The sequence below is a fragment of the Oncorhynchus nerka genome, linkage group LG9a (assembly GCF_034236695.1).
Source record: "Oncorhynchus nerka isolate Pitt River linkage group LG9a, Oner_Uvic_2.0, whole genome shotgun sequence".
Lineage (NCBI taxonomy): Eukaryota > Metazoa > Chordata > Actinopteri > Salmoniformes > Salmonidae > Oncorhynchus > Oncorhynchus nerka.
The window spans coordinates 48499805-48643983 of NC_088404.1; the positions used below are offsets into that span (position 1 = coordinate 48499805).

Genomic DNA, 144179 nt, shown 5'->3' on the forward strand with positions numbered 1-144179 from the left:
GAATATGTGGACAATTACAACCTCTCGTTCCAGACTCACATAAAACATCTCCAATCCAAAGTTAAATCTAGAAGTGGCTTCCTATTTCACAACAAAGCATCCTTCACTCATGCTGCCAAACATACTCTTGTAAAACTGACCATCTTACCGATCCTCGACTTTGACGTTGTCATTTACAAAATAGCCTCCAACACCCTATTCAACAAATTGGATGCAGTCTATCACAGTGCCATCCGTTTTGTCACCAAAGCCCCATATACTACACACCACTGTGACCTGTACGCTCTCGTTGGCTGGCCCTCGCTTCATACTCGTCGCCAAACCCACTGGCTCCAGGTCATCTACAAGACCCTGCCAGGTAAAGTCCCACCTTATCTCTGCTCGCTGGTCACCATAGCTGCACCCACCCGTAGCACATGTTCCAGCAGGTATATCTCACTTAGCACCCCCAAAGCCAATTCCTCCTTTGGCCGCCTTTCCTTCCAGTTCTCTGCTGCCAATGACTGGAACGAACTACAAAAATCTCTGAAACTGGAAACACTAGCTTTAAGCACCAGCTATCAGAGCAGCTCACAGATCACTGCACCTATTGTATTTACTTCGCCACCATGGCCTATTTATTGCCTTTACCTCCCTTATCTCACCTCATTTGCTCACATTGTATATAGACTTATTTTTCTACTGTATTATTGACCGTATGTTTGTTTTACTCCATGTGTAACTCTGTGTTGTTATATTTGTCAAACTGCTTTGCTTTATCTTGGCCAGGTCGCAGTTGTAAATGAGAACTTGTTCTCAACTTGCCTACCTGGTTAAATAAAGGTGAAATAAATTAATTTAAAAAACCCTAGCATGGAACATTGTCACAAACCATACCACCCTCTAAGGCCCTAGAGCATGAGAAGGGAGATATGGAGAATTGAACGATGGAAGAAGTGGGAGTTTTGTTTTGGTCAATGTACGGACTCTTTTAATTTGGGTTGATTAAATTTGTTTCCCTATCACATATGGACTTCACTTTAATTTAACTTGTTTTGCTTTTTCAATCCGTCCAGTTGGTGGCGGCAATACACTTTTTGGGTTGTAAATCCGCCATATAACCCACAGAAGAAGAAAAAAATAGACAATGGGGATAGCAAAGAAACTATGACTGCGATCAGATTATTACACCAAATGTCTTACCGTTGAAGTTAAAAGCAATGTAGTTGAACTATTTTCATGGTAACCCACGAAGTTTTACACTGGCAAGGACAGTTTGGGTCACACGCAATTTTTCAAGGTAAGAAGTAGATGTGAGATGCTACACTGCCCATGCAACTAATTCAAACAGGGATATTGATGTTGTAGTTTCAATGAGCAAGGCAAAAGCCTGAAATGGACAGTGATGGTGGAGAGATGGCAGGAGCAGTGGAATAGAGATACTAAGGGTAGACATGTATTTATTGTAGGTACAGAGAAGTCGGGGAGGACGAGAGGATGTGACAGAAGAGGAGGCTATTTTTTAATATATATATTTTTTACAAGATTACGGGTGGGACACAGCCGGTCAAATAAGACTTTACATGTGATAGGAAAGGATCCAACAGAAAAGTGTGATTATTGCCAGAAAGCAGAGACCGTGGTCCATGTATAGCTACAGTGTGGGCAGTTTCAAAGGGAAAGAGAGGCTGAGGTCTAATGAGAGAGAGAAGGGGACGCAAGCAAATTAAATAGTATATTGTAGAACGTAATTAGATATAGTCTCATATGTAATATTTTTTTTTAAGAGCAACTAGGCTGGTAGGTAGGATTTAGTTTCTCCCTGTCTCTGGCCCACACTCCGGTACAGTATGTGTCGGTAATGTATGGCACTATGGCTTACAACCGCCGATAACCCCTACCTAAGAAGAAGCAATGGATGCAGCAGAGACTGATCTGCGGTGAACTAGCTAGTTAACGTTACCATTCTAGCTCATTTAGGCTATTTCCAAAAAAAGTATATAGTTATGAAAACCACGTGGTGGCGTTATTCCATTGATCACATTCGAGACTGTCACCAAATAATCAAGTTGTTCGTGTACTTTAGCTTTTGCTGCTTCGAGTAGCCAACGTTACTGTAGCTAGCTAGCCGAGCGGCCTTTGCTTTGGCTTCCGCCAATGTAAATTTCGTTCACCATGGAATTGACTTCAGCTAGTCTCTCAATGTAACGTTGGCTACTTGCCAGTTCCAAAACCTGCACATCCGTAATCCTGCTCGGAGTCTTGTTTCGCTCAGCCTGTGCAGCGGGCAGCCGGCTATGGCAAGGTAACTAGCTACGTAGTTAGCAGTGGCACGTAGCTAACTAACGTTATAATTGTTAGCTACCAGTTAGCTATGTCTATTGTTACCTAACTTTTACCTTAAAACGGCCAACCTGCAGTTTCTAACAATAACAAAGCGAATCCCCGCCACTGTTTTGGTCAACTGTAATCACGCTCAAATTCATAGACCGAGTTAGGGATGTTTTAACCTTGTTATGAGGCTATGAAGTTTGTTTACAACCATTGGAGTAAAACATCCTTATATTTTGGGTTCTGATGGGGGTACGACAGTTAAATTAAGCCATGAGGCATTTATAGCAAAAGTTAGCATTGCATGCAAGTTACATAACCTGATTTTTGTTGTCACCCTTTGTGGCTTCAGTCAGAATTGGTTCACTGTACTCACGTTTGCTTGCAATTAAGACCGTTGGCTACACTAGTGTCTGAGAACATTGAAGTCAAGAGGGAAATCATTTGTAAACATCTCAGGCAGTTGGATTATCCTGCCTATTGAAGGCAATTCATTTTTAGTCCCCCACCCATAGGTTGTGAGATGGAGGTGATGGAGGCGATGGAGGTGGACTTGCAGCTGGGGGGCCCCAGTAGGGAACCAGAGCCAGATGTTGTGGCAGACCAGGTAGATCTCCCTATCGCCATCCCTGACTCTGGCAGTGAAACAGAGGACGAGGCAGATGCAGCTCCCTGTGACCCACCACGGCTCCCGAACACCTGGGCGTTCAGTCAGAACAGAGCCAGAGTGGAGGGTCAAGTTGGTTCCAGGATCAGAATGGAGGGTCATATTGAGCCCAGGGTCACCACAGCAGCCACCCTGAGGCATCGGAGAGCCAGGTAGTTATGGTTGGACTGGATTCCCTCTAAACTGAGTATTCATACTGGAGACATAATTGTATGCTTCATTGAGTACCTATTTCACCCCATGTTATACCCATTGATTGTACCTATATTGTTTCTGTGTGGTTCAAGGCCAGGCCTCAGGGAGCACTCCTCCACCCAGACCGCTGCTCGTGCTAGCAGCTTCCTGAATTTCCTGCTGCGAGTCCCTGCAGCCAACCAGGCCGAGGGCGACTCTGGGAGTACGACGGAGCTGAGCGAGTCGGAGGATGAGGCAGATCCCCTGGGGCCAGCAGCAGAGCCTCCCAACTCGGCCGTTCCCTCCAACCCTCGTCCAAACCCTCCAGTTGCAGTCACGCCACCTGAAGGCCTTTATTCTTCAGGTAAACCAAACTCAAGTCTGATCAATACATAGCCATTTTCTACTGTAACCTATAAAGAGTGAATCTCACCATGCCATCCTGTGTATAGATTCTAATGCAACCACAGAGGCTGCGAGGACCGTGACTGGAAATCAAGTGAATCCTGAGGTAAGACCACATTCATTGCCAGTGATTGGCCAACACTCTTGGATGGGCATACTAAAATCAGCAAAAAAAGAAACATCTTTTTTTCAGGACCCTGTCTTTCAAAGATAATTCGTAAAAATCCAAATAACTTCACAGATCTTCACTGTAAAGGGTTTAAACACTGTGTCCATGCTTGTTCAATGAACCATAAACAATTAATGACCATGCACCTGTGGAGTTAACACTAACAGCTTACAGACGGTAGGCAATTAAGGTCACAGTTATGAAAACGTAGGACACTAAAGAGACCTTTCTAGTGACTCTGAAAAACACCAAAAGAAAGATGCCCAGGGTCCCTGCTCATCTGCGTGAACGTGCCTTAGGCATGCTGCAAGGAGGTATGAGGACTGCAGATGTGGCCAGGGCAATAAATTGAAATGTCTGTACTGTGAGACGCATAAGAGCGCTACAGGGAGACAGGGTGGACAGCTGATCGTCCTCGCAGTGGCAGACTACATGTAACAACACCTGCACAGGATCGGTACATCCGAACATCCCACCTGTGGGACAGGTACAGGATGGCAACAACAACTGTCCGCTTTACACCAGGATGCACAATCCCTCCATCAGTGCTCAGACTGCAATAGGCAGAGAGAGGCTGGACTGAGGGCTTGTAGGCCTGCTGTAAGGCAGGTCCTCACCAGATATCACCGGCAACAGCGTCGCCTATGGGCACAAACCCACCGTCGCTGGACCACTGCTCTTCACTGACTAGTTGCGGTTTTGTCTCACCAGGGGTGATGCTCGGATTCGCGATTTATCATCGAAGGAATGAGCATTACACTGTGGCCTGTACTCTAGAGCGGAGTACATGATCCACCAGCCATACTGCTGCTGTGTGATTTCCTGCAAGACAAGAATGTCAGTGTTCTGCCATGACCAGCGAAGAGCCCTGATCTCAATCCCATTGAGCACGTCTGGGACCTGTTGGATCGGAGGTTGAGGGCTAGGGCTGTCCCCCCCTAGAAATGTCCGGGAACTTGCAGGTGCCTTGGTGGAAGAGTGGGGTAACATCTCACAGCAAGAACTGGCAAATCTGGTGCAGTCCATGAGGAGGAGATGCACTGCAGTGCTGGTGATGATTAGCTCATTAGTGCAGTTTCTCTAGTAGCATTGTGCCATTTTTATTTATTCCCATGCACTGTCAGAAATGTCATGCATCATCTCTCTGTCCCCTCTAGGTTGTATCAGACCCACTAGCCTCCAGTGCACCGGCCCTTCGGTTGTCCCAGGGGATGAGGGGGAAGGGGAGACCTGCTCCATCTGCTTTGAGCCCTGGACCACGTCAGGGGAGCATCGCCTGGCCACCCTGCGCTGCGGACATCTCTTTGGCTACAACTGCATCGCCCGCTGGGTGAAGGGCAAGGGCCAGGGAGCCAGGTGTCCCCAGGTCGGTGTCTTCATGTCTGTCTGTCAGCCTTGGTATGTGTGGGGGGAGAGGACTGGAATTGCACCTGGTTCCACTATGAACAGGAAAATTGAAAAGGTCTGCACTCAGCATTTGAAGGAAAGGAGAATCTATTCCATCCTAAGTGGAAAGAAACACGCTCCTACTTCCACTGTAGTGACTGGCACCAGGTGGAATCTGTGCGGGAGGCGCAGCTTCCTCAAGCATTCAAAAATGAGTCGAAACTTAAGAAATCCCCTCTGAATGACTTACATCTGATTAAACACCACCATAAAATATGACCCCCAAAAAACAATTGACTTAATACGCAGACAGTGACGTGAAGGCGTCCCATCAGACTCCGTCTGGCTCTTGTAATGATCTTCTGCTGTATGTCTGCAGTGCAACAAGAAAACCAAGCGCACCGATATCGTCCTCCTGTACGCGCGCAAGCTGAGGGCTCTGGACAACACCGAGCAGGAGAGTATGAAGAGGTGAAGTAGCTGCTCACCTCTTTAGTTTATTTTCTGAACTGCTGATATTGGCATGAATCTGACCTGATTCACTACTGTAGCAAGGGAGCTGTTGAGAGTGAGTGTGTCTGAATGTGTTGTGTGCAGGTCACTGGAGCAAGAGCATTCACTGCGTAGAAAGGCTGAACTGGAGTCAGCGCAGTGCCGACTACAACTGCAGGTGATGACAGACGAATGTGGGGAACTGCACAAGCAGCTACAGGTACTTTATTCCCATTGCTTTACCGGTCATCCCCCAGTCTCCCATCCATTTATCAGGTGGACTAGAATACCGAGCCCTAATCATTGAGATAAATCTACCCCTAAATCCACTATGATGATTGTATGTTGACTTTCAATGATTTTCTGATCACATACTGTATCTGCTATTCTTGACTTGACTTCCATTGGTATTGAACAGTGCAGGTGGGTCACTTTTCTTTCTTCCTTCTACCTCTGTCAGGAGCTGAAGACTCTGATGGCCCAGCCTGGCTGTGGGCCCTCACAGAGCTCAGCGGCATCTCTCTCTGGGCTTTTTCAGAGACAGGACAGCACCCAGGGGGGCCACTATGTCTTCTCCAAGGCCGTGCTGGTGTCCCAGGTGGGGGGATGCAGGGTGCTGTCCTACTGTGAACCCCTCAGCTGCCTGCTGGCCTCTCAGCCCTCCCCACACACTAGCCTGGTGCCCGGTAAGACCTTTGATAAGCTTTGATATGCTTTCAGTACAAAAGTTTTTTTGCACAGATTGTATAGATGTGAAAATATCAAAGGGAAGTATTTGTTACCTCTTGTAATAATTTCTCCACCTTTGCTCTCTCTTCCCCCTCCTCCCTCTGTGTCTACCTGCCAGGCTGCGGGGTGAAGAAGGTGAGCACGTTGAATCTGAAGGCCTGCCAGTACATTCCCATCCATGTCAAACAGATCAGAGGCCTGGCCTTCAACAGACAGGCCGACAGCCTCCTGCTCTCCGCTGCCCTGGACAACACCATAAAACTCACCAGGTAACCAGATGGTCTGCTTCTAAGCAGAGAGTCTGTGTCTAAGCAGAGAGATTTATCAGGACCGTGTGTTCCAGAATGGCATTGACTTCATAGCCCCAGGCTCTGATGGAGAAGAACATTGAACTTTTCTGAATTGCAAGAACCATTCAGACTTAATATTGATAACAAAACCCTTGATGGTTAATAAGGACAGTATTTTCCCTTCTAAATCTAATATCCTAACTTTACCATTATTCTCCTGCAGTCTAATGACCAACACAGTGGTGCAGACCTACAACACAGGCAAACCAGTGTGGAGCTGCTGCTGGTGCCTGGACAACAACAACTATGTGTACGCTGGTCTCAGTAACGGCTCCGTGCTGGTGTATGACACCAGGAACACCAGCACACATGTCCAGGAGCTACAGCCACTACGTTCCAGGTCAGTCTGACAGCCAGGCCAGCGGGCAAAGGTAATCTAGTCTGTATTCGACACCACAGTTTAAACTACACCTGTCAATATAACCTAGGTAGGGCCCAGAGTTTTACCTTCTTCACAACAGGATCTGACCAGGTACATTTCTGGGCTTAGATTTTATATTTTATTTGTTTTGTTACTCATTTTCAAAGATGGTGGAATGAATATTAATTTATATGGTGTGTGTGAAATGTAATTCACATAGTGTAATATATTATACAATTTTAGTATGCAGTGTGATTTTTAAAACCACAGGCACCAACCATGACCTCTGGCTTCTCCCAGGTGTCCCGTGGCATCCCTGTCCTATGTGCCTCGCGCCGCCTCCAGCTCGTTCCCATGTGGTGGCCTCATCGCAGGTTCTCTGGATGGGGGTTGCTTCTGGGAGCAAGTAGACGGGACCACCTACAGACCCCACATGTTGCCCCTGGAGACAGGAGGCTGCACAGACATCCAGGTGCAGCCAGAGAGCAGACACTGTTTGGTCACCTACAGACCAGGTGAGACTATACCATCCTGGGGAGGACTATGAGGGGCAATGAAGGGCCTAAATAAATGTGTGTCTATACACTACCGTTCAAAAGTTTGGGGTCATTTAGAAATGTCCTTGTTTTTGGGGAAAAAAAGCAAATTATATATTTTTTTGTCCATTTTAAAATAACATCAAATTGATCAGAAATACAGTGTAGACATTAATGTTGTAAATGACTATTGCAGCTGTTTAAAAAAAAAAATGGAATATCTACATAGGCGTACAGAGGCGCATTATGAGCAACCATCACTCCTGTTTTCCAATGGCATGTTATGTTAGCTAATCCAAGTTTATAATTTTCAAAGGCTAATTGATCATTAGAAAACCCTTTGGCAATTATGTTAGCACAGCTGAAAACTGTTGTCCGGATTAAAGAAGCAATAAAACTGTCCTTCTTTAGACTAGTTGAGTATCTGGATACTCAGCATTTGTGGGTTAAATTACAGGCTCAAAATTGCCAAGAAACTGAAGATCTCATACAACTTTGTGTACTACTCCGTTCACAGAACAGCGCAAACTGGCTCTAGCCAGAATAGAAAGAGGAGTGGGAGGCCCTTGTGCATAACTGAGCAAGAGGACAAGTACATTGTTTCTCAAACTAGACACTAGACAAGTCCTCAACTGGCAGGTTCATTAAATTGTACCCGCAAAACACCAGTCTCAATGTCAACAGTGAAGAGGTGACTCTGGGATGCTGGCCTTCTAGGCAGAGTTGCAAAGAAAAAGCCATATCTCAGACTGGCCAATAAAATGAAAAGTTTAAGATGGGAAAAAACACACACTAGACAGAGGAACTCAGCATCCTGGAGTCGCCTCTTCACTGTTGATGTTGAAACGGGTGTTTTGCGGGTACTATTTAATGAAGCTGTCGGTTGAGGACTTGTGAGGCATTTGTTTCTCAAACTAAACACTCTAATGTGCTTGTCATCTTGCTCAGTTGTGCACCGGGGCCTCTCACTCTTTCTATTCTGGTTAGGGCCAGTTTGCGCAGTTCTGTGAAGGGAGTAGTACACAGCGTTGTACGAGATCTTCAGTTTCTTGGCAATTTCTCTCATGGAATAGCCTTCGTTTCTCAGAACAAGAATAGACTGACGAGTTTCAGAAGAAAGATCTTTGTTTCTGGCCATTTTTTGCCTTGTAATCAAGCCCACAAAGGCTGATGCTCCAGATACTCAAGTAGTCGAAATGTTTTGTGCTAACAAAATTGCTAAAGGGTTTTCTAATGATCTAATGGCCCTTTAAAATGATAACCTTGGATTAGCTAACACAATGTGCTATTGGAAAACCGGAGTGATGATTGCTGATAATGAGCCTATGTAGATATTCCATTTAAAAAAATCTGGCTTTTCCAGCTACAATAGTCATTTTCAAAATTAACAATGTCCACACTGTATGTCTGATCAATTTTATATATATATTTTTTCAAAAACAAGGACATTTCTATGACATTTCTAGTGTGATATATACATATTTTACCAGGAGAAGCCCATTGAGACCCATAGTCTCTTTTTTCAAGGGATACCTGGCCAAGAAGGCAGCAACAATTAATACATTACATAATTAAAACATACATGATCCAGCCTAAAAAAAGCATTTTACACTCCTCCGTAACAGTCTTCCATCAATGTTTTAAATTCATTCAGGGTCACTAGTTGAAGCATGGATTGTAGACTATTCCATGCCTCTGGTGCACAAGAAGAGAAGGCAGTCTTGCCTAATATTGTTAATGTCCTGGGGATTTAAGTAGCAACCACCTAGCAGACTGGGTATGGTGACTGCTGGTGGTGTAGGAGACCAGACTAAAGAGGGAGTTTACCCAAAAGGGCTTTGTAGATGAACACATACAAATGTGTCTTTCTGTGCATATAAATTCTGTGCAAACCTACCAATTGGTGCAATGGTGAGTGAGTGACTTGGCATTTTGTAATAAAGTGCAAAGATGCATGATAAAAAGTGTCCAGTCTCTGTAAGACAGTGGAGGCTGCATGTCAATACAAGTCACCATAATCAATTACAGAGAGAAAAGTGGCCTGAACAAGATTATTTCTAGCCATAAGTGGGAAGCAAGCCTTATTACGAAAATAAAAACTACATTTAAGCTTTGTCACAAGATTATCCACATGAAAGGACAACTTGTCATCAACCAAATACCTAAATGTTTGTAGGATGACACTTTTTCAGTGGTTAAGCCACCAGATGTGACAATGCTAACCTTCTCTGGCAGAGTTCTAGCTCTGGTAAAGGTCATGAATTTAGTTTTTTGTACATTCAAGACCAGTTTGAGACTATTAAGAGGCCTGCAGTGACAAAAGCAGTCTGGAGTTCTTCAACAGCCTGAACCAGAGAAGGAGCACATGAATATATGACTGTTTCATCTGCATATTTGCTGCCCCTTCACTGAGACCAATGTTTTTGAGTCTAGCTAGCAACAATTAATGGTCAACTGAATCAAAGGCCTTTGATAAATCCACAAACAGAGTTATAGACAGATTGTTTCACTTATAATTCACTGTATCACAATTCCAGTGGGTCAGAAGTTTACATACACTAAGTTGACTGTGCCTTTTAAACAGCTTGGAAAATTCCAGAAAATTATGTCATGGCTTTAGAAGATTCTGACAGGCTAATTTGATGTAATTTGAGTCAATTGGTGGTGTACCTGTGGATGTATTTCAAGGCCTACCTTCAAACTCAGCGCTCCTTTGCTTGACATCATAGGAAAATCAAAATAAATCAGCCAAGACTTCAGAAAACAAATTGTAGACCTCCACAAGTCTGGTTGATCCTTGGGAGCAATTTCCAAATGCCTGAAGGTACCACGTTCATCTGTACAAACAGTAGTACCCAAGTATAAGTATCTTTCAGGAATACCTAGGATAGGATAAAGTAATCCTTCTCACCCCCTTAAAAGATTTAGATGCACTATTGTAAAGTGGCTGTTCCACTGGATGTCTTAAGGTGAACGCACCAATTTGTAAGTCGCTCTGGATAAGAGCGTCTGCTAAATGACTTAAATGTAAATGTAAATGTAAGTATAAACACCATGGGACCACGCAGCCATCATACCGCTCAGGAAGGAGACGCGTTCTGTCTCCTAGAGATTAATGTACTTTGGTGTGAAAAGTGCAAATCAATCCCAGAACAGCAAAGTGTGAAGATGCTGGAGGAAACGGGTACAAAAGTATCTACATCCGCAGTAAAACGAGTCCAATATCGACATAACCTGAAAGGCCACTCCGCAAGGAAGAAGCCACTGCTCCAAACCCACCATAAAAAAAGCCAGACTACGGTTTGCAACTGCACATACGGACAAAGATTGTACTTTTTGGAGAAATGTCCTCAGTTCTGATTGAAACAAAAATAGAACTGTTTGGCCATAATTACCAATATGTTTGGAGGAAAAGGGAGGAGGCTTCCAAGATGAAGAACACCATCCCAACCGTGAAGCACGGGAGTGGCAGCATCATGTTGTGGGGGTGCTTTGCTGCAGGAGGGACTGGTGCACTTCACAAAATGGATGGCATCAAAAGGGTGGGAAATTATGTGGATATATCAGTCAAAAAGTTCAAACTTGGTTGCAAATGGGTCTTCCAAATGGACAATGACCACAAGCATACTTCCAAAGTTGTGGCAAAATGGCTTAAGGACAACAAAGTTAAGGTATTGGAGTTGCCATCACAAAGCCCTGACCTCAATCCTATAGAAAAGTTGTGTTCAGAACTGAAAGTGTGTGTGAGCAAGGTGGCCTACTAACCTGACTAAGTTACCCTAGCTCTGTCAGGAGGAATGGGCCAAAATTCACCCAACTTATTGTGGAAGCTTGTGGAAGGCTACCTGAAATGTTTGACCCAAGTTAAACAATTTAAAGGCAATGCTACCAAATACTAATTGAGTGTATGAAACATTCTGACCCACTGGGAATGTGATGATTGAAATAGAAGCTGAAATAAATCATTCTCTCTACTATTATTTTGACATTTCACATTCTTAAAATAAAGTGGTGATCCTAACTGACCTAAAACAGGGAATTTTTGGTTGGATTAAATGTCAGGAATTGTGAAAAACTGAGTTTAAATGTATTTGGCTAAGGTGTATAAACTTCCGACTTCAACTGTATATATTTCTCTTTCTAATTAATTAATAAGTTATCTGAAAGCCAGGTATGGTCCCTTCCACTGATTCTAAATTTCTTCACATGGGCATGCTTATCACAAATGGACACACATTTCATATAAAAATAGTCCCAGGCAGTGTCAACATCAGGAGTCACACGTACTCTGTCAATATTATGGTACAGATCATGTAAGAATGCTTGCTCATCAAACTGTCTAAAATGTATTTGAAAAATATAACAGGGTTTGGCTTCGGTAATTTATTTTGTATTTCTAACACAAGCAATATGCACAGTGATCACTGACATCATTACAGAATATCAGAATATGGAGTGCTGCATCAGATGACCTGGCCTCCACAATCATCCAATTGAGATGGTTTGGGATGAGTTGGACCGCATAGTGAAGGAAAATCAGCCAACAAGTGCTCAGCATATGTCAAATCAAATCAAATTTTATTTGTCACATACACATGGTTAGCAGATGTTAATGCGAGTGTAGCGAAATGCTTGTGCTTCTAGTTCCGACAATGCAGTGATAACCAACAAGTAATCTAACTAACAATTCCAAAACTACTGTCTTATACACAGTGTAAGGGGATAAAGAATATGTACATAAGGATATATGAATGAGTGATGGTACAGAGCAGCATACAGTAGATGGTATCGAGTACAGTATATACATATGAGATGAGTATGTAGACAAAGTAAACAAAGTGGCATAGTTAAAGTGGCTAGTGATACATGTATTACATAAGGATGCAGTCGATGATGTAGAGTACAGGATATACGTATGCCTATGAGATGAATAATGTAGGGTAAGTAACATTATATAAGGTAGCATTGTTTAAAGTGGTTAGTGATATATTTACATCATTTCCCATCAATTCCCATTATTAAAGTGGCTGGAGTTGGGTCAGTGTCAATGACAGTGTGTTTGCAACAGCCACTCAATGTTAGTGGTGGCTGTTTAACAGTCTGATGGCCTTGAGATAGAAGCTGTTTTTCAGTCTCTCGGTCCCAGCTTTGATGCACCTGTACTGACCTCGCCTTCTGGATGATAGCGGGGTGAACAGGCAGTGGTTCGGGTGGTTGATGTCCTTGATGATCTTTATGGCCTTCCTGTAACATCGGGTGGTGTAGGTGTCCTGGAGGGCAGGTAGTTTGCCCCCGGTGATGCGTTGTGCAGACCTCACTACCCTCTGGAGAGCCTTACGTTTGAGGGCGGAGCAGTTGCCGTATCAGGCGGTGATACAGCCCGCCAGGATGCTCTTGATTGTGCATCTGTAGAAGTTTGTGAGTGCTTTTGGTGACAAGCCGAATTTCTTCAGCCTCCTGAGGTTGAAGAGGCGCTGCTGCGCCTTCTTCACGACGCTGTCAGTGTGAGTGGACCAATTCAGTTTGTCTGTGATGTGTATGCCGAGGAACTTAAAACTTGCTACCCTCTCCACTACTGTTCCATCGATGTGGATAGGGGGGTGTTCCCTCTGCTGTTTCCTGAAGTCCACAATCATCTCCTTAGTTTTGTTGACGTTGAGTGTGAGGTTATTTTCCTGACACCACACTCCGAGGGCCCTCACCTCCTCCCTGTAGGCCGTCTCGTCGTTGTTGGTAATCAAGCCTACCACTTGATGATTGAGTTTGAGGCGTGCGTGGCCACGCAGTCGTGGGTGAACAGGGAGTACAGGAGAGGGCTCAGAACGCACCCTTGTGGGGCCCCCGTGTTGAGGATCAGCGGGGAGGAGATGTTGTTGCCTACCCTCACCACCTGGGGGCGGCCCGTCAGGAAGTCCAGTACCCAGTTGCACAGGGCGGGGTCGAGACCCAGGGTCTCGAGCTTGATGACGAGCTTGGAGGGTACTATGGTGTTGAATGCCGAGCTGTAGTCGATGAACAGCATTCTCACATAGGTATTCCTCTTGTCCAGGTGGGTTAGGGCAGTGTGGTTGAGATTGCATCGTCTGTGGACCTATTTGGGCGGTAAGCAAATTGGAATGGGTCTAGGGTGTCAGGTAGGGTGGAGGTGATATGGTCCTTTACTAGTCTCTCAAAGCACTTCATGATGACGGAAGTGAGTGCTACGGGGCGGTAGTCGTTTAGCTCAGTTACCTTAGCTTTCTTGGGAACAGGAACAATGGTGGCCCTCTTGAAGCATATGGGAACAGCAGACTGGTATAGGGATTGATTGAATATGTCCGTAAACACGCCGGCCAGCTGGTCTGCGCATGCTCTGAGGGCGCGGCTGGGGATGCCGTCTGGGCCTGCAGCCTTGCGAGGGTTAACACGTTTAAATGTCTTACTCACCTCGGCTGCAGTGAAGGAGAGACCGCATGTTTTCGTTGCAGGCAGTGTGTGGCACTGTATTGTCCTCAAAGCGGGCAAAAAAGTTATTTAGTCTGCCTGGGAGCAAGACATCCTGGTCCGTGACTGGGCTGGGTTTCTTCTTGTAGTCCGTGATTGACTGTAGACCCTGCCACATGCCTCTTGTGTCTGAGCCGTTGAATTGAGATTCTACTTTGTCTCTGTACTGACGCTTAGCTTGTTTAATAGCCTTGCGGAGGGAATAGCTGCACTGTTTGTATTCGGTCATGTTGCCAGACACCTTGCCCTGATTAAAAGCAGTGGTTCGCGCTTTCAGTTTCACGCGAATGCTGCCATCAATCCACGGTTTCTGGTTAGGGAATGTTTTTATCGTTGCTATGGGAACGACATCTTCAACGCACGTTCTAATGAACTCGCACACCGAATCAGCGTATTCGTCAATATTTTTATCTGACGCAATACGAAACATGTCCCAGTCCACGTGATGGAAGCAGTCTTGGAGTGTGGAGTCAGCTTGGTCTGACCAGCGTTGGACAGACCTCAGCGTGGGAGCCTCTTGTTTCAGTTTCTGCCTATAGGCAGGGATCAACAAAATGGAGTCGTGGTCAGCTTTTCCGAAAGGGGGGCGGGGCAGGGCCTTATATGCGTCGCGGAAGTTAGAGTAACAGTGATCCAGGGTTTTACCACCCCCGGTTGCGCAATCGATATGCTGATAAAATTTAGGGAGTCTTGTTTTCAGATTAGCTTTGTTAAAATCCCCAGCTACAATGAATGCAGCCTCCGGATAAATGGTTTCCAGTTTGCAAAGAGTTAAATAAAGTTCGTTCAGAGCCATCGACGTGTCTGCTTGGGGGGGATATATACGGCTGTGATTATAATCGAAGAGAATTCTCTTGGAAGATAATGCGGTCTACATTTGATTGTGAGGAATTCTAAATCAGGTGAACAGAAGGATTTGAGTTCCTGTATGTTTCCTTCATCACACCATGTCTCGTTAGTCATGAGGCATACGCCCCGCCACTCTTCTTACCAGAAAGATGTTTGTTTCTGTCGGCGCGATGCGTGGAGAAACCCGTTGGCTGCACCGCATCGGATAGCGTCTTCCCAGTAAGCCATGTTTCCGTGAAGCAGAGAACGTTGCAGTCTCTGATGTCCCTCTGGAATGCTACCCTTGCTCGGATTTCATCAACCTTGTTGTCAAGAGACTGGACATTGGCAAGAAGAATGCTGGGGAGTGGTGCGTGATGTGCCCTTGTCCTGAGTCTGACCAGAAGACCGCTACGTTTCCCTCTTTTTCGGAGTCGTTTCCTTGGGTCGCTGCATGCGATCCATTCCGTTGTCCTGTTTGTAAGGCAGAACACAGGATCCGCGTCGCGGAAAACATATTCTTGGTCGTACTGATGGTGAGTTGACGCTGATCTTATATTCAGTAGTTCTTCTCGACTGTATGTAATGAAACCTAAGATGACCTGGGGTACTAATGTAAGAAATAACACGTAAAAAAACAAAAAACTGCATAGTTTCCTAGGAACGCGAAGCGAGGCGGCCATCTCTGTCGGCGCCGGAAGTATAGAAAAGCTGTGGGAACTCCTTCAAGACTGTTGGAAAAGCATTCCAGGTGAAGCTGGTTGAGTGAATGCCAAGAGTGTGCAAAGCTGTCATCAAGGGGTGGCTACTTTGAAGAATCTCAAATATAAAATAGCTTTTTTTGTTTGTTTGGTTGGTTACTACATGATTCTGTATGTTATTTCATAGTTTTAATGTCTTTCACTATTATTCTACAATGAAGAAAATAGTAAAAATAAAGAAAAACCCTTGAATGACCAAACTTTAGACTGGTACTGTAAATGTAATAAGATGTATAGGCATTTTTTTCTGCTTTTTACTTAGTACTGGGTCTTTGTTGTCCTGGCATCTCTCTGTTTGCTGGATTAATTCTTATATTTCAAAGCAGGTGTTTTGTTTTGGCTTGTGCTGGGCTGTAACAAAAGCCTATACTCCCCATTTAGCTCTCCAGGACCAGGGTAGGTGACCACTAGCTCTCGTATTTAGACTGACAGTCTCTGTGTTTGATCCCGTCCAGGGCGCTCCAAGCCATCGCTGCGCTGTGTTCTGATGGAGCTGAACAGGACCCCCCAGCAGGACGTGGCTCAGGAACCCTCGTGTTCCTGCTACCCAGTCCAGACATTCAGTGCTGGCCCCTCCTGCAAGCTGCTCACCAAGAATGCCGTGTTCAGAAGCCCGGCCGGGGAGGGCTCCACTCTGGTGTGTGCCGGGGACGAGGCCACCAACTCCATCATGGTGAGCCACTGGCATGGATGCAATTTTGTGTGTGTGTATTTTTACTTTATTCAGTTAATATGGTTGAGATTCATCATTACCCCAAAAAATGTCAACATTGACTGCATTTACACATGACCCCTCAGTCCAAATATCTCTGCCCCAGAATGTCTGATCCTCACAAGATGTGCTTATTGTTCAGAAGTGTCTCTCTGAGTAGTTAGTGGGAATCTATACTGTCGGATAATTATTTTGGTTTTACCAATATGATGGAACATGCTGTATGCTTTATCTGTTTATATGCATGGCTTTGAAGATAATAATTACACCAAAAGCAACTATAAATATGTTTATACCATAGTCTATGTTTTTAAGATTTAAAGTATGATTTAAGTTTGTATTGACTTGCTCAGTAAATTTGGATAGGATCTGCGACCATCCATCCTTTTTGTCTGCTTGTACTTTTTTCCACTTAAAAATAACATTACAGTTTCAATTTCTCTGGCCCAGAAAGTCTGAATCTTACGAGGTAATATTCTCCTGGGTCAATGGGGTCTCCTGCAGTTTTCTGAGAGGATCTACATCATTTGAGATTGGTTCTAAGTGGCGCTACAGACCAACTGTAACTGAACACATCAATGTTCAATTACAGGAAACTAATATAAACGCAACATGCAACAATTTCTACAATTTATTTATTTTTTAAATATTTTTTTTAGGTCATATAAGGAACTCAGTCAATTTAAATAAATGCATTAGGCCTTCATCTATGGATTTCACATGACTGGGAGTACAAATATGCATCTGTTGGTCACATATACTTAAAACAACTAAAAGGTAAGGTCGTGGATCAGAACCAGTTAGTATCTGGTTTGACCAGCATTTGCTTCATGCAGTGTGACACATGTCCTTTGCATAGAGTTGATCAGGCTTTTGATTGTGGCCTTTAATGTTATCCCACTCCTCTTCAATGGCTGTGCGAAGTTGCTGAATTTGGCTTGAACTGGAACACGCTATTGATCCAGAGCATCTCCAAACATGCTCAATGGCTGTCATGTCTGGTGAGTATGCAGGCCATAGAAGAACTGGGACATTTTCAGCTTCTAGGAATTATGTATAGATCCTTGTGACATGGGGCCATGCTGAAACATGAAGTGATAGCTGCGGATGAATGGCACAACAATGGGCCTCAGGATCTCGTCACAGTATCTCTGTCTGTTGTCCGTAGCTTGTGCCTGCCCATACCATAACCCCACCGCCACCATGGTGCACTCTGTTCACAACGTTGACATCAAACTGCTCGCCTGCATGACGCCATACACCTGGTCTGCGGTTGTGAGGCCGGTTGGACGTACTTCCAAATTCTCAAACGACGTTGGAAGTGGCTTATGATAGAGAAATTAACGTAAAATGATTTGGCCACAGCTCTGATGGACATTCCTGCAGTCACAATGACAATTGCACTCTACCTCAACTTGAAACATCTGTGGTATTGTGTTTAGTTCCAAAACTGTACATTTTAGTGGCATGTTATTGTCCCCAGTACAAGGTGCGTGCACCTGTGTAATGAACATGCTGTTTAATTAGCTTCGTGATATGCCACACCTGTCAGGTGGATTGATTATATTGGTAAAGGAGAAATGCTCACTAACAGAGACGTGCACAAATTTGTTTACAACATTGGAGAGATGTTTTTTGTGTGTTTGTAAAATTTTGGCTATTTGTTGTTTGGTCAAAAGTATGTGGAACATCTCAATCTGAAATCATTGGTATTAATATGGAGTTGGTCCCCCCCTTTGCTGCTATAACTGCCTCCACTCTTCTGGGAAGGCTTTCCACTAGATGTTGGAACATTGAACCTCTATGGGGGTGCCACAGGGTTCAATTCTTGGGCTGACTCTCTTCTCTGTATACATCAATGATGTCGCTCTTGCTGTTGGTGAGTCTCTGATCCACCTCTACGCAAACGACACCATTCTGTATACTTCCGGCCCTTCTTTGGACACTGTGTTAACAACCCTCCAGGCAAGCTTCAATGCCATACAACTCTCCTTCCGTGGCCTCCAACTGCTCTTAAATACAAGTAAAACTAAATGCATGCTCTTCAACTGATCGCTGCCTGCACCAACCCGCCAGTCCAGCATCACTACTCTGGATGGTTGACTTAGAATATGTAGACAACTACAAATAGCTAGGTGTCTGGTTAGACTGGAAACTCTCCTTCCAGACTCACATCAAACATCTCCAATCCAAAGTTGAATCTAGAATTGGCTTCCTATTTCGCAACAAAGCATCCTTCACTCATGCTGCCAAACATACCCTTGTAAAACTGACCATCCTACCGATCCTCGACTCTGGCGACGTCATCTTCAAAATAGCTTCCAAAACTCTACTCGGACTGCATCCAGTTTACTGTCACAGTGCAGTCTGTTTTGTCACCAAAGCCCCATATACTACCCACCACTGCGACCCGTACGCTCTCGTTGGCTGGCCCTCGCTTCATACTCGTCGCCAAACCCACTGGCTCCAGGTCATCTACAAGACCCTGCTAGGTAAAGTCCCCCCTTATCTCAAATCGCTGGTCACCCATAGCAGCACCCACCTGTAGCACGCGCTCCAGCAGGTATATCTCTGGTCACCCCCAAAGCCAATTCCTCCTTTGGCTGCCTCTCCTTCCAGTTCTCTGCTGCCAATGACTGGAACAAACTACAAAAATCTCTGAAACTGGAAACACTTATCTCCCTCACTAGCTTTAAGCACCAGCTGTCAGAACAGATCACTGCACCTGTACATAGCCCATCTATAATTTAGCCCAAACAACTACCTCTTCCCCTACTGTATTTAGTTATTTTGCTCCTTTGCACCCAATTATTTATATCTTTACTTTGCACATTCTTCCACTGCAAATCTACCATTCCAGTGTTTTACTTGCTATATTGTATTTACTTCGCCACCATGGCCTTTTTTTGTTGTTGCCTTTACCTCCCTTGTCTCACCTCCATTGTATATAGACTTATTTTTATACTGTATTATTGACTGTATGTGCAACTCTGTGTTGTTGTATGTGTCGAACTGCTTTGCTTTATCTTGGCCAGGTCGCAATTGTAAATGAGAACTTGATCTCAACTTGCCTATCTGGTTAAATAAAGGTGAAATAAAAAAATGGCTGCAGGACTTAATTCCATTCAGCCACGAGTATTAGTGAGGTCAGGGCGATTAGGCCTGGCTTGCAGTTGGCATTCCAATTCATCCCAAAGGTGTTTGATGGAGACACCTGAAACCCCACCTCTTTAAGGAATACCTAGGATAGGATAAAGTAATCCTTCTCACCCCCCTTAAAAGATTTAGATGCACTATTGTAAAGTGGCTGTTCCACTGGATGTCATAAGGTGAACGCACCAATTTGTAAGTCGCTCTGGATAAGAGCGTCTGCTAAATGACTTAAATGTAAATGTAAATGATGGGGTTGAGGTCAGACCTCTGAAGGCCAGTCAAGTTCTTCCACACTGAGCTCGACAAACCATTTCTGTATGGACCTCGCATTGTGCACGTGGGCATTATCATATTGAAACAGGAAAGGATCACATAAGAGCACAGAATCATCTAGATAGTCTTCACTCTACATCATACAATGACAAAGGGGCCTAGCCCGAACCATGAAAATCAGCCCCAGACCATTATTCCTCCTTCACCAAACTCCACAGTTGGCACTATGCATTCAAACCCGGATTTGTCCTTTTGGACTGCCAGATGATGAAGCGTGATTCATCACTCCAGAGAATGTGTTTCTACTGCCCCAGATTCCAATGGCGGTGAGCTTTACACCACTCCAGCCGACGCTTGGAATTGCGTATGGTGATCTTAGGCTTGAGTGCGGCTGCACGGCCATGGAAACCCAGTACATGAACCGCCCGTCGAACAGTTATTTTGCTGACGTTACTTCCAGAGGCAGTTTGGAATACAGTAGTGAGTGTTGCATCTCAGGGCAGACTATTTTTATGCTTCAGCACTTGGCGGTCCCATTCTGTGAGCTTGTGTGGCCTACCACTTAGTGTTTGAGCAGTTGTTGCTTCTAGACTCTTCCACTTCACAGTAACAGCACTTACAGTTGTCCGGGGCAGCTCTAGCAGGGCAGAAGTTTGATGAACTGAGTTGTTGGAAAGGTGACATCCTATGATGGTATCACATTGAAAGTCACTGAGCTCATCAGTAAGGCTATTCAACTGCAAATGTTTGTCTATGGAGATTGCATGGCTATGTGCTCGATTTAATTTTTTTTTTTAATACACCTGTCTGCAATGGATGTGGCTGAAATATCCGAATCCACTTCTCCACATGCTTTTCTGTTTTAATGCATTGAGTCTGTTTGATCATCTACTCAGTTTTAGTTAAGAATTCCAGGACATTTGCCCTAAATCTATTACTTTTTCCATTATGACCATTTTAACCATATTTGACCTTTGACCACTTAATTTTATGTGACATCCGGCCTTACTTTGTATTACCCCATTGTTTGATCTAGGATTGATGACAGCCTGCAACAACAAAAACGAGCACTTTTTCCAGGTTGGCTGATGTATTATTAGAAGTTAGGCTCAGTTCAAATTTACTCCACTGTTGAGATTGATTCTTCCCAAATTGTTCAACTGTTTTGTGGTTGAAAGAAATCCATAAAAGTGAGAGGCTTGACTCTGTTTTGAGGCATTTGGGAAATAGTTTGAATTATATAAAACTGGCTCGAGCTTCACATTGAGCCATTGTTTCTAATCATGTCATCTTTTTTCCCCAGGTGTGGGATGCAGGGAGTGGATCCCTGATTCAGAAGTTGTCTGCTGACCTCCCAGTGTTGGACATCTGTCCATTTGAGGTGAACCAGGGCAGTTACCTGGCCTCTCTCACTGAGAAGATGCTCAAAATTTACAAGTGGGAATGAGGAGGAATTATGGAGGACACCACCAGCATAGAACATGTATGAGTAGCACGGCTGCTGCACTGTATAAATGGCATCCATTTAGTACAGTCTTTACTTACCCAAAGTCACTACAGAAACTTTTATTGGGTTTTCATAGCAGTAGCGGGACTGGAGAGCCTTCACACTGCTGCAGTGTTATGAAGGAACTGATAACTGGAGTGCCTGTACAGATACACTACTGCCCTAAATGTTTACATTAAGAATCACAGAGAACATCCTATCAAAAAATTATTTTGCTTTCTTGTTTTTTGATGCATGTGACGATCAGTTAGTGTTGTCAGTTAACCATGCTGTCGACACATTTTTAAATGTGTTCCATCTCTGGTTTTAGAGACTGATCCATGGATGAAAATCAGGACATCAATGGCTTGTTACATTTCCTGGATCCTGATTGGCACAACTGATCAGCAAGCTGCATTAAAAAATGTATTTAAAAAATCCTTCTGGATGTGTTTCATTTTTTGTGTATTTTATAACAAATGTTTGTATAATTTGTAATGTAATAAAATAGAAATCATTGGTTATTTTTCATCCTGACTTGTGATTGTGCATCTTCAGTTTCAATGTCTAACGTTATTTTCATAAACTATCTTTTTTCACAGATGTTTTCAACCATGTCTGTATTCTGTCTAGAACTATATTTTAGAGGTCAGTAATCAATCAGTTTATATTTTCATAGGCAAAATATCCGTAACAGTACAGGGGTTTGTCAAAAACAAAATAACTGACAGGAGTCGGATAATGGAAACAAAAGTACTAGATTATCTCATAGTTGGCTAATGAAAATGTATTAGTGGTTTAGATTCCGAACTATATTCAACTGTGTTCGTTAATTGCAAGTAAAATGCTGATTGATAGTGATCCATTGTCTTTGAAGTTATTACAGAGAAACAGTAACGAAGCGGACTGTATCTGTTTCCGCAATTCGAATTTCACTCTAGAAAATGTAGATCTATGACTGAGATTGCCAACAACGCACACGCAGACGTATGCAAGAAAACGTCCCATCACTGTAGTCGTAATTTGCAGCTAGCAATCCTAGCTAGCTAGTATCCGAAGATGGCGGCTTGTAGACGTGTTCCTTGTCTCCTAATTTTGATGTCTATCCTTTTGTATGTGCATCCCATTCGAGAGGATAAATATCAGATCAATGGAGTCGCCAAGCCTCCAGTTAGTGTTGTTATCCCGGCTCAAAATCCAGGCGGAGTACCGGCTGCTGTAAACGGAGCTCCAGTACTCGCGGCCCTGCCACTTCGTAGACGCACTAGCGGCTGGAAGCTGGCCGAAGAGGGGGCTTGTCGGGAGGACTTGACAAGGCTTTGTCCGAAACATTCCTGGAACAATAACCTGGCTGTGCTTGAGTGCCTCCAGGATAGGAAAGAGGTATGTTGGATTGTGGGCGATATTGTGGCCCGACCAAAACTTGGGTGTGCCTTGGCTTGGCTTTACTCAAGCTAGCATATAACGTTATCCAGTTAACGTTAGCTAGCTAACTACTAGCCGATGCTAGCTATTAGTTGGCTACTTAGCGAGCATTTACTATCTCGCTGGTTGTATTGGAAAAATAGGATATAGAAGTGATTGCAATTGATTATTCAATATGCTTTAAGAGCTTCATCATTCGACAAGTATAGCCACTGAAATAGTGCCACTTTTTCCCCCAGCCATTTAGGGCCGTGGTAACGTTTATTAAAGTCACAAGTTTAGCTAACTCGCTAGGCAGCTACTGTAACGTTAATACCTACAGATGTGCCAAGCTAACTATGTTGACCTTTGTTAAACTAGCAATGGCTAGCTTGATCTTCTAATGATATGTTGTGAGTCATGTCCATTCCTGGTCTAACACATCTGTCGTCCTATATGTACAGTTCGCCAACATTTCCAGCAATGTCCTGTTCAGAGTAAGGATAGGATGAGATTGTTAGATCTTAAGTGTAGATTCAGTGACCTTTTTAAAAAAAGCTTCCAGCCTATGGTTATGGTTAGGCTTGGGAAAGCGAAAGTCAATCACTACAGTAATATGTGGTGAGTGGCCAGTCTATCCTAATCAGGTGTTTGCAGCCTGAGTCTCAAGGCAATGGTCCTGTTAGCTCAAGGGGCTAGTACCAGCAGTGGTCTGAGAGTAATCCGCTTTTTGGTTTGTTTTCCTTGATTGTTAGACTCTAGACTAGAGTATATCTACAGCATTAGTGTCTATTGTAGTTTAGAACAGGGGTTGGTGCTGATTTGGTTAGGTAAGGATCTTGTTCTCTGTTAATGACCAGTGGTTGCTCTCTTCATTGTAAAATGCTGATAATTATTAATTCATTTATTTTCACCAGATTTCAGTGGCCTGTTTTCATTGAGGAGGCTCTGTCAGTGGTCTTGGCTCAGCTCTTTTGGTGTGGGTAGTTTTAGAGGCACACAGCAATTTCCCTGTCTCCAGGCTGCTGCTCACTGCCAGCCTCCATGGTAGTTGTGATTTTGTTTACTTGGTCAATTCACAGAGTAGGGAGGAGGCCATGGCAGTATGACTTTACTTTCAGGACTCAAGGCTTGGATCGTTTAGTCCTGAGTTTTGAAGGTCCTCTTGAGTTCTGTGTTGTTGAAAAAGCTTTTCTGGGGGAATTTGAGGCATTTTGGCAATGTCTCTCAGGTTGAAGAGTTTCATGGCTATTTATAGTCTCAATAGGGCTAAACATGCATTGTAAGCTTATAGTTTTGTTTTAAAGAAAAATCCCCAAATGATATTATTGGTCCTTTTAATGAAATGGCTTTTCATTCATTCTGACAACTGCCGTTTTGTTTACAGCAAATAGGCCTAAACGTTGACGTCTAGCCTTAATCACTGTAGGAAATGTGTTGTTTTCATTTCACACTACAGTTTTGTGCAGAGTGAGGTTAATTCTGGTTCTGCTACCTTGGCTCTCAGCCCATGGCTCTTCTTTGAGTGTGAATTAAGTGGACAGATATTTTCCTCTCAGCTTGATGAAACCTTAATAAACTGGTCCATTCTCAAATTCACAGAAGCTCTAAATGGGCACCTGTGCAGGCGTGCACTGCTTTCATGGTTTCTGGGGTCAAGGATGGGTCTAGTCAAATTGTTTAAAGATGACGACAAGAAGCATCTTTCTCTTCCAGACACCGGGCTCTGCAGTGCAAACATTTTACTCACATACTGGTATGCACCTAAAAAACCTTGCTTTGTGCACAGGGGCATTGCCATGCTGAAACAGGAAAGGGCCTTCCCCAAACTGGTGCCACAAAGTTGGAAGCACAGAATCAATCATCTAGAATGTCATTGTATGCTGTAGCATTAAGATTTCCCTTCACTGGAATGAAGGGTCCTAGCCCGGACAATGGAAAAACAGGTCCAGACCATTTTTCCTCCTCCACCAAACTTTACAGTTGGCACTAAGCATTCAAGCAGGTAGCATTCTCCTGGCATCTGCCAAACCCAGATTTGTCCGTTGGACTGCAAGATGAAGTGGGATTCATCACTCCAGAGAATGCCATTCCACTGTTCCAGTGTCCAATGACCGCAAGCTTTACACCACTCCACCCAACGTTTGGCATGGTGATCTTAGGCTTGTGTGCAGCTGCTTGGCCATGGAAACCCATTTCATTAAGCTCCCGACGAACAGTTCTTATGCTGATGTTTTTTCCAGATGCAGTTTAGAACTCAGTAGTGCGTGTTGTAACCGAGGACAGACCATTTTTACATGCTTCAGCACTTGGCGGATCCGTTCTGTGAGCTTGTGTGGCCTACCACTTCGCAGCTGAGCCGTTGTTGCTCCTAGACGTTTCCACTTCACAATAACAGCACTTAGTTTGACCGGGGCAGCGCTAGCAGGGCAGATATTTGACTTGTTGGAAAGGTGGCATCCTATGACGGTGCCACGGTGAGTCACTGAGCTCTTCAGTAAGGTAATTCTACTGCAAATGTTCGTCTATGGAGATTGCATGGCGGTGTGCTCGATTTTATACACCTGTCAGCAACGGGTGTGGCTGAAATAGCCGAATCCACAAATTTGAAGGGTTGTCCACATACTTTTGTGTGTGCTGGGCGCACAATTGGCCCAGCATCGTCCGGGCTGTCATTGTAAATAAGAATTAGTTCTTAACTGACTTGCCTAGTTAAATATATGTTACACACACCACACTGACCAAAAAGTTATTTGTTGGAATTTACGTATGTCCCCATTACCAGTAAAACAATCAAAACCTATTTCTTTCACTTACTTGCTGTGCTGTTTCGTTGTTCTTTTTTCAGTCGTTTCTTTCTCAACCAGGATTTATATGGAACGCCCTTTGGGTCTTTGCGTGTCAAATAACACTGTTTGACGTGTCAAATAACACTGTTTGACCAATCAGGACCTGAATATGACGGCACGTCACATAATTTAACACATTCATATTTTTTTTACGTAGCTATTGCACATTGATTACACTATCACTCATATTTCATATGTCGCAACGATTCATCGATACGTGTGCTATGATGCTGGTAAAGTTGTCTCTCGCACCTACAGTGCTGGTCATTAAAAAAAAAGCTAGCTAGCTCATGGATGCAAACAATGTTCTTCCCCATAAACATAGCAAAACAACATCTGTTTCTGTAGCTATAGTTAGTTATCAGCTAACTATATAGCCAGGTGTCATCATCTAAAATAACCCTGATTTATAAGACCGTTCTTATTTTATTAATGGTGGTCAGATCCATCTATGTGAAGCTAGCCACAATAAGGATTAGCCACAATAGTAGACTTTGCGGTTAGCCTTCAAAATCAAAGTATGGCATAATTCTACTATTTGTATTAATTTGCATCACTGTCAATTACATTTTTATTTATTTTGAAGGCAAATTCCACGATTGTGCCTAATCCTTATTGTAGCTAGCTTCACAGCACATAACCTGGTCCCGTCGAGCCTCACTAGCCAGATAGCTTTGGGCAACAGGGTTAAGTAGCTGGCTAGCTATTGTTTTCATAAACTGAAATTTAATTTCAATAGGTGGACAACAAGTGGCAAATATAGCTAATTCTTACTCACAAGGATTCCTAAATTATTTGCTAAGAATAATGAAAATGACTGCAGTTTCTACTGATCATTGTTTTCAGACTGGTTGCGTTAGTGCTAGCTAGGTACCAAGCTAAAGCTAGCTACCGTAGAAGTTGCGGTCAAACAAATATTGCTTTATTATCAACGCGGTAATGTAAGCACATCGTTCTTGGCCTGTGTTTGCTTATTTGCAGACTTATTTATACAGCTTTGACCGTGTATCTTTTTTTGACACATAAAGACCCAAATGGCATTCATAGAGTGTATGCCGTGACTCTAATATCAGTGATGCTACTATTGTGTAACTCCGGTAGGGAAACATCTGAAAAATAGTGCACTTGGTAGTGCATACCGGTGCTCGACCAGTCGGCGAAAGCCAACATGACCCATGACAGAGAATGGTTGATTGTCAAGGGGAATGAATTCGATTATCCTGGCTTTAATGGATTTCACCTTTGAGTTGTCTCGCTGAAATTGTCTTACTCTTTCAAATGACTGCTCGATCCACACAGCAGACATTGTGGGCTAGGTTAGGAATGCTGTGTTGCACGTGTAGCGCAACATTTTACGTGGCGTCATTACGTCACGTACCTACGCTATGCACGGTAGCTTTGACATCAGAATTTAATATGGGCGTTAAACTAGACATCGGGCCGATACCAATGTTGGCATTTTTATCTAATATTGGCCAATCCGATATGTTCGCCGATTTATATCCTGCATCCCTAGTCGAAAGCGTTCCACAGGGTTGCTGGTCCACGTTGACTCATGCTTCCCACAGTTGTCAAGTTGGCTGGATGTCCTTTGGGTGGACCATTCTTGATACACACGGGAAACTTGAGCGTGAGAAATCCAGCAGCGTTGCAGTTCATGACACAAACCGGTGCACCTGGCACCTACTACCATACCCCCTTCAAAGGCACCTAAATCTTTTGTCTTGACCATTCTCAACCCGAATGGCACACACACAATCCATGTCTCAAGGCTTAAGTCTTTGTGTAACCTTTCTCCTCCCCTTCATCTACACCGATTGGAGTGGATTTAACAAGTGACATCAATAAGGGATCATAGCTTTCACCACGATTCACCTGGTCAGTCTGTCATGGAAAGAGCAGTTTCTTAATGTTTTTAATGTTATGTATACTCTGTGTACGTGCTCCTTGTAACAAAGGTCAGCTTAGCCCTGCCCATGTAATAGAGAACTAAGATCACAACATTTGAAGTTCATATTCAGTTTAGAATGAGTCACATAATGTTTAGCGTACTTATGTACTTTCCATTTCTGTAATACACATGATTTCCAGTGTTCTATTTGTGACATTCAAGGTCGTGTGGGTTGATGGTCACTAGTTATATTATTCTCATATTTGTGCATCTCTCTTTTCATGAAAGATTCGATACGCATCTAGATACTTGTGCTCAGATACGATACATTAACGATACGTTTTTATTTTGAAACTATTGGGTGTGATTCAGCTTGATTAGGGGAACGAATTGATGCATTTCAGTAAGATTTGATGGACTGCCATACCCTGTTCACTTGTCTTTTGTCTTGCCCATTCACCCTCTGAAGGGCACTCACACAATCCATGTCTCAATTGTCTCAAGGCTTAACAATCCTTTATCCTGTCTCCTCCCCTTCATCTACATTGATTGAAGTGGATTTAACAAGGGAGAGGATTAAGGGATCATGGCATTCACTTGGAGTCACCTGGCCAGTCTGTCATGGAAAGTGCAAGCGTTCTTAATGTTTTTGTACACTCAGTGTGTAAGCTATATACTGTATTTAGCTGCTATTTATAAACTTGTTCATATAACCTAACAATGAGGGGGAGTAAGTCTGCTTGAGGATAACTTCAAACTTGAGACTTGCATGGTCTTCTGAAGTCCTCATTGCTGCTTCTCTCTTTTCTCTTTCTTTCTGTGTCTGTGCTTCTCTTTTTTTCTGAGTAGAGGCCTATAGTAGCTACAGTATGCGACTTTGTCGCCGTGTATTTTTGTGTGAAAATGTTTTCACCACACACTGTCAGTCCAGGTTATAGACCCGATTTTGTTTTCTATACTGATTTGCCAAGCCGGAGAGCCTTTCCTGAGACATTGTGCATTATATGTCCATTGCGCTGCACACAATTTAAACGTAGTCTTGAATGATGCATGCCAGTATACCAGAGCGAAGGGACTGCGAACACACAACTCAAACTGCGTTGCAACAGTATGAACTAAATAACTACTTTTTTTTGTTCAAGGTCTGTTTTCTGCTAAAGATGATAGACAGTCTGTTTGCATCTGCAAATTTACTATCTACTATCAAGACGATCTGTACCAAGAGCTTCCTATACAGCTAATCTCCTTCTGTAACATGTTGAGGCTGGCAATTAAGGAGAATGAGAGGCTCAATTAAAGAACTGCTGTATTCCCTTCTGCCCAGTTTCCCTGATGTTGTTACGGCAATCAAGCTGTTTTTTACCATCCCTGTAACTGCGGTGAGAGATTGTTTTCTAAACTAAAACTTATAATGAACTACTTAAGAAGCGGTAGGCTCTCGGTCTGATATGCGCTTTTGAACATCTGTGGTATCGCCACTCATTGCACTGGCACCGCTGTTGTGGACTTGCCCTTGGCATTTGTTCACCGATATCCCCTTTCAATTAGTGGTTTTAAAAATATATATTTTTCAATGCCTGAGGCACTTTTTCCATCACACTTAGCTTCCTAGTACGTATGGAAATGTCAATGATCTATATAATTTTTTTGAGAATTATTGATATAGATAATTATTGATATATTATTAGAATTTTGATATGTAAAAATGGGTTTCCATGAAGTCACAATCTTATTGTTTTGACAAGCCTCTCTGGCTGGTGTTTTAGAACATTTGATGCTGTCCGATTATAATATAAATTCTTGTCCCCAGATTAGGGCTAACTCCAATTAGTCGACTGGGTGATTGTTTGGTCGTTAAAGCTGTTGGTTGACTGAGATCGTTTAAGTCGAGCAGTAACAGATAAATGTTTATAGTACCAGTCAAAAGTTTGGTGACACCTACTTATTCAATGGTTTTTCCTTATTTAAAAAAAATATATCTACATTGTAGAATAATAGGGAAGACAAACTATGAACTAACACATGGAATCATGTAGTAACCAAAAAAGTGTTAAACAAATCTAAATATTTTTGAGATTCTTCAAAGTAGCCACCCTTTGCCTTGATAACAGCTTTGCACACTCTTGGCATTCGCTCAAACAGCTTCACCCTAGAATTATTTTCCAACAGTCTTGAAGGAGTTCCCACATTCTGAGCTCTTGTTGGCTGCTTTTCCTTCACTCTGCGGTCCAACTCATCCCAAACCAGCTCAATTTGGTTGAGGTCAGGTGATTGTGGAAGCCAGGTCATCTGATGCAGCACTCCATCACTCTCTTTCTTGGTCAAATAAACCTTACACAGCCTAGAGGTGTGTTGGGTCATTATCCTGTTGAAAAACAAAGTATAGTTCCACTAAGCGCAAACCAGATGGGATGAATGCTGTGGTAGTCATGCTGGTTAAGTGTGCCTTGAATTCTAAATACATCTCTGACAGTGTCACCATCACAACTCCTCCATGCTTTTTTTGGTGGGTAATACACATGGGGAGATCATCTGTTCACCTACTCTGCGTCTCACAAAGACATGGCAGTTGGAACCAAAAATCTAATTTGGATTCATCAGACCAAAGAAAACATTTCCGCCGGTCTAATGTCCATTGCACATGTTTCTTGGCCCAAGCAAGTTCCTTTTTATTATTGGTGTCCTTTAGTGGTTTCTTTGCAGCAATTCAACCATGAAGGCCTGATTCACAGTCTCCTCTGAACAGTTGATGTGTCTGTTACTTGAACTCTGAAGCATTTATTTGGGCTGGTAACTCTAATGAACTTATCCTCTGCAGCAGAGCTAACTCTGGGTCTTCCATTCCTGTGGCAGTCCTCATGAGAGACAATTTCATCATAGCGCTTGATGGTTTTCGACTGCATTTGAAGAAACTTTCAAAGGTCTTGATATCTTCTGGATTGACTGACCTTCATGTCTTAAAGTAATGATGGGCTGTCGTTTCTCTTTGCTTATTTGAGCTGTTCTTGCCTTATGGACTTGGTCTTTTACCAAATAGTGCTATCTTATGTATATATCCCCCCAACCTTGTCACAACACAACTGATTGACTCAAACGCATTAAGAAGGAAAGAAATTCCACAAAGTAACAAGGCACACCTGTTCATTGAAATGCATTCCAGGTGACTACCTCATGAAGCTGGTTGAGAGAATGCCAATTGTGCCTTCATGACAGCTTTTTACAAAGGGTGGCTGTTTGAGGAATCTCAAATATAATATATATTTTGGTTTGTTTGACACTTTTTTTGGTTACTACATGATTCCATATGTGTAATTTCACAGTTTTGATGACTTCTTTATTATTCTACAACGCTCTGACATCTTGGCTACTTGCCGATACCGGTATCTGATATTTTCCTTGCCAAAAAAACCCGATACCGATTTTATAAAAAATGATGCCCTTTTTAAGCATTCTAGTACAGTTAAATTGTTGAAACACACACAGAGTAAAAAGTTATTTTGTTGGCTCTTGCTTACTTGCTATGCTCTTTCGTTGTTCATTTGTTCAGTCTCAACCAGGATTTCATCATACATGTCAAGCAGTGAAGTTTCAACTCTGTCCGACACTGAGTCCGTTTCCGTCTTGTCCAGCTGTGTCTGTAACATTTCACGTAAACCTTGTTTCCATTCTGCATCAAAGTAGCGGTCCTTGTACCTAGCATCGAGCATGGCTGCGACACAGTAAAGAGGCTCAGAGAGAATGCCACCGAATCGCTTTTTCACAGCCTCTTGTAGAGCACGTTTGCAAGTTTTAACCCCATGGTCTGTGTCAGCAGTGTTGTTGAGCAGGCATTTCAATGCCATGACCGAGGGTATCACATCTGCTGCAGACACAGTTGATGAGCTTTTTTCTCGAGTCAGTTGTTCGAATGGAGCTAGGTGTGTGTTCATGTTCTCAAATGCCATTGAAATGGCAGCAGCGATATGAGAACCAGCACATTCTTGAGCATGCAATATGGCTTTCATCAGTACGAAATCTTTGTCGACCCATGGTGCTGTCAGATTCAGCATGCTCATGGGGCTGACATCGCTGTTCCAAATGTCAGTTGTGTAGCTAATAGCAAGTAGCTCATGGATGTGCGTTTCAACTATACTGTGTAACTTCGGTAGGGCACCATCTGAAAAATAGCATCTACTTGGTGGTGTGTACCGGGGCTCGAGGTGCTCGACCATTCGGTGAAAGCCAACATTATCCACGACAGAAAACGGTTGATTGTCAAGGGCAATGAATTCCACTATCTTGGCGTTGTTGGATTTCGCCTTTGAGTTGTCTCTTTTTTAAATTTTCTTACTCTTTCAAATGACTGCTCGACTTGAACTTGTTTAGTTGTTGGAAGTGTGCGCTTATTTTTCTGCTTTTGCTCTGTGTGTAGTGCTCTATCTTTCGTGGCGTCATTACGTCATCTACCTACGTTATGTATGTATATGTATGCACGTCAGCTTTAACATTGGTTTTACACAACTAGACACCGGGCCGATGCAGATGTTGGTATTTTTAGCTAATATAGGCCAATTCTGATATGTTTACCAATATATTGTGCATCCCTAGTCTCTGCCACTGCCTGTCACCAAGGAAATACCCCAAGGCTCAATCCTAGGCCCCACGCCCCAAAACAATATATGTGACTCACTTCCTGGATTTGGTCTTATGGAGCAAAATTTGAAATTGTGTTTTTTACGTTGGATAAAAGTAGAGACCTCAGAGCTACAAAATGGTATATCATACACTACAGTTGAGGAACAATGGGAAAGTAATTCTGCTTTGAAAGTTGATAAACTTGTAAAACTCACTTTTGAGAGAATGGCCTTTGAATATTTTGGTATCTAGTGAAGAGCTCTAATTTGTCTACACCCATTCATCATCGTTCAAACCCTCTTAAGCTTTAGCCCCACCTATCTCGTTTCGCTCTCGGAGCATTCAGAGCGCACACTTGACCCACTGGCCGATGATTTGTTTACCTATGGCTAACATGAAAACAGCCTAACCAGCTCTGCTGGCAACAATTTCAGTACACTTTGACATCTACTGACACCAGCCTTATTCAATGGGTGTTGTGCACTTTAGCTTAAGACATGTAGATGGCTAGGTAAACAATTAACCTAGCTTGGTAAACAATGTGTAAAAACACACACATCACATAACGTTAGATAATGAGCCAGCCAGCTAACGTTAGCTAGTTAAACAACAACGAACACAGTGCCAAATCATGTCGTTACTAACCTGCTTAAATATGCTGGGAGCTAACCAACCAGGCTCAATGTTAGCTAGCTAACATTAGGCTCCTAACTAGAAAAGCATACGCCTCTGGGATACGAATAATATCAGCTAGGGAGCCAGCCAGCTAATGTTAGCTAGCAAGCTAACAGTACACTTTAGCTTAAGACATGTAGCTAACTAGGTAAACAATGTAAGAACACACATGTCATGTAACGTTAGCTAACGAGCCAGCTACCTTTGGTGAAACAAACAACTGAGCACAGTGCCAAATCATGTCTTTATTACTCTGTATGAGTATGCTGGGAGCTAACCAACAATTGTGCTTTACAAAACTTTATTGAAACTATGCTTGGTAGAAATAGGTTGTTTCTTTTTGTGTGGCGGCAATGATTCTGCCGTGGCACAGCGCCACACTTACATGAACGCTGAGGAAACACTGCATAGCGTATGCAAGCAATGTGCCCACACTCTCTGGCAGCTTTCATGGCTGGGGTAAGTTCTTTCTTCTGGCACACAGCTTCAGGATAGTTCTCATTGAGGAAGATATACGTTCCTCTCAAGTTCTTGGCTCTTTCCAGAACAGCTACCTTGACCTTGCTACCAGGGCCTGTCACCTGAGCCAGTGGTGGATTTTCCAGTCCTGTGGGCGTGCTCCACCACAATCTTCCTCTGCTCCATCTTCCATTTCTCTGAGTATTTCCCTCACTTTCTCTTCAGACTCTGTCCAGGGCTCTGCAATTCTGTCCACAACCATGTTATTCCGCCTTGATTACTGAGAGTGCTGTCATCTTGCCGTTTTCTGTTTAAACTCATCGAGCTGACCCTAGGACTGACCCTAGGACCTGACTGTTCTTCAGGTCCTGGACCTCTGGTCAGATCACCCATTATTTTATTAGTTTACTCCATGAGTATTTGGACAAAACACTTGAAGCTATTTTCTTGTTGTACCAACTGCTTGTAGAACTTTTTGTTTGTTTAAAATCCTTCACCTGTGATAGAGAGCACTGTCCTCAACTGTACTCCTGCCGGTTTTGGACTTTTGTCATGGTAACAACATAGGTCAGGCTGTTATTCCTCGCAGTTCTAGACAGGGCAGGTTGGAGGGAAGATCGTAAACATCAACAAAAGTCTGGGACAATCCGCGGCCTTGGTCGGCAGGATCACTGGCTAGATGGTAGTTATCCCAGCAACTGATGCCAACCGCTTTGCAGGATCCAAACTCAAAAGGTAACTAGCTAGTAACAAAACTGTTTCAATAGACGTTCAAAACTTTACAAAACAACAAACCTAGCTCTCTAAATGTACACGCTTCACAAGGGCAGAAGGCAGTGTGTTGAGATTCTTAATGGCCAGATATCTAGAAACAGTGACAAGAAGCTGCCATGTGGGGAAACGTATGTGGCTTGTTTCAGCTAGTTTTAGGCGATCGTGTTCTTCATAACATGTCTTGTTTGAGGTGTTTTGACTGATGTCGCGTCTATGCTAATATGGCTAAAAGTTGCTAGCTAGATGACCAACAACAGTAACAATGTATTTGAGATGTGCAAATTGATTTATGTATCCAATAAACATTGGGAACGAAATATATTTTACATGCGGTCAACAATCTAAGCCAACACCGTCTGTTTTGCCCCATTTGTCGCTAAACAACCAACCCGTCTGTGACGTAGTAGACCATTTTCAGAGACCACTTTTGGCTCGTGAACTCTACTTTCTAAGCTACTGGCTGAAATTATACAAAAGTTCAGCAGTGCATCTTTAATTGAGATTTTTGCCTGTTGGTCCCACACGACACTGACCATAGCTTTGCTTAGTGACTTTTCCCCAAGATTTATGTCCTTAGTCCTAATGTGACAGACTTTTTGTAGATTGGAATTAGGCGGCACAGAGAAGCTCTGGGTGCATTGGTAAAGGGGGGGAATATGGTATTTTTATGATGTAGCCTAGGTGTCAGTATGGATACACAGAGTTCCCTGGCTGCTCATCGATCCTATCCATAAAACAGTGTGGGTTAGTAGAGCCGGGCAATATAGACACAAATCCATATCATGATAAATTGACTGAATTCTAGGGATGAAATTAAACGACAGGGTTATTTAACTGGGGGTCTGCCGGAACTATAAATAAAATAAGTATAAAGAGAAGGAAAAATGCTGGGCAGTGATCAATTAAGACACAAAAATAAATAAATCCTTTCAATGTTATGAATATCGCTAGCAACAACATTGAAAATAGGAGAATATCTTCTTTCTAATGATGTCCACTATGTCTCAACCCCTAATATTGAGCTAATTACACTCTAGAGCCAATTACACAGTATCTGATAGGCTTTGAAAAAGCAGTAGCGAATAGACTGCAAATTATATTCTTTATGGTTATGATCATAGTTTGACTGTCTTCTCTCTTATTTCTCTCCAGGAAACAGAGATTGCTGCTGACTGCAACCATGTAAGTGTTCTGAACTCTCCCACATCATTAAACCATCCTTTCAGTTTGTGTAACTGAATGTGTGTCATCATTTTAATACAGCGTTGTAAGCAGGCCTGACCACAAGAGGGGGCTATCACGCCCTAGCTGAAATTCCCCACACACAGTGGCCTTGTCTATTGATAGCTCAAAGCCTAGGAGTACATGTTTAATGTTTAATCTCTCCCCCAGCTCCTTTGGAACTACAAACTGAACCTGACGACCGACCCCAAGTTTGAGTCTGTGGCTGTGGAGGTGTGCAAGACCACCATCACCGATGTAAGTTGGCTGGCTAGCTTGCTTTATGGCTCTGACTATACGTCCCTCATGCTACTAGTGTCACTGTTCCTGGCACCTAGCAATACAAAGCATTTTTAATTGGTAGACCACCTAGTAGCAACACACACCACTTTGAATACACTTAAGTAGGCCTAAAGCACCCATGCCCTTAGCTGAAAATGAGGGGGGTCGCCGCCTCTAAATTTTTTCCCTTTTATTTCGTTAATTATGAACTCGTTTTGGCTTAATCCCTATGTTCACAGGACTTTGATGTCCAAACTAATATCCCTTTCAAACCAAGACGAAAACCTGACAACGTTTTGTCGACTGAAAGGTATTGCCGGCAAACAAAGCCTGTACTTTAATTTCTGCCAACCAACCTAGTCATGATTGCGGTAATGTATTTAAAGTTCTCGCCAACCCCTCAGTATAAATGTCCCCTTTCATCTTACCGGCTTTGGCACCCATTACATCATGAACATTCTATTGTTGTTGTCCGACTTGTTGTTGTTATTATGAAAAAGTAACACACAAACGGCAGTATGCATGCAGCAGACCGGTCCAAATAGCAACGTTACCTGCTCTATTTTTTTGCATCCAAAGAACTCATCCGTTTAAAAATGTATTTAGGATATGTCAATCTAGCAAGCCAGGCAACTTTCTGGACAATGTTTTGGTTTGTTGCTACTTTTTTAGCTAGCCAGCTATCTATCTAGGAACCGAAGTGTTGGTCAGAGTTTCCCAGGGGACACTTATTACATTAGAAAAATTGAAGCCACTTGCAATATGGATATTGCACATTGTAATTTCGTTAAGAATTTGAGTGATTGTGCAGTCCTACAACATACCATGAATCCTACGTGAATTAGGTATCATATAAGTAATACAAATATTGTGACCTTGAGAAACACAATCTGCAATTTTCTTTTCCTCCTTCCTTCAGATAAAAGAATGTGCAGCGGAGGAGAGAGGGAAGGGCTACCTGGTGTCCTGCCTGGTAGATCACCGCGGAAACATCACAGAGTACCAGTGCAACCAGTACATCGTCAAGATGACCAGCATTGTGTTCAGCGACTACCGCCTCATCTGTGGCTTCATGGACAAATGTCGCGAGGATATCAACACCCTGCACTGTGGCAGCATCTCCACCGGCGAGAAGGTAATAGGCTGGCTCTAGCCTTCATACACACCGGTGCACATTTTCAAGACCAGTACAATTTGCAGTAACCTGTAAAATCTAAGGTCTATAAAAACAACAAGCCACATTTTTTAAAAATTCTTTCTTTCTATATATATATATATATCAGGAATTGGTCAAGATGCTTTTTGGAATAACTGCTCAAGCGTTTGGATTTGTATGAATCTGTCTCTGTGCTATATGTAGAGGTAACACAAACACAGACAGGCGCAGGATATGCCCATTTTTGTTTGTGCTGGTCTCTAATTTGTTAGTTTGGTTTTCAGTTTTTTTTTTGACACATGGTGTTTAAACATGACATGACTACATGAGGTTTGGGCATAGGGTGGTCAGGTTTGAATTACTGCCTTCGTTATGCTACTTTGAGCTCCGGTGTTAGGCTCTGGCCAGGAGACTAGCCTATTTGCTCTCCCTACAGTCGCATACTTACCTACAGTGGGTATTATAAGTATTCACCCCCCTTGGATTTCTTCAAGATTTTGTTATAAAATGGGATTAAGATGGATGGAACTTAATTGTCATTCTTTGTCATGTATTTACACAAAATAAACTGCAATGTCAGAGTGGGGGGGAATTTTTTTCTTTCTCAAAAAGTAATAATACAAATTTTTAAAAAGGCTTTGGAAGCTAATGATAGGCTAATTGACATCATTTGAGTCAATTGGAGGTGTACCTGTGGATGTATTTCAAGCTCAGTGCCTCTTTGCTTGACATCATGGGACAATCAAAAGAAATCAGCCAAGACCTCAGAAAACTTAGTCCTCCACAAGTCTGGTTGATCCTTGGGAGCAATTTCCAAATGCCTGAAGGTACCACGTTCATCTGTACAAACAATAGTACGCAAGTATAAACACCATGGGATCACGCAGCCATCATACCGCTCAGGAAGGAGATGCGTTCTGTCTCCTAGAGATGAATGTACTTTGGTGTGAAAAGTGCAAATCAATCCCAGAACAACAGCAAAGGACCTTGTGAAGATGCTGGAGGAAACGGGTACAAAAGTATTTATCCACAGTAAAACAAGTCCTATATCGATGTAACCTGAAAGGCCGCTCGGCAAGGAAGAAGCCACTGCTCCAAAACCGCCATAAAAAAGCCAGACTACTACGGGTTTGCAACTGCATATGGGGACAAAGATTTTACTTTGAAATTCATGTTAGCAGGCAATATTAACGAGGGAAATTGTGTCACTTCTGTGCTAGCAGAGTCAGGGTATAAGCAGCAGTTTGGGCCACCAGTTTGCGAACTGTGTGAAGACCATTTCTTCCTATCAAAGACTAATTAATTGTCCAGAATTTTACATAATTATGACATAACATTGAAGGTTGTACAATGTAACAGCAATATTTAGATTTATGGGATGCCACCCGTTAGATAAATTACGGAACAGTTCCGTATATCACTGAAAGAATAAACATTTCGTTTTTGCAATTATAGTTTCAGATTTGACCATATTAATGACCTAAGGCTCGTATTTCTGTGTGTTTATTATAATTAAGTCTATGATTTGATAGAGCAGTTTGAGTGGTGGTAGGCAGCAGCTGTTTCGAAAGTATTCATTCAAACAGCACTTTCCTGCTTTTGCCAGCAGCTCTTCGCAATGCTTGAAGCACAGCGCTGTTTATGACAACTCCCGAGATTAAACTGGCAATACTATAGTGCCTATAAGAACATCCAATAGTCAAAGGTATATGAAATACAAATGGTATAGAGAGAAATGTTCCTATAATAACTACAACTTAAAACTTCTTACCTGGGAATATTGAAGACTCATGTTAAAAGGAACCACCAGCTTTCATATGTTCTCAGCAAGGAACTGAAACGTTAGCTTTTTTACATGGCACATATTGCACTTTTCCTTCTCCAACAGTGTTTTTGCATTATTTAAACTAAAGCTAAACCACTGTTCTAAGCGAGAAGAGTAGTCATTCAAAAATCATGTATTATAGTCCATGTAATTTGTGATTTGTTAAGCAAAATTGGACTCCTGAACTAGTTTAGGCTTGCCTAAACAAAGGGGGTAAATACTTATGCAGCAAATATTTTTGTTATTTAATTTTTATTAATATGAAAACATTTGTATAATTCTCTTTTCACTTTGGCATTATGTAGTATTTTGTGTAGAAAATCAAAAATATTTATCAATCCCACTTTGTAAAAATCCAAGGGGTGGTGATTACTTATGATATCCACTGTACCTCCTATCCACGCTTCCTACACTCCATGTTAACAAATATACAGTACCAGTCAAAAGTTTGGACACACCTTCTCGTTCCAGGGTTTTTCTTTATTTTTTTACTATTTTCTACATTGTAGAATAATAGTGAAGACAAGCTATGGAATGAGTAGGTATGGAATTATGTAGTAAGCAAAAAAGTGTTGAACATATCAAAATATATTTTAGACTTTAGATTCTTTAAAGTAGCCACCATTTGCCTTGATGACAGCTTTGCACACTCTTGCCAAACCTCTTGATTGGTACTGTATTTTTAATCCTGGCTTCCTCTAATTAATTATTAATTTGTACAAGATGATTAATGACCATGCCTTTGGAAATCAAATCCCGGTCTTCTGGGCAACCCAACAGCAATAACTCCTCACACTGAATTACATTTTTAATTTAAAAATTTGTATTTTATATTTAGCTTTTCTATATTTACTAGCATCTGTCCTCCCCTCCACTCTGGCTGTTTGTATGTTTTTGTGGTTGTGTGTTATATTAAATCGCACACAAAAATAATTTGAAAGGAAACATTTTATAACTGATTCAAGCGCTGCTCTTGAGCTAACAGTTCTTCAGGCCTCACACAGAGATGCATCATCAGTACACGGAGGCCCATCTGTGTGCGAGCCAACTCTCTCCCCATGTACCCATGTTCCTAAGGACGTGCACTCCCAAGGTGAGGTGATAGCGTGCCTGGAGAAGGGTCTGGTCAGGGAGGCAGAGGAGCAGCCCGGGGCCCACGCCATCGGGGCCAACTGTAAGAAGGCCATCATGCGCGTGGCCGAACTTTCCTCAGACGACTTCCACCTGGACCGATACCTATACTTCTCCTGCCGGGAGGACCGCGAGCGCTTCTGTGAAAACGTGAGTACCTTCCCTCCCTCTCTCTCGCTCCTTCCCCTCTCCCTCGCTCCTTCTCTTATTCCCTCAAGTCTTTTCATTTAATAAGAGGCATAATATTAAGATTCAGAGTCCGATGCGTTCATACTTTTATCAGAGTTGAACCCTCAACTCACTGAAAAGTTGTTTTTGTCACTTTGTGAATGTGAAAAATATTTGCTAATTGAATCACAATTCCATTGTCTTTGATTTCTAGACTCCAGCTGGAGAGGGCAGAGTTTACAAGTGTCTCTTCAACCACAAATTTGAGGAGGCCATGTCTGAAAAGGTACTACTTCTGCTGTTTAGCCTGATAGAAATTTCCCAATGGAGAGTCATTGCCAAAATATCAATATCCATCGTTTGCTACTTGCCATTTGTCCATACGAATAATGCTCTGATTGCAAGGCATTTTGTCAGCATGGTTGGCTAAAGTATAATCGAGAGAAAATAGGTAAATGGTGATGCTGTCCTTCCCCTATGTTAATTTAGCTGATAAATCAGGACCACCACTCCCCAAAATATATTTGACAATATAATTTTTGGGATGGTAAAACTTTACAGTGTCAACTTAAAGCTGCAATATGTAACTTTTTGGGCTACTCGAACAAATACACATAGAAATGTGAGTTATAGATCTGTCATTCTCATTGAAAGCAAGTCTAAGAAGTGGTAGATCTATGTGCTCCATTTCTATGCTTCTCATTCTTAGGTTTCCTTTCTGCGTCTTTTACTTTCGGTTTTAAACACCACCTTCAAACATTAGAAAATACAATATTTTTAGTTATTGGAAAAATACATTATATTCAAAAGTATGTGGACACCTCTTTAAATTAGTGGATTCTGCTATTTCAGCCACACCCATTACTGACAGGTGTATAAAATTGAGCACAAAGCCAAGCAATCTCCATAGACAAACATTGGCAGTAGAATGGCCTTAGTGAAGAGCTCCGTTACTTTCAACGTGGCACCGTCATAGGATGCCACCTTTCCAACATCAGTTCGTATCATTTCTGCCCTGCTTGAGCTGCCCTTTTCAACTGTAAGGGCTGTTATTGTGAAGTGGAAATGTCCAGGATCAACAACGGCTCAGCCGCGAAGTGGTAGGCCACACAAGCTCACAGAATGGGACCACTGAGTGCTGAACCGCATGGCTCGTAAGAATCGTCTGTCCGTGGTTGCAACTGCCTCTGGAAGCAACTTCAGCCCACAAACTGTTAGTCGGGAGCTTCAGGAAATGGGTTTCCAGGGTCGAGCAGCTGCATGCAAGCCTAAGATCACCATGCGCAATGCCAATTGTCGGCTGGAGTGGTGTAAAGCTCACCACCATTGGACTTTGGGAGCAGTGGAAACACATTCTCTGGAGTGATGAATCACACTTCACCATCTGGTAGTCCGACGGACGAATCTGGGTTTGGCGGATGCCAGGAGAGCGCTACCTGCCCCAATTCATTGTGCCAACTGTAAAGTCTGGTGGAGGTGGAATAATGGTCTGGGGCTGTTTTTCTTCATTCAGGCTAGGAGCCCTTAGTTCCAGTGAAGGGAAATCTTAATGCTACAGCATACAGTGACGTTCTAGATGATTCTGTGCTTCCAACTTTGTTACAACAGTTTGGGGAAGGCCCTTCCCTGTTTCAACATGACAATGCCCCCATGCACAAAGCGAGGTCCATACAGAAATGGTTTGTCAAGGTCGGTGTGGAAGAACTGCACGGAGCACTGACCTCAAATCCATCGAACACATTTGGGATGAATTGGAACACTGACTGCAAGCCAGGCATAATCGCCCAACCTCGGCAATGCTCTTGTGGCTGAATGGAAGCAAGTCCCCGCAGCTATCCAACATCTAGTGGTATGTCTTCCCAGAAGAGTGGAGGCAGTTATTGCAGCAAAGGGGGGACCAACTCCATTTAATGCCCATGATTTTGTTATGAGATGTTCAATGCGTAGGTGTCCACATACCTTTGGTCATGTAGTGTATTTTACAGTGGTGTAGACAGTATGTTGATTCTTTACACTATACATGGCTTATTTTGTCTCAGTTTAAAACAGACGCTGGGGAAAGTTCTGGGACGACAGATCCAAAATTCATACAACCACTGCACAAAATATATATTTATTTTTTTAAAGCAATGAGGCTGATGCAGCAGATCAACAATGCGCATGGCTATAGGCTACGCGTGACTGATCCAAAATACAATTAGTGAGAACACTGATCTCAAAAGTGCATTGCACGCGCAAGTGGTTTCATATAACAGAGATTAAACTATATATTACTAATTTGACTGAGATTATGTCTTTGGCTGCTGGACAATAAAATAACTTTGATTTGAAAACCAATAGAACATGATACGTTTTTGTTTAATGGCATTAAACAATTTAAGTCTATGGTTAAATAGTTTCTAAATGCTGATCGCCTCTGCCAGTGGCGATTTTAGCATGTAAATCTTGGCCCGGGCAAAAAAAACTAATGTGGAATGCATGCCAGCAAAGCCACTACACAATACTAAACAATATATTAGTTTCACTATAACGATGACAAACGGTGCCCACAATCTGTTAGGGTTTACATAAAGCTGTCCCAACATCAATCCCAATATTTTACCACTGCTACACCTGACTATCAGTCGAGCCTTGTCTGGCAGCAAAACAGTTCATTCAGCTGCATTTACTGCCTAAAAAAATTATTTGGCTGACTTGCTTAATCAAATGTGGTTTCTAATGACATTTTCGATTTAGACATTAATGAGCGAACTAGGACGGACGTAGTCCATGTAACTATTTGTTTACCACTTTTGAAATGTATAATGTCAGAAATCAGAACATGGGCCGTTCTTAGTGTTCTCCTTATATACCAAGTCAGAACCGTAGGATAAATAAAGGGGGCATATAAGGAGACAATGAAAGCTCTTACAACATTCAATGATGACATTTCTCTCAAACAGATTATAGGCTACATATTCACCACCAAGTCAGAACAGTAGGTGAAATGAATAGACCATATTATTATGGTGAGGCACATGGGCTACACAACATACAGTTAGTATTTATTTTTTAGCTACAATATACATATCTCGCTGGCATATATAATTTATACAGCAGCATTCAATACATTTTTGTGCTCACTTGAACAGACAGGTGGCGCCGCGGTCCTTTGTGGGCAAATTTTGTCATCAAAGTCTGGCATTCTCTGGATTTATGGTGCTGTCAACACAACTGGGAACTCAGGAAAAAATGACGTAATTGATTTTTCAGGTTGTACCTCCCCATTCTTTCTATTCTGGTTAGATCCAGTTTGCGCTGTTCTGTGAAGGGAGTAGTACACAGAGTTGTACAGGATCTTCAGTTTCTTGGCAATTTATCGCCTGGAATAGCCATTATTTCTCAGATCAAGAATAGACTGCGTTTCAGAAGAGTGCTTTGTTTCTGGCCATTTTGAGCCTGTAATCGAACCCACAAATGCTGATGCTCCAGATACTCAACTAGTCTAAAGACGGATAGTTTTATTGCTTCTTTAATTAGCACGACAGTTTTCAGCTGTGCTAACATAATTGCAAAAGGGTTTTCTGATGATCAATTAGCCTTTTTTAAAATTATACACTTGGATTAGCTAACACAACGTGCCGTTGGAACACAGGAGTGATGGTTGCTGATAATGGGCCTCTGTACGTCTATGTAGATATTCCATAAAAAATCAGCCGTTTCCAGTTACATCATTTGCAACATTAACAATGTCTACACTGTATTTCTGATCAATTCAATGTTATTTTAATGGACAAAAAAATTTGCTTTTGATTCAAAAACAAGGACATTTCTAAGTGACCCTAAACGTTTGAACGGTAGTGTATATATTTTTACATTGCTTGCAAACTGATGTGACATGTATTAATGCCAAAATTCCATGCATAACAGGAAAGCACTAATTTTTATTTTTAAATATTTTTGGGCAAAAAATGTGGGGCTCAAAACAGGTGGGGCTCTGAATGACTGGTCACCATTGCCCTGTGTGGTGCGCAACAGGCACTGTCCTTCACGCTCCGGTCTTGTGACGATTTGATCTGAATGAACCGTGCCTCGAGTATGTCAAGAATCAAGCCTTTAGACCCCTTCAAACTCAACTCTGGACCACGAAGCCATTTCCACTGCTTGCTTCATTGTTCCCATCTAATCAGGGACTGATTCAGACCTGGGACACCAGCTGTATGCAATTAATTATCAGTTAGAACCAGATATCGTAGGGCAATAGTTGAATACCCCTGCTTTAGACGTTAAATATTAATGATTCTTTATTATATTTGTCAAAAGGACTTGTGTTAAGCCTATATTTATGTAGGTAAATTAAAAGTGTCATTAAAGTTTGGCTACATTATCTGGCGCTTCCCTCGTCAGCACCGGTTTGGACACAAGGCTATAGCCAATAGCATATGCATATCACCTACACTTTGACATGTAGGCTTTTTTATCTATATACATGAAAAATGTATTTGAATATTATTCCAATGTTGGCGTTGATCCATCTGAGTAATTGTTTGAAATGTATTCTGAACAAAAATATATAAACGCAACATGTAAAGTGTTGGTCCCAGGTTTCATGAGCTGAAGTGAAAGATCCCAGAAATGTTCCATATGCACACAAATATAATTTCTCAAATTTTGTGCACAAATTGGTTTACATCCATGTTAATGAGCATTTCTCCTTTCCCAAGATAATCCATCTACCCGACAGGTGTGGCATATCAAGAATCTGATTAAAACGCATTATCATTACATTGGTGCAGCTTGTGCTGGTGAAAATAAGTGTGCAGTTTTGACACACAACACAATGCCACAGATGTTTTGAGGGAACGTGCAATGCTGACTGCAGGAACGTCCACAAGAGATGTTGCCAGAGAATATAATTTTAATTTCCCAGACAAGGACAAACGTTAATGTTGAGCCCTGCAAAATATGTAGAATTGCAGGAAACTAGCTTTAAAGAAACTGCCCAGTGAAAATATCACCTTTAAAAGTTTGTGTTAACGCATACTCAAATAATGTTGTTGACTCATCCTATAAAGTATCAATTGAAGAAAAAACACTTTAAAAACCGGTATATGCCCACACCATTCCAACAAAGAAAAGCTGCTTTTAAATTTTTGGGGGGGAAATAACTGTTTCACTGCTATTGTAAGTAATTATAGAAATCTGAAACACTGGGCAGTTACTTTAAAATAGCTAAATGTTGTCTCTGTGGCCAAGAGGAGGGCCTCTAAAATTTTGGGTGGAGGCAGCGCCGTTGGCCATGACCATTACCACGCCCACAAATCCTAGGGGAAAAACTGGAAAGTCTGTTCTGGTCAATCTATTTTTGTTCTTTTGGCCATTAGTCAATAATTGTGAACAGAGCTGTGGTGTGTTGTGGATGTCCTCCACAGTGCAGAGATGCTCTGACCACTCGTCAGAAGCTGATTGCCCAGGACTACAAGGTGAGCTACTCCCTGGCCAAGGCCTGCAAGACGGACCTGAGGAAGTACCGCTGCAGTGCGGACACCAACATGCCCCGCGCCCGCGAGGCACGCCTATCCTACTTGCTACTCTGTCTCGAGTCTGCCGTTCACAGAGGTTGGGCTGGCTCTTGTCTTCCTAACCTATATCTGTGTGTCCACCTGTTCGATCTCTTATGTTTTGTAAATGTACAGTACCAGTCAAAAGTTTGGACACACCTACTCATTCCATGTTTGTTTTTTACTACTTTCTACATTGTAGAATAATAGGGAAGACACAAACTATGAATTTACAAAAAAGGTGTTAAACAAATCTAAATATGTTTTATATTTTAGATTCTTCAAAGTAGCCAACCTTTGCCTCGATGACAGCTTTGCATACTCTTGCCATTTTCTCAACCAGCTTCAAGAGGTAGTCACCTGGAATGCTTTTCCAACGGTCTTGAAGGAGTTCCCACATGCTGAGCACTAGTTGGCTGGTTTTCCTTCACTCTGTGGTCCAACTCATCCCAAACCATCTCAATTGGGTTGAGGTTGGGTGATTGTGGCGGCCAGGTCATCTGATGCAGCACTCCATCATTCTACTTGTTTTGGGTCATTGTCCTGTGAAAAAAAAAAATGATAGTCCCACTAAGAGCAAACCAGATGGGATGGCGTATCGCTGCAGAATGTGCCTTGAGTTCTAAATAAATGACTGACCGTGTCACCAGCAAAGCACCATCACACTACCTCCTCCATGCTTCACGGTGGGAACCACACATGCGGAGATCATCCGTTCAGAGCCAGTTTCCTCATAGTGCTTGATGGATTTTGCGACTGCACTTGATGAAACATTCAACGTTCTTGTAATGTTTCACATTGACTGACCTTCATGTCTTAAAGTAATGATGGACTGTCATTTCTCTTTGCTTATTTGAGCTGTTCTTGCCATAATATGGACTTAGCCCTATTTGGTAAAAGACCATATTCTGTATACCACCTCTACCATGTCACAACACAACTGATTTGCTCAAACACATTAAGAAGGAAAGAAATTCCACAAATTAACTTTTAACAAGGCACACCTGTTCATTGAAACTACCTCATGAAGCTGGTTGAGAGAATGCCAAGAGTGTGCAAAGCTGTCATGAAGGCAGAGGGTGGCTAATTTGAAGAATCTCAAATCAAAATATATATATATATTTTTGTAACACTTTGTTGGTTACTACATGATTCCATATGTGTTATTTCATAGTTTTGATGTCTTCACTATTATTCTACATTGTAGAAATTAAGAAAAACCCTGGAATGAGTAGGCATGTCCAAACTTTTGACTGGTAATGTATATCTTACTTTGGAGTACAAAACTCATGTGGGGTCATTCTGGTCTTACTTTTAGTGTTTTTCTCTTCAGTTAATGAAATTAAATGTCTTTCAAGTGCCCTACTTGCAGTTCCCGCATGACATTTCCTGACGTGTTTGTGTGTGTGTGTGTGGTGTTCTAGGTCGTACAGTGAGCGGGGAATGTCAGGGGGAGATGTTGGACTACAGGAGGATGTTGATGGAGGACTTCTCTCTGAGCCCTGAGATTGTGCTGCATTGCCGCGAGGAGATCGAGGCCCACTGCTCCGGACTCCACCGCAAAGGACGCACCCTGCACTGTTTGATGAGGGTAGGCCGAGGAGACCTGGGCGCCATCGACAACCTCTGCCAGAAAGCTGTGAGTTCAGTTCGCCTACAAAATCTCACCATAGATATTAGAAGATGAGTTATCAAGACTGGGATTAAGGGCACAATCTTTTAGTTTGGAGCTTTAAAGAGCAGCCATGGACCAGAACAAAATAGTGTACACAGGTATCCGCTTCAAATAATGTTTTTGTTTTTTTAAACTTTTATTTCTATCGGTTGATTGGTTGTTATTGACCCCCCTCCAGCTCCAGACTTTGATCCAGGAGGCCGACCCTGGGGCAGACTACCGTATCGACCGGGCCCTAAACGAGGCCTGTGAGTCTGTCATCCAGACAGCCTGCAAACACATCCGCAACGGAGACCCGATGTGAGTCACCAAAATCTTCCACTCCCCTGCTCACTTTACATAGATAATAGGAAAGAGAACTACCAGAACAGTGATTTAAAAAAATATATATCATCATTTATCTGTCATACTTCAGCTCTGGTAATGTGTGTTTGTTGTGATTGTGTAGGATCCTGTCGTGTCTGATGGAGCACCTGTACACAGACAAGATGGTGGAGGACTGTGAACACAGGCTGCTGGAGCTGCAGTACTTCATAGCACGGGATTGGAAGTAAGTGGCAATGCTAGTTTATGGGGATCCTCCACACATTCAAGCCTTTTTAACCACTGTATCGTTAATATAGGAGCCTAACCAGGCTCCATGTAAGGGTTTTTATTATGCCTGGTCACTGCATTTTCCTGGTATGGCTTTTTCCTACATCGTGCTCTTGCACTATGTGACACTAAACACTATGTGACAACTGCTGATGTAAAAAGGGCATTCTAGATGCATTTGATTGACTGACTGTTCCTTACACAAACGTTCTGCCTCCCAGACTGGACCCCATCTTGTATAAGAAGTGCCAGGGTGACGCCTCCCGCCTGTGTCACACCCACGGCTGGAACGAGACCAGCGAGATGATGCCACCCGGCGCCATCTTCTCCTGTCTGTACCGCCACGCGTACCGCACAGAGGAGCAGGGACGGCGGGTAGGATTGCACCCATAGACATACACGCATTCATATTTACATACTGTACTAGTCAAAGGTTTGGACACACCTACTCATTCAAGGGTTTTTCTTTATTTTGATGTTTTCTACGTTGTAGAATAATAGTGAAGACATCACAACTATGAAATAACACATGGAATCATGTAGTAACCAAAAAAGTGTGAAACAGATCAAAAAATATATTTTAGATTCTTCAAAGTAGCCACCTTTTGCCTTGATGACTGCTTTGACACTCTTGGCATTCTCTCAACCAGCTTCATGACGAATGCTTTTCCAACAGTCTTGAAGGAGTTCCTATATATGCTGAGCACTTGTTGGCTGCTTTTCCTTCACTCTGCGGTCCAACTCATCCCAAACCAACTAAATTGGGTTGAGGTCGGGGATTGTGGAGGCCAGGTCATCTGATGCATCACTCCATCACTCTCCTTATTGGTCAAATAGCCCTTGCACAGCCTGGAGGTGTGTTGGGTCATTGTCCTGTAGAAAAACAAATGATAGTCCCACAAAGCGCAAACCAGATGGGAGGGCGTATCACTGCAGAATTCTGTGGTAGCCATGCTGTTTAAGTGTGCCTTGAATTCTAAATCAATCACTGTCAGTGTCACCATGAAAACACCACCACCTCCATGCTTCATGGTGGGAACCACACACGTGGAGATCATCCGTTCACCTTCTCTGCTTCTCACAAAGACACGGCAGTTGGAACCAAAAATCTCAAATTTGGACTCATCAGACCAAAGGACAGATTTCCACCAGTCTAATATCCATTGCTCTTGTTTATTGGCCCAAGAAAATGTCTTCTTCCTATTGGTGTCCTTTAGTAGTGCTTTCTTTGCAGCAATTCGACCAAGGTGGCCTGATTCACGCAGTCTCCTCTGAACAGTTGATGTTGAAATGTGTCTGTTACTTGAACTTTGAAGCATTTATTTGGGCTGTAATCTGAGGTGCAGTTAACTCTAGTGAACGTGTTCTCTGCAGCAGAGGTAACTCTTGGTCTTCCTTTCCTGTGGCGGTTCTCATGAGAGCCAGTTTCATCTTAGCACTTGGAGGTTTTTGCAACTGCACTTTAAGAAACTTTCAAAGTTCTTGACATTTTGCAGATTGACTGACCTTCATGTCTTAAAGTAATGATGGTCTGTCATTTCTCTTTGTTTATTTGAGCTGTTCTTGCCATAACAATCTGTTAATTGAAATCCATTCCAGATGACTACCTCATGAAGCTGGTTGAGAGAATGCCAAGAGGGCAAAGCTGTCAAGGCAAAGGGTGGCTACTTTGAAGAAACTCAAATATAATATACACTGCTCAAAAAAATTAAGGGAACACTAAAATAACACATCCTGGATCTGAATGAATGAAATATTCTTATTAAATTATATTTTCTTTACATAGTTGAATGTGCTGACAACAAAATCACACAAAAATTATCAATGGAAATCAAATTTATCAACCCATGGAGGTCTGGATTTGGAGTTACTCAAAATTAAAGTGGAAAACCACACTACAGGCTGATCAAACTTTGATGTAATGTCCTTAAAACAAGTCAAAATGAGGCTCAGTAGTGTGTGTGGCCTCCATGTGCCTGTATGACCTCCCTACAACGCCCGGGCATGCTCTTGATGACAGTCTGTGGTGCAACGTGGCGTTGGTGGATGGAGCGAGACATGATGTCCCAGATGTTCTCAATTGGATTCAGGTCTGGGGAACGGGCGGGCCAGTCCATAGCATCAATGCCTTCCTCTTGCAGGAACTGCTGACACACTCCGGCCACATGAGGTCTAGCATTGTCTTGCATTAGGAGGAACCCAGGGTCAACCGCACCAGCATATGGTCTCACAAGGGGTCTGAGGATCTCATCTCGGTACCTAATGGCAGTCAGGCTACCTCTGCTCGAGCACATGGAGGGCTGTGCGGCCCCCCAAAGAAATGCCACCCCACACCATGACTGACCCACTGCCAAACCGTTCATGCTGGAGGATGTTGCAGGCAGCAGAACGTTCTCCACGGCGTCTCCAGACTCTGTCACATGTGCTCAGTGTGAACCTGCTTTCATCTGTGAAGAGCACAGGGCGCCAGTGGCGAATTTGCCAATCTTGTTGTTCTCTGGCAAATGCCAAACGTCCTGCACGGTGTTGGGCTGTAAGCACAACCCCCACCTGTGGATGTCGGCCCCCATACCACCCTCATTGAGTCTGTTTCTGACCGTTTGAGCAGACACATGCACATTTGTGGCCTGCTGGAGGTCATTTTGCAGGGCTCTGGCAGTGCTCCTCCTGCTCCTTGCACAAAGGCGGAGGTGGCGGTCCTGCTGCTGGGTTGTTGCCCTCCTACGGCCTCCTCCACGTCTCCTGATGTACTGGCCTGTCTCCTGGTAGCGCCTCCATGCTCTGGACACTACGCTGACAGACACAACAAACCTTCTTGCCACAGCTCGCATTGATGTTCCATCCTGGATGAGCTGCACTACCTGAGCCACTTGTGTGGGTTGTAGACTCCGTCTCATGCTACCACTAGAGTGAAAGCACCGGCAGCATTCAAAAGTGACCAAAACATCAGCCAGGAAGCATAGGACCGGAGAAGTGGTCTGTGGACACCACCTGCAGAAACACTCCTTTATTGGGGGTGTCTTGCTAATTGCCTATAATTTCCACCTGTTGTCTATTCCATTTGCACAACAGCATGTGAAATTTGTGTTGCTTCCTAAGTGGACAGTTTGATTTCACAGAAGTGTGATTGACTTGGAGTTACATTGTGTTGTTTAAGAGTTCCCTTTGTTTTTTTGAGCAGTGTATATTTTGATTTGTTTAACACTTTTTTTGCTTACTACTGTACGCGATTCCATGTGTTATTTCATAGTTTTGAGGTCTTCATTATTATTCTACAATGTAGAAAATAGTAAAAATAAAGATACCCTGGAATGAGTAGGTGTGTCCAAACCGTATGTCTTAATATACTCATGATTGACTGCAGCGTACTGCACACAGGAAATGCATCCGTGCCTAATGTAGAGGAATAGCGATATAGATTTACTTGTAATAATCACATAAAGAACTATTGTCTGAAGTGATCTTAGACCTTTAGAAATACCGTACATCTGTCCTCAGTACATCCTGAAAGTGTTGTCCTTTTTAAAAGGGGAATGCAGTGGAACAAACAGGAAAACAAGGTTACATTGTAAGTAAGTTCAGTGATGATGATTATCGTGATGTGATTGGGTTCTGATTCCTGAAGATGATTCTGGTCAAAATGAGGGAAAATGTGGGCTTTTTTTTTGTTGCTGTCGAATGTCAATTTGAACACATTTCTGAAAATGTAATTCTATAGCTTATCACTTGATATATCATTGTGCACCTTTACATGTTGAATGTGGCATTGGTGTCAGAAGTGGAATTAGGTGATGTAATGGTCTCTGTACTCGGGAATGATCTTCAGCCTTGCAATGAAAATGACTATAATCTGAATAATCTCTGAATGGTTGCTTGGTGACATTGACAACGTTGGGATAATGTCTTAATGTGATCACCCAATCAATATACTGAAGGTACACAACAAGCAAAAGTATCATTTATTTTGATGGAACATCCCATTAGCCTTGACGCTTGCTTGTCTTTCTTGGGCTCCAATGTCCCCTACTGCCTGGTTGTCGCTTGTCCTGCATCCTCAACAGGGTTGGCCTCAATTCCATTTGATTTCGGGAAGTAACCTGACTTGTAATTGACCGAATTGAAAGGGAATTGACCCCAACCCTGATCCCGAGTTCTATTCTTTGATATTTCCTAGCTGTCTCGGGACTGTAAAGTGGAGGTGCAGCGTATCCTCCACCAGAGGGCGCTGGATGTGAAGCTGGACCCGGAGCTGCAGAGGCGCTGTATGACCGACCTGGGGAAGTGGTGCAGTGAGAAGGCAGAGTCTGGACAGGTACTGGAGGAGACCACCTGCTGTCTGTCTCACACAATTATTATCACTTGCATATTAAACCATATCATCCATTTATTTATTGTAGCCTGTAACTGCTGGCGGGATCATTTTTCTTTAGAAGGCTTTGTACTCGTTAACTATAACATGTGGTCAACCATGTTGGGCTTAGACCAGGGGCACAGTAATAATTGCTCAACCATGGTGTATGTTTTCTGTATTGAAGTCTGACATGGTATTTTTGGGGTGTTCCAGGAGCTGGACTGTCTACAGGACCACCTAGAAGACCTGGTGTCAGAGTGCAAAGATGTGGTGGGCAACCTGACTGAACTGGAGTCTGAGGTAAGAAAGGAGGACCAGGGACACGTTGACCGACTGCTCTGTGTGAGGAACTGGCTGTGGTAAACTATGGTTGGTCACATGGTAAAAGGATGTTCTTCTCTCCTCCCACCAGGACATTCAGATTGAGACCCTGCTGATGCGAGCCTGTGAGCCAGTCATCCAATCCTACTGTCACGTGAGTCCTACCTCTACCCCAGCGATGAGGGGCTATTCATACCACCAACCCCCCTTTTCAATTCCACTACCAATGACAAGGATATCTATCCTGCCAAGAGTCTAGAATTTCAAATTATCCATAATTAAAAAAGAAATGTGAGTTTTAGATCTGTTGTTCTCATTGAAAGCAAGTCAAAGAAGCGGTAGATCTGTTCTATGTGTGTTATTTCCATGCTTTCCATTTTAAATTTAGTTTTTGTTCTTTCTGTTTTGTACACCAGCTTCAAACAGCTGACAATACAATATTTCTGGTTATGGGAAAATATATTTCACAGCAGTTTAGATGGTACAATGATTCTCTACACTATACTTGCGTGTTTTGTCACAAACTGACACTAGGCGAACTATTCAAATTTTAGTAACCAGGAAATGGCGGAACGATTTCTACATAGTGCATCTTTAACTGATTTCACTGATTCTTATAAGGACAAGAGACATATTTCAATGGCTTTGTATTCTGACTCTAACAGTACTCCAACTTTTTTCCTTATGGTCTTTGGCTCCTGACCACTTTCTATTTTTCTTACTCTCTCTCCCAGGAGGTGGCAGATAACCAGATCGACACGGGGGATCTGATGGAGTGTCTGGTGCAGAACAAACACCAGAAGGAGATGAACGACAAGTGTGCCGTGGGCGTCACACACTTCCAGCTGGTGAGTCTCTGTGGCCCGACTCCAAATATACTCCCAACACTGGTGTATTTCATTTGTCTTTATTTTATTCAACCTTTATTTATATTTACAATGACAGCCTACCAAAAGGCATCCTGCGGGGACGGGGGCCTGGGATTAAAAATATAGGATAAAACACACATTACGACATGCGAGACCTAAGACGACAACAACAGCATGGCAGCAACACATGGCAGCATGGTAGCAATACAGCATGGCAGCAGCACAACAGCATGGCAGCAGCACAACATGGTATCAGCACAAAACATGGTAAAAATCTTACTTGGCACAGGCAACAGCATAAAGGGCAAGAAGGTAGAGACGACAATGCATCACGCGAAACAGCCAAAACTTTCAGTGAGAGTGTTAATAATTGCGTCTAAATGAGGAGAGACAGAACAGACTTAAACAGGCCAGTTTGAGTGTTTGTTGCAGCTCGTTCCAGTCGCTAGCTGCAGCGAACTGAAAAGAAGAGTGACCCTGGGATGTGTTTGCTTTGGGGACCTTTTAACAGAATGTGACTAGCAGGAACGGTGTTGTATGTGGAGGATGTGGGTTGCAGTAGATATCTCAGATAGGGGGGAGTGAGGCCTAAGAGGATTTTATAAATAAGCATTAACCAGTGGTCTTGTGACTGGTATACAGAGATGACCAGTTTACAGAGGAGTATAGAGTGCAGTGATGTGTCCTATAGGAGCATTGGTGGTAAATCTGATGGCCGAATGGTAAAAAACATCTAGCCGCTCGAAAGCACCCTTACCTACCGATCTATAAATTAAGGACCCGTAATCTAGCATGGGTAGGATGGTCATCTGAATCAGGGTTAGTTTGGCAGCTGGGGTGGAAGAGGAGTGATTACAATAGAGGAAACCAAGATTTATTTAACCTTAGTCTGCAGTTTTGGAATGTGCTGAGAGAAGGACAGTGTACCCTTCTAGCCATACTCCCAAGTACTTGTATGAGGTGACTACCTCAAGCTCTCAACCCTCACAGGTAGTAAGTACACCGTTGGGGAGAGGGGCATTCTTCTTACCGAACCACATGACCTTTGTTTTGGAGGTGTTCAGAACAAGGTTAAGGGCATAGAGAGCTTGTTGGACACTAAGAAAGCTTTGTTGTAGAGCGTTTAACACAACATCTGGTGAGGGGTCAGCTGAGTATAACACTATCATCTGCATATAAATGGATGAGAGAGCTTCCTACTGCCTGAGCTATGTTGTTGATGTAAATTGAGTAGAGCGTTGGCCACTCACTAGGTGACAGGCTGTGGCTGAGACAGCAGATATACCGACTTTATACACTGCACTTTTGAGAGAGACACCAATACTCCTTAGCTGACCCACAAGAATGGAATGGTCTACCATATCAAAAGCTTTGGCCAAGTCAGTAAAAAATAGCAGCACAACATTGCTTAGAATCAATGGTGACATCAATTAGCACCTTTAAGGTTGCAGTGACACATCCATAACCTGAGCGTAAACCAGATTGCATACCAGAGAGACTACTATATACCTCAAGAAAGCCAGTCAGTTGATTATTGACAAGTTTTTCCAACACTTTCGATAAACAGGGTAAAATAGAAATAGGCATATAACAGTTAGGATCCGCATGATCTCCCTCTTTAAATAAAGAATGCACTGTGGCTGCCTTCCAAAGAATGGGAACCTCCCCAGAGAGGAGAGACAGGTTTAAAAGGTCAGAGATAGGCTTGGCGATTATAGCAACCTTTTAAAGAAAAAACTGTCTAAACCATCTGACCCAGATGTCTTTTTGGGGTCAAGTTTAAGGAGCTCCTTCAGCAACTCGGACTCAGTGACCGCCTGCAGGGAGAAACTTTGTAGCGTGGCAGGGGGAAAAGAGGGAGGAGCATCGGGGCTAGTCGCGTTTAGAAGGGGTGGTAGATTAGGAATTGTTGGACGGGCAAGGAGGCGTGGCCGAGTCAAATAGCACTCCTGATCTGAAACATGATAAGTATGTGTGTGTGATCCCTGTGAGAATTGAACCCATGCCCTTGACCGTCGATTCACTCCCATTTCTCTGCTCTTTCCTTCTCCTTTTGCTCGTCCCTTCTCTTCCCTCCCAGGTCCAAATTAAAGACTTCCGTTTCTCCTACAAGTTTAAGATGGCCTGCAAAGAGGACGTGCTCAAGCTCTGCCCCAACATCAAGAAGAAGTGAGTGCTGCCTGAGTGAGAACTCAGAAATAGTTGAACAAAATGTCAAACAAACGTTCTCTCTTTCACTCCCCTCTCTCTCATTCCCTCCAGGGTGGATGTAGTGCTCTGTCTGAGCACCACGGTGAGGAACGACACTCTGCAGGACATGAAGGAGCAGCGTGTGTCTGTCAAGTGTCGTAAGCAGCTGAGGGTGGAGGAGCTGGAGATGTCGGAGGATATCCGTCTGGAGCCTGAGCTCTACGACTCCTGTAAGCAGGACATCGGGCGGCTGTGCCAGAACGTGGCCTTTGGAAACGCACAGGTCAGTATTATTGATGCGTGTTCTAAACACATTCCTCTCCATCTGATTCCTATCAGCCGGACGACAGCCTCTCTTGTCAGTCGTGCGCTAGACAAAAGCGTTTAGCAACGGTGAAATTTCTACATGAGACTGATTGACGACGATGAAGACGAGTGCCCTCTCTCTGTCGTAGGTGATCGAGTGTCTGAAGGAGAACAAGAAGCAGCTGACCCAACGCTGTCACCATAAGGTGTTTAAGCTGCAGGAGGTAGAGATGATGGACTCGGAGCTCGACTACCAACTCATGAGGGTCTGCAAGCCGATGATCCGGGTATGTACTTTTTCACTGCGTCGTTTTAGCACACAAGGACACAGGTCCAAACACAAGGAAAATGCAAGGAATGTAAGGAAGTCTTCAACAATGTAGTTATGCTCAAAGGCGCTTCTATCAAACCATGATTGCTGATTGCATTGCGTCTGAAATTAAATTTGAGTGTATTTTGTATAATTATAATTTTCTGAAGAAGAGGTTCCTGGCGGTTAGTAAAACTGTCAGACAGATAGGATGAATGGGGCTTGTGGTGCCTGTTGGTCTCTCCCATGCATATTCTCTTCCAGTGCTTTTATAGTCCGGGACTCTTACAAGAGAAAAGCTGCATGGTCTGTGGCTCCCATGCAATGAATGTCATTTATAATAATAACCAGCGTTTTGACAGCTACGCTGCCTTCATCAGGGTTCTATCTAAGTTTCATAGTGTTGTCTCTATCTCTACCAGCGGTTCTGCACTGAGGCTGATGCCAAGAACATGCTGCAGTGCCTGAAGCAGAACAAGAACAGCGAGCTGATGGACCCCAAGTGTAAACAGATGATCACCAAGAGACAGATCACACAGAACACGGGTAGATACTGAACACACACACACACACTATAGCGCACAATCAGAGGAGGCTGGTGGGACAAGCTATAGGAGGACGGGCTCATTCTAATGGCTGAAATGGAATTAATGGAACGGTATCAAACATATGGAAACCACATATTTGACTCCGTTCCATTTCTGCCATTCTAGCCATTACAATTAGCCCGTCCTCCAATGGCTCCTCCCACCAGCCTCCACTGCTCACAATCTGAGCAGAGATTATGGCTTCCAGTATGCAAACACAGCACCTCTGTAGCATTACTTCTATGTCCCGTCTGTTCTCACCCGATATCTAACCACGGGGCTCTCACCCTGTCTCCTCTCCCGTGTGTCCTGTCCAGACTATAGGTTGAACCCGGTGCTGAGGAAGTCGTGTAAGGCTGACATCCCGAAGTTCTGCCAGAGCATCCTGAACAAGGCTACAGGGGACAGCGAGCTAGAGGGACAAGTCGTTTCCTGCCTCAAACTCAAATACGCCGACCAGGTCAGAATGCACTGGGTTACTGGATCTTTTTATTTCGTTCACCTTTTTTTGGTGGGGGGGGGGTTGTTACTACCGCGTTGAGGCGTTTTTCTATTTTCTTTAATGTCTGTCTGTTTAGGTATGTGTACTAAACGCGTAATGTTGTCCACAGCGTCTGTCTCCTGACTGTGAGGATCAGATCAGGGTTATCCTGCAAGAGTCAGCTCTGGACTACAGACTGGACCCTCAGCTGCAACTGCACTGCACTGACGAGGTGAGTCGGCCTCCTGGTCCTACGCAAGACTATTTCTGCTGTCTTACGCACGTTAAGGTTTTTTTTCCCCCACATTGGGGAAGTCACCGAGTTGACACACTCGTCTTGCGTGTCAGATCTCTCGGCTGTGTCCCGAGGAGGCTGCAGCCCAGGAACAGACTGGTCAAGTAGAGGAGTGTCTCAAAGTCAACCTGCTCAAGATCAAAGTGGAGGGCTGCAAGAAGGTGGGTGGCTCTCATCTCCTCACCTCGAATGTAACCATGTTCCGCTGTCCGGGAGTCAAGAGTCGAGGCGGGAAAAATCCCTCTCTTCTTCACGCCTTTCTCTGTTTTCTCTGCAGGAGGTGTTGAACATACTAAAGGAGAGTAAGGCAGACATCTTTGTGGACCCTGTCCTCCACACGGCGTGCGCTCTGGACATCAAACACCACTGTGCTGCCATCCCACCAGGCCGAGGGCGCCGTGAGTTACGCACACGGTCAATTTGTATACACACCTCTGTCCCTCGTACACATGTCTCTTACCGCTTCGGCCCTTTTTCCCTTTGTGTTGAGTGGCCTTACAACACTGCTGGAGCTAGAAACAGGACCATTTCGCTGCACCTGCGATAGCATCAGCACAATATGTGTACACAACCAATAAAGTTTGAGTACCTGACAGTGTGCGTTGGCTCCTCCTCAGAGATGTCCTGTCTGATGGAGGCCCTGCAGGACAAGAGGGTCCGTCTGCAGCCAGAGTGTAAGAAGAGACTGCAGGACCGCATCGACATGTGGAGCTACGCTGCCAAGGTGAACAAGACACACACACACACACACCAGCAACACGTCACTAGCTTGGCTAAGCACTCACATCCGAGTCCCTTCAAAACAAGTGAGAACCTGTCAGACATTACCATCATACTTTTTAAGGCACTTACATCTGTTCGCCCCGTCCCCCCAGACACACCCGTTCACGTTTTCTAAAGATTCTTCAAAGACCTGTCACTAAAATTCACACTCCTACTCAATGAATGTAACTTCACACTGGTCAGTGTATAATTGAAGACTGCATATATAATGGTTTCCTCATATTTGCGAAGGCCTACTTGAGATTTGGCTGCAGGAATGGCAGGAAGGAATATACAGTTGAAGTTGTAAGTTTACATACACGTAGGTGGGAGTAATTAAAACTGTTTTTCAACCTCTCCATTTCTACTATAACTATAGTTTTGGAAAGTCAGTTAGAACATCTACTTTGTGCATGACAGAAGTAACTGTTTACAGACCGATTATTTCTCTTATAATTCACTGTATCACAATTCCAGTGGGTCAGAAGTTTACATACACTAAGTTGACTGTGCCTTTAAACAGCTTGGAAAAATCCAGAAAATTATGTCATGGCTTTAGAAGCTTCTGATAGGCTAATTGACATAATTTGAGTCAATTGGAGGTGTACCTGTGGATGTATTTCAAGGCCTACCTTCAAACTCAGTGACTCTTTGCTTGACATCATGGGAAAATCAAAAGAAATCAGCCAAGACCCCAGGAAAAAAAATTGTGGACCTCCACAAGTCTGGTTCATCCTTGGGAGAAATTTCCAAATGCCTGAAGGTACCACGTTCATCTGTACAAACAATAGTACGCAAGTATAAACATCATGGGACCACGCAGTCGTCATACCGCTCAGGACGAGGACGCGCAAGGAAGAAGCCACTGCTCCAAAACCGCCATTAAAAAAAGCCAGACTACGGTTTACAACTGCACATGGGGACAAAGATTGTACCTTTTTGAGAAATGTCCTCTGGTCTGATGAAATAAAAATAGAACTGTTTGGGCATAATGACCATCGTTATGTTTGGAGGAAGAATGGGGAGGCTTGCAAGCCAAAGAACACCATCCCAACCGTGAAGCACGGGGGTGGCAGCATCATGTTGTGGGGGTGCTTTGCTGCAAGAGGGACTGGTGCACTTCAAAACATTTGAGATCATGAGAAAGGAAAATTATGTGGATATTATAACAAAATGTATTTCACCTTTTATTTAACCAGGTAGGCTAGTTGAGAACAAGTATATACAGTGTGTGCAAATGAGGTAGGATAAGGTTGATTCAATATAATTTACCTCCATCTCAAGACATCAGTCAGGAAGTTAAAGCTTGGTTGGAAATGGCTATTCCAAATGGACAACAACCCCAAGCATACTTCCAAAGTTGTGGCAAAATGGCTTAAGGACAACAAAGTCAAGGTATTGGAGTGGCCATCACAAAGCCCTGACCTCAATCCTATAGAAAATTTGTTGGCAGAACTGAAAAAGCGTGTGTGTGCAAGGAGGCCAACAAACCTGACTCAGTTACACCAGCTCTGTCAGGAGGAATGGGCCAAATTTCACCCAACTTATTGTGGGAGCTTGTGGAAGGCTACCTGAAACATTTGACCCAAGATAAATAATTTAAAGGCTATGCTACCAAATACTAATTGAGTGTATGTAAACTTGTCACCCCCTGGGAATGTGATGAAAGAAATATAAGCTTAAATAAATAATTCTCTCTACTATTATTCTGACATCTCACGTTCTTAAAATAAAGTGGTGATCCTAACTGACCGAAAACAGGGAATTTTTACTAGGATTAAATGTCAGGAATTGTGATACACTATAGCCAAATACATTTAAACTCAGTTTATGTAAACTCCCAACATACAACTGTACATCAGTGGAGGCTGCTGAAGGGAGGACGGCTCATAATGATGGCTAAAATGGCATCAAACACAAAGAAACCATGTCTTTGATAGCATTCCGCTCCAGCCATGACCACGAGCCCCCCAGTTAAGGTGCCACCAACCTGTGATAAACATGCACAATGACCTGAATGTCATTGTGTCAGTAAGGGGAAAACACTGCATGAAACCTTATACTCTTCAGTTAACGGAGACACACACACTCCCTTCCTCACAACACTCTCTGTCTCCCTGACTCTCATCAAAACACACGCAAGCTGCATTTAAGTAGCACCAGAAATAGATTTTTACATTAGGCCTATAGGAATCCTACCTTTTCAAGCACATCTCACAAGTAGCAGACCATTTTCCTTTCTTCCTGTGCCAGTCAAATATGCCTTAACCTACTGTCAATTTACCAGGTTGTTAGCTGTCTCGGTAAAGACTGAACAACACCAATAATTAGCGACCCAGGATTAGTTTAAAAATGGCCCCGCGACATGGTTTGTGAAATTTATATAAAATGTGCCCGAATCCAGATAGAAAGGAAAAAGGCACCTCTTTTTTAAAAACCGTTTCGACTAGAGACGAGACGTTTCCTCTGCTGTAAAGCTGCAGAGTTGAGACGAGACGTTTCCTCTGCTGTGAAGCTGCAGAGTTGAGGCGAGACGTTTCCTCTGCTGTGAAGCTGCAGAGTTGAGGCGAGACGTTTCCTCTGCTGTGAAGCTGCAGAGTTGAGGCGAGACGTTTCCTCTGCTGTGAAGCTGCAGAGTTGAGGCGAGACGTTTCCTCTGCTGTGAAGCTGCAGAGTTGAGGCGAGACGTTTCGTTTCCTCTGTTTCCTCTGTGAAGCTGCAGAGTTGAGGCGCAGAGTTGAGGCGAGACGTTTCCTCTGCTGTGAAGACGTTTCCTCTGCTGTGAAGCTGCAGAGTTTGAGGCGAGACGTTTCCTCTGCTGTGAAGCTGCAGAGTTGAGACGAGACGTTTCCTCTGCTGTGAAGCTGCAGAGTTGAGACGAGACGTTTCCTCTGCTGTGAAGCTGCAGAGTTGAGACGAGACGTTTCCTCTGCTGTGAAGCTGCGGACTAGAGCATGTGAGCGGAGTTGAGCGGTTGGAAATCACCCATCTATTTGTGTGACTACCTGGACCTACCAATTGGTTTGAAGTATTGAAACCAAACCATATGCACTTGAATTATAAGTATTTGAATAAACATGAAAGGGTGAATGTAAGAAGCAAACATCATTTCAGATAGGCTACATGTCATATTAAGCAGCATATAACACTCTAAATAGGTCAGGAGACAGACAGGGAGCCTAAGAAGGAACAAAAAAATGTATTATTTAGCCTATATTACTTCAAGGCTATAGTCTACAAAGAAATGCATTTGTGAGTGCGACCCAATAGGCTGGTAGGGATATAAAGCGCTCAGCATTTAAATAACATTTCGTTGGCTTCAGTCTCATGCGATGGTGCCTGGAGAGCCGGCCAGCAGCGGAGAATATCCTCTCCTTACTTGCAGAGCCACTGGGGATGCAGAACACCCGTTTGGCCACTCTTGCCAGGCTGGGCAGAGATAAAGAGTTGTTTTATTTTCTTTCTGTAGGTAGGCCCAAAGGATTTTAGGCAATGACACACTTAGTTATCTACCCACCTCGTTCCTTTCATTTAGCGTGTGCACATAGTAAGTACACCATCATGCTTTGGGGATAGGTGTCTTTTCACATTCCACAATGATTCTTTAGTTGTGGACACTAAATCACTGCACTCCCTCTCTTGCTCGTGGTCCTCATCTTTGTAAGTCACCTTGATTTAGCACCTGTGTGGTCTATCAGTTTCTTTATGAATATTTAGCGAACTCCATGACAGTAGCTAAAGCAAGGGGCTATACAAGTAGACTACAAATGCATGCTGGGCCGAGCATGCCCTGAGCTCCTGAAGTGAGTTCTACTGGAGGCCGACACTCCATCCTTTTGGGAATCTCGCTGCGTGATCCGGTGAAATTGGGCGCGTTCCGCTCCAACTTCGCTCTGCTCACAGACCAGTCTGTGCTCTTGGTTATAACAGGCGATGAAATAACCATGTATCCACATTGCTCGCTTTGCACGCTGCTCCAATGTAACACATGTACAAATCTAACAGAAGAGTCATCAGGGTCGGGGTCTGCATCCCCGCTCACCATCACGGCTAAATGATGTTTTAACAAAACTGATGGAGGAATAGATGAGCATGAAGAGCAGTCTGAGAGAAGCAGGTGAGGTGAGGGCTGGTTGGGGATGCTGAGAGAAGCAGGTGAGGTGAGGGCTGGTTGGGGATGCTGAGAGATGCAGGTGAGTGAGGGCTGGTAGGGGATGCAGAGAGAAGCATGTGAGTGAGGGCTGGTAGGGGATGCAGAGAGAAGCAGGTGAGTGAGGGCTGGTAGGGGATGCAGAGAGAAGCATGTGAGTGAGTGCTGGTAGGGGATGCAGAGAGAAGCAGGTGAGTGAGGGCTGGTAGGGGATGCAGAGAGAAGCATGTGAGTGAGTGCTGGTAGGGGATGCAGAGAGAAGCAGGTGAGTGAGGGCTGGTTGGGGATGCTGAGAGAAGCAGGTGAGTGAGTGCTGGTAGGGGATGCAGAGAGAAGCATGTGAGTGAGTGCTGGTAGGGGATGCAGAGAGAAGCAGGTGAGCGAGGGCTGGTAGGGGATGCAGAGAGAAGCAGGTGAGTGAGTGCTGGTAGGGGATGCAGAGAGAAGCATGTGAGTGAGTGCTGGTAGGGGATGCGGAGAGAAGCAGGTGAGCGAGGGCTGGTAGTGGATGCGGAGAGAAGCAGGTGAGCGAGGGCTGGTAGGGGATGCGGAGAGAAGCAGGTGAGCGAGGACTGGTAGGGGATGCGGAGAGAAGCAGGTGAGCGAGGACTGGTAGGGGATGCGGAGAGAAGCAGGTGAGCGAGGACTGGTAGGGGATGCGGAGAGAAGCAGGTGAGCGAGGGCTGGTAGGGGATGCGGAGAGAAGCAGGTGAGCGAGGGCTGGTAGGGGATGCGGAGAGAAGCAGGTGAGCGAGGGCTGGTAGGGGATGCGGAGAGAAGCAGGTGAGCGAGGGCTGGTAGGGGATGCGGAGAGAAGCAGGTGAGCGAGGGCTGGTAGGGGATGCGGAGAGAAGCAGGTGAGCGAGGGCTGGTAGGGGATGCGGAGAGAAGCAGGTGGCGAGGGCTGGTAGGGGATGCGGAGAGAAGCAGGTGAGCGAGGGCTGGTAGGGGATGCGGAGAGAAGCAGGTGAGCGAGGGCTGGTAGGGGATGCGGAGAGAAGCAGGTGAGCGAGGGCTGGTAGGGGATGCGGAGAGAAGCAGGTGAGCGAGGGCTGGTAGGGGATGCGGAGAGAAGCAGGTGAGTGAGGGCTGGTAGGGGATGCAGCTGGCTGATTTACAGCTGCCCCACGTGATATGCGCATGAAAGTAAAAGGGATGTTATTAGAGCTGTGCATACCGGAGACTAGTGGCTGTTGCTGAAATTCAACAGACTTTATACACATTTTATAACAGGTGCCAGCAGGTTCTTTAGATCGGTAGGGCTGAAAAAGTCTTTATCACATGAAACAGTACTACGGTATTTAAAAATGTTGGTATCATGAAGTTTTTGTATGGAGATATTACTTTGTTACTGGTATACCGTGCAACACTACAGTGGATGCTTACCCTCCTATGGTCTAGCATTGAACTCACACAATTTCACATCGAAACCTCTACTTTTCCATAATTTGATTGACACCCACACCTGCTCCCCTCTGTCCCTCCCAGGTGGCCCCGGCCGAAGGATTCTCAGACCTGGCCATGCAGGTGATGACCTCACCCTCCAAGAACTACATCCTGGCTATGATTGGCCTGGGCGTGTGCGTTCTCTTTCTGTTCGGCCTGCTGTGCGGCCGCATCACCAAGCGAGTAATGCAGGAGCAGAAGAACAGGTAGAGAGGGGGGCCTCAGAGGGTCCCAACAGCAAAAAAATACCTGGACAGGGCCCTCCCTCAGCATAGCCCCAACTGCCCCCACCTCAGCCTGACTCCATGTACAAACCATCATCCCCTACTTTCTCTCCCCCTCTTTTACCCCCCAAGCCTCCACGTCACTCCCTGAGACTGGGCTCTATGGGGGAGCCATTCAAGCTTCCCTGTCATCATCGCTATGTCGTCGGAGGGCCACTTTGGGGCCTGGCCTACATTACCCAAACTCCCCTATGGTGGTTGGTCTCCCAGTTTCACTGGTGTGAGAGCCCACATGCCCCAACTGTGAGACCGACACATAACCCCTCCAACCCCACTCCAGTGTGTGACTGATGAAAGCCAAGTCTTCACGTTATGTTCTACAGGAGACGTCTAGAAGGACGATGCCGCCACCTTTTAGTCCTCTATCGCTCCACTGCTAACCAGCTAACGCTAACAGACCTGTACCGCCGGGGTAGGCCAGCCTGCAAGGCCATAAGCATTATTTATTGATTTGGATTCTGCTTTTGGTTTCTTTTGCAGTGTTTTTTTTTTTTTCTGCCTCATTTAGATGCAATATTTCTTTTTGTTTTAAGAAATGTTGCATTTGTGGGGGGTTGGTGGGTCAGAAGGGGGAGGTGGGTTCTCAGTAAGCATGAAGAGTTATTATGTGAGAAAGAACCTCTCCTTACTTACGGCCTGCCTGGGAGGCTTTCAATGATTTCAGTACTGATACTATTAGCGTGTGTGTGTGTGTGTGTGTGTGTGTGTGTGTGTGTGTGTGTGTGTGTGTTTGTCTGAGGGTCTGACAGTTGTGAAAGAGGAGTAATAACGCTGTTTTTCTATTATATTTTTGTTCTTCTGAGAGGACGAGGTGGTTGACAGACTTCAGGTTGCCGATGGGTATTAGAGTCACTGATTTGCCATGGGACTGCCAGGTGTGGCGTTGAACTGTCCTCCACTGACTGAGCCTCATGGGAGAGGAGTCCTGTAGCCTACAGTGTATTATATCAGTCTTACACTCCTTAAAGCTGATGATAATTATATTGATTACTCTATTTGTGATTATGCTGATAGACCTGGCAGTGTATCATAGATGGCTCCAGTGGGAAAGGATGGATGCCTGCTTAGTACAGTCTGAAGCGGTACTCCAGGCACTCCATGCTTGGCCCGTGGTAGGGGTTAGCATGATGCTAACTTAGTGGGTGGAAATGGAAGAGAAGTGGTCTGCATCAAACAGACTGGCGTTCACACACATTTCTCTCAAGGTACTCCGTTAGCAGTGAGCATTTGACAGAGAGCTGGGTCTAATTTGTCCTGAGTGGACAACACTGACGGATGCAGAAAGATAAGTCTCCTTTTGAAAACTGTCTTCTAACAAGTGTCTCATCTGGTTTTCAAGTAGTGAAACCTGTAGGGTAGCAGGTTTAAACCATTGGGTATTGGTATTGAAGAATGGTTGGTGGTACAAAGGGCCAAGAAGAATGGGAAGAGAAGAAGAAAAAAAAGATACAATACAGATTAATGCTGAGAGATGTGAAGATTTTGTTTGAAAGGATACTGGAACCGTTGCACATTTTTCTGTTATTCTATATATATATATATATATATATATATATATATACCAATACCCATATATATATTTATATATATTGATATTGTTTGCTCATAGCCTTATTTATTTGTTTACTAATGGTCAAAGTTGGTGAGTCCTTTTTTGATTTGATTGTTCTCTTGTTGCCTTTTTCTTCATTGCCTGTGAAGTACCCTGTTGTTAGACCAGGTTAAGAGTAGCCACAGCCTTTCACCTTACCTTTGAGTGAAGCCTGGTAGCTGAGGCTAGGTTAAGGGAAGCGGGTGGTGCTGGGGACGAGTTTGGGGGAGGGGCTGGATGTTGTCACTCCAGGAGCGTCTTGGCTCGGTTTTAGTTACTGAACTCTAAAGTACTTGTTCAGGTGGGATCTAAACTTTAACCAATCCAAACAGAGGAAAGCCCTCTCAAGGAGGAGTTCAAAAGCGTTCTCATGATGATTCAACAATCGCTTTCTCAAAACAAACTGTCATGCCATGTAAATTAGTCTGTAGAGTTTTCCCCTCATTGCTACTATGTCATTGCCTTGTTCTTGAATTGGTGTGAGCTGTGAGCGCTTCCCTCCTTGCTTGTAAAAACAATTGATAAATGTAATTTAAATGGCCTCCGCTGTAACCATGCAAAAGGTAGATTTGTCAATGTGTGCCTACTCTGAAAATCCCAGATGGGGATCCCCCACATACATTAATATATATATATATATATATTATCTCTCACACACACACACATTAGAAGCCGCTAGCCTACTCCTAACTCCCCTTCAAACTGAGCAGAGGTGTATGTACATGCGCCCCTCCAAGCTGTCACACCCCAGACTTGGGAAAGGGAAACACTCCAACAAAGACACCTAGTTTGGGAGAACTCGTTGCAATTGTTATTTTTTTTATTTTATATACCAGCTCCTGTCTTGTGCTACCAAGACAGCATTGAATTCTGTTGAGTAGTTCAATCTATCAATACTTACTGTTAATTTAGTCTGTCAAAAGCTTTCATCCAGTCAAAATGTAATTACTATAACAATGACTATAACATATGATTAAGATTATGATGAAAAATATGTTTTGTAATTATGTTCTTGTGTATAAATGTATGGAGGTCCTTTTGCTTTCATCTCTGATTATGCCATGTCACAGAATAACAGTGCATTTCCCTGGTTTTAAGTTCTGTCCTATACCGATGAAGTTGGACAATTTGTTAATAAAGTCTGCCGGTTTTTATAATGTTGTCCTCTGTTTTGTAGGCACAGGACTGGCAGGAGTCAGGACAGGAGGGAGGTTATAGGGCTGGCCAGTCTCCCAGAAGAACACTAACCTACATTACCACACAGATTAGGTTCCAAACCAGGAAGGATCTGTGTTCATTCCAGCCCTTCGCACACAAATCCTCTAGTCTATGGCTACGAGTAGCCAGGTTTGATAAACAATTCTGAAGCACACCCAGTGCTCTGTGGGCCTGGCTATACTAGACTTGGCCATTCAAGGTAGCTAACTACATTCAGGATGAATACTCCGATATGCCAGAGGTGGTCTCAGGCCATGAGGCGGCTAGGTAGACTAGTGGTTAGGATTATTGGGCCAGTAACCAAAACATTGCTGCTTCGAATAAGAGCGTCTGCTGAATTGCTAAAATGTTTAAATATGATTAGGGAATTACATGTCTGTAGGGAACACGCTTCTTTGCTTTGTGCTCTACTCGTCTGCTTGCATGTGGTTAACCCTTCATGTGTCCAACCTCAACCTGCCCCAGTAGTCCGAGTTGGATAATACAGCTCCCAATAAAATCATTTCTACAAAGAAGGGCCTTATGCAGAGTACACAGACATAAATGATGTCCCATTCCCCATGTAGACTAGCCTCGTGACCATCTGAAGTACTGACCTGTGACATTCTGGATATATGTGTGTGTATGTACACACATGTAGGAGTTATTTCCAGCTGCTTCCAGTCATGGTCAGATGGATGGCTAGATGACCGTGTGGAGGCCAGAGACTGGGACCGATCCTGTGTTTGCTGTCTGACACTGGAGTGTTACATTTTTTCCAGCCTAGTTCAAAACCACCCCACTCTGCCTTCCTCTGCATACATGGGTGGATGGATAGGTAGTTTACACTCTGTAAGGATCAGGTGCACCGTATAGGACTTTTTTTTTGATATTGTAGTTTGAGTGTTCTTTGGATGGTGGATGGAGACATTTGCCAGTTGCTAGGAGTTAAGAAAACCAGGACCAGCCCCTATCATCTGCAATGTGATGGGATGGTGGAACGTTTTAATTGAACGCTCATCGATCAGCTGGCCAAGACAGCCCCAATACCCTTGTGAGTGGGACAAGTGTCTCATCCATGTAGCCCTGGCATACAATATGATGTTTGATTACATGCACAGTGAAGCATTACATGCTCTATTGGTAAATGGATCCATTTTTATTCTATGAACTATTCAGGAAATATCCAATAAACCAAAATGGTAACAACTGAGAAAGGAAGAAAGGTACAGTACATATAGTTTGAAGAGGACCTGCAATCACAAATACCTTACACAAAACCGAACATGTACAAAACATTTAATATAGACCACTGAAATTCTTAATACATTTCTCATGTATATGCAGTATAGCTGATGTGGTGGTCTGCCTTTGATATTAGAGCTACAGATTCCATAGCCCAAAGAAACACATTGTATTCCCCACTGAAATTAAACACACCGACCCATTCTGGTTTACTCATACAAATACCTCAAATTCTCCAAGGTGATAACAAGAGAGCAGCCTAAAGCCTGAGGAATGTTTATAAACCACTATTTACATTACTATGATCCCTCTACCGACAGGCAAAGGGAGAAAACACATCCACATTAACAGTATGGCTGGTTCAGGACTTCCTGTAAAGGACAGCAAAAACCCACACCCATCTACACAGAGGCCTCCCCTTCGCCATTATCCACAATGCTCTCCCAGTGGTTCGATTGCACCTGACAGTGCTCTCTCATCACCCCTCCTCCTCCCTTCTTCCTTTCCATCACTCTAGAAACCGTAGGGGGAGACGAAAAGGGTGACCTTGGTGAGGTAGCGTCCCAGCAGGGCTTGTCTCTCCAGCTCGCTCATCTCTACCTCTGCCTCCAGTGTAGCTGGGCCCTGCACAGGGCTCACCAGGAGCAGGGTGCCCGTCTGCCTGTCAGAGCGCTGCATGCTAAAGTGGCTGCGGCCGCGACTCCCCAGCAGGCTGAAGCGCAGCGTGTCACCCAGCACACGGGCCGCAGACACCCGGAAGAGCACCCTTGGTGCGGACATGTTGGAGACCACGGGCATGAAGTGGAAGGAGACGGAGTTGGGAGCCTGGGTGCAGGCCTTGTCCCCCATCACACACGGGTTCCTCTCACACCGCCTGGGACAGAGGAAGAGGAGGTTTCTTCTTGTTTCACCCAGTAAATATAACTGAGAAATACATCCAAACTCACCTCAAACCATTGTAATAATGTTGTTTTCTATTGTATATCTGTCTTAATTGTAGTAGTTATTTGTATGAGCAATAAAAAAAGAATTGTCTAGAGCAAGGGGTAATTTGGGTGAATGAGGTTATGTGAGCCAAATGATGGGTGGAGCTGCACTGTGGTGACAATGAAATGAAAACGTTTTTCTCTCCACAGAAACAGCTAAATTGTATGTTTGTTTTGAAATGATTGAGAGTGTAGGGGAATCTCCTCCTCCATCGAACCAGTGCAGTCTCTTGGTGCAAAGCCATAACATGATTTGGTTAAAACAGGAAGCATAGTGACACCAGATCGGATAGAAGTGGTGTTTTTGTTACAGCTGTTACTCACATGGGAGAGGTCTTGATGTACGTGGCGTTGGTGATGCGAGGACACTCCACTTGCACACACTGGAACCCCCCGTACGTATTCACACACACCTGGTCCAGGGTGCAGTTGTGAAGTCTGCTCTCACACTCGTCAATATCTATCCAGAGGTGGAGGGGGGAGAAAAGAAACACAAGTAACCAAGACTGGTCCCCACTGAGCCCACGTCACATCTCCAAAGCTTCAGTTTTACTGGAAAGACATTGTCATATAATGCAGAGTTACCATTAGTTCCCATTGCAGTTACGAAGCAACAAAGGCCATGGACACTAGTAGAGCTCAATATCAGAGGTGGTATCAAAATACGATCTCCCTGTAACAACCACTGGCTAAGGCCAGGGTACTGTGGTAGCGCTTATTGGTGGAATGGTCTGGTCTGTGGTCCTGACCTTTGCAGCTGCGGTTGTCTCTGGCCAGGTTGTAGCCGCTAGGGCACACACAGTGGTAGTTGCCAGGGGTGTTGATACAGGTGTGCATACACAGGCGCCCAGGCAGTGCCAGCGGAAACAGCTGACACTCATCCATGTCTGAAACACAGTTCCTCAATATATCACTGATATACAGTGAACAAAAATATAAACACAGCATGTAAAGTTTTGGTTTCATGAGCTGAAATAAAAGATCTCTGAAATGTTCCATGCGCACAAAAAAATGTATTTCTCTCAAATGTTGTGCACAAATTAGTTTACGTCACTGTTAAAAAGCATTTTTTCTTTGCCAAGATAATCCATCCACCTGACAGGTGTGGCATATCACCAAGCTGATTAAACAGCATGATCATTACACAGGTGCACCTTGTGCTGGGGGACAATAAAAGGCCACTAATTTGTGCAGTTTTGTCACACAACATAATGCCACAGATGTTTCTGTGTAGCTAGCTACATAGCCGTCGTTGTATCAAAGATAATTGCGTAATTATTGTATTTCGTCGTCCTCCTATCTGCCCAGCAGCTAGCCAGCTAGCTAACGTTCACCGTCTACCGTAGCACTGTAGTAACTATCACACTCAACTGAACGACTTGATTAGTGTAGTGTTAGCTAGCTACATAGTTGTCTTTGCTGTCCAAGATAATTGTGTAGTTCAGAGCGTGGAGTCTTAGAGTGATAATTGCGTTATTATCGTATTTCGTCGTCCTCCTATCTGCCTAGCAGCTAGCCAGCTAGCATACGTTCACCGGCTACCGTAGCACTGTAGTAACTATCACACTCAACTGAACGACTTGATTAGTGTAGTATTAGCTAGCTACATAGTTGTCTTTGCTGTCTTCGTAACCAAGATAATTGTGTAGTTTAGAGTGTGTAGTCTTAGAGTGATTATCTTAATTTACCGAGGTTAGCTAGCCAGCTATTTTGTCGTCCTTAACGTAGGAGACACTCCTAGCTAGCCAACAGCCAGCCAACGTCTACTGAATAAAACTTTCGCATTCCGGTCGCATTCCGCTTCGCTCCACAGGTAGTATCACATTTTCATTTCATTTCATTACAGTCCCAACGGTGTGATTTGTTTGATCGTAGCTAGCTACATAGCCGTCTTTGTTTCAAAGATAATTGTGTAGTCTAGAGCGATTTTCTAGGTTAGCTAGCCAGCTATTGTCGTTCTCCTAACGCAACGTAACGTAACCAACACTGCTAGCTAGCCAGCTAGCCCCGAATAGCAGCATTGTAGAAACTTCACACTCAACGGAACGACTTGATTAGGGTAGTGTCAACAACGCAGCTAGCCTACCTCAGCAGTACTGTATCATTTTAATCATTTTAGTCAATTAGATTCTTGCTACGTAAGCTTAACTTTCTGAACATTCGAGACGTGTAGTCCACTTGTCATTCCAATCTCCTCTGCATTAGCGTAGCCTCTTCTCTAGCCTGTCAACTATGTGTCTGTCTATCCCTGTTCTCTCCTCTCTGCACAGACCATACAAACGCTCCACACCGCATGGCCGCGGCCACCTAATCTGGTGGTCCCAGCGCGCACGACCCACGTGGAGTTCCAGGTCTCCGGTAGCCTCTGGAACTGCCGATCTGCGGCCAACAAGGCAGAGTTCATCTCAGCCTATGCCTCCCTCCAGTCCCTCGACTTCTTGGCACTGACGGAAACATGGATCACCACAGACAACACCGCTACTCCTACTGCTCTCTCTTCGTCCGCCCACGTGCTCTCGCACACCCCGAGTGCTTCTGGTCAGCGGGGTGGTGGCACCGGGATCCTCATCTCTCCCAAGTGGTCATTCTCTCTTTCTCCCCTTACCCATCTGTCTATCGCCTCCTTTGAATTCCATGCTGTCACAGTTACCAGCCCTTTCAAGCTTAACATCCTTATCATTTATCGCCCTCCAGGTTCCCTCGGAGAGTTCATCAATGAGCTTGATGCCTTGATAAGCTCCTTTCCTGAGGACGGCTCACCTCTCACAGTTCTGGGCGACTTTAACCTCCCCACGTCTACCTTTGACTCATTCCTCTCTGCCTCCTTCTTTCCACTCCTCTCCTCTTTTGACCTCACCCTCTCACCTTTCCCCCTACTCACAAGGCAGGCAATACGCTCGACCTCATCTTTACTAGATGCTGTTCTTCCACTAACCTCATTACAACTCCCCTCCAAGTCTCCGACCACTACCTTGTATCCTTTTCCCTCTCGCTCTCATCCAACACTTCCCACACTGCCCCTACTCGGATGGTATCGCGCCGTCCCAACCTTCGCTCTCTCTCCCCGCTACTCTCTCCTCTTCCATCCTATCATCTCTTCCCTCTGCTCAAACCTTCTCCAACCTATCTCCTGATTCTGCCTCCTCAACCCTCCTCTCCTCCCTTTCTGCATCCTTTGACTCTCTATGTCCCCTATCCTCCAGGCCGGCTCGGTCCTCCCCTCCCGCTCCGTGGCTCGACGACTCATTGCGAGCTCACAGAACAGGGCTCCGGGCAGCCGAGCGGAAATGGAGGAAAACTCGCCTCCCCTGCGGACCTGGCATCCTTTCACTCCCTCCTCTACATTTTCCTCCTCTGTCTCTGCTGCTAAAGCCACTTTCTACCACTCTAAATTCCAAGCATCTGCCTCTAACCCTAGGAAGCTCTTTGCCACCTTCTCCTCCCTCTTGAATCCTCCCCCCCCCCTCCTCCCTCTCTGCAGATGACTTCGTCAACCATTTTGAAAAGAAGGTTGACGACATCCGATCCTCGTTTGCTAAGTCAAACGACACCACTGGTTCTGCTCACACTGCCCTACCCTGTGCTCTGACCTCTTTCTCCCTCTCTCTCCAGATGACATCTCGCGTCTTGTGACGGCCGGCCGCCCAACAACCTGCCCGCTTGACCCTATCCCCTCCTCTCTTCTCCAGACCATCTCCGGTGACCTTCTCCTTACCTCACCTCGCTCATCAACTCATCCCTGACCGCTGGCTACGTCCCTCCCGTCTTCAAGAGAGCGAGAGTTGCACCCCTTCTGAAAAAACCTACACTCGATCCCTCCGATGTCAACAACTACAGACCAGTATCCCTTCTTTCTTTTCTCTCCAAAACTCTTGAACGTGCCGTCCTTGGCCAGCTCTCCCACTATCTCTCTCAGAATGACCTTCTTGATCCAAATCAGTCAGGTTTCAAGACTAGTCATTCAACTGAGACTGCTCTTCTCTGTATCACGGAGGCACTCCGCACTGCTAAAGCTAACTCTCTCTCCTCTGCTCTCATCCTTCTAGACCTATCGGCTGCCTTCTATACTGTGAACCATCAGATCCTCCTCTCCACCCTCTCCGAGTTGGGCATCTCCGGCGCGGCCCATGCTTGGCTTGCGTCCTACCTGACAGGTCGCTCCTACCAGGTGGCGTGGCGAGAATCTGTCTCCTCACCACGCGCTCTCACCACTGGTGTCCCCCAGGGCTCTGTTCTAGGCCCTCTCCTATTCTCGCTATACACCAAGTCACTTGGCTCTGTCATAACCTCACATGGTCTCTCCTATCATTGCTATGCAGACGACACACAATTAATCTTCTCCTTTCCCCCCTCTGATGACCAGGTGGCGAATCGCATCTCTGCATGTCTGGCAGACATATCAGTGTGGATGACGGATCACCACCTCAAGCTGAACCTCGGCAAGACGGAGCTGCTCTTCCTCCCGGGAAGGACTGCCCGTTCCATGATCTCGCCATCACGGTTGACAACTCCATCGTGTCCTCCTCCCAGAGCACTAAGAACCTTGGCGTGATCCTGGACAACACCCTGTCGTTCTCAACTAACATCAAGGCGGTGGCCCGTTCCTGTAGGTTCATGCTCTACAACATCCGCAGAGTACGACCCCGCCTCACACAGGAAGCGGCGCAGGTCCTAATCCAGGCACTTGTCATCTCCCGTCTGGATTACTGCAACTCGCTGTTGGCTGGGCTCCCTGCCTGTGCCATTAAACCCCTACAACTCATCCAGAACGCCGCAGCCCGTCTGGTGTTCAACCTTCCCAAGTTCTCTCACGTCACCCCCGCTCCTCCGCTCTCTCCACTGGCTTCCAGTTGAAGCTCGCATCCGCTACAAGACCATGGTGCTTGCCTACGGAGCTGTGAGGGGAACGGCACCTCAGTACCTCCAGGCTCTGATCAGGCCCTACACCCAAACAAGGGCACTGCGTTCATCCACCTCTGGCCTGCTCGCCTCCCTACCACTGAGGAAGTACAGTTCCCGCTCAGCCCAGTCAAAACTGTTCGCTGCTCTGGCCCCCCAATGGTGGAACAAACTCCCTCACGACGCCAGGACAGCGGAGTCAATCACCACCTTCCGGAGACACCTGAAACCCCACCTCTTTAAGGAATACCTAGGATAGGATAAAGTAATCCTTCTCACCCCCCCTTAAAAGACCTAGATGCACTATTGTAAAGTGGCTGTTCCACTGGATGTCATAAGGTGAAAGCACCAATTTGTAAGTCGCTCTGGATAAGAGCGTCTGCTAAATGACTTAAATGTAAATGTTTCAAGTTTCAAGGGAGTGTGAAATTGGCATGCTGACTGCAGGAATGTCTACCAGAGCTGTTGAGAATGTAATGTTAATTTCTCTACCAAAAACCGCCTTCAACGTTGTTTTAGAGAATTTGGCATGTAGTCCAACCGGTCCCATAACCACAGACCACGTGTATGGCGTTGTGTGGGCGAGTGGTTTGCTGATGTCAACATTGTGAACAGAGAGCCCCATGGTGGCGGTGGGGTTATGGTATGGGCAGGCATATGCTATGGACAACAAACACAATTGCATTTTATCGATGGCAATTTGAATGCACAGGAATACCGTAACAAGATCCTGAGGCCCATTGTCGTGCCATTCATCCGCCGACATCACCTAATGTTTCAGCATGAACCTCATGTTTCAGCATGATAATGCACGACCCAATGTCGCAAGGATCTGTACACAATTTTTGGAAACTGAACATTTCCCAGTTCTTCCATGGACCTGCATACTCACCAGACATGTCACCCATTGGGCATGGGATGCTCTGGATTGACGTGTACGACAACGTGTTCCAGTTCCCACCAATATCTAGCAACTTCGCACCGCCATTAAAGAGGAGTGGGACAACATTGCACAGGCCACAATAAACAGCCTGATCAACTCTATGCAAAGGACATGTGTCGCGCTGCATGAGGCAAATGGTGGTCACACCAGATACGGACTGTTTTTTGGATCCAAGCGCCTACCTTTTAATTAAGGTATCTGTAATCAACAGTATTCCCAGTCATGTGAAATCCATAGATTAGGGCCTAATGAATTTATTTCAATTAACTGATTTCTTTATATGAACTGTAACTCAGTAAACTCTTTGGAATTGTTGCATGTTGTGTTTATATTTTTGTTCAGTATATATAGAAAAAACTCCAGGCTACGTATTGTTTAAGCTCTGATGTATTGGGTCCACTTCCAAAATCACAACTGTACACTGACTGCACTCCTATATAAAATCCCATGACAGACAGCTCTAAGATTGTCTGGTTCTAAGAACCGATTGATTCTTAAAAGTGAAACACATGAATTAAAGGAGCCCTTGGTATGGTTTGGCCGTAGGTAAGGTTCGGCCGTACTGACCTGTGCAGATGTTGCTGTCGCGGCCGCTTATGGTGAAGCCTGCATCACAGATGCAGTGGGAGGAGCCCTGGAACTGGGTGCAGCGGGATGGACGAACGAAGGCCAAGAGGGGGGCAGAGGACGTAGAGATGGAGGGGGAGGAGGAGAAGTAGGACGGCGTGGGAAGGGAGGCGGGGATGTTGCTCACAGTGTTTAAGACTGGGGAACAAAAAGGGACCATAAATATGACACCACTAAGCAGAGCAAGTAAGAGCAATGAGACAAAGTCTACACGTTACAGTACAGTATTAAACAAGAGGCTTCCCATTCATACAGAGAGAGAGTTCTCCAGTAGTGTTGAATATTACCAACAGTAATAAATGACGCACCATATTATAGTAGAATAATACAATGGTATCATTCTAGGCACGGAGGGAGCAGAGACACAGACAGAAATGGGCTCTGACTCACCCCTGCATGTGGGCTGCTGGCCGCTCCACTTCAGAGACGCCAGACACACTCTGGTCTGGGGCCCCAGCAGCTCATAACCTGCCTTACACACAAAGTGCACCTCGTGGCCCACACGAAACACCCTCCCCAGTCTCCTGCCGTAAGCCAGTATCTCAGGCTTAGGACAGGTGGCTGGACAGGGAGAGGGAGAGACACACAGTACAAACAGTAAGACAATCATGACACTTTCAGACGGACAAGCATGAGACAAGACATTGGCAATGGTAAGTCCAGTAACTGTCAAAGTGCTAGTGCAAAACTATACAGTATATACAGTATATATTATAAAAGAGAAAAAACGTCCATGTGCAAATGACAAGCTAAGCAGTCACTGTATTTCACCGTTGTGCGCCTTGGTGGTGTGTTTGACGGTGCTGATGTTCATTAGGGCATTCAGTCTCTTCCTCAGGGAGCGAAGGCTCTGCTGGTAGGAGGCCTCCTGGGCTGACAGCAACTTCTCCACCTGGCGCAGAGAGCTCTGCATCTCATGCCTCGACGCGCAGTCCTGTGGGGGGGCACAGCAATGTCCAGATCATTCAGTAGACAGCCACAATTTGAAGATTTCAGTCGTGGGGGGAATTGACCCTAAATGCTTTGGGTGAGTGAATGAAAGATTAAATGAGTTTACTGTGGAGTAGCACTGTAGTGGGTTCCAATGATTCAAATCAACATGACAAGAGATACCTACCTACCCAGGTTAGTACATTATTCATTACAGATCAGTGGTAGGAGACATATTACTAAAAACCCGAAGGACTATGTCAATAGCTATCCTTGCACATTCTCGGGGAAAGTGGATATTTTATGTCAAATGTGCTTTATTTCAAGTGCAAACTATAGACAGTCATGTTTGGCTCCATTCAATGGGAAACACCCACTGAGGTATCACCAGGTGTGGCTGCTCACTTCACACAAACAAAATAAAAATGTATACGTAGTATTTACTGTAACAGGAGTAAAAGGTGTTAGGTCCACAGGTGAGGTTTTCAGTGTCAGAGCTCCTTGTGAAATGTTTTGCTCCAATTACTGAAGTCCCACCTGTGTGAAAATGTAGTGTGTCAGGAATTAGAGATCGAACACAAACAGTCTCCAAGTTCTCCAAATGTGTAAGGAACACTTTCTAGTGGCTCTGCCTCAACGTAGATAGCTTTTTCAAACACAATTACACTGTTAAGACTATAATTACAGCACTGTGCATTGATATAAGAGAATATGAAAGAGCAAACGTGATCCTGGAGGTCAGTCTTTTTTTATTGGCACAATTTGCAGCTCCTAGGTGTCAGAATGCCATGGACATTTTCTTGTTTATGCAGCTGGAGAAATGCTCAACTAAATAGAATCCATTCACTTCACCATAGATGCCTTTTGTTAATACAACGTCATAACATCAATACAATATGGATTTAATATCAGTAGGGCAATAGTTGTGCATGTCTTTGCATTACAATTAATCGTTGTTGTTTTTTAAAGCAGCAAGCATTTAAATGAAGTTGTCATTTTAAAAATCGAAGCAATATTCCATTAAAAAGTAATCAGTCAAGAGAAACAAAACCAGAGCAATAGTTGTTGGCTAGAACATGTGTTGTACTCACCTGGCCATGGGCAATGTAGAGATGATGCAAACCCAAAATCACCATAACAACACTAAACTGATTCATCATCATGGGGGGAAAAAATCCTCTTCACACTTTCACCTGGATTCTTGGTCAATAACAAAATAAACCAATTAAAATAAGTTACCTTAATATAGCCTACAGTTTTTAGTTGTTTAAATATAATAGCCTACAAATATAAATAAATGCTCTTTCAATTACAAGAGTAAGACTCATTCAAACATGACAGCGATCCGAACAGTAAACACAGCAAACATTTCTCCTCTACTTTTTTTAGAGAGCAGATGCCACATTTCTCCCCGCCCAGTTGGGTATTTTAAAGCCAAGACGAGGAGCTGAATCCACCACTAGCAGAGTAGTGGGTCGTACATCTACATAGAAGTAAAACCGTGGCTTTGATTTCGGATACTATTGTACCAAAATAGAAGGCTAAATTATAAAGCAATGTTTCTCAATTGGTAGGTTTCAATGGGCTAATATATCTTTTCATCATCTTGTGCACAAAAAAAAACCATGGTTTTAATGTGTACAGTATGGTAGACCTAGGCCGGACTGCTGCTCGTGACACCATGTGCTCACTCTTTCCAGCGAGATACTCTTTCCATCTTTCATGCGCTAAGTCTCCCCTGCGGTGTGCTAGATATCCACAAGGTGACACCTTGTTGTTTAGTGCCATGTCCAGTGGATCCAGGGCTCTGAATTCTCCTGTCTTTAGGAAGATTTGAAGTAGTAGCAGAGAACTAGTCTGGTATTTTATAATTAGAGGACAGTGTCATGATATGATTCAGAGACTTATTGCGAATAGTTGCTATGGTATTTTGGATTTTACAGTGAGACAACAGCTCCAGATCTAAATCCATATTACATTTGTCATTCCTTAGGCCACTGCTCTAGAGCCACAGAAAAGGGGAGTTAAATGAGTGATGTGGAGAATTAATCTGTGTAGTGTAGTCTGCAGGGCCAGCGCCTGTGTGTCTGTTTGTGAGTGTGTGTGTGTGTGTGCATTTGTTTCTCTCCAGGGCATGGAGAACCTGTAAGCTTGCATAAAATGGGGGATTTAGAAAGGACATGATAGGAAACAGCCTAACAGGGACAATGACATTGGGATTAACTGTCAGGCTAACTCGAGCAATATTTTCCTGCGGAATTGAACTCAGTTGCTGCATTGTATGGCAAACTAGAATGCAATTACTCAGCCGGTGGCGATTGGAGGAAGGGATGACAATTACAATCCTCTTATGAAAACCACTGTCTCTTAATGACTTTCAGTTCAGGCGAGCGGAGGAAGCCACTACCAATTAACGCACAGAATACCTTTATCAGGCCTTCATACGCACACTCGCACGCACACACACGCACATACACACTGCATAGGCACACTCGCACGCACACACACGCACATACACACTGCATAGGCACAAGACAGAGAATACTGAGATAGCTAGATACATTAAGAGCAGCTCAGGTGTATTAGCTAACTGTTCCATCCAGGACCATAGAGCTGAATAAGCCCTCTCTCTCCATCCCAGTGGACTATCATCACCCACTGTGGGGCTGCTGGTGTTAACTGGCTCCCTGGCCTGCTGCCTCTGACAAGCCATTAGTGGTGAGCCGCTCAGCTCTGTCTGGAGGCTGTATTAATTAGGGAAGGGGTAGACAGAACCATCCTGGAGTTCACTGATCCTCAACACCGCTGCCTGCCTGCCTGCAGCCACAAACCGGTTCTCTTTATTGAAGAGCCATGATGAGGATGTACTGTATGTTGTTTTCTATACAGTGCGTTGGTGGATTTGTGGGTGCGTTACTGTGTAATGAAGTAGGTTTGTGTTGTTTCTCACAGGTGCTGATTGGTGGAAGACTGTCTTTCCTTCTGAAACTGTGAATCATTGGAGTGATACAACATGGTTGCGCAGGCTACAGACAATGTTTTAACCATCAAACACACACAAAGCAAGAACAAGGTGATCTCTACTATATTGAACTCACTTGTTTGCCTTCAATGGAACTGTCTTTCAGCCTAGTTTTAGTCCAGAGATGCTATGCTTTTGAGTTGATACTACAGCAGCATATCCTCATTGGAATTCATTGTAAGTGTAGTAATGATAAGGGGTTGCTGACGGGGGTAAACTTCGTAGATAAATAAATTAACCTAAGAGAGCACAATCCACCCAAGATCATCATATCCTTATTAGATAGGACGAGTTTAATTAAAATGTAATCATTTAATGGATTTTCTAATTAAAATGGAGTTCGCTGATGGTCTCTCTCATTAGCTCGACAGGGTGCAGTCGTGCGATGGCTGCTTTTATAGAACTTGAGAACTCTCTCTCTCTCCCTCTCTGTGTGTGTGTGTGCGTGTAATGTGTAGGTGTCTGTTTCTTAAAACGTTGAGATGTACAGTGTGTACTATATGTAACCGAACTGAGAATGAAGAGAATGAGAATGAAGCAGTTCCTGATATCCTCAGATCATTGTACAGTCTTCAAGTAAGCTCTCTACAATTGAATCAATACAACTTCTAATACATTTACATTCAACAGTAGAGTAATCACACGTTCCTCACCGCTCTTATGCTATTAGATGCACTTACATTGAGAGACTGTCATGCTTTAAAGGCCCGGGGCAGAATAAAATGGGGGATTTCCTGTGTTTTATTCAGTACCAGTCAAAAGTTTGGACACCTACTCATTCCAGGGTTTTTCTTTATTTTTTACTATTTTCTACATTGTAGAATAATAGTGAAGACTTCAAAACTATGAAATAACGAACATGGAATCATGGAATAACCAAAGAAGTGTTAAACAAACATATTTTATATTTGAGATTCTTCAAAGTAGCCACCCTTTGCCTGGATGAAGGCTTTGCACACTCTTGGCATTCTCTCAACCAGCTTCATGAGGTAGTCACCTGGAATGCATTTAAATTAACATGTGTGCCTTGTAAAAGTTCATTTGCGGAATTTCTTTCCTTCTTAATGCGTTTGAGCCAATCAGTTGTGTTGTGACAAGGTAGGGGTGGTATACCAAACTATATTATGGCATGAACAGCTCAAATAAGTGAAGAGAATCGACAGTCCATCATTACTTTAAGACATGAAGGTCAGTCAATAAGGAACATTTCAAGAACTTTGAAAGTTTCTTCAAGTGCAGCCTCAAAAACCATCAAGCGCTATGATGAAACTGGCTCTCATGAGGACCGCCACAGGAAAGGAAGACCCAGAGTTACCTATACTGCAGAGAACACATTCACTAGAGTTAACTGCACCTCAGATTGCAGCCCAAATAAATGCTTTACAGAGTTCAAGTAGCAGACGCATCTCAACATCAACTATTCAGAGGAGACTGCGTGAATCAGGCCACCATGGTCAAATTTCTGCAAAGAAAGCACTACTAAAGGACACCAGTAAGAAGAAGAGACTTGCTTGGGCCAAGAAACATGAGCAATGGACATTAGACCGGTGGAAATCTGGCCTTTGGTCTGATGAGTCCAAATTTGAGATGTTTGGGTCCAACTGACGTGTCTTTGTGAGACGCAGAGTAGGTGAACGGATGATCTCCCCATGTGTGGTTCCCACCATGAAGCATGGAGGAGGTGCGATGGTGTGGGGTGCTTTGCTGGTGAAACTGTCAGTGATTTAGTTAGATTTCAAGGCACACTTAACCAGCATTCTGCAGTGATACGCCATCCCATCTGGTTTGCACTTAGTGGGAGTAGATTAGTTTTTCAAGACACCTCCATGCTGTGTAAGGGCTATTTGACCAATAAGGAGAGTGATGGAGTGCTGCATCAGATGACCTGGCCTCCACAATCAAATCAAATCAAGGGGCTATATAAATGTATTTATATAGCCCTTCGTACATCAGCTGATATCCCAAAGTGCTGTACAGAAACCAAGCCTAAAATCCCAAACAGCAAGCAATGCAGGTGTAGAAGCACGGTGGCTAGGAAGAACTCCCTAGAAATGCCAAAACCTAGGAAGAAACCTAGAGAGGAACCAGGCTATGAGGGGTGGCCAGTCCTCTTCTGGCTGTGCCGGGTGGAGATTATAACAGAACATGGCCAAGATGTTCAAATGTTCATAAATGACCAGCATGGTCAAATAATAATAATCACAGTAGTTGTCGAGGGTGCAGCAAGTCATTACCTCAGGTGTAAATATCAGTTGGCTTTTCCCGACCTCAACCCAATTGAGATGGTTTGGGATGAGTTGGACCACAGAGAGAAGAAAAGGCAGCCAAGAAGTGCTCAGCATATGTGCAAACTTCTTCAAGACGGTTGGAGAAGCATTCCAGGTGAAGTTGGTTGAGAGAATGCCAAGCTTGTGCAAAGCTGTCATCAAGGCAAAAGCTGGCTACTTTGAAGAATCTCAAATATAAAATATATGTGTTTAACACTTTTTTGGTTACTACATGATTCCATATGTGTTATTTCATAGTTTTGATGTCTTCACTATTATTCTATAATGTAGAAAATATTTTAAAAAAATAAGAAAAACCCTTGAATGAGGTGTGTCCAACCTTTTGACTGGTACTGTATATACAGTATTTTCACACTATAAGGTTGGAATAATACTGTTAAATTGTAAAAATTATGATCATATCCTTTTAGTGTATGAGCTGGTTGAAAAGAGCGACTGAAATGTCAGCCTGTTTTGGTGGGATGGAGTTTTGGCCTGCTTGGTGACATCAGTTAATAGACCAATAAGAAAGAGAGTTCCAAACCTCACTGCCAATAACAGTTTGTTTTCAGTTTTACCTCTCAGACCACTCCAGACAGTTTTAGCTAAATTCTTGCTTTAGAAATTTGTCTTTGCTAATAAGCTATTTTTGTTTCTTTTTGACCATTTTAATTGAAAACAATCACAGTAAGGTACTTCACTTTTACCCAGAAATTATTTAATATTGAGATAAAAACAGCTGCATTGGACCTTAAATGACTATGCTACTTGTCTGCCATGGAGAGTGAGTGATGAATATGTGTAGTGTGGTCTGCAGGGACTGTGTGTGCGTGTGTGTGTGTGTGTGTGTGTGTGTGTGTGTGTGTGTGTGTGTGTCAGGCCCGGCTCCAGGATGAAATGCCTGAGGGGGCATTTAAAATGTTAAACCAGTATTGCTTTAGAGCCCTAATAACACAAGGTAGATTGGTCGTGCTACTGTTAAAACATACAAAAATGTATCTGAAATGTAGCCATTAACATCTCCAACCATTTCTTGATATAATAACACAAGAAAGATATGTGCCCCACTACCACATTTGTATCCAAAATGCAGCTGTAGCTGCAGTCGGCCTTAACCTCATTTGGGCCTACCAACACGCATATATCAGCTTGAGAGGATGAGCACCACTATCTTATCAAAGATTCTTACAGACATCGCTTAACCTGTTGAGTGTAGGGGGCAGTATTTTGGATGAAAAACGTACCCAAATGAAACTGCCGATTTCTCAGGCCAGAATCTAGAATATGCATATAATTGTCAGATTAGGATAGAAAACACTCTAAAGTTTCCAAAACTGTCAAAAATATTGTCTGTGAGTATAACAGAACTAATATTGCAGGCGAAAACCTGAGGAAAATCCAACCCGGGAGTGCTGTTTTTCCTGAAAGCTCTCTGTTCCATTGCCTTTTCCTATGGCTTCCACATGTTGTGAACAGTCTTTAAACATAGTTTTAGGCTTTTATTTTGACAAATGAGCGAGAAAAGCTTTTTTGAAATCTGACATGCCAGGTGGATTAACAACAAGCTAAGCTGTGTTTTGCTATATTGCACTTGTGATTTCATGAAAATTAAATATTTTTAGTACTTTAATTTGAATTTGGCGCTAAACTTCAATCATTACAACTATTGGCTACAATTCTGATTTTTTTTTGACAATACGCAATGAGCGCCAGGTGCTCAATGTTTTAAGTATGGGAGAGTTTCAGAAAAGCAAACTAAGTCAAACTAAGTGCATATTCTACAGTCATAGCTGATGTGTAATGTCCTACATGGCAGTTGCTAACTTGAATCTGCCGTGAATAAGATTAAATGCCCATTCCGAGAACAACACACACTTGTTTTGAGCCCCACATTTTTAGCATGTTATAATGTTTTTCATGTTATTTTGGCATCAATACGTATCACATGTCAGTTTACAAACATTGTAAAAAATAATATATCATTGAGTTAATAAAGCCGCATACAAACATGGCCTCTTTTTTGTTTTCTTGAGTGTATCTGTGTTCATCGGCCATTGGACATAAACATTACACAACAACTTGGAAATCACAAATTCAATGACTGCGTGTGGTCTGTGTGGCTGTGTGGTCCCAAATCTGGGATTAAGGGGCTCTTTTCCAAGTTTAAAATTATAAACATTCAACATTGGCCAGGCTGTCAATGATGCACTCAAAACAACTGTTAACTTGGAGGACCGCCGCGTCACCTTCCTGTTCAAGTGAGCATAGCATGAACAATGTGAGTCCAAAAATGTATTGTATGCTGCTTCATAAGTGATGTAATATGCCAGGGAGATATGTACAGTGGGGCAAAAAAGTATTTAGTCAGCCACCAATTGTACAAGTTCTCCCACTTAAAAAGATGAGAGAGGCCTGTAATTTTCATCATAGGTACACTTCAACTATGACAGACAAAATGAAAAAAAATCCAGAAAATCACGTTATAGGATTTTTAATGAATTTATTTGCAAATTATGGTGGAAAATAAGTATTTGGTCAATAACAAAAGTTTATCTCAATACTTTCTTATATACCCTTTGTTGGCAATGACAGAGGTCAAACGTTTTCTGTAAGTCTTCACAAGGTTTTCACACACTGTTGCTGGTACCCCTCTAAATTTTGCCTACTGTTCTGACTGTTCTACTGTAGCCTATAACCTGTTTTAGAGAAATGTAATCATTGAATATTGTAAAAGCTTTCATTGTCTGCTTACAGTATATGCTCCCTTTATTTATCCTACGGTTCTGACTTGGTGTACAGGGAGAACACTGTAAGAACGGCCCATGTTCTGAATTCTGTCGCTGTACATTTCCAAAGTGCTAAACAAATAGTTATATTGACTAACATTACGTCCGTCCTAGTTCGCTCATTAATGTCTTAACCAAAACTACAGATTGCCTCTTATCCGCTTCTCATCCTCTTGCGCCGTAGTTTGTACATCTCAATTGACATTAGAAACCACAATTGTTTAAGCAAGTCAGCCATATCAGCTATGTTTTTTTTAAAGGCAGTAAATGAGGCTGAATGAACTGTTTCGCTGCCAGACAAGGCTCCGCTGATAGCCAGGTGTAGCAGTGGTAAGGTGTTGGGACTGCTGTTGGTACATCTTTATGTAGGCCCTCACAGTTTGTGGGCACCGTTTGTCACTGTTATAGTGAAATTAATGTATTGTTCATTGTTGTGTTGTGTAGTGGCTTTGCAGGCATGCATTCCACTTATTTATTTTTTTGCCCCACCAATATTTACATGCTAAAATTGTCATTGGATGTTATCCTAGTGCTGTTGTTGGTGCTAGGCCCTGGCTTTTCTCCATCTTGTTGGTCAGCAGGCAGCGTGGGGATGGGCGGGTATTACATTTGCTTCTAGGCTCCTCAACCTCAGTGGTCAGGCCAGCAGGCCGCTCGGTGAGCTCGACATTGCACTCGACTTGGTGGTCCACCATTTTTTTGCGCTTGGCTGTGCACAACCATTTTCAGATATCCATGCTGATTAGCTTGCTATAATTATTAATCTCGTGGTGACCAAAACTTAATGAAGCTAGTAGCTACTATCTATTCTATTATTAGCTGTCTGGAAAAGTGCTTTTCAGCTTTTCCCTCTCTGTGAGAAAAAAAAGTACATTTGAACCCGCCCTGGCTGGGATCCGATGAGCTTCCTGAACAATCAATGAAGGCGGTGACTTATGACATTCCGCCCAATTAAAAGGCATTTAGGGATATGAACTACTAAATAGTACATTATTACATCCCCCTCCCACCCTCCCCCTCTTCAGATCATGAGCGCACACCCGGCATAGCCTCTGTCCCGGTCTGCACTACTGGCAGGCCCGAAACGCTACATTGGCAAAACCGGGATTGTAATTGATATCCCATTTGTTATGTTTCTGGGGAAACAAAACTGGCGGGGCACAAAGCACTAGCACTAAAGTCGGCTTTGGTGTTTGTGTTTGTGTGTACAAATGTAGAATGTTATTTTGAGACGGTTTGCTACAGCAGGAAATGTGAATTACTTTATGGTTTATATACAACCCATTTTTTTTTTTTGTAGTGGTTGATAAAGGTTTTCGTTAGGGCAAATCAAGTCTGATGTTTTAAAGTGGAAATGACCAACTTTAGAAGCCTTTTTAAACCTTGAATACACTACAAGTTTGTATTTCCTGCAACAAGAGGGATCAAATTAAGATCCTACATCTGTGTGTGTGTGTGTGTGTGTGTGTGTGTGTGTGTGTGTGTGTGTGTGTGTGTGTGTGTGTGTGTGTGTGTGTGTGTGTGTGACTGACAGTGGTGAGGGGAGGGAGGGCGTGAGGATCTCTGACGTGATGGAGCTTTTATGTCGCTCATGCGTGACTCCCTCTGTCCCCCCGCTGTGTGAACGATGAAACAACGGCTGTTTTAGTAGCGAGTGAGTATTGCTGACACCGCTTAGAGAGATGGAGATAAAGAGAGAGAGAGAAGTGGGGGAGTAGCAGTCGGTGAGAGAGAGAAATAGAGAGAGAGAAAGAGCGAGAGATAGAAAGAAAAAGGAACAGTCTGGGACAATCTGCGAGTGAAAAGTTGAGACTGTGCTGTTCCTATCCAAACAAATACAATCTCCTGTCTGTCCTGCACTTGTCTTTCACAGGTTGATGATGAGGCACCTTTTTAGGCCCAATCTAGCAAGCAGCTGCTGTTTAGTTCTGCCCTCTCAGTAGATGATTGTCAGGGATGAATCTGAAAATGCTCAATGGAGAGCTCTCACTTTGCTTTATCAGGAGATGGAGACGGCAATACAGATTATAATCAGTTGCTTTCTTAAATGCTGCCCCAGCCACTATTTCTCATGCAGCACAGTAGCCAACATGTCTTCTCTTGTTTCATATTACAGTACATTTAATGCAGTGATTGAGGTGGTGCTTGAACTCTAGTACTTTCGGCTTTGTGTCTGCCTCTGAACCAGGAAATTAGGTTTTTCCCACAGCCTCCCTCTGTGATGCTTGTCTCTGCTCGGGGATCTGTCCTCTCTCTCTCTCTCTCTCTCTCTCTCTCTCTCTGTGCCTCTGCCTGTCTCCACTTCTACCTCAGTACAGCCTGCATTCCTCCAGTCCTTCTGTACCTTTGCTACTTCAATAAACAGTGACAATTTCTGAGAGCTCTGTGTGGCTGTGACATACAGTAGGAGCATCCACACAGCTGTAGCATTCACTCCAGTCCACACAGCACCCCCATGCCTGTTACAGAGTGGGTCAGCCCACCAACCCGAGCTCACCGCTGTGGAGTGACATGGTACATCCCGCTGGTACAGTTCTTAGAGCGCGGTCATTGATTCCAGAGTGAGCAGTCTCCTCTCCTTTCCGCTCTGTTAGGGTTGCAGAGAGACACTGGGAAGGAGAGATTAGAATAGGAGAGTCTCCGCTGATTCTGTTTGTTTGAAGGCATCCCCCCCCCTCTCGCTCGCTCTCTCTCCATCTTTCTCTCTCTCTCTCTTTCTTTGTTCTCTCTCTCTCTTTCTTTGTTCTCTCTCTCTCTCTCTCTCTCTCTCTCTCTCTCTCTCTCTCTCCCTCTGTCTCCCTCAGTCTGGTACCCTGTTCAAGAGTGAATACCACAGCCTAAGACGTGAGTATAGGGCAGCCTGCCTTTTTTGTATCTCTCTCTCTGTACATTTTTTATACAGGAACCCTCTCTCACTCTCTTTCCTTCCTTCCTTCCTTCCTTCCTTCCTTCCTTCCTTCCTTCCTTCCTTCCTTCCTTCCTTCCTTCCTTCCTTCCTTCCTTGTGTGGTAGTAAGAAAGCACATTGATGATGCGTAAGCGCATATCGAATGTGAACACTGTATGTTTATTGTGCCTGAATTTAAGGTGAGAAGTATTATCCTTTTGATGAGCACGACTGGAACACATTCCGTGCGCAGATACCTGACCAAATTTGTTCAAGGATGCTCGATTATCTGTGCAATAGAAGGGAAGCCTCATAGCACACAGGCAGTAGCAACAGGAGCATGTGAGGATGTTGATGATATGGGTTGATGTGATCTAAAGGTAGCTTGCGTGTGTGTGGTGAGCTGAGGTGATTGAAGAGGCTATGTAGATCAGTATCTGCCAGGAAGGCAGGAATCAATCAGATTTTGCAGCTTGGGCCAGAGCAACTAAAGCCTCTGTCACTCACACACTGGGAAAGACAAAAAGTGGTGTGTGTGTGTGTGTGTGTGTGTGTGTGTGTGTGTGTGTGTGTGTGTGTGTGTGTGTGTGTGTGTGTGTGTGTGTGTGTGTGTGTGTGTGTGTGTGTGTGTGTGTGTGTGTGTGTGTGTGTGCGTGTCATAGACTGTATGGTTGTTGTGTGACCCTTGTGTAGTGGATGTGAAACCGCAGCATGTTAAATGTTGTGCATAAGGTTGCTAGTTCGAGCCAATCTCCCTGCTTGGGGCAGAAGAGAATGCACTCTGCAACATACAATTGATTTCCAATAGTTCCACAGATTTCCGCATTATCACATGATGCGGTCCACTATTATAGTTTCATTACATTATAATAAACAAACAGGCTACTATTTATCCGTTTGCCTCGCTAGGGTCATACACCTGATGTCATTTCCTTCCAACTGCTGAAAATGAATGTCCCCATACAATCACTAACCACAGTGCATAAAATATATTCTCTTACCACTCTCACTCTTTCTCTTTGACTTTCTCTTTCACTGCGCTGTACGTGTTTCTCTAACAATACAAAGTAATACAAAAATGAATAGCCCTGATCATTCACGCAAAATTAGCCGTAAGCAAGCTGTGAGTGTTTCCGTGACCTGACAGCGATATGAATCTCCACTGTTGGCCGATTAATAGCTGCCAGCCAGGCAGCTAACAGACGGCAGGTGACGGTGCTCATAAACCCAGCACTAAAAGGGTAATGCACTACAAACAGCAGTGTGCCTTTCTTTCATAAACAATGCTGCCATGGGGTGTCACTTCTGTCAGGGCGGGCTGTTGCTGCTGCCGGAGTCTGATGTACGTTCAACATTGTGTCGTGTGCTGCTGGCTGGCTGGCGCTTTGACAGAAACATACTGTATTGCCACCGATGCGACTTCGTTGGTGTCAAACATGAAGATGATGATAACGGCATTGGATTTTGTTTGTGCAGTGCTTTTCCCTGGTTCTCAAAGTGTGTAGGCCTATATTGTGTAGAGTAACTCACCTGTTATTCAGAGATGAGATCACCAAGTCACCAAGTCACGCTTACTTGAGTTTCGAGTAAGTTTTAAGTCATAAGGTCCAAGTGTCAAGTTGAGTCCTACGTAGAAAGGGTTGAGCGGAGTCAAATCCAAGTTCTGTATTGTCAAACTATGAAATTATAGCTATAAACTGCAATGTGTGTTTGATTGAATTGCGCCCTTTGTGTGGACTAAGACAAGTGATGCTGGATGGACAGGTACAGTAGAGAGAGTGAGGAGAGAGGAGGTAGAGAGAGGGCCTGTCAGTCAGGCCCCTGGGTGAAGTTGAGGGAGTATGCAGCTCTATAGTGTTGACAGACCTTTTAAATACATGCAACATAGACGTTGCTGTATGACAGTTAACCTTCTAAGATAAACATAGCATCATTGAAATAAGCATCTGTCAGGGCATCTGTCAGTTAGTAAGACCAGCAGTAGAGAGGAGCAGCCCAGCCTTCAACACCATAGTACCCTCCAAGCTCATCATCAAGGTCGGGGCCCTGGGTTTGAACCCCGCCTTGTGCAACTGGGTCCTGGACTTCCTGAAGGGCCGCCCCCAGGTTGGTGAATGTAGGAAACAACATCTCCACTTCACTGATCCTCAACACAGGGGCCCCACAAGGTGCTACTCAGCTCCCTCCTGTACACCCTGTTCACCCATTACTGTGTGGCCACACACGCCTCCAAATCAATCATCAAGTTTGCAGACGACACAACAGTAGTAGCCCTGATTACCAACATTGACGAGACCTGGCGGAGTGGTGCCAGGAAAATTACCTCTCACTCAACGTCAACAAAACAAAGGAGCTGATCGTGGACTTCAGGAAACAGCAGAGGGAGCACGCCCCTATCCACATCGACGGGACCGCAGTGGAGAAGGTGGAAATCTTCAAGCTCCTCGGTCTACCCATCACTGACGATCTGAAATGGTCCACCCACACAGACAGTGTGGTGAAGAAGGCGCAACAGCGCCTCTTCAACCTCAGGAGGCTGAAGAAATTCGGCTTGGCCCCTAAGACCCTCGGAAACTTTTACAGATGCACAATTGAGAGTATCCTGTCGGGCTGTATCACCGCCTTGTACGGCAACTGCACCGCCTGCAACCGCAGGGTCTGCACAACGCGTCACCGGGGACACACTGCTTGCCCTCCAGGGCACCTACAGCACCCGATGTCACAGGAAGGCCAAAAAGATAATCAAGGACATCTACCACCCGAGCCATGGCCTGTTCACCCTGCTATCATCCAGAAGACGAGGTCAGTACAGGTGCATCAAAGCTGGTACCGAGAGATTGAAAAACAGCTTCTATCTCAAGGCCATCAGACTGTTAAATGGCCATCACTAGCCAGCTACCACCCAGTTACTCACCCCTGCACTTTAGAGGCTGCTGTCCTATATACATAGACATGAAATCACTAGTCACTTTAAAAAATGTTTTTAACTAGGCAAGTCAGTTAAGAACAAATTCTTATTTTCAATGACAGCCTCGGAACAGTTGGTTAACTGCCTTGTTTAGGGGCAGAATGACAGATTTTTACCTTGTCAACTCGGTGATTTGATCTTGCATCCTTTCGCTCTAACCACACCTGCCGCCCCACTTTAATAATGGAACACTAGTCACTTGAATAATGTTTACATACTGCTTTACTCATTTCACATGTATATACTGTATTATATTCTACTGTATTTTAGTCAATGCCACTCCGACATTGCTCGTCCTAATATTTCTATATTTCTTAATTCCATTATTTTACTTTTAGATTTGTGTATATTGTTGTGAATTGTTAGATATTGCTGCACTGTTGGATCTAGGAACACAAGCATTTCGCTTCACCCACAATAACATCTGCTAAATATGTGTATGTGACCAATAACATCTGCTAAATATGTGTATGTGACCCCCCCCCCCCCCAAAAAAAAAGAGAGAGAGAGAGATAATGGGTCAGTTCTGGTCAGGGAACTCTGCATTGACAGACAGGTACATGTTGGAAGGAGTGAAGCAACATGACTGTGGGAGGCAATTAATTTGACTCTGGCAGACAGAGGGCAATTAGGCTCAGAGTCCTCTCGTTAATATTTCCTTCTGGGAGAGTGTATGTGTGTGAGTGTGTGTGTGTCTGTGTGTACGTGCGCGTGTGTGTGCGCACACCAGTATTTGTGTGTCTGTGTGCGTGCATCTGAGTGCCTGGGGTTGTAAAAGGTCAGACACTATCTGGCAGGATATTCTGCTCATCTGTCCAACTCCATTCCAATTTCCCCAGGGGGGTTGCTTTACAAGGACACACCTGTCCTTACACCTGACATTACTGAACCTCTAAATGGATATGACTTTATAGCCGACTTTGTATTGTGTTTCAGATAGGACCATGACTGGGGAACTGAGGCCACGTCGCCCAAAGGCAGGAACCAAGAGAGCCAGCAGTGAGGCCTTCGGGTGAGTCCAGATTCAGCCTCATTAAGGTCATGGACCTCACAACTACAGATATAGGATGTTAATTTGAGTCACTTTTCTACAGAAAGAAAACAATCATGCAGCAACAGTAAATGTGAATTGTATTATAATTAATGGACATTTGCAGGATAACAGGAGATGTAAAACTGGTAGTGTATTTGTGGTTTAAAAAGGCTTCTGAAGTCTGTAATTCTTTACATTTCAGCCTTTACTTTCCCTTACGAAAAATGTACCAACCCCTACAAAAATGTCCATTAATTATAATCCACACAATAATTCACATTTTCTGTTGATGCAGGATTATTTTCCTTCTGCAGCAAACTGGCTCAAATTAAGATCCTACATCTGTAGCAGTTTGTTGTTAAAACAGTATAGTTACCAGGGTGTTGTTGTAGTATTCACTGTTACTTCACTACATGTTTGGCCTTGCTGAATGTGGCTCCATAGTCTGTCTGGAAGCTCTGGGACTGGGAGCAGCTGCTGCAGAGGAATGCCTTTGTCAGACTGATTCTGTACAAGGTATCCCAGCCCAGCCCATAGCTTATCCCAAGCCTTAAGCCTGGTTTATACTAGGTCTAACGACATGTTTTAAAGTGACAATCCCAAAGTTTGTATATAAACACAGCTAGCCAACACCCCCCAGATCCTGCAGCCATGCTTCCCTAGACAGATTACAGAGGATTAGCAGACATCAGAACTTCATCACTGGTCTGATGGTCTGATTAATGGACAGACAGCATGGATGTCAGCCCACCAGCAGCCCAATATCCAGTCAGTCTGTGCCCATAGTCACATCCCAGTCCTATTTCTTTGTGGGGTTAACTCTCATTGGGTCACTGGGGTGGCCTCTATCAATCCATCCCTGAGACCTGCTGCTACTGTTGATGCTGCTGTGGCTGCTTGAAAAAACCAACACACATCAAATGTATTATCACTGCATGCAGACAGACAGGATTAGGGTGTTTTTGAAAATGTGATGAAACTTTTAAACTGTTATGGTGTGCGACCTGTGCAGACCTAGTTCCATCCCCATGATGGAAGCCTCTACTCTTACGACGGAATTCTAATCCGTCACATCCTTTTGGGATTTTTTTGTCGGCCTTAAAAGAGGCCAATTTAAAACAGCCATGCTACATTTACATGATTGGTTCTTCTAATGGGACACTTAGTTTTCATTAGAGAGGAGAGACAACAGGCAGAGAAGAGCAGGTTGAGGGAGGCATCGACGCCCATCCAGCTGCTGGGCGATGCAGTACAGTACACCCATAGACACTCATAGCTTCTCTGCAGTCCCTCAATACATATTGATTGCAAATAAGATGGAAATGAGAGACAGTTCTCATGGTCATGTCAGTGACCTGAATATTCCCCATAGCCCGTTATTGTATATGGAGATAGTGGACATCAAATCAAATCTTATTTGTCTCATGCACCTAATAGAACAGATTTAGACCTTACCAGGAAATGCTTACAAGCCCTTAACCAACAATGCAGAATTTGTTTTATTTTTTAAGTAGGTATTACGGCCTCCCGAGTGGCGCAGCGGTGTAAGGCACTGCGTCACAGTGCTAGAGGCATCACTACAGACCCGGGGTTGATCCCGGGCTGTGTTGCAGCCTGCCGCGACCGGGAGACCCATGAGGAGGCTCACAATTGGCCTAGCGTTGTCTGGTTTACACGGGACCCAAACCGGCTGCGCGCGTGCACCATCGTGCCTAAATTTATTTTGTCCCCCCACACCAAATGCGATCACGAAACGCAGGTTAAAATACCAAAACAAACTCTGAACCAATTACTTTAATTTGGGGACAGGTCGAAAAGCATTAAACATTTATGTCAATTTAGCTAGCTAGCTTGCATTTGCTAGCTAATTTGTCCTATTTAGCTAGCTTGATGTTGCTAGCTAATTTGTCCTGGGATATAAACATTGAGTTGTTATTTTACCTGAAATGCACAAGGTCCTCTACTCCGACAATCATCCACACATAAAACGGTCAACCGAATCGTTTCTAGTCATCTCTCCTCCTTCCATGCTTTTTCTTCTCTGGACTTTATATTGCGATTGGCAACTTTCATAAATTAGGTGCATTACCGCCACCAACCTCGCTCGTCTTTCAGTCACCCACATGGGTATTACCAATGAGGAGATGGCACGTGGGTACCTGCTGATATAAACTAATGAGGAGATGGGAGAGGCAGGACTTGCAGCTCGATCTGATTCGCAAATAGAACTGACTTCTATTTTGGCCCTTGCAACGCAGACGCTCGTTGACGTGCTCGAACAGTGTGGGTGCAATAATTGAATAATATGGATTTCTGAAATTATTTGGCAACGCATGCGATGTGAGCGGAGTAGTCAGGGTATTAGGGGAGGGTTTGACCGGCCGGGATGTCCTTGTCCCATCCCTGCATCCTGAGTCCGAATGGGAGTTGCAGCAATGGGACAAGACTGTAACTCCTACCACTTAGGGAGAAAAAGGTGTACATTTTCTTTTATAAAAATAAGGGAAAAAGGTAGGTAGGGGTAAAATGACTATGCACAGACAATAGACAGCAAGTAACAGCAGCGTAAAAAAGGGTGTCACTGCAAATAGTCCTGGTAGCCATTTGATTAACTGCTTAGCAGTCGTATGGCTTTGGGGTAGAAGCTGTTAAGGAGCCGTTTGGACCTAGACTTGGCACTGCGGTACTGCTTGCCATGTGCTAGCAGAGAGAACAGTCTATGACTAGGGTGGCTGGAGTCTTTGACAATTTATAGGGCCTTCCTCTGACACTGCCTGGTATAGAGGTTCTGGATGGCAGGAAGCTGGCCCCAGTAAAGTACTGGGCCGTACGCACTACCCTCTGTGGTGCCTTGCAGTCGGATGTCGAGCAATTGCCATACCAAACAGTGATGCAACCAGTCAGGATGTTCTCCATCGTGCAGCTGTAGAACTTTTTGAGGATCTGAGGACTAATGCCAAATCTTTAAAATCTCCCGAGGGGAAATATGCGTTGTCGTGGCCTCTTCATGACTGTCTTGGTGTGTTTGGACCATATAGTTTGTTAATGATGTGGACACCAAGGAACTTGAAGCTCTCAACCCACTCCACTTTCGATGTGAAAGGGGATGTGCTCTGCATTTATTTCGCTGTAGTCCACTATCGGCTCTTTTGTCTTTCTCACATTAAGGGAGAGATTGTTGTCCTGGCACCACACTGCCATGTCTCTGACCTCCTCCAAAAAAAGTCTGTCTCTTCGTTGTTGGTGATCAAGCCTACCACAGTTGTGTCGTCGGCAAACTTAATGATGGTGGTGGAGTCGTGCATGGCCATGCAGTCGTGGGTGGACAGGGGGTACAGAAGGGGACTAAGCACACACCCCCGAGGGGCTCAAGTGTTGAGGATCAGCATGGCAGATGTGTTGTTGCCTACCCTTACCACCTGGGGGCAGTCCAGGATCCAGTTGCAGAGGGAGGTGTTTAGTCTCAGGGTCCTTAGCTTAGTGATGAGCTTTGAGGGAACTATGGTGTTGAGCTGTAGTCGTAGTCAATGAACTGAGCTGTAGCTGTAGTCAACGAACAGCATTCTCATGTGTTCCTTTTGTCCAGGTGGGAAAGGGCAGTGTGGAGTGCAATCGAGATTGCATCATCTGTGGATCTGTTGGGGTGGTATGCAAGTTGTTGTGGGTCTAGGGTTTCTGGGATGATGGTGTTGATGTGAGCCATGACCCGCCTTTCAAATAATTTCATGGCTACCGACGTGAGTGCTACTAGGCGGGAGTTATTTAGGTAGGTTACCTTGGCGGTCTTGGGAACAGGGACTATGGTGTTCTGCTTGAAATATGTAAGCATTCCAGACTCTGTCAGGGAGAGGTTGAAAATGTACGCGAGTATGCGTCCTGGTAAACAGTCTGGCCCTGCAGCCTTGTGAATTTTGACCTGTTTAAAGGTCTTACTAACATCAGCTATGGAGAGCATGATCACACATTTGTCTGAAACAGCTGATGCTCTCATGCATGGTTCAGTGTTGCTTGCCTCGAAGAGAGCATAGAATCTCCATGCCTCAGAGAACATCAGTCTCATCCCAGTTAGATCCTCCATAACACCCAACCCACTCTCAGGAGGGTCACTAGACTGGAGCACAAGAGTACTAACCCATTCCTCTTTATAGTCTTCCTCCCTGCATTCTAGTGAGTGCATTAAAAACACAATTCCAATTCCCCTCCTTTGCCTTGGCTCTCGTTTCCTCCACAATGCTCCTCCATTCACAGTCACGTAGCGCCAGACTTCTTCCCATAATTTCCCCCATAAACACTCAAAAGGCAAGCATCAGAACCCAGGAAGCTGATACATATTTCATAGGAACTCCTCATGAGGCCGGAAGAATGGAGAGCAGTAGGACCTATCCACATACAGAGTAGAGTTCTACAGATGTAGGATCTTCATTTGATCACCCTGTTAAAATGTGTAGTGTATTTGAGGTTTAAAAAGGCTCCTGAGGTTTGTAATTTCCACTTTGAAATTGACTTAGTCATTCACATTTCCTGTTGCTGCAGGATTACTTTCCTGCTGTAGAAACGGACTCAAATTATTATCCTACATGTGTATTGCTGCAAATGTTGAATACTGATCATTATTTCTATAATGACTTGTGAGTACTTTCTCTCTCTTAGGGTTTAGTGGATGTAGAAGAAAAGACACTGTCAGTTATCTGAGTTGTACACTATACAGCACTCTACCCAATAGTCATGTGTTGTGTTTGTCTGAGCTAGGGGAGAACAGTGATGTAAACTCCATAAGAGTGCTGATTTGGTACCAAGGAAGCTATCTGCTGTCTGTGGATTGTGCAGCTTCAGGGTCCGCCACAGAAATTAGGCCAATTTGCTCTCCTCCCCTGCTAAAATAATTCACTCTAGCTGGGTAATGTCTCCTCCTTCAGCTTGGCTTTGGGGTGTCTTGGAAGGTTGAATGATAGTACTGTATTGGATTCAAAACACTTACTTCAGCAATTGCTGGGGGGGGGGCTGAGTGACGCAGCTGTCAAAAGTACTACAGTACTACAGTACTGAGGCACCACTACTGCCGGCCATGACCGGGAACACCATAGGAAGGCGCACCATTGGCACAGTGCAGGGTAGGGGAGGATTTGGCCGGGAGGGCTTTCCTTGGCTCATCGCTCTCTAGCAACTCCTTGTGGCGCCTGCAAGCTAACCAAGGTTGTAAAAATATGATTGTAGTCATACCACCTTGAACATATTTGGTAGCTAAGCAGGGTCGGGCCTGGTTAGAATTTGGATGGGTGACCACCTGGGAATAGCAGGTGCTGTAAGATCAAAACATTTTTTTTTTTTTTAAACATGTTTTAAATGATTGACATGATTTTTCTTCACAATACTGATTCATCCATGTCAGAGATTACACATTTGAATTGTAACCATTGTATGGGATCGACCTAAGCACTGATAATAACCCAAGAACTCGAAACTGAAAGACACAAAAAGAAGCAGTAGTCGTTTGTCTGTATAACTTGCTTCCAATGAACAAAATGTCAAACAATATCTATTATCTCTGCTCATATCCCCATCCATTACAGTTGAATCTCTTTGTGAAGGTTGTGTACTGTTCCATTCTGTCTCTGCCTCATCTGTCTCTGTAGTGCTCTCCAAACCCCTTGTCTTACTCTGGAGCTATCTGACTATAGAGCTGTCCCGATGGGGAGCCCAAACATGTCACCTGCAATGGATCTCTTCCCCTCCATCCTCTGGATTCACTCACAATTAGTCAGACATAATGCAATCACTTTAAAGGGCTTCTGTTTCCTGCTTCCTGCTTCCTGCCACTGCTAAATGAATCTGTCAGAGGAGCCTTGCTAGCCCAGAGACCAAGTGCTTCTTCTTCATCTTCTTCGTATTCTTCATTGTGCTTGTACACACACAACAAAACACACACACAAGTGTGTGCACGTCGACTTGCAGTAAACATGCCACACGGACAGACCGACGGACGGACTGCTCAGTCCCAGTGCAGTAGTAAGAGGCAGGCCACGACCTCGCACATAATTAGTCTGTGGTAGCATTGCAGTGGGATCATTCTATATCAGTCTAGCAATGCCACTAAGAAAAAGACTAGACAACAGGCGCGATTCATGGCTTTGTTTTATTATGTGATGATAAAGACATGGATTATCCACAGTAAGCAAATGTGGCATCAGTGTGTCGTAATAGTGGTTGGCAGGTTATCTAGGTAATCACACAGTACTTTCAAGGATCAACTCGTGAAAATGTCAATGCTATTTTCTTTTGGTGTATTATGAATCATACAAAATTCAATTTCCTTAATCTCGTGGGAACAATAAGTCTTGTTGACTGTCATCAAAACATTAATATCCTTTGGAGTATCGCAAAGTATTTGCCAAGATTCCAATTATTGGGAGAAAAACACTGTATGCCTGGTTCCATTTCTCTTTGAAAGAACATTGGGTGCAGAATTTGGGTGCATTGATACAGAAAAGACACCTAGGCTGTCACAGTAGACCATCATTCCACATTGCATATTGCACAATTACAGTAATGGGAAGAAAAACAAATGAGATTGCTCGCTACGCAGCCAGTGAGGACTGTGCTTGCCGCTGGCCTTTCAGAGCTCTAGAGAGCTGCCCTTTCACTTTAAAAGAGTACAACATCCATTTGATCTGAGTTACAGCCCAGCTCCCCAGTTCTATAAAAGCAAATAGAGCCAGCGTTTTAAAGATCAGCCCAGCAGAGATGGAGAGATAATATGGAGCTCAGAGGCTTTACAGGCTGTTGTAGAGGAAAAGTCCCTACACTGTTGTTTTGATCACACTGTGCCTGATAAACCCATAAACTCACCCCATATTTTATACCTTCTCCAATTGAGCAGTGGAGGGAGGCTAGTGTTTCTAAGTACTGGGTCCTGTTATCTGACTAATACTCAAAGGTACATCCATATCGAGTGCTTCATCTATAGTGATAAAAGAGAATGATCTCTACGGGGCTTTATCCGGTTTATTTACGGACTCTGCCCTTGCGCAGCACATGAGCCCCATGCATTAGAGCTAATAGTGCCAACTGCGACATCACAGAAAGGTACACTGGAGTGGAACCTCCTCTCTCTTCTTCCTCTGACGTGATCGACTGATCATACCCTTGAGTGTGTCATTTGGGTTGTTTCTTCATTTGGGTTTTACTTCAGGTTTTGGCTGTGTTGAAAGTCTCCGACAGCGTCATGGAATTTACAGCAGGCTGAAGGCCTCAGGGCATCTACAACCAAACTTGTTTCAAGAGAGGTTTTAATTGGCTCAACGGTGGAAAAGTTCCATATGATCAAAGCGTATGTTTGGGATTTTCAGTTTGAAACTGTGCCTTGATTTGTTTGGCTATGGTCACAGTAGGCTACATTGTGTTCTGCACACCTATGGTTATGTTTTATATCTTCCGTATTTTTCTCTTTCGTTCCTGTGTTCAATGTGATTGTAACACATAGACAAAGCAAGAGAGGGAGGGACAGAAGGAAGGAAGGAAGGAAGGAAGGAAGGAAGGAAGGAAGGAAGGAAGGAAGGAAGGAAGGAAGGAAGGAAGGAAGGAAGGAAGGAAGGGGGAGAGAGAGACGGAATGGTAATTATGTCTTTGGCCTTCATCTCCTGCTAAGATGTGCGTTTAATAGGAAAAGATGAATCAGCACTTCCTTTGAACAGAAAAAGAACAGGTTAATTATTATGTAATGTAAAACTCCAACCATTAAACCTCCCCGTCTCTCATAGAGACAATACATTCAGTATGGTAAGCTTTGCTTTACCAGCAAAGAACAAACGAAAGATGGGAACAAATAACAAGGCAGCAAACAAAAGGTTATGACACATACAGGTGTTTTGCATTTAAAGATCCCCTTGCTCCGTCAAAAGAGGGACTATTGAAAGAACATTCTGGACCAGTTAATGCTGCATTGTTGATGAAATCACTAATACTGCCATATAATCTCAGTACCAACAATTTACCTCAAAACTTGTACGTTGGGGTTGCCAGATTCAGCCTTTGCATAAGATTTATTGTATAAGACACAGTGACATCCTCCTGTATTTGAGCCTCTGCCAGTCTGCCTGCATGGCCGCTCGTCGCTGTATGTCTGTCATAATTCAGCTTCAATCGGGGCCGCCCTTCGATTTGAGAGGAGCTGAAGTGGCAGGAAATCAGCTCCTCGGCCCATTAACCCTGGTCACGCTGCAGCCAAGCTGATTTATTACACAGCAGCACACTTCTGAGGGCTCTACATTAAATCAGAATACATCTATCTGGGGGAGGGAAGAAGGAAGGGAGGAAAGGCAATGTGACATGACTGGATTTGAACCTTTATTTAAGGATTTTTCATCAACTGTCGCCTCTTTTTATGGCAGATGGTCCAGCACCATCCTCAGACAATAGCTTTACTTTTTGGTGCAATTCTCATTTCTGGATAGGGCTTAAAATACAGGATCAAATCTTGCTATGTCACATGATTGCGCAAAACACAGGGCCCTTCTCATCTCATTCTATCTTTCTGTGTTGTGTACACTAGCTAGTTGCTTATTTACCTTTGAGTACTCCTTACCATGGCCAGGGTTGGGGAGTAACTGATTACATGTAATCTGATTACATTATTATTATTATTTTTTTACAACTGTAATCAGTTACGTTAAATTACAGATACTTTTGAAAAGTAGATGATTACTTACTTCTAGGATTACTTTTAAATTCATAAAGGATGTTTGCGGAAAAAATAAATTATGACACCTTTCTGTTTTCTCAATGACATTCAATTCAGCATTGAAAAAAAAACCTGGGTTTAAGTTTGTTCCACCTGTTCCTGTTCCACCTGAGAGAGTCTGACCTCAAGTCATGGACTACAATGATGACACCAAATGTTACGTTATAACTAGTAACTGTAACAGATTACATTTACAAAGTAACCTATCCAACCCTGACCATGGCTTACCTACAGTATGTCGACCACCTTACTTCACTTCTGCATACCTTGCTCGGCCTTAGCTTACTCCGTACCATACAGTTTTACCTCAGTTTACCTCAGCTTTATCATTGCGTTTTCTACCTTGGTTTACCTCTGCTCTATGTACTGAGCTTCAAACAGCTTACCTGCAGGAGGTATTTGTCTGGATGAAGCACTAAAGATAAACAGGATTGTTAATCTCCACTGCAGCTGGTCAAACCAGAGAAAACAGAGAAAAAGAAACAGATCGATTTGCCTCCCAGAATAAATTCCTTTATTAATACTAATAGTGTTTCACTGTAAAGGCCTTTATCCCTGGTAGCCTATCCTTTATTATATGCAGTGCTGTGCAATACAATATTTTACACATGGGAACAACAAATCGCTGGCCTAATGAACCCATATTAGATGGTGGGAGTGTTACTCTTCACTGTTATTATAGATCAGCGGGACTAAACAGCCCAATAAATAGTAAATGCATGGGGAACATAGAGACACTACAGGGCAAGTGCGTATAAAGTTTAATTATCTATGCCATAATATCTAATAACAAAGATGCAGTCAGGAGGTACAGATGTAGAATCTTAATTTGATCACTCTTTTGTTGCTGACAATTTTCCTGCAAAGCGGCAAATGTAAACTGGTAGTGTGTTTGAGTTTTAAAAAGGATTCTGAAGTTTGTTATTTCCACTTAGACATTTCAGTCTTGATTTAACCTAACGGAAAATGTATCATCCTCTACAACAAAATGTCAATGAATTATAATCCACATAATAAATCACATGTCCTGTTGCTGCAGGATCATTTTTCTGCTGTAAGTGAACTGGCTCAAATTAAGATCCTACATCTGTAACTTTGTTGTTGTCCTCAGACAGATCAATAGTAATAGTTAAATGCTTGGTTATACACAACTCAATATGACTGGTTCACTGCACCACTCAATAGTAAATGGTGAGGAGTTTGGCAGTGCCCAAAATCAATAACACAGTTAAATGCTGATTAATACTCATTAAAGCTGATGAAGATGAATGGAGCGGAGTCATGCAGGGCTTTTAATGAGCAGACAGCAGGACTAGAGCTTTTGCCTTAGCTTTCAAAAGGACTGGAGCTATATATCATTTTAGCTTACAAGACCCTGTGTGTAGTGGTGGTGGAGGGATGCTGTTTTGAGCTTTGAGGCTAATACAGATAAGCTCTCTCTCTCTCTCTTTCTCTCTGGTCATCTCACTCACTCTCTATTGATAGTTTTAGGCTACTACATGATACACAAATTTTCCCTATACCCATCATGAAGTTGCTACAACCCAGCCTACGAATAGAAGTTTATAACAGGTCGAGAGACAAATTGGAGTAATCAAGGTGACAGACAGTGACACATTCAGAGACCTTGCACACTCTTGCCTGCATCTAGCTGATCTAGGGTGTAATCATTAGTCCAAACCGTTGCAAACGAGAGTTTCTATCGGACAAATTCAGGTAGATTTATCCCCGTTTTGTTCCCTTTGCTTCCGTTTAAGAAACATTTTTCAACAGAATTGGCGAATGAATACACCCCTGATCATCCGCACACACAGTTCACTTTCATAGCATCCACATACAAAAAGCATCATCACTTTGCTTGTTGTATAATTCCTTCTTGCTTCTACACAATCACTGCCTTCTTACCTTTTCCCTTCGCTTGGGGTCTTCAGTGCCAACACAACAGCTGTCTGTGACCATAACCGCTAACTGCTACACACAGTCTACATCGTTGTCAATGTCACCATATCAGCTAACGTCATGGTAAACATAACTCCTAGAACTAAAGCATTAGTAAACTGGCTACAATCACGCAGAGCAGTGTACAGCAAGCAGTTTAACAGTTCCACTGGCAGCCCCGGTGGCAATAAATTAATAAAACCGAAAGCTTACCTTGACTTGGAAGAGTTCCAGTGTTGGATAGCCTTAGCCAGCTAGCTAACATAAATATCACTCCTCTCTGCTGGAGCCAGGTGTTTGAGTAGGCTAAATAAGCTAGATGCATTAGCTAGCTAGGTGAAAGTTGCACAAAATACAATATACAAATACAATCTCTCTCTTTCTGCTGCTTCTCCTTAATTTGTGAAGAAATTAATTTGTTCAAAACTGTTCAACTATTTCCTTTCTCTCTCTTTGAGTCAACTACTCACCACATTTTATGCACTGCAGTGCTAGCTAGTTGTAGCTTATGCTTTCAGTTCTAGACTGGTTCTCTGTATCAGATATGAAGGTAAGACCCAGATGCAGACCACATCGAATAAACAATAGTTTAATATTCCAACAGGGGCAGGCAATAGACAGGACAAGGCAGGCAGGGGTCAGTAAACCAGAGATGGGGCAACGGTACCGGCGGCAAGCCAGCTCAGGGTCAGGATCAGGGTAAGGCAGAGGTTGGGAATCCAGATGGGGGCAAAGGTACAGGTTGCCAGGCAGAGTGGTCATGCAGGCGGGTTTGGAGTCATGACAGGCAAGGGTCAAAACCAGGAGTGCGAGAAAAGAGAGATTGGAAAAAAGCAGGAGCTGGGACACAAAATGAAGGCTGACTTGAACAAACAAGACGAACTGGCAACAGACAAACAGAGAACACAGGTATATGTACCTATGGGATAATGGGGAACATGGGAGGAGGGTGGAGACAAGCACAAGGACAGGTGAAACAGATTAGGGTGTGACACTGATCCTTTGATTGGGTGGACAATATGTCAGTTCATGCTGCAAGAGCTCTGATAGGTTGGAGGACGTCCTCCAGAAGTCGTCATAATGACTTTGGAAGTCTTTGGAAGGGGGTGAGAACCATGAGCCTCCTAGGTTTTGTGTTGAAGTCAATATACCCAGAGGACGACGGAAAATAGTTACCCTCTGGCTACACCATAGACCTTCATTGCAAAACAGTGTGTTTTAATCAGTTAGTTGGTGACGTGAATATACACTGAACAAAAATATAAGCGCAACATGTGAAGTGTTAGTCCCATGTTTCATTAGCTGAAAGGAAAGATCTAAAAAATTTACCATACGCACCAAAAGCTTATTTCTCTCCAATGTTGTGCACACATTTGTTTAAATCCCTGTTAGTGAGCATTTCTCCTTTTCCAAGATAATGCATCCACCTGACAGGTGTGGCATATTAAGAATCTGATTAAACAACACGATCATTACACAGGTGCACCTTGTACTGGGTGCACCTGTAAAAGGCCACTCTAAAATGTGCAGTTTTGTCACACAACACAATGCCACAGATGTCTTAAGTTTTGAGGAAGCCTGCAGTTGGCATGCTGACTGCAGGTATGTCCACCAGAGCTGTTTCCAGTGACTTGAATGTTCATTTCTCTACCATAAGCCGCCTCCAAAGTCATTTTAGAGAATTTGGCACTATGTCCAACTGGCCTCACAACCGCAGACCATGTGTATGGCAGACCATGTGTATGGCGTCATGTGTGTGAGCGGTTTGCAGATGTCAAAGTTGTGAACATAGTGCCCCATGGTGACGGTGGGGTTATGGTATGGTCTTGGATGGAATGGAATTTTGATAACTAAAAGACGGATTGGAGTCTTTTAATTGTCATCTCTTTGCAGCAATAGCCGTTTGCTTTCCAAACAGTTTTTCCGCGATTGCTTTTTTAAATATTGTGATATGCCTGGCTGGGTCTCTCTGCTTTTCACTGACAGTTGTAACTCAACATTCATATATTCTATTTGGAATTTTCAGCGCTTGCTGCCCAAATTGCGTGCCCTTCCGACTGTAGGCTATGCGATTTAAAACAATCCACAGCTTTTTTTGTAAAGAAGCTAATGATCCTCTGTGACCAAATCATGCTTTCTGGTGTAGTAACCTATTTTGAATGATTGTATTTATTTCTTATATACAGGAGTAAGCTAATTAGGCTAAATCATTTTGGCAATTTAAATACATTTACCGTAGGGAACGCTTAGCTTCCCCTAGCCTTATGGACACACCGCCTACACCTTTTAATGTGTCAGAAACACAACCAGCCATGATGTGTTCATCTGATTGTCAAACAGGCACTCCTGTAGGCAACCCGACACATTCGTTCACTCACAAAATAACTTCAGCATCCAAACCCCAACAGTGCATTGGGCACCCGCTATTTGATGAATGGAAAGAGACATCAGTTACACCACACCTATTGCGATGACATTCTGCGATTGTCATTAGGCCTACACTTGTAGCCTGAATTAATGCATCCACTGTTGTTCATGCGTGCCTCGGTCTCAGCCACTCATCTCTGCCTTGTCTGTGAGTGTCTCAGCCACTCATCTCCAGTCATCTCCACCTTGACAAAATGTAAGTGTTCTCCTCAAACCACAATGCAATTTGGAGCGTATGCTACCTTATTCCCAGTCAACTCACACATTTTTCAGGCGGCTGACATGCAGTAACGTTCAAAATTGGTGTAATAGCCTATAGTTTTTTGGGCATGTTGTATTAATTAGATAATGTTTTACCGGTATAGCGTATGCCCACTATTTCTTAGTGGGTATGGGCAGGCTTAAGCTATGGACAATGAACACAATTGCATTTTATCGATGGCAATTTGAATGCACAGAGATACCGTGAGGAGATCCTGAGGCCCATTGTCGTGCCATTCATCCGCCGTCATCACCTCATGTTTCAGCATGATAATGCCGTGTCGCAAGGATCTGTACATCATTCCTGGAAACTGAAAATGTCCCAGTTCTAGGCCTGCATACTAAGATCAACAGATGCATATCTGTAGTCCCAGTCATGTGAAATCCATGGATTAGGGCGTAATGAATTACTTTGAATTGACTGATTTCCTTATATGAACTGTAACTCAGTAAAATCTTTGAAATTGTCAAACAATCACTTAACAAAGGCGCTCCTGTAGGCAACCCGGCACATTCGTTCACTCACAAAATAACTTCAGCATCCAAACCCCAAGAGTGCATTGGGCATCCGCTATCTGATGAATGGAAAGAGACATCAGTTACACCACACGTTGATATTTTTGTTCAGTGTATTTAGTATAGTTTCAACTAAAAATGACAACTTTTTTCATTTCACTATAAAAAAAAAGACAAATAAAAAAATGACCTGAGTAGGACGGTCCTCCCCTTCCTCCTCTGAGGAGCTTCTACTGTTCAGTAGTACTTTCACGAAGGCGGTGTGTATTGTGCACTTCACAGAGAGAGTCAAAGGCTGAGTCAAGGCTGGAGTTGATAGTTGCGGGTTTACATTCTACCCCATATCTGTGATACAGGGGAGTCCTGAAACCATTAAGTGTATCAATAGTCCACTTCTCCCAGTGTAATAAAAATGTGCTGGGATTGTAACCCTAATCTTCTATTTCATGTCTGAAATGTGGTCTCTAGCCTGCTATAGAAGAATGGCTCCTGAGAGCAAAACTACATAGCATGACCGTTTCCCCTCCCTTTCTGCTTGACTTCCCTGGTTGAACACAGAGCCTGTTATTTGACCAGTCAGCAACAGCCCCCCCCGTGATTTTGAAAACCATTCAACCAAAACTGTGACTTAGGACAGGAAAGGTCCAAGAGGGGGAGCGGGAGCACACTTCACTTTCCCGATGAGTGTGAAGAAGAAAGAGAGGCTTTGTCCCCAGAGTAACAGGGATTCCACAGGTCAAGACAAGATTATGGCGATGTTAAAACATAGCACATCAGCCTTAAGTGTCTGTATCAATCTGTCTTCTCTGTGGACAAGCCACCTATCCGTCTTCATTGACCCGTGTTCTATCCTTCCCCCTTCTAACACCCATCATATCCCCTCACCGCCCTCCAATGCACAGCTACCGTATCATATTCCTCTTTCCTTCTCTCTCACCATTTCCCTCTCTCTTCTCAGATCTGACTATGACCTGGAGTATGACAGCTATCCAGATGACCTCTACAACAGGTAGGCAGCTGTACTGCACCTGCTCTCACCTACATATCTATGTTATAAGAGATTCTTGTTCTTTACTCGCATGGACAAGTAAAAAACAGGCTCTGTTATGATCCAGTTTTCTTGTTTAGAACTCGTACTCAGATGTTATATGTAAATACCCACGGGGCAAAAACTGGTTGAATCAATGTCGTTTCCCTGTCATATCAACCCCAAAAAATCAATGCGATGACGTTGAATCAACATGGGAACACTGATTGGATTTGCAAAAAGTAATCTACTTTGAACCTAAATCCAATGACATAGTGGCGTTGTTTGTTGATTTCAAGTTGAATTCACATTAGTTGACAATTCAACCAAGTTTAAATCCAAATTAGACGTTGAATTGACATCTGTGCCCATTGGGGATGTTCTCTTGTGCTGCAAAGCCCCTTCTCAAAGTGAGTGCAATTCTCTAGTCTTCCCTCTCCTCCTCTTTGATTGCATGTGTCTCATAGACAGGCTTCTGACTCCTGACTCCTGATTCGTCTAAGAGGAGGAGTATGGCTGCTTGTGAAAGTCATGCATGTTGAATATGATACCAGAGAATATACTGTGCCGCCTTAGTGTTAACTCCTTTTAAACCCCCTTGCCTGGTACAGCCCAAATGGCTACACAGCACAAAAGACACTTGCTTTGCTTCAGTAACTCTGTCTGTCTATATTATTCCACAAGTGATAACAGTGAGACTATGGTGAAGGGCCACAGGGAGGGAAATGCTGTGGTGTTCTGAGGGGAGTCTCAAATTGAGCCCGTTCTTTGCATTGAGGCTCCACTTGAATAGCCTAATTAGCCAGGCTTTGATTGGCTGCAAGAAGTGGGCCCTCTGTGTCTGGTGCTGATAAAGGACGCTGTGGAGAGGAGAGATAAGAGAAGAGTGTGCAGAAACTGTTGGGGGAGGGGGGCGTTCGAGCAGCGAAATGGGGACACTGAGAAAGCATCTATCTATATCAAAGAGCTGCTGATGGTTTGTCTGCAGGGACAGCATAGATAGGGATTTATGAAATATGATAAGCATGTCCAGATATACACTACGGTGCAAAAGTTTGGCGTCACTTAGAAATGTCCTTATTTTTTAAAGAAAAGCTAATTTTATGTTCATTAAAATACCATAAAATTGATCAGAAATATAGTGCAGACATTGTTAATGTTGTAAATGAATATTGTAGCTGGAAATGCCTGATTTTGAATGGAATATCTACATAGGCGTACAGTGGCCCATTATCAGCAACCATCACTCCTGTGTTCCAATGGCATGTTGTGTTAGCAAATCCAAGTTTATAATTTTAAAAAGGCTAATTGATCATTAGAAAACCATTTTGCAATTATGTTAGCACAGCTGAAAACTGTTGTTCCGATTAAAGAAGCAATACAACTGGCCTTCTTTAGACTAGTTGAGTATCTGCATTTGTGGGTTCGATTACAGGCTCAAAACGGCCAGAGAAATGAAGGCTATTCCATGCAAAACATTGCCAAGAAACTGAAGATATCGTACAACGCTGTGTACTACCCCCTTCACAGAACAGAGCATACTGGCTCTAGCCAGAATAGAAAGAGGAGTGGGAGGCCCCGGTGCACAACTGAGCAAGAGGACAAGTACATTAGAGTGTCTAGTTTGAGAAACAGACACCTCACAAGTCCTCAACTGGCAGCTTCATTAAATAGTACCCACAGAACGCCAGTCTCAACGTCAACAGGGAAGAGGTGACTGGGATGCTGGCCTTCTACCCCTTAATCACTATGATAAAAATAATAGTTTTTCTTAAGTATATTTTTAACAAAGCTGAGATCTACTGTGAGGTCTAACGTGTAGGAATACAGGTGAAATTTACATTTACAGACACTCTAATCCAGACATACTGTTCTTAAGAAAGCTAGATAGAACAATCACATACAATGCCTTCAGAAAGTATTCAGACCCCTTGACTTTTTCCACATTTTGTTACATTACAGCCTTATTCTAAAATTGATTAAATAAAACATTTTCCTCAGCAATCTAGACACAATACACCATAATGACAAAGCAAAAACAGTTTTTTTTTAAATTTTGCAAATGTATTAAGAATAAAAAACAGAAAACTGAATAGTTATGTAAATACCTTATTTAAATAAGTATTCAGACCAACATTGAGCTCAGGTGCATCCTGTTCCCATTGATCTTCCTTGAGATGTTTCTACAACTTGATTGGAGTCCACCTGTGGTAAATTCAATTCATTGGATATGATTTGGAAAGGCACACACCTATCTATTTAAGGTACCACAGTTGACAACCATCTCTGCAGCACTCCACCAATTAGGTCTTTATGGTAGAGTTGCCAGATGGAAGCCACTCCTCAGTAAAAGTCACATGACAATCCTCTTTGAGTTTGCCAAAAGGCAGCTAAAGACGCTCAGACCATGAAAAACCAGATTCTCTGGTCTGATGAACATTTTGGCCTGAATGCCAAGTGACACGTCTGGAGAAAACCTGGCACCATCCCTACGGTGAAGCATGGTGGTGGCAGCATCATGCTGTGGGGATGTTTATCAGCGGCAGGGACTGGGAGACTGGTCAGGATCAACGGAAAGATTATGGAGCAAAGTACAGAGAAATCCTTGATGAAAACCTGCTCCAGAGCCCTCAGGACCTCTGACCGGGGTGAAGGTTCACTTTCAACAAGACAACGAGAAGCCACAAGTCTCTGAATGTCCTTGAGTGGTCCAGCCAGAGCCTGGACTTGAACCCGATCGAACATCTCTGGAGAGACTTGAAAATATCTGTGCAGCGAAGATCCCCGTCCAACCTGACAGAGCTTGAGAGGATCTGCAGAGAAGAATGGGAGAAACTCCCCAAATACAGGTGTGCCAAGCTTGTAGCGTCATACCCAAGAAAACTCGAGGCTTTAATCGCTGCCAAAGATGCTTCAAAAAAGGACTGGGTAAAGGGTCTTAAAACTTATGTAAATGTGATATTTCCATTTATTATTTTTAATAAATGTGCAACATTTTCTAAAAAACAGTATTTGCTTTGTCATAATGGGGTATTGTGTGTAAATTGACGAGGGGGGAAAAAAACAATTTAATACATTTTAGAATAAGGATAATAACGTAACAAAATGTGGAAAAAGTAAAGGAGTCTAAATACTTTCCGAATTAACTGTATCTCAGTTAAAGTAAGTACATTTTTCCTCAATAAAGTACCTATAAGCAAAGTCAGTCCTAGTAGTGGGGAGTCAAGAGCAAGTGTTTGTTCACAAAAGGCTTTTTTTTACGGGGGTAGGGGATGGGTGAGGAGGTGGTGCACGGTGGGGTGCTGTGGGATTATTTTAGATACTCTATGAAGAGGTAAGGTTTTAGATGTTTTCGGGAAGATGGACAGGGACTCTGCTGTCCTAGCTTCAGGGGGAAGATGGTTCCGCCATTGTGTTGCCAGGACAGAGAAGAGCTTTGACTGGGCTAAGTGGGAGCTTCCCTCCTGTAGAGGGAGGGCCAAGAGACCCGAGGTGACAGAACAGAGTACTCGGGTTGGGGTCTAGGGTTTGAGCATAGCCTGAATGTAGGGAGGGGCAGTGCCTCTTGCTGCTCCGTAGGCAAGAACCATGGTCTTGTAGTGGATGCAAGCGTTGACTGGAAGCTAGTGGAATGTGGGGAGAAGCGGGGTGACATGAGAGAACTTGGGAAGGTTGAACACTAGGTGGGCTGCAGCGTTCTGGATAAGTTGCAGGGGTTTGATGGTATAAGTCACTGCTTTGATGTTTCCAGAGAACGACAGGGTGTTGTCCAGGATCACGCCAAGGTTCTTTGCACTCTGGGAGAGGGGCACCATGGAGTTGTCAACCATGATGGAGAGGTCTTGGAGCTGGCAGGCCTTCCCTGGGAGGAAGAGTAGCTCTGTCTTGTCGATGTTGAGCTTGAGGTGGTGGGCCGACACCAAGCTGACATACTGTATCTGCCAGGCACACATAGCCACCTGGGTGTCAGAAGGGGGAAAAGAGAAAAGTAGTTGAGTGTCATCCACATAGCAATGATAGGAGCGACCATGTGAGGATATGACGGAGCCAAGTGACTTGTTGTATAGAGAGAAGAGGAGAGTACCTATAACCTAGCCCTGGGGGACACCAATAGTGAGAGTATGTGGTGCAGACACAGATCTTCTCCACGTCACCTGGTTGGAGTGGCCTGCCAGGTAGGATGCAATCCAAGAGTGTGCAGAGCCTGAGGCTTGAATGGGTGGAGAGGAAGAGCTGATGGTTCATGATGTCGAAAGCAGAGGATAGATCTAAGAGGATGAGAGTCAGCTTTGGTAGTGAGGAGAGCCTCAGTGACACAGGGGAGAGCAGTGCTTAATTTGTAAATCGGGAGGTGCCGGAACAAAAAGTGAGCACGAGAGGGGGCTTCCCTGGGGAGTGCTGAGGTACCAGAACGCATGAGAGAAAAAGTAACCTTTATAATTAAGCATTGCATGCATATCATTGCATTTGAGTAATGGCATAAGGCAGTAGAGTAGAGGCACTTACAGAAGTTGCACACATGGGGATCCTTTTTAGTAGCTTAGGGTCCAGGAAAAAGGTGGCCTTTTATAAACGCATTTCACGCAATTCTACGTCATTTTACATGACTGGAGACTTTGCCAGAATCTTTTTTAATACCACACAAATGATCGAAATGGCAGGGTACTTTGACACTGAGAAATTGACATCAATAAAAACAACCTTTTCTTGAATCCATCAATAGTGTAGGCCTAGGTGTGTGGAGACATATTATAGGCAATGATATGAGAAGGAAATTATAGTCCTACAAATGCTTTCCAGTTTAACTGAATACACATATTTAGCAGACATTATTGCGGGTGTAGCGAAATGCTTGTGTTCCTAGCTCCAACAGTGCTATTGTATCTAACAATTCACAACAATACTCAAATCTTAAAGTAAAAGAATGGAATAAAGAAATATATAAATATAAAATATTAGGACAAGCAATGTCGGAGTGGCATTGACTTAATACAGTAGAATAGAATAAAGCATATACAGGAGATTAGTAAAGCAGTATAAAACATTATTAATGTGACTAGTGTTCCATTATTTAAAGTGGCCAGTGATTCCATGTCTATGTATATAGGGCAGCAGCCTCTAAGGTGCAGGGTTGAGTAACTGGGTGGAAGCCAGCTAGTGATGGCTATTTAACAGTCTGATGGCCTTCAGATAGAAGCTGTTTTTCAGTCTCTCGGTACCAGCTTTGATGCACCTGTACTGACCTCGCCTTCTGGATGATAGTGGGGTGAACAGGCCGTGGCTCGGGTGGTGATCTTTTTGGCCTTCCTGTGACATCGGTGTCCTGGAGGGCAGGCAGTGTGCCACCGGTGATGCGTTGGGGAACCACCCTCTGGAGAGCCCTGTGGTTGCAGGCGGTGCAGTTGCCGTACCAGGTGGTGATACAGCCCGACAGGATGCTCTCAATTGTGCAACTGTAAAAGTTTCTTAGGGTCTTAGGGGCCAACCCGAATTTCTTCAGCCTCCTGAGGTTGAAGAGGCGCTGTTGTGCCTTCTTCACAACACTGTTTGTGTGGGTGGACCATTTCAGATTGTCAGTGATGTGCAAGCTGAGGAACTGGAAGCTTTCCAAATTCTCCACTGCAGTCCCGCTATGTGGATAGGGGGGTGCTCCCTCTGCTGAATTAAAATTATGATTGTACTGTTATACAATACATAGCCTACCAAATATTATTCATAGCAAAAAAACATAAAACAACAATTATTTAAGAATGCTTTGGTACATAAATGGTCAAGCCTTCTCCAAAACTAAACAAATTCTAGTCATCACCTTTGAGTGTAAACTGTATTATTATGCATACTGGATGGACTGGTTATCTTATCCTACACTCTAAACTTTCTATCCATGAGTCTGGGAGAGAATTTATAGCCCCAGGCTATGCTGTTGATTCGTGGATTGTCAGGGGGCTTACAATTAGGCTATTAGGCTATTAGGCAATTAGTGAATTTGTATTTGATTTTGAATAGCCTAATAGTAGGGTATTTGTCATAATTAATAGAGTGACACATTACCTTTAGTTATCCAGAATATCTCACAACCATGCGTTTCCATCTCCTCTTCTCTCTCCTCTAGACCTATTCCTTTCCTGAGCGAGCAGACAGGCTGTTTAGTTAAATATGTTTAGTTAAACAGTTTAGTTAAATATGTTTTGTTGCAAAATCATGTTACTATCGATTTTAAGGAACAGATTTCACTTGGTTTCCCAAATTAAGCACTGGGTAGCTGCAGGAACAAGGTTGGAAAGCCCATTGCATACAGAGTTTGGGCGGAATATCACCTGTCTTGCCAGCGAGAGCATGCACCTCAAACAGTGGTTGATGTGTGGAGTAAAATAAGTGTTATTATATTTATTTCTCAGCTGCTTATATTAAGCACATGCTCCGCTATAAAACCGAAGTAGGAAAGCGTGCGGCTATTCGAGTGCATACGGATGGAATAATACATGAGAGGCCATGTGTTATGACATTTTTTATGTGGTCATAGCCACGAGGCGAAGCCCACCACAGCCATGATAAAAATGTCATAACACATGGCCTTGAGTGTGTTATTGCTTTTATACAATGGGTTACCAGCATTAAAAATCAAGATTATTTCCAAAACTATCCATTTTTAAACAATACTGTACATGATGCTACATTCACGAACACTGGTTATAATGATCTATTTTAAATCCAAACTAATTTGACATATTAGTAAAGATGAGATTAAATTGAGAATGGGTGAAATAGGGGTGAAAATATGATCACTTTATGAGAGAACAGCTGTGAAGCCTGAGGCAAGGAACAGAGTGCAAGCTCTTTTGCTACTTTCTCGGATTGTCAATAGCCTATAGTTCAACCATGCAGCCCATATACGTTTAGACTTCTAAGACATTCTAAGGTTTGTATCATTAACAACTTGTTACATCTGATCCTGCCACACCCTCTACTGCTCATCCTGTCTCTCCTTGACCTGCCGCCACTCTCCCAGTACTCTATCTCTCTCCCTCTCTCTCTGTGTGTGTGTGTGTGTGTGATTGTGTGGGCGGAGACAGGTGTGCTGGAGTCAGAGCAGATCCCCACCAGCAGCAACCTGTTCCATAATCAAGACCTCTACAAATACTCAGCTTACCCTGTCCCAACCCCTCTCACTACAGCCTCAGCTTCTGCACCTGGTTCCCTGCAACCCACCCAAGCTTCCCCTGGCCTGCACTCAATCTTCCCACTGTGTTTCATTAAATACATTGGTTACCAGTTTCCTCGTCTGAGTCTGCTCTTGGGTTCCACTCCGCGTAAAAGTATGATCTGGCCAAAGAGATGAACCCAGCAGACTCTGATACTCTCCACCAAACCCTTGTCGGCCAAGGTGCCCTGCTCGAGCAACACGGCCAAGCCCTGAAGACCCTTCTGGAGCACATCAAGGAGTTTTCATGGAGCCTGTCTGACCTACAGGGCCAACCCTTCGCCCAGGGCTCACAACCGGTTCCAAGTCCTTCTTCTCCACTCCGGGAGCCGTTTGTTAAGACTCCCGAGCGTTATGATGGCAACCTCGGAGTTTGCAGAGCCTTTTTGGTACAATGTTCACTAGTATTTGCGCAACAGCCCTACTCTTATGCTAGCGAATGGGCCAAGATTTCCTTTCTGATTGGCTGCCTCCATGGAGCAGTGCTTTCCTGGGCCACGGCGGTGTGGGAGAGACAGTCCATCTGCTTCTCCCACTCCAGAATCACGGAGGAGATGAAGAAAGTCTTCAACGCCCCTCCGTCAAGGCCCCCATAGTGTTGCTGAGATGGCATGTGCATTTCGCACCCTCACCCCTGAGAGCAGCTGGAATGAGGAGGCCCTTCAGGGAGCATTCCAGAACGCGTTCACAGAGACCCTCAAGGACAAGTTGGTGTCCAGGGATGAGCCTGATGGACTTGATGAACTCATATCTCTCGCTATCCGCATCGACAACCGTCTCCATGAGTGTCGGAGGGAGAGGGTAGGTAGGGTTGCATGCCCCATAACATCTGCTTCAGTGCCTTGTCCTCCTTCTCCCACTGCATCCCATCCCAAGGCTTTTCCAGATCCTGAACCCATGCAGCTTGGCCGTACCCGTCTCTCTCCAGAGGAGAGGCAACGACGAATCAGTGCTAGGAGCTGCCTATACTGTGGCCAGGTTGGTCACTTTGTCTCCACTTGTTCCTTGTGCCCAGCAAAAGAGGGTGCTCGGCAGTAGTGGGGGATATACTGTTGAGCCAAATCGCCTGCCCGTCTTCCCCCAGACCCCTGCTTGAAGGCAACCTTGTGTGGCAGAGCCAGGCTTTTCCTCTGTCTTTTCTCATCGATTCGGGTGCCAACGGGAGCTTCCTGGACCGAGGTGTTGTTACGCAGTTTGGCCTGGACATTGTCCCACTCGATTCACCCCTCGAGGGCAATGCTCTCAGTGGACAGCTCCTCACCTGTGTCTGTGAGAGAACTGTCCTTGTCATCCTGCGTCTCTCTGGAAATCACCAGGAAAAGATCCGTTTCCACATAATCGACTGCCCTTACTCCCCTCTGGTCTTGGCCATCCATGGTTAAAACTACATAACCCACAGATTGACTGGACCGCTGGAAATGTAACCACTTGGAGTTCATTTTGTCACTCTAATTGTCTACATTCTGCCCTTCCGCCTGCCTTGTCTGTGCTCCAGTTCATTCCAGAACCTCCGGACCTGTCATCAGTTCCTCCAGAGTATCACGATCTAGCTCCTGTTTTCAGCAAGTATCACGCCCTGTCGCTGCTGCCTCATCGGCTGCAAGACTGCACCATTGACCTCCAGTCTGGAGCTCCTCTCCCCAGTAGCCGGTTGTTTAACCTCTCTCGCCCTGAGCAAGAGGCTATGGAGAGGTACATCCAGGATTCTCTGGCTGCAGGACCTATCAAGCCATCTTGCTCCCCGGTGGGTGCTGGGTTTTTCTTTGTGAAGAAGGATGGGTCACTGAGGCTGTGCATAGACTTCGTGGGCTGAATAATATCACAGTAAAGAACAAGTACCCCTTGCCACTCATCAGCTCTGCTTTAGCCCCCCTCCATGGTGCCACGGTGTTTACCAAACTCGACCTCTGGAATGCCTACTACCTTGTTCGCATAAGAGAAGGGGGCGAGTGGAAGACTGCGTTCAACACACCACTTGGTCACTGAGTATTTGGTCTTGCCTTTTGGTCTTACTAATGCCTCTGCTGTTTTCCAGAACCTAGTTAGTGATGTGCTGAGGGATGTGATTGGAAGCTTAGTTTTTGCCTAATTTTTTCCAAGGACCCTGAGGCTCACCAGCAACACGTTCAACCAAGTTTTTCAATGGCTGTTGGAGAATAAGCTTTTTGTTAAAGCTGAAAAATGTGAGTCCCATGCTGCCTCAACGTCTTTCCAGGGTTATATTATTGCACAGGGACAGTTATGTATGGACCCCGCCAAGGTCATGGCAGTCAGAGTGGCCTGTGCCCTCCAACCTAAAGCAGCTACAGCGTTTCCTGGGGTTTGCAAATCTTTCCAGACATTTCATCTGCAACTACAGCCGTCTGGCAGCGCCTCTCACCACTCTCACCTCCACCTCCACTCCATTCCACTTGACTCCTGAGGCAGAGGCAGCATTCCTGGAACTCAAGCATAGCTTCCTTAGAGAGGTGGACGCCTCTGACACCGGGATAGGTGCTGTTCTGTCTCAACGTTCCCCCTCTGATCAAAAGGTCCACCCATGTGTATTCTTTTCCCTTAAGCTCTCACCTGCAGAGAGGAATTTTGATATAGGAAACTGGGAACTTATTTGGGATAGGGGGCAGCATTTTCACTTTTGGATGAATAGCGTGCCCAGAGTGAACTGCCTCCTACTCAGTCCCGGGTGCTAATATATGCATATTATTATTAGTATTGGATAGAAAACACTCTGAAGTTTCTAAAACTGTTTGAATGATGTCTGTGAGTATAACATAACTCATATGGCAGGCAAAAACCTGAGAAAAAATCCAAACAGGAAGTGGGAAATCTGAGGTTTGTAGTTTTTGAACTCGGGTTATTATGGGTTATTTTGCACTTCCTAAGGCTTCCACTACATGTCAACCGTCTTTAGAATGTTGTTTCAGGCTGCTCCTGTGAAGGGGGGCCGGATGAGAGCTGTTTGACTAAGGGGTCTTCCAGCAGCCTCGTTCTCAGTCACGCGCTTTCACATGAGAGGTGTCTCTCGTTCCATTGCTTTTCTACAGACAATGGAATTTTCCGGTTGGAACATTATTGAACATTTATGATAAAAAAACATCCTACAGATTGATTCTATACTTAGTTTGACAAGTTTCTTCAACCTGTAATATAACTTTTTGAACTTTCCGTCTGACTGGACCAGAACGCGCTTTTGGATTTGTTTACCAAACAAAAGAAGCTATTTGGACATAAATGGACATAAATGATGGACAGTATCGAACAAAACAAGAATTTATTGTGGAACTGTGATTCCTGGGAGTGCATTCTGATGAAGATCATCAAAGGTAAGTGAATATTTATAATGCTATTTATGACTAATGTTGACTACCCAACATGGCGGATATTTCTCTGGCTGGTTTGGGCTCTGAGCGCCGTTCTCAGATTATGCATATTCCATAAAAGTGTTTTTAAAATCTGACATAGCGGTTGCATTAAGGAGAAGTGTATCTAAAGTTCCATGCATAACACTTGAATTTTCATCAACATTTATAATGAGTATTTCTGTGAATTCATGTGGCTCTCTGCAATATCACTGCATGTTTTGGAACTACTGAACATAACACGCCAATGTAAAATAAGATTTTTGGATATAAATATGAACTTGATCGAACAAAACATACATGTATTGTGTAACATGAAGTCCTATGAGATCATCAAAGGTTAGTGATTAATTTTAACTCTATTTGTGCTTTTTGTGACTCTTCTCTTTGACTGGAAAAATGGCTGGGTTTTTCTGTGAGTTGGTGCTGACCTAACATAATCGTTTGTGGAGCTTTCCCTGTATAGCATTTTTTAAATCAGACACTGTGGCTGGATTAATGAGAATTGTATCTTTAAAATGGTGCCTAATACTTGTATGTTTGAGAAATTTGATTTATGAGATTTCTGTTGATTTATATTTGGCGCCCTGCAATTTCATTGGCTGTTGGCGAGGGGTTCCGCTAGCAGAACAGGGTACACTGTACCCCCCTTCATCGCGTGGACTGACCATAAAAACCTGTCCTACATCCAGACCGGAAAACGTCTGAACTCCCGGTGAGCCAGGTGGGCCTTGTTCTTCGGTAGATTAAATTTCCCACTCACTTATCTCCCCAGTTCGAAGAATAGCATACCTTATGCCCTCTCTCGCCAGTTCACCACCGACAACACGGGTACCGAGCCAGAAGCCATTGTGCCATCCACCTGCATCGTTGCCGCTGTCGCCTGAGAGATCGAATTCCGTATCCGCCAGGCTCAGCAGAACCAGCCTGACCCAGGTAATGGTCCAAGTAATGCTCTGTTTGTTCCAGATTGTGTTCTTCAGTGGGGCCATTCTACCCACCTCACCTGTCACCCTGGTATGAACCGGAACCTCGCCTTCCTGCGTCTGCGCATTTGGTGGTCCAAAAGGGGTTGTGCCCAGAACAAAACCTCCACTAAACCCACTTCTGGTCTGCTTCGCCCTCTTCCCATACCCAGTCGACCCTGGTCACACATAGCTCTGGACTTCGTCACTGGCCTTCCCCCATCTAACAATAACTCCGTCATCCTCACCATTATTGACAGGTTTTCCAAAATGGCTCACTTCATTCCCCTCTCCAAGTTCCCGTCCTCCAGGGAGACTGCGGACCTGTTAGTATCCCATTTGTTTCGCCTGCATGGCATTCCCACTGACATCGTTTCCGAAAAAGGACCCCAGTTTACCTCTCAGGTATGGAGATCCTTCTGTTCAGCTCTTGGTGCCAATGTCAGTCTTTCTTCTGGATATCATCCCCAGACCAAAAGCCTCGTCAGGTATGTCACCCTTCGAGTGTGCTCTGGGTTATCAACCCACCTTGTTCCCCGCCCAAGAGGTTGAGGTTGCAGTTCCCTCAGTCCAGGACCATCTGCGTCGTTGTCAACGTACCTGGAGGAAGGCCTGGGCTACACTTCTTGCCTCAGACAGGACCCAGTCCCAAGCCAACCATTGCCGGGCCTCAGCTACTGTGATAAAGTGCGTCTCGGTGAGAGGTGTAGGAGTCAGGCGCAGGAGAGCAGGGATTTTTTTGAGAAGCGTGTTTAATGTAGAGATCTGTACACATAGTCCACCAATACAAAATTGGCACAGATGAATGTCCAAACAACGCGCACGAAGGAATGCAAACTCGTGTCAGTACACGGGGAGGAACAACCACAGTTCCGACACTACCTACACATACGTCAATGCGAAAACAATAAACAGCATAGAATATTGAACGCTAATACTCACAAGCTTAATCCTGCACGAATTACGGCAGGTAACAGGTGCCCTATATACCCACAGAAATCAAAGCAATTGAAACCAGGTGTGAAAAGGAACACAGACAAAACAACCAGAAAAATAAAAAAGGGATCGGTAGTGGCTAGTAAACCGGCGACACCGAGCGCCTAGCGCCGCCAGAACAGGGAGAGGAGTTACCTTCGGTAGAAGTCGTGACAGCTACAGTCTACACCACAGGTCAAGGTATGGCTGCCGCCACTCCCCCAGTACTCTGTATAAAATAAATAATTCAAATACTGAGCTATATTGACTGCTCCAAAAAATTGAGAAATTGTATTATTTTATGCTAAAACAATTTCTCAGAGAAAGAGAATTTGTTTAACAAGTAATAATTAAAAATGTTCTCAAAAAATTATTGACACCCCTGTTTTCCATACCTTTCAATACCTCAACTTGAGAGGATAATGCCACTGGGCCTTTAAAAAAAAGTTGTATGAGTTGGAGAACACTTTGGGAGGAATCTTAGACCATTGCTCCATACATAATCCTTCCAGATCCTTGATATTCTTACACAGTACCCAAACCCGGTCGTGCCCCCACACCAAACACGATCACGACACGCAGGTTGAAATTTACATTTGAAATATCATAACAAACTCTGAACCAGAGTTATATTAATTTGGGGACAGGTCAGAAAATATTAAACATTTATGGCAGTAGCTAGCTTGCAGTTGCTAGCTAATTTGTCCTATTTAGCTAGCTTGATGTTGCCAGATAATTAGTCCTGAGATATAAATGTTGAGTTGTTATTTTACCTGAAATGCACAAGGTCCTCTACTCCGACAATTAATCCACACATAAAACAGTTAACCGAATCGTTTCTAGTTTACTCTACTCCTTCCAGGCTTTTTCTTCTTTGAACTGTATATGGCGATTGGCATCTAACAGTATTACCATAACTACGACCGACCTCAGTTCATCTTTCAGTCACCCACATAGGTATAACCAATGAGGAGATGGCACGTGGGTATCTGCTTCTATAGACCAATGAGGAGATGGGAGAGGCAGGACTTGCAGTGCGTTCTGCACCACAAATAGAAGCAACTTCTATTTTAGCATCTGGCAGCACAGACACTCGTTGGCGCGTGCGAGCAGTGTGGGTGCAATGATTGAATAACATACACGCGACGCAAATGGTGTGGTCAACATGACAGTCTGTGCTTATGGACTGCCCTCTTCAATTCAAACCACAGGTTTTTAATGGGTTTCAAGTCCGGAGACTGAGATGGCCATTGCAAAATGTTGATTTTGTGGCCAATTAACCATTTCTTTGTGGATTTTGATATGTGCTTTGGGTTATTGTCTTGCTGGAAGATCCACTTGCGGCCAAGTTTCAGCCATGATGCCCATGACGTCAACAAGGACCCAACGACCAGTGGAAGCAAAATATGCAAATAACATCAAAGATCCACCACCAAATTTGACAGTAGGTGTGGGGGTATTTCTGCTCATGCATTCTCATTTTGACGCCAAACCCACCAATGGTGTACGTGGCCAAAGAGCTCTATTTTTATGTCATCCAACAAATGTAAACACCTGGAGTTTGGTCAATTTCAAACAGTAAGTTTTGCTCATCATTATAAAAGGTGTCAATCATTTCAGAGCCCACTGTATGTATTTTCTTCTTATTTTACAAATAAAATCAATAAAAAAAAGCAACTACCTTGTACCAAGGGTACACAATTCAACCTGTCCGAGTTGGGGGACCTTGGGGCTATTATGTTCTCATTACCCCATTTCACCGTTTAAATGGCCTTTTAGGTGTCCTTGTTCACAGCAAGACTCATTGACAGGGTTTTTCCTGTGGATTACAGAAGGTGACAGCTCTTATTTCTGTACACTGAAAACTCAGCATTTTCACAGATCGAGAATATGACATGGCTCATATAATGGTATCCCTAGAAGTATTGAAATAAGGGACCATGTTTCTATGGGTAATTCCATCAATGAGGTGTGTGTGTAGAAAAGCTATTGGTCTCCAATTCTTACCCCCTGAACCTAAAACACCCCCATTTCTTATTGTTTTGTTCCCCAATCAGTGCAGTATATAGGAGCTGCCTCTCCATATCAGGCTCAGCTAGCAGATCATATGATGATGCAGTGCTTCCCTGAGGGCTGCGGGTAGTGGGGCAGCAGGTTTTCTGTAGTGAAACTATCTATTGACCCATACTGTATCTACATGACCTGACATTCCCCCTGGTTGTCCGCCGCTGGTGCTGATTTCACAGATGGGTGAACACAGTCTCCTTGCATAGCTGACTGGACGCCTGGCCACCCGCCCCACTGGTCCGGAGAAAAAACACAGCTCAGGCCAACTGTGGAGCACTGTGAAGCAAGGGGGAAACACCACAGCCATGGAGGGAAAAGAGCTGAGAGGGAGAGGGGATGACAGAATGAAAAATGAGGCCCTTCACAGCCAGCTATGGCATTGCTGATCCGTTCAGTCCCTTCTCCCCTCTCTCTTCTCTCTATCTCATCCCTTTCTCTTCCTTTACTGCCCCTCACACAGCCACCGCAATACAAGGCGATTTAAGAAGTGTCCTTACTTCATCCTACACTGGCGTAGGATTAGAGTGGCTATACACTGAGTGTACAAAACATTAATGCTCTTTCCATGACAGACTGATCAGGTGAATCCAGCTGAAAGCTATGGTCGCTTATTGATGTTACTTGTTAAATCCAATTCAATCAGCGTAGATGAAGGGAAGGAGGCAGGTTAAAGAAGGATTTTTAAGGCTTGAGACAATTGAGACATGGATTGTGTATGTGTACCATTCATAGGGTGAATCGGCAAGAAAAAATGTAAGTGCCTTTGAACGGGGTATAGTAGTAGGTACCAGACGCACCGGTGTGTGTCAAGAACTGCACCGCTGCCGTGTTTTTCATGCTCAACAGTTTCACGTGTGTACAATGAATGGTCCACCACCAAATTGACATCCAGCTAACTGCACACAATTGTGGGAAGCACTGGCCGTGCTGCTGCTCCAGTTTCAACTGTTCTGCCTGCGGCTATGGAACCCTGACCTGTTAACCGGACGTGCTGCCTGTCCCAGACCTGCTGTTTTCAACACTCTAGAGACAGCAGGAGCGGTAGAGATACTCTCAAGGATCGGCTATGAAAAGCCAACTGACATTTACTCCTGAGGTGCTGACTTGTTGCACCCTCGACAACTACTGTGATTATTATTATTTGACCATGCTGGTCATTTATGAACATTTGAACATCTTGGCCATATTCTGTTATAATCTCCACCCAGCACAGCCAGAAGAGGACTGGCCACCCCTCATAGCCTGGTTCCTCTCTAGGTTTCTTCCTAGATTTTGGCCTTTCTAGGGAGTTTTTCCTAGCCACCGTGCTTCCACACCTGCATTGCTTGCTGTTTGGGGTTTTAGGCTGGGTTTCTGTACAGCACTTTGAGATATCAGCTTATGTAAGAAGGGCTATATAAATACATTTGATTTGATTTTGAGTCAACATGGGCCAGCATCCCTGTGGAATGCTTTTGACACCATGCCCTGACGAATTGAGGCTGTTCTGGGGGCCAAGGGGGGTGTAACTCAATATTAGGAAGGTGCTCCTAATGTTCTTTACACTCAGTCTATATGTCCTTTTTACAAACGACCAACATCTGATTTACAGTGGATCCAAAAAGAGCTTCGGTAATTTTGTCAAACAATCATTATCCTTTCACTGAGTACCAGGCATCATCTTATAGGATTGTATTTGAATATTTTAGTATAGAGTAAACTCACTTTGCACTGTAGTATGAAATGCTTTCCCTGATGCATTCTCCTTGAGCTGAGCATATCAAGTGTGTGAAAAAAAGATGTATTGGTAGTTATCTGCTCTGCTGAGGATTTAAAGCTTACAAAGGTACAGTACTCTCAAAGTAACACTTTCTCTCTCTCCTTCATGGACTTTTTTTTGTTGCCAGAGAGTACATCTAGAGTACAGTAGGTAATCATATTCAGTTCTCAGTAAGCCGACTATGTACCTTCAGTTCTTTTTCACTTCCATAAAGTACATTATACACAATAGTGTATAATGTAGTACAAGTATGTTCTTTTTAATTTATAAACAGTTAATGTAGAACGGCAGATACAGTGCATTCGAAAAGTATTCAGACCCCTTCCCCTTTTCCACATTTTGTTACGTCAAAGCCTTATTCTAAAATGGATTAAACACAACATTTCCCTCATCAATCTACACACAATACCTCATAATGACAAGACGAAAACAGGTTTTTAGAATTTTTTCAAATGTATTGAAAAATATATTCATAAATACCTTCTTTACATAATTATTCAGACTTGAAATTGAGCTCAGGTGCATCCTGTTTCCATTGATCATTATTTGTATTTATTATGGATCCCCATTAGCTGCTGGCAAGGCAGCAGCTACTCTTCCTGGGGTCCAGCAAAATGAACCTTTCTGGTGCAGGCGTTCCGCTAGCGACCCACCTCGACAACATCCGGTGAAAATGCAGAGCGCCAAATTCAAAATACAGAAATTGTCACGTTCTGACCTTAGTTCCTTTGTTATGTCTTTGTTTTAGTATGGTCAGGGCGTGAGTTGGGTGTGTTGTCTATGTTCCGTTTTCTATGTTGTGTTTTTGCGTTTGGCCTGGTATGGTTCTCAATCAGAGGCAGGTGTCGTTAGTTGTCTCTGATTGAGAATCATACTTAGGTAGCCTCTTCCCACTTGTGTTTCGTGGGTGTTTATTACTCTCTTTGTGTATGTCACCAGACAGGACTGCTTCGGTTCATATCATTCTCGTTGTTATTTTTGTTTTAGTGTTCTGAGTTGAATAAATATCGTCATGAACACGTACAACGCTGCACTTTGGTCCGATCCTTGCGACTCCTCGTCAGAAGAAGAGGACGAGCGTTACAGAAATAGTCATCATAAACATTCATAACAAATACAAGTGTTATACATCGGCTTAAAGATTTACTTCTTGTTTATCCAGCCACTTTGTCAGATTTCAAAAAGGCTTTACGGCGAAAGCATACTATGCGATTATCTGAGGACAGCGCTTACAAAAGCATACAAACATTTTACAACCAAGTAAAGGAATGACAAAAGTCAGAAATAGAGATAAAATTAATCACTTACCTTTGAAGATCTTCATCTAGTTGCAGTCACAAGAGTTCCAGCTACACAATAAATGTTCATTTTGTTCGATAAAGTCCCTCTTTATATCCCCAAAACTCTATTTTGTTCAGTAATCCACTGGCTCAAAGGCGGTCAAAACATGCAGACGAATACATCCTAATAGTACCGGTAAAGTTCGTCGAAACATGTCAAACGATGTTTATAATTAATCCTCAGGTTGTCAATTGTCTAAATAATCGATAATATTTCAACCAGAAAATAGCGTATTCAATAGAAAGGAAAAACAACGAAGGGCGCGCACTCTGTCATGCAAGCAAACCAGCACTGCATGATTCTACAGTCCACTGATAGAAAGGTCTCATTCTTCTTAATTTTTCAGAAATCAAGCCTGAAACAATGGCTAAAGACTGTTGACATCTAGTGGAAGCCATAGGAACTGCAATCTTGGTCCTAACCCATTAGATACTCTATAGGCATTAAATTGAAAATACCCACATCAGAAAAATCCCACTTCCTGGATGGATTTTCCTCAGGTTTTAGCCTGCCATATCAGTTCTGTTATACTCACAGACATTATTGTAACTGGTTTGGAAACTGTAGAGTGTTTTCTATCCAAATCATCCAATTATATGCATATCCTAGCCTCTGGGCCTGAGTAACAAGCAGTTTACTTTGGGCATGCTTCTCATCCAGATGTCGAAATACTGTCCCCAAGTCATAAGAATTTTAAGGCAATTTATAACATTTTTAAAAACATTACAATGCATTCACAGATTTTACAACACACTGTGTGCCCTCAGGCCCCTACTCCACCACATATCTACAGTTCTAAATCCATGTGTATGTGTGTTTATAGTGTGTATGTTATTGTGTGTGTATACGTGTCTGTGCTTATGTTTGTGTTGCTTCACAGTCCCTGCTATTCCATAAGGTGTATTTTTTTATCTGTTTTTAATTCAAATTGTACTGCTTGCATCAGTTACAGTGGCTTGTGAAAGTATTCACCCACCTTGGCATTTTCCTTATTTTGTTGCCTTACAACCTGGAATTAAAATAGATTTTGGGGGGTTTGTATCATTTGATTTACACAACATGCCTACCACTTTAAAGCTGGATGGTGTTCTCTGGGTGATGGGAGGTGTTGGGTTTGCTACCAGACATAGAGTTTCCTCAACAATTTTAGTCTCATCTGACCCCTATGTTTGGGGAGTCTCCCACATGCCTTTTGGCAAACACCAAAAGTGTTTGCTTATTTTTTTCTTTAAGCTCTGTGGAGTGTACAGCTCAAAGTGGTCCTATGGACAGATACTCCAATCTCCGCTGTGGAGCTTTGCAGCTCCTTCTGGGTTATCTTTGGTCTCTTTATTGCCTCTCTGATTAATGCCATTCTTGCCTGGTCCGTGAGTTTTGGTCTTGGGGACTGTAAAGAGACCTCTTGTGGCATATATTGTGGGGTATGCATGGGTGTCCAAGGTGTGTGCCAGTAGTTCAAACAGACAACATGTCTCACACCTCTCATAAATACAAGTAGTGATGAAGTCAATCTCACCTCCACTTTCAGCCAGTAGAGATTGACATGCATAATTATTAATATTAGTGTTCTGTGTACATCCAAGGGCCAGCCATGCTGCCCTGTTCTGAGCCAATTGCAATTTTCCTAAATCCTTTTTTGCGGCACCTGACCACACGACTGAACAGTAGTCAAGGTGCGACAAAACTAGAGCTTGTAGGACCTGCCTTGTTGATAGTGTTGTTAAGAAGGCAGGGTAGCGCTTTATTATGGACAGATTTCTCCCCATCTTATCTACTGTTGTATCAATATGCTTTGACCATGACAGTTTACAATCCAGGGTTACTACAAGCAGTTTAGTCATCTCAACTTGCTAAATTTCCACATGATTTAATTTAGGTTTAGAGTTTAGTGAATGATTTGTCCCAAATACAATGATTTTAGTTTTAGAAATATTTAGTGTTAACTTATTCCTTGCCACCCACTCTTTGTCAAGTGCTGCAGTCATTTCAGTTACTGTGGTAGCTGACGTGTATAGTGTTGAGTCAGTGTCAGTGTCAGTGGCATGTTGAGTCAGTGTCAGTGGCATGTCGTTCGTAAATATTGAAAAAAGCAAGGGGCCTAAACAGCTACCCTGGGGAATTCCTGATTCTACCTGGATTATGTTTGAGAGGTTTCCATTAACGTACACCCTCTGTGTTCTCTTAGACAAGTAATGCTTATCCACATTATAGCAGGGGAAGTCTAACAAGACAGCCCCCACAATCATTTTTATCATCAATCAATCATCTCTCAGCCAATCATCAGTCATTTGTGTAAATGCTGTGCTTGTTGAGTGTCCTTCCCTATAAGCGTGCTGAACATCTGTTGTCAATTTGTTTACTGTGAAATAGCATTGTATCTGGTCAAACGCTTTCTTTCCAGAAGTTTACTAAGGCTAATTGGCTAATTGGTCAACTATTTGAGCCAGTAAAGGTGGCTTTACTATTCTTGGGTAGCGGAATGACTTAATCTTCCCTCCATTCCTGAGGGCACACACTTTCTAGTAGGCTTAAATTGAAGATGTGGCATTGAGATGTTTCTACAACTTGATTGGAGTTGGACATGACTTGGAAAGGCACACACCTGTCTATTGCATGTCAGAGCAAAAACCAAGCCATGAGGTCGAAGAAATTGTCTGTAGAGCTCCAAGACAGGATTATGTTGAGGCACAGATCTGGGGAAGTGTACCAAAACATGTCTGCAGCATTGAAGGTCCCCAAGAACATAGTGGCATCCATCATTCTTAAATGGAAGAAGTTTGGAACCACCAAGAGTCTTCCTAGAGCTGGCCACCCGGCCAAACTGAGCAATCGGGGGAGAAGGGCCTTGGTCAGGGAGGTGACCAAGAACCCGATGATCACTCTGACAGAACTCTAGAGTTCCTCTATGGAGATGGGAGAACCTTCCAGAAGGACAACCATCTCTCCAGCACTCCACCAATTAGGCCTTTATGGTAGAGTTGCCAGATGGAAGCCACTCCTCAGTAAAAGGCACATGACAGCCTGCTTGGAGTTTGCCTAAAGGCACCTAAAGGACTCTCAGACCATGACTGGGGACTGGAAGACTAGTCAGGATCGAGGGACAGATGAACAGAGCAAAGTACAGAGAGATCCTTGATGAAAACCTGCTCGAGAGCGCTCACGACTTAAGACTGGGGGCGAAGGGTCACCTTCCAACCGGACAATGACCCTAAGCACACTGCCAAGACAGTGCCAAAAAAGTCATACTTTCCGAATGCACTGTATTTCCTTTTCAAGTCAAGTAGGAGTTTAGTGTGGTCCTCAGTAAGGAAAAGGCAACAGCAACCCTCACATATAAGCCTACCTCGCCTTCTTGTGATCGCTTTTGATCCCCTGATTGACAGCAGCAATATGTTAGGGGTTTTAGTAGACGGAGGTCAGGTTCAATCTTCAGAGTGACGGGAGTTGGGTGGGGGGGTGAGGAGTGTATGGGCGGAAACCATAGACCATAGGCAGCATCTCTGTCAAACTACACAATCTCAGAGATGACTACCTCTATCTTCTCTGGGATGTCACACATACACACACAGCTGCAGTGATCGTGCTGGTATCAGAAGAGATGCCTGCACTTAGAGAGATGAATGGGCTGGTTAACCTCAAACGCTCTTAGAGAGAGAGAGAGAGAGAGAGAGAGAGAGAGAGAGACACACACACACTGAGACACTGAGAGATATTAAGAGAGACAGAGGAAGAGAAGAGAGAAAGAGGGGATATGCTACCTCTTAGCCCAGAACAGTGCAAATCAAAGCTCCCCAGAGCTATTTGGCGCACCAGGCTATGAGATCAAATGAAAATCGATAACATCAGTATATCACTGTGATTATCGAGTACATTTACTCCATATGTAATGGCACCAAATGGCTTATGGATATTATAAACGAGTCCACTATTTAATTTGATTGGCATGAATAACCTAAAACTGAGCATTTGTCTGGAGGCAGGTGTTTTCAGTGCTGCCAGCCTGCCAGGAAGATTGAGTCTCCTCCTGCAGTGGACAGTATATGGAAAGTCTATGGTCAACTCTCTTTTGGGAATTTAGGAAAGGTTGCTCTGACACATCAGCAGATGATTGTTTTAAAGAGCATGCGTTTATGAGACTTAGAACCTATAGCTGTCATTGCCTGGTCCTATCATGTGGTCAGGAAATCTTTAGGACCCTAGGACCATAAGTAAGGTTTTGTTTACTTACAAAATATGCCAAAGTGCTTACTGTATAATTACTTATTAGATCATGTTGTTTCCCCACAGGGTGTTTGACTACCAGCGTGTCCCAGCCTCCATGATGCCAGCCCCAGTGGAGCCCAGCCCTATGAAACACTCCCATGGCCCCTCTTCCTCCTCCGGACTGCACCGCTCCAGAGACAGAATACAGGGCAAGAGGAGTGCCCAGCGCACCGGCTCTTCCAGCAACAGGGCTAAGTGTAAAGGACCCCACACACTGTAACAAACACACTCACAACAGACTCTTTCCAATGTTAGCCCACGCACACCTGCACTCACACACACACACAGACACACTCATAAAAAAAAACTCATTACAGGGTGAATGTCATCTGTGTATGTGCACTTAGCGTTTTATCTCGAATGTGTGTGTGTGTGTATATCGGCTTCTTTGCACTGACTATGTGTGTTTGTATGTGCGTGCCTATGAATCCACTTGGGAGTGTGTGTATATTGAATGCCTGAGTGTTCCTCCTAGTGTAATGCCATGTCTGCATGGGGGGAAGCAGCCCTGGGAGCCCCAGGGCACAGTCAGAAGCACCAGATGGTCTCTTCATTAAAAGCCTTTTGACTGCAGGGCCCCTCTCCTTCCACTACCCAGCCTATCAACATGCTGCAATTATACCAAGTTAATAGTGCATAACAAATAAGAATTGTTTATACTAGTTTATTACAAGCCTTAATAGTTTTTACTGCCAGCCCATCATAGGGGAATTAGATTGTCTTTGTAGCTGCAGAGGTCAAACAGCTTTTAATAGTAAAGAGTTTCAGGGTTGTTTTCTCAGAGCTGGGGTTGTGATATGAATTTCCCATTAAAGACCATAGGCTAGTGGAGAGGAGATGTTAAGGCCCTGGGAGTGAGGGTGCTTCCACTACACTAAGTGATGGTGGCATGCATGGGAAAGACAAAGTGAGTATGTGTATGTGAGTACAGGCTTCAACACTATGAACTATTACAGGCCTCTCTAGGCCAAATCCTATTTTAAGACCTGCACTCACAACTTGGACTTTCGTGCAAATCATACATCAATGTTAATGGGAGATTTATGTCATTTTCTCTCAAAATATTATTTCTTAAATCTAAATGTCTCTCTTTCCTTTCTCCCTCCATTTCTCTCTCCCTCTCTCTCCCTCTACAGTGAAGCTGGCAGAGCTGTTGGCCATAAAGAGTGAGTTGACTCTCATCAAGGTGCAAATTGATGGACTGCTGGACAGTGTGGAAAAGATGGACAGACGGAGAAAAGATCACTCAGGTAGAAGGGTTGGAGCCTGGACTGGAGAGTTTATTTCATATTATAAACTTGATGTTTCGAGCCCTGAATAATGATTGGCTGACAGCCGTGGTTTATCAGACCGTATACCATGGTATGACAAAACATTTATTTTTACTGCTCTAATTACATTGGTAACCCGTTTATAATAGCAATAAGGCACATCAGGGGTTTGTGATATATGGCCAATATAGCACGGCTAAGGGCTGTATCCAGGCACTCCTGGTTGCGTCGTGAATAAGAACAGCCCTATTGGCCATATACCACACCCCATCGTTCCTTATTGCTTAACTATCTCGTCATTAGGAGCTTAACTTACAGAATTTCCCCTGCTAACATTACATTGTTTTGTAATCCTCTTCAGAGTCTATGATAATGAGAGATAACACGTGGAGGGGAAAATGACTATTCATTGATTAAAGTAAAGAACTACTTAACATGGCCAAAATTATGTGGACGTTGAACATCTCATTCCAAAATCATGGGCATTATTATGGAGTTGGTCCCCCTCTGCTGGTATTACAGCCTCTACTCTTCTGGGAGGGCTTTCCAATAGATGTTGGAACTGCTGGGACTTGCTTCCATTCAGCCACAAGGGCATTCGTGCAGACGTTGTGCGAATAGGCCTGGCTCGCAGTCGGCATTCCAATTAATCGAAAAAAGGTGTTCAGTGGGGTGTAGGTCAGGGCTATGGGCAGTCGAGTCAAGTTCTTCCAGACAAACCATTTCTGTATGGACCTCGTTTTGTCACGCTAAACTGTTGCATCAAAGCACAGACTTGACTAGAATGTCATTGTATACTGTAGCATTACAATTTCCCTTCATTGGAACTAAGGGGCCTAGCCCTAAACATGAAAAACAGCCCCAGACCATTATTCCTCCTCCACCAAGTTTTACAGTTTACATTTACATTTAAGTCATTTAGCAGACGCTCTTATCCAGAGCGACTTACAAATTGGTGCATTCACCTTATGACATCCAGTGGAACAGTAGTGCATCTAAATCTTTTAAGGGGGGGGGTGAGAGGGATTACTTTATCCTATCCTAGGTATTCCTTAAAGAGGTGGGGTTTCAGGTGTCTCCGGAAGGTGGTGATTGACTCCGCTGTCCTGGCGTCGTGAGGGAGTTTGTTCCACCATTGGGGGGCCAGAGCAGCGAACAGTTTTGACTGGGCTGAGCAGGAACTGTACTTCCTCAGTGGTAGGGAGGCGAGCAGGCCAGAGGTGGATGAACGCAGTGCCCTTGTTTGGGTGTAGGGCCTGATCAGAGCCTGGAGGTACTGAGGTGCCGTTCCCCTCACAGCTCCGTAGGCAAGCACCATGGTCTTGTAGCGGATGCGAGCTTCAACTGGAAGCCAGTGGAGAGAGCGGAGGAGCGGGGTGACGTGAGAGAACTTGGGAAGGTTGAACACCAGACGGGCTGCGGCGTTCTGGATGAGTTGTAGGGGTTTAATGGCACAGGCAGGGAGCCCAGCCAACAGCGAGTTGCAGTAATCCAGACGGGAGATGACAAGTGCCTGGATTAGGACCTGCGCCGCTTCCTGTGTGAGGCAGGGTCGTACTCTGCGGATGTTGTAGAGCATGAACCTACAGGAACGGGCCACCGCCTTGATGTTAGTTGAGAACGACAGGGTGTTGTCCAGGATCACGCCAAGGTTCTTAGCGCTCTGGGAGGAGGACACAATGGAGTTGTCAACCGTGATGGCGAGATCATGGAACGGGCAGTCCTTCCCGGGAGGAAGAGCAGCTCCGTCTTGCCGAGGTTCAGCTTGAGGTGGTGATCCGTCATCCACACTGATATGTCTGCCAGACATGCAGAGATGCGATTCGCCACCTGGTCGTCAGAAGGGGAAAGGAGAAGATTAATTGTGTGTCGTCTGCATAGCAATGATAGGAGAGACCATGTGAGGTTATGACAGAGCCAAGTGACTTGGTGTATAGCGAGAATAGGAGAGGGCCTAGAACAGAGCCCTGGGGGACACCAGTGGTGAGAGCACGTGGTGTGGAGACGGATTCTCGCCACGCCACCTGGTAGGAGCGACCTGTCAGGTAGGACGCAATCCAAGCGTGGGCCGCGCCGGAGATGCCCAACTCGGAGAGGGTGGAGAGGAGGATCTGATGGTTCACAGTATCGAAGGCAGCCGATAGGTCTAGAAGGATGAGAGCAGAGGAGAGAGAGTTAGCTTTAGCAGTGCGGAGCGCCTCCGTGATACAGAGAAGAGCAGTCTCAGTTGAATGACTAGTCTTGAAACCTGACTGATTTGGATCAAGAAGGTCATTCTGAGAGAGATAGCGGGAGAGCTGGCCAAGGACGGCACGTTCAAGAGTTTTGGAGAGAAAAGAAAGAAGGGATACTGGTCTGTAGTTGTTGACATCGGAGGGATCGAGTGTAGGTTTTTTCAGAAGGGGTGCAACTCTCGCTCTCTTGAAGACGGAAGGGACGTAGCCAGCGGTCAGGGATGAGTTGATGAGCGAGGTGAGGTAAGGGAGAAGGTCTCCCTTTGTTGGGCGGCCGGCCGTCACAAGACGCGAGATTTCATCTGGAGAGAGAGGGGAGAAAGAGGTCAGAGCACAGGGTAGGGCAGTGTGAGCAGAACCAGCGGTGTCGTTTGACTTAGCAAACGAGGATCGGATGTCGTCGACCTTCTTTTCAAAATGGTTGTGAAGTCATCTGCAGAGAGGAGGAGGAGGGGGAGGGGAGGAGGATTCAGGAGGGAGGAGAAGGTGGCAAAGAGCTTCCTAGGGTTAGAGGCAGATGCTTGGAATTTAGAGTGGTAGAAAGTGGCTTTAGCAGCAGAGAGAGAAGAGGAAAATGTAGAGAGGAGGGAGTGAAAGGATGCCAGGTCCGCAGGGAGGCGAGTTTTCCTCCATTTCCGCTCGGCTGCCCGGAGCCCTGTTCTGTGAGCTCGCAATGAATCGTCGAGCCACGGAGCGGGAGGGGAGGACCGAGCCGGCCTGGAGGATAGGGGACATAGAGAGTCAAAGGATGCAGAAAGGGAGGAGAGGAGGGTTGAGGAGGCAGAATCAGGAGATAGGTTGGAGAAGGTTTGAGGGAAGAGATGATAGGATGGAAGAGGAGAGAGTAGCGGGGGAGAGAGAGCGAAGGTTGGGACGGCGCGATACCATCCGAGTAGGGGCAGTGTGGGAAGTGTTGGATGAGAGCGAGAGGGAAAAGGATACAAGGTAGTGGTCGGAGACTTGGAGGGGAGTTGCAATGAGGTTAGTGGAAGAACAGCATCTAGTAAAGATGAGGTCGAGCGTGTTTCCTGCCTTGTGAGTAGGGGGAAGGTGAGAGGGTGAGGTCAAAGAGGAGAGGAGTGGAAAGAAGGAGGCAGAGAGGAATGAGTCAAAGGTAGACGTGGGGAGGTTAAAGTCGCCAAGAACTGTGAGAGGTGAGCCGTCCTCAGGAAAGGAGCTTATCAAGGCATCAAGCTCATTGATGAACTCTCCGAGGGAACCTGGAGGGCGATAAATGATAAGGATGTTAAGCTTGAAAGGGCTGGTAACTGTGACAGCATGGAATTCAAAGGAGGCGATAGACAGATGGGTAAGGGGAGAAAGAGAGAATGACCACTTGGGAGAGATGAGGATCCCGGTGCCACCACCCCGCTGACCAGAAGCTCTCGGGGGTGTGCGAGCACGTGGGCGGACGAAGAGAGAGCAGTAGGAGTAGCGGTGTTGTCTGTGGTGATCCATGTTTCCGTCAGTGCCAAGAAGTCGAGGGACTGGAGGGAGGCATAGGCTGAGATGAACTCTGCCTTGTTGGCCGCAGATCGGCAGTTCCAGAGGCTACCGGAGACCTGGAACTCCACGTGGGTCGTGCGCGCTGGGACCACCAGATTAGGGTGGCCGCGGCCACGCAGTGTGGAGCGTTTGTATGGTCTGTGCAGAGAGGAGAGAACAGGGATAGACAGACACATAGTTGACAGGCTACACAAGAGGCTACGCTAATGCAAAGGAGATTGGAATGACAAGTGGACTACACGTCTCGAGTGTTCAGAAAGTTAAGCTTACGTAGCAAGAATCTTTTTGACTAAAATGAATACAATGAACAGTACTGCTGAAGTAGGCTAGCTGGCAGAGGCTGCGTTGTTGACTATGTAGGCTAGCTGGCAGTGGCTGCGTTGTTGACACTACACTCATCAAGTCGTTCCGTTGAGTGTAATAGTTTCTACTGTGCTGCTATTCGGGGCTAGCTAGCTAGCTAGCAGTGTTGATTACGTTACGTTGCGTTAAAAGAACGACAATAGCTGGCTAGCTAACCTAGGAAATCGCTCTAGACTACACAATTATCTTTGATACAAAGACGGCTATGTAGCTAGCTACGATCAAACAAATCAAGCCGTTGTACTGTAATGAAATGAAATGAAAAAATGTGATACTACCTGTGGAGCGAAGCGAAATGCGACCGGAATGTTGAGTGCGGAAGTTCTGTTCGGTAGACGTTGGCTAGCTGTTGGCTAGCTAGCAGTGTCTCCTACGTTAAGGACGACAAATAACTGGCTAGCTAACCTCGGTAAATTAAGATAATCACTCTAAAACTACACACTCTAAACTACACAATTATCTTGGATACGAAGACAGCAAAGACAACTATGTAGCTAGCTAACACTACACTAATCAAGTCGTTCAGTTGAGTGTAATAGTTGTGCTGCTAATCGGTAGACGGTGGACGTTAGCTAGCTGGCTAGCTGCAGGGCAGATAGCAGAGTAGACTGCGTTAGGACGACGAAATACGATAATTACGCAATTATCTATGATACAAAGACGGCTATGTAGCTAGCTAAGAAGAAATTGCTAAGATTAGACAAATCAAACCGTTGTACTATAATGAAATGTAATGAAATGTAATACTACCTGCGGACCGAGTGCAGATGCGACCGCTCGCTCCAACCCGGAAGTATATACAGTTGGAACTATGCATTCGGGCAGGTAGCCCAGATTCGTTCATCGGACTGCCAGATGAGGAAGCGTGATTCATCACTCCAGACAATGCGTTTCCACTGCTCCAGAGTCCAATGGCGGCGAGCTTTACACCCCTCGAGCGGACAATTGGCAATGCATTGCATGGTGATTTTAGGCTTATGTGCGGCTGCTCAGCCATGGAACCCCATTTCATGAAGCCCCCGACAAACAGTTATTGTGCTGATGTTGCTTCCAGAGGCAGTTTGGAACTCAGTAGTGAGTGTTGCAACCGAGGACAGACCATTTTTAAACAATATGTGCTTCAGCACTCAGTGGTCCCATTCTGTGAGCTTGTGTGGCCTACCACTTTGGGGCTGTTGTTGCTCCTAGATGTTTCCACTTCACAATAACAGCACTTCCAGTTGCCCGGGGCAGCTCTAGCTGACTTGTTTGTAAAGGTGGTATCCTTTGATGGGGCCATGTTGAAAGTCACTAAGCGCTTCCGTACATTCCATTCTACTGCCACTGTTTGTCTATGGACATTGCATGGCTGTGTGTAAGATTTTATACACCTGTCAGCAACCGGTGTGACTGAAATAAGCAAATCCACTAATTTGAAGGGGTGTCCACATATTTTTGTCCATGTAGTGTATTGTCATCAGATTATTGTGGGCCCATTATGACTACTATCTATTATCATTTGGGGCATCTTGCATCAGTGAGCACTGCATCAACAGAAAATGTAAAAAATGTGCAATGCCTAGAAGGTAACTGTCGGCAGGCTTTGTTGTGCACAGGACTGGGACGTTGGCTACCGTTGACAAAGAAAGCAGTTCAAAAACACAGTTAAAGCAATATTCATTGGACTATATTCCACAGAGAGGTACACTGAAAACTATCATGCTCAACAATTGTGAAAACAACTGTGTGCGTGTGTCTGGTCCAGATTCACCTCTGACCGGGGAGGGCAGTGTGTCGGACTCAGTGAGCAGTCTGGACGACTCCCCTGCCAGCCTTCACCACAGACAGAGAGAGAGCCCAGAGCCAGGAGAGGCCAGCGATGATTACCACCAGCACCACCACAGGGTAAACACAAAACTCTTCCTCCTCCTACTGGTGATTGCTCACTCCTGCACCTCAGCAATGTTACATTACTGTTTGGTTCGTGAGTGAACGTTTTACATTATCATAGATTTTCATTATTTGTTCTGAAAGTGCATATCTTCTACATGTTGTGGAATGGGCATGCAGAACACTGTAGCATTGGCTGTCACAGTTGCAATAGTTCTGGGAAAAGTGTGTGTGTGTGTGTGTGTGTGTGTGTGTGTGTGTGTGTGTGTGTGTGTGTGTGTGTGTGTGTGTGTGTGTGTGTGTGTGTGTGTGTGTGTGCCATAGAACAATGAGAGTGAGATATGGGGAGATGATAATTGATTAACTATTGTTCTCAGATTTTGGGACTCGTACATACATTACATTCTTTGCGCCCATCTCTTCAAAAGAAAAGTAATTATCTACAATTACAGCCAAGTGTCTCCCTACCTGGCTGACACAATAAGTGTTCTGCCTCCGTACCACTGTTCATTATCTATACCAGGCTGTGTGGGCTGAGCGGTAGGTGTGTTCACCAGGCAGGGGAGCCATTGTTTCTCTGACAGTTGAGGGGGAAAGGGGGAGGAAGATGGAAGGAATGAATAGAGACAAGTGTTTACCAGTCAACCACAATACAGTATCCCAAATCTGTCCTAATGGCAAGGAGTAATAACACTTCCTAGGATTGCCAGGGAGTGTCACTCATCCCTCCTAAACTTGGTTAAACAGATGCACAGATGGAGAGTTACAGTCACAGTGAAATCTGGTAACTGTCAGATAAATATTTTTGTGATCTGTGAATGTGATGGTTTCTGTGATGGTGAGCAAATGTATCATAGTGTGTTTCATGTCAGCATATAAAGTCTCACTCGCTCTTGTGATTTCTCAGATACATAACCATCATTCTGATCTGGAAGATAACATGTGAGGAGATCAGGTATACATGGCTAATAAAGGTGATCTGTCAGGATTATAGCACTCAACATGATTGTTTGCATGTGGATTCTGTTACATTTCAGTGTGTAATTACATGTTAATAAGAGTGTAAGTAAGTATTGGTTCATTCTCAGCTATCATTATCACTTTTACTCTCTCCAGACTCAATGAACCCAATGACAGCAGCACAGCGACATGGAGAGGGATTCAAGTGAAGAGGAGTGATCATCTCTGATCACAGTCAACATGGACAGAACCCTCAAATACACTGTATCTTACAAAGTTGGATCTTCAGTGAATCTTTTCTTTTGATGAGTAAGAAATATTTCCCTGGTTACCCTCAGTTCCTTTCCCACAGTAAGCTTCTGTCCACCTTCGTGTCTCCAGCTCCCCTTTGTAACAGGTTCCCACAGACTTATGGACTCAACAACATATGGCAGCTTTAAAAAAAAAGTGTAGTCTCTTGAAGAATGGGTCTGACAACTGATATGCATCACACAGACAGACACACCCACATTTATACAACTACAGTTGAAGTTGGAAGTTTACATACACTTAGGTTGGAGTCATTAAACTTGTTTTTCAACCACTTCACAAATTTCTTGTTAACAAACTATAGTTTTGGCAAGTCAGTTAGGACATCTACTTTGTGCATGACACAAGTAATTGTTTCCAACAATTGTTTACAAACAGATTATTTCACTTATAATTCACTGTATCACAATTCCAGTGGATCAGAAGTTTACATACACTAAATTGACTGTGCCTTTAAACAGCTGGGAATATTCCAGAATGTCAATTATGTCATGGCTTCAAAAGCTTCGGATAGGCTAATTGACATTATTTGAGTCAATTGGAGGTGTACCTGTGGATGTATTTCAAGGCCTACCTTCAAACTCAGTGCCTCTTTGCTTGACATCACTGGAAAATCAAAAGAAATCAGCCAAGACCTCAGAAAACAAATTGTAGACCTCCATAAGTCTAGCTCATCCTTGGCAGCAATTTCTAAACGCCTGAAGGTACCACGTTCATCTGTACAAACAATAGTACGCAAGTATAAACACCATGGGACCACGCAGCCGCCATACCGCTCAGGAAGGAGACGCATTCTGTCTCCAAGAGATGAACGTACTTTGTGCAAATCAATCCCAGAACAACAGCAAAGAACCTTGTGAAGATGCTGGAGGAAACAGGTACAAAAGTATCTATATCCACAGTAAACCGAGTCCAATATCGACATAACCTGAAAGGCTGCTCCGCAAGGAAGAAGCCACTGCTCCAAACCCACCATTAAAAAAGCCAGACTACGGTTTGCAAATGCACATGGGGACAAAGATCGTACTTTTGGAGAAATGTCCTCTGATCTGATGAAGCAAAAGTCGAACTGTTTGGTCATAATGACCATCGTTATGTTTGGAGGAAAAAGGGGGAGGCTTGCAAGCCGAAGAACACCATCCTAACCGTGAAGCACGGGGATGGAAGCATCATGTTGTGGGGGTGCTTTTCTGCAGGACGGGTTGGTGCACTTCACAAAATAGATGGCTTCATGAGGAAGGGAATTTATGTGGATATATTGAAGCAACATCTCAAGACATCAGTCAGGAAATCAAATCTTGGTCGCAAATGGGTCTTCCAAATGGACAATGACCACAAGCATACTTCCAAAGGTGTGGCAAAATGGCTTAAGGACAACAAAGTCAAGGTATTGGAGTGGCCATCACAAAGCCCTGACCTCAATCCCATAGAACATTTGTGGGCAGAACTGAAAAAGCGTGTGCGCGAAAGGAGGCCTACAAACCTGACTCAGTTACACCAGCTCTGTCAGGAGGAGTTGGACAAAATTCACCCAACTTATTGTGGGAAGCTTGTGGAAGGCTACCCAAACGTTTGACCCAAGTGAAACTATTTAAAGGCAATGCTACCAAATACTAATTGAGTGCATGTAAACGTCTGACCCACTGGGAATGTGATGAAAGAAATAAAAGCTGAAATAAATAATTCACTCTACTATTATTCTGACATTTCACATTCATAAAAAAGTGGTGATCCTAACTGACCTAAAACAGGGAATTTTTACAAGGATTAAATGTCAGGAATGGTGAAAAACTGAGTTTAAATGTATTTGGCTAAGGTGTATGTAAACTTCCGACTTCAACTGTACATTCGTAATGTTGTACTGCCACTTAATGTATTCAGATCACCACAGATTAGGAATATGTCATTAATCAATTGATATAAATAGCCATTCGAGATTGACCAGGCATCGGACTACTTTGCATATTTGTCTCTACCAACTTCCCATAGCTTCCACATTAGTACTGTCAGTAGCTAGGTTTCCATCCAAATGGAGTCAGATATTTATGCAAATATTCTAAAATCTAAAATATGCACATTTTCCCACTAGTGGTGTGTTTTCATTCCACCAAACGGACTTGTTGTGAATAAAAAAAAATAGTGAGTGATGACATAGTGCACATACAAATAACTTGTGTGGTTAAATTTCCATGTACCGAAAAAAAACCCACGCTAAATAGGTTTCCTTCGCATTTTCAACTCTACTGATGGTTGGGTCATGAAATACAGTATGTTGCGTCATCGCGAATGTGCCCACTCTGGTATTGGCACGTGCGCTCTAGCCAACAGCTATACTGTTACATACATGATGAGATTATTATGGACTAAAGAGCGAGATTATTTATATTTGTCAAATGGCAGCCAAACATAGATCATCATATCACTAGGATAAGACTCTCCAATATGTATTGGAAAGGACTATCATGTGTTGTCATTATCAGTAGCTAGGTTTCCATCCAATTGGCAACACATTTTCATGCGAATATTCTAAAATCCGCATAAAAACTATGTCCGCATTTTCCCAACACGTGTTTCCATCAAATTTACTTGTTGCGGATAAACGACTGTGCGTGATGACATAGAGCAAATAAAAATAACATTTGCGGTTAATTAAATCCCCTTGTACCGAATAAAAAAATACACGTCAAATGCATTTCTTTCGCATTTTCAACTGTACTGATGGTTTTCCCACAACCAATGTTGGGTTATATAGCGCTGTATCTGCGCGCGGTTGGCTAGGGCTCATGTAACATGATGAGATTATTATGGATTAAAGAGCGATATTGTTTTTCAAACGGCAGTCAAGCGTCGATGATCATGTCACCAGAATAATAACCTCGATATTTATTGGAGCATTAAACTTTGCACATTAAACCTTGCACTTTCACAACCCTGTTCAATTAATCATCATTTATTTAATATGTAGCTAATAAACTGCATGCTTTCCCGACGAGTTGTAGTGGGAGGACCACACCACAAACCATCGTGTGACTCCAAGTTTACTTCAATATGAGGGTTATTATATCAATACTTGCGCCTAAAAGCGTTTCCATCGACATTTCCCGCAAAATGAATTTTACCGAAACAAAAAAATCCTGTATTTTGTTTTGTAGACATTTGGAAAGTTTACCAACACTTGTTCTGTTTCCATTGTGCCTGTCATACAATTTCTTATCAGACGTACTTTACTTGCATACAAAGGTTGGATGGAAACCTTATTGATTTGAGGAGGAATTTGTTGATTGCGTTATTCTGGGGACAATTTCGGCATCAAACTATTTTCTTTACCCCAGGAGGTGCTTCAATGCCACAACTAAAAACTATTATTCATTGTAAATAGTCATAACAATTGCCATTGAAAAATACTACAGGGTTGTTCCACGAAATGAGTGCCTTTTGCTTCCCTTTGATATTTGAAGTAGAAATTGTGCACAAATATTGCATTTTAAAAGCCTCTTAAATGAAGTGCCATTGAATATAGACCACATTGGATTTACAATACATTTGATTTTTAATATGAATAAAAAACTTGCTAAAGTGCCAAAAGTCAGCATTTTGACATCTCCCTCTGTGCATCCTCTGTGACCTCAAGGAAAATGTTAACCCTCTTCTTAACCCCAACATTTCTCCAGGATTTCATCATCATTGTAAAGCCCTAGTTATTTTGTTGCTTTGACCAAGTAATATCTGAAGATTATTGATTTATTTAATATTATTAGTGATACATTTTAAGGTAAAGAAAAACCCTGTCCCTCATTTTAAGGTCAACCCTGTTATGTAAACTGAACACTATTTTAGTATGCTGAAACTATTCCTTAATTTTTTTTTTTTCAAAAGAGACATTAAACTGAACAGTCAAATCAGGTGAGCTCTTTCTACTACTTTATTTGTCATTTTCTGGTGTTTTGTGGTGGAGAACTGAGTGGGTAAAGCATAAGATGTCCATAGAGAGGCTATAAATTATTTTAACAATTTCGATGTTTTTAGTGAAGCTTGCATTCAATTGCCTCTCCTTGTTGCACACACCAAGCTTCTATTCCCCCTGTCACAAGGGGATTCATGTCTGCTTTAAGTTGTCAACCTTGTTACTTTATTTGGCACTTAATAGGCATGCAATTACTGTAGTCATTTATTTTTACCTCTTGAGATGGGAACATTTTGTTTTATGTTAAGTTGAGCATGTGCTCTTTGTGACAGAAGGTAAAAATTTAGTGAAATAAAAGGTTTTTATCCCCAGCGTGTTTAACTATTCAAAAGGCACCTAATTGGTGGAACGACCTTACTGTATAATGTTGTACTGTATTTTAAACCATGGCTATTTGAAAACAACTGTTAAAATAAGTATATTTCACTTTCTTTATGACCAGCAAGAAAATAAATCCAGACTATTTACTCTGGAAAAAATAAAGTTGAAGATGTGATGGTTTTTCATAGATTCCCAGTATATTATTATATTAAGCATTTGCGTTTACTTTGCATTATTATATATGTTTCATGAAGTCTCGTGGTTTTTTGTGTTTATAAAATACTGAATGTAAACTATACATTGGTGACAGTAGTAAAGGTATGACTATTTTCGTATAACTGAGTATGCATATTTATTTAACATACATTTGAGTAGCCTAAGTCTAGAAATGTGGTGGCGTATTGTTTGGCAGTGTTCTCTGTACTCAGTTCAATAATTTACCTGACTTGTAAACAATTAGTAATTATGATATTATTTTCTTTATTTTTATCTGTGGACTATTCTAATTTGATTGTCTATTTTATATTGTCTTGTTATGGGCAATTAAGTCGACCAGGCAACCACAATAAACACTGTATCAACCATGTGGCTAAACTTTGTCAATGTTGACAAGATACGCATAGACCAAGGGCTCTATTCCATCCCGTATTTAAAGAAATGTCCTATTGAGCGGTCGGCTCTGCAGCGTTAACTATGAATGCAGTCTCTATTAACGAGAGAACATTGCTTTTATTACATTTCCATCAGAATGTAACGATGAATTTCCACGATACAGATTGAATAGAGCCCCTAGTTTATTTTCGAAATAGGTCTGGTCATCCTTTGGCACCGGACATTTGTTTGCGCACAGTCTTGTAAAGTAGTCTACTTAAGTAAAAATACGTTAAAGTAGACTCCTACTTAAGTATTTTTTTTGCGGTACCTGTGCTTTACTTTACTATGTATATTGTTGAGAACCTTTACTCCACTACATTCCTAAAGAAAATAATGTACTTTTTACACCATACATTTTTCTTAACACTCAAAGGTACTCATTACATTTTGAATGCTTAGCAGCACAGGAAATGGTCCAATTCACGCACCTTATCAAGAGACCGTCCCTGGTCATCCCTATTGCCTCCGATCTGGCGGACTCACTAAACACAAATGCTTAATTTGTAAATTGTGTTGTAGTGTGCCCCTGGCTATCTGTAAATAAAAAACAAATAAAAAAAATCGTGCCATCTGGTTTGCTTAATATAAGGAATTTCAAATGCTTTATACTTTTACTTTTGATACTTAATAAGTAGACTATATTTTAGCAATTGCATTTTGATACTTACGTATATTTAAAACCAAATACTTTTAGACTTTTACTGAAGTAGTATTTTACTGGGTGAATTTCAGGTTTACTTGAGTCATTTTCTATTAAGGTATCTTTACTTTTACTCAAGTAAGACAATTGTGTACTTTTCCCACCACTGTTTGCTCATAGTCTATCCAAAGTGAGTTGCCCTTGCAAAGAACGAAAGTGAACTATTTTGTCATGTTTGAAACAACTGCACGATCAGGTAAGTGATGAGAACCAAATAAACTTTAGATTCATATACTGGCATAAAACAACAAGTTATCGACATCAAATCAAATCTAAATGTATGTGTCACATGCGCCGAATACAACAGTGAAATGCTTACTTACAAGCCCTTAACCAACAACGCAGTTTTAAGAAAAATAAATGTTAAAGTAAAAAATAATAAAAAATAATTAAAGAGCAGCAGTAGAATAACAGTATCGTACAGGGTCAATGTGCGGTGGCACAGGTTAGTCGAGGTAATTGCTCGCAAAACACCAGTCTCAATGTCAACAGTGAAGAGGTGACTCAGGGATGCTGGCCTTCTAGGTAGAAGTGCAAAGAAATAGCCTGGCCAATAAACTGGCCAATAAAAATAAAAGATTATTATGGGCAAAAGAACACAACACTGGACAGAGGAACTCTGCCTAGAAGGTCAGCATCCATCTCCTCTTCACTGTTAATGTTGAGACTGGTGTTTTGCGGGTACTATTTAATGAACCTGCAAGTTGAGGACTTGTGAGGCATCTGTTTCTCAAACTAGACACTCTAATGTACTTGACCTCTTGCTCAGTTGTGCACCGGGGCCTCCCATTCCTCTTTCTATTCAGGTTAGAGCAAGTTTGCGCTGTTCTGTGAAGGGAGTAGTACACAGCGTTGTATGAGATCTTCAGTTTCTTGGCAATTTCTCGCATGGAATAGCTATCATTTCTCAGAACAAGAATAGACTGACGAGTTTCAGAAGAAAGTGCTTTGTTTCTGGCCATTTTGAGCCTGTAATCGAACCCACAAATGCTGATGCTCCAGATACTCAACTAGTCTAAAGAAGGGCAGTTCTATTGCTTCTTTAATCAGGACAACAGTTTTCAGCTGTGCTAACATAATTGCAAAATGGTTTTCTAATGATCAATTAGTCTTTTAAAATGGTAAACTTGTATTAGCTAACACAACATGCCATTGGAACACAGGAGTGATGGTTGCTGATAATGGGCCTCTGTACGCCTATGTAGATATTTCATAAAACATCTGCCGTTTCCAGCTACAATAGTCATTTACAACATTAACAACGTCTGCACTGGATTTCTGATCAATTCAATGTTATTTTAATGGACAGAAAATGTGCTTTTCTTTCAAAAACAAGGACATTTCTAAGTGACCCCAAACTTTTGCACGGTAGTGTATATAAAGTGTAATATTGATTGTCGAATGAGTGTATATGTGTGTGTGTGTATGTCTGTGTGGTTGTGTGCATGAGTGATTGCATGTGTGCTAAGGTGCAGAAAATCTTAGCAGGTTGTCAGTCCAGCTCAAGTGTTCGGCAGTCTGATGGCTTGTAGATAGAAACAGTCTCTTAGCCTGTTGGTATCAGACCTCATGCCCCAATACCATCTGCCTGATGGTAAGTGAGAGAACAGCTCGTGGCTGGGGTGTGTGGGGTCTTGATGATGCTGCGTTCCTTCCTCAGGCACGGTTTTGAGTAGATGCCCTGGATGGTTGGGAGCACGGTCCCAGTGGTGTACTGGGACGTCTTCACCACTCACTGAAGGGCCTTGCAGTTGTGGATGTAGCAATTCTCGTACCAGGCCATTATGCAACCGGTCTGGACGCTCTCGATGGTGCAGCAGTGATATTTGGAGAGGACTCGGTGTGGCATGCCAAATTTCTTCAGCCAATGTAGTAAGTAGAGAAGCTGTTGAGCCCTCTTGACAACAGTGGTGGTATTGTTGTTCCA

General features: G+C 43.8%; 3 protein-coding genes across 4 annotated transcripts; 2 read left to right on the top strand and 1 right to left on the bottom strand.

Moving 5' to 3' along the window:
* Window positions 1-1543: 1543 nt before the first annotated feature.
* Window positions 1544-21806, top strand: LOC115134447 (E3 ubiquitin-protein ligase rfwd3.S-like). Its single transcript, XM_029668423.2, is given in 14 exon segments — window positions 1544-2284; window positions 2812-3129; window positions 3265-3515; window positions 3604-3662; window positions 4883-4928; window positions 4931-5091; window positions 5491-5582; window positions 5709-5823; window positions 6064-6289; window positions 6451-6601; window positions 6846-7022; window positions 7344-7558; window positions 16107-16324; window positions 21093-21806. Coding segments are annotated over 14 exon segments (2181 nt in total). The 5' UTR covers window positions 1544-2276; the 3' UTR covers window positions 21237-21806.
* A 447-nt stretch (window positions 21807-22253) lies between these two features.
* On the top strand, window positions 22254-66633 carry LOC115134446 (Golgi apparatus protein 1-like). Of its 2 annotated transcripts, XM_029668418.2 has the most exons (26): window positions 22254-22658; window positions 35094-35123; window positions 35334-35420; window positions 36364-36579; window positions 39503-39706; window positions 39939-40010; window positions 45136-45322; window positions 46689-46903; window positions 47118-47239; window positions 47388-47489; window positions 47755-47908; window positions 51063-51101; window positions 51708-51845; window positions 52098-52184; window positions 52297-52359; window positions 52940-53053; window positions 55155-55243; window positions 55337-55547; window positions 55720-55857; window positions 56303-56426; window positions 56785-56927; window positions 57079-57180; window positions 57297-57404; window positions 57521-57641; window positions 57861-57967; window positions 63644-66633. In XM_029668418.2, the coding sequence occupies exons 1-26, from the start codon at window positions 22335-22337 to the stop codon at window positions 63809-63811; spliced, it is 3465 nt and encodes a 1154-aa protein (XP_029524278.2). In that variant the 5' UTR covers window positions 22254-22334; the 3' UTR covers window positions 63812-66633. The 2 variants fall into 2 exon arrangements, with proteins under 2 accessions (XP_029524278.2, XP_029524279.2); XM_029668419.2 differs by lacking the exon at window positions 51063-51101.
* Window positions 66634-67817: 1184 nt separating this feature from the next.
* Window positions 67818-77670, bottom strand: LOC115134449 (fibulin-7-like). Its single transcript, XM_029668427.1, has 7 exons — window positions 77395-77670; window positions 76145-76307; window positions 75764-75934; window positions 75314-75511; window positions 69654-69791; window positions 69229-69364; window positions 67818-68792 (listed from the first exon to the last, which is right to left on the bottom strand). Exons 1-7 carry the CDS (start codon window positions 77464-77466, stop codon window positions 68432-68434), a joined length of 1239 nt encoding a protein of 412 aa, XP_029524287.1. The 5' UTR covers window positions 77467-77670; the 3' UTR covers window positions 67818-68431.
* Between the last annotated feature and the right edge of the window lie 66509 nt (window positions 77671-144179).

Bases quoted from the DNA above. Each gene is read 5' to 3' on its own strand.
- LOC115134446 (XM_029668418.2), top strand. From the start codon at position 22,335: ATGGCGGCTTGTAGACGTGTTCCTTGTCTCCTAATTTTGATGTCTATC. The intron at 35,124-35,333 runs GTAAGTGTTCTG...TCTCTCCCCCAG, and splicing joins TTGCTGCTGACTGCAACCAT to CTCCTTTGGAACTACAAACT. The intron at 56,928-57,078 runs GTCAGAATGCAC...TGTTGTCCACAG, and splicing joins AACTCAAATACGCCGACCAG to CGTCTGTCTCCTGACTGTGA.
- LOC115134449 (XM_029668427.1), bottom strand. From the start codon at position 77,466: ATGATGATGAATCAGTTTAGTGTTGTTATGGTGATTTTGGGTTTGCAT. The intron at 75,935-76,144 runs GTGAAATACAGT...CTCCCTGTCCAG, and splicing joins CACCACCAAGGCGCACAACG to CCACCTGTCCTAAGCCTGAG. The intron at 69,365-69,653 runs GTCAGGACCACA...ACCTCTGGATAG, and splicing joins AGACAACCGCAGCTGCAAAG to ATATTGACGAGTGTGAGAGC.